The 112,746-nt window shown below is 44.0% G+C and overlaps 14 protein-coding genes across 30 annotated transcripts; 9 read left to right on the top strand and 5 right to left on the bottom strand.

Annotated features, from left to right (window-relative positions):
* Nucleotides 1-9,651: 9,651 nt before the first annotated feature.
* On the bottom strand, nucleotides 9,652-36,582 carry tbcd (tubulin folding cofactor D). The gene is made up of 39 exons (XM_037088898.1): nucleotides 36,072-36,582; nucleotides 35,918-35,968; nucleotides 35,734-35,831; nucleotides 35,422-35,523; nucleotides 35,184-35,330; nucleotides 34,962-35,017; nucleotides 33,230-33,362; nucleotides 32,345-32,390; nucleotides 31,789-31,921; nucleotides 30,679-30,821; nucleotides 30,537-30,597; nucleotides 30,314-30,388; nucleotides 30,116-30,210; nucleotides 24,464-24,620; nucleotides 20,940-20,997; nucleotides 20,817-20,846; nucleotides 20,462-20,547; nucleotides 18,869-18,949; nucleotides 18,694-18,767; nucleotides 18,414-18,531; nucleotides 17,972-18,032; nucleotides 17,849-17,871; nucleotides 17,731-17,762; nucleotides 17,578-17,640; nucleotides 17,400-17,476; nucleotides 17,234-17,300; nucleotides 16,999-17,117; nucleotides 16,277-16,368; nucleotides 15,855-15,995; nucleotides 14,860-14,943; nucleotides 13,937-14,095; nucleotides 13,672-13,810; nucleotides 11,580-11,701; nucleotides 11,352-11,429; nucleotides 11,170-11,256; nucleotides 10,996-11,083; nucleotides 10,535-10,644; nucleotides 10,359-10,443; nucleotides 9,652-10,266 (listed from the first exon to the last, which is right to left on the bottom strand). Exons 1-39 carry the CDS (start codon nucleotides 36,253-36,255, stop codon nucleotides 10,246-10,248), a joined length of 3,576 nt encoding a protein of 1,191 aa, XP_036944793.1. The 5' UTR covers nucleotides 36,256-36,582; the 3' UTR covers nucleotides 9,652-10,245.
* On the top strand, nucleotides 23,677-29,337 carry znf750 (zinc finger protein 750). The gene is made up of 4 exons (XM_037088899.1): nucleotides 23,677-24,357; nucleotides 25,565-25,658; nucleotides 27,108-28,360; nucleotides 28,466-29,337. The coding sequence occupies exons 1-4, from the start codon at nucleotides 24,296-24,298 to the stop codon at nucleotides 29,025-29,027; spliced, it is 1,971 nt and encodes a 656-aa protein (XP_036944794.1). The 5' UTR covers nucleotides 23,677-24,295; the 3' UTR covers nucleotides 29,028-29,337.
* Nucleotides 36,583-37,109: 527 nt separating the features above from the next.
* LOC119013961 (fructosamine 3 kinase related protein) lies at nucleotides 37,110-39,316 on the bottom strand. The gene is made up of 6 exons (XM_037088896.1): nucleotides 39,053-39,316; nucleotides 38,697-38,848; nucleotides 38,501-38,592; nucleotides 38,306-38,388; nucleotides 38,070-38,192; nucleotides 37,110-37,977 (listed from the first exon to the last, which is right to left on the bottom strand). Exons 1-6 carry the CDS (start codon nucleotides 39,191-39,193, stop codon nucleotides 37,639-37,641), a joined length of 930 nt encoding a protein of 309 aa, XP_036944791.1. The 5' UTR covers nucleotides 39,194-39,316; the 3' UTR covers nucleotides 37,110-37,638.
* A 145-nt stretch (nucleotides 39,317-39,461) lies between these two features.
* On the top strand, nucleotides 39,462-41,570 carry arl16 (ADP-ribosylation factor-like 16). Its single transcript, XM_037088897.1, has 5 exons — nucleotides 39,462-39,615; nucleotides 40,190-40,245; nucleotides 40,350-40,469; nucleotides 40,567-40,682; nucleotides 40,790-41,570. Exons 1-5 carry the CDS (start codon nucleotides 39,501-39,503, stop codon nucleotides 40,953-40,955), a joined length of 573 nt encoding a protein of 190 aa, XP_036944792.1. The 5' UTR covers nucleotides 39,462-39,500; the 3' UTR covers nucleotides 40,956-41,570.
* Nucleotides 41,571-42,003: 433 nt separating this feature from the next.
* epn3a (epsin 3a) lies at nucleotides 42,004-54,477 on the bottom strand. Of its 5 annotated transcripts, none has more exons than XM_037088894.1 (11): nucleotides 54,132-54,477; nucleotides 50,095-50,832; nucleotides 46,962-47,080; nucleotides 46,266-46,343; nucleotides 45,759-45,848; nucleotides 44,744-44,827; nucleotides 44,374-44,503; nucleotides 44,103-44,264; nucleotides 43,631-43,714; nucleotides 43,303-43,539; nucleotides 42,004-43,096 (listed from the first exon to the last, which is right to left on the bottom strand). In XM_037088894.1, the coding sequence occupies exons 2-11, from the start codon at nucleotides 50,684-50,686 to the stop codon at nucleotides 42,804-42,806; spliced, it is 1,869 nt and encodes a 622-aa protein (XP_036944789.1). In that variant the 5' UTR covers nucleotides 50,687-50,832; nucleotides 54,132-54,477; the 3' UTR covers nucleotides 42,004-42,803. The 5 variants fall into 5 exon arrangements, with proteins under 5 accessions (XP_036944789.1, XP_036944785.1, XP_036944786.1 ...); XM_037088890.1 differs by having other exon boundaries at nucleotides 44,103-44,267; nucleotides 54,132-54,476; XM_037088891.1 differs by having other exon boundaries at nucleotides 44,103-44,267; nucleotides 50,095-50,829; nucleotides 54,132-54,476.
* Nucleotides 54,478-57,375: 2,898 nt separating this feature from the next.
* On the top strand, nucleotides 57,376-61,250 carry rasd2 (RASD family member 2). Its single transcript, XM_037089144.1, has 2 exons — nucleotides 57,376-60,421; nucleotides 60,572-61,250. The coding sequence occupies exons 1-2, from the start codon at nucleotides 59,887-59,889 to the stop codon at nucleotides 61,084-61,086; spliced, it is 1,050 nt and encodes a 349-aa protein (XP_036945039.1). The 5' UTR covers nucleotides 57,376-59,886; the 3' UTR covers nucleotides 61,087-61,250.
* A 1,003-nt stretch (nucleotides 61,251-62,253) lies between these two features.
* On the bottom strand, nucleotides 62,254-81,084 carry rsad1 (radical S-adenosyl methionine domain containing 1). 3 transcript variants are annotated; one of them, XM_037087807.1, is made up of 11 exons: nucleotides 80,950-81,075; nucleotides 69,741-69,822; nucleotides 68,093-68,336; nucleotides 67,800-67,933; nucleotides 67,466-67,670; nucleotides 66,842-67,207; nucleotides 65,692-65,755; nucleotides 65,460-65,607; nucleotides 65,139-65,193; nucleotides 64,941-65,044; nucleotides 62,254-64,530 (listed from the first exon to the last, which is right to left on the bottom strand). In XM_037087807.1, exons 3-11 carry the CDS (start codon nucleotides 68,231-68,233, stop codon nucleotides 64,398-64,400), a joined length of 1,350 nt encoding a protein of 449 aa, XP_036943702.1. In that variant the 5' UTR covers nucleotides 68,234-68,336; nucleotides 69,741-69,822; nucleotides 80,950-81,075; the 3' UTR covers nucleotides 62,254-64,397. The 3 variants fall into 3 exon arrangements, with proteins under 3 accessions (XP_036943702.1, XP_036943703.1, XP_036943701.1); XM_037087808.1 differs by lacking the exon at nucleotides 69,741-69,822 and having other exon boundaries at nucleotides 80,950-81,084; XM_037087806.1 differs by lacking the exons at nucleotides 69,741-69,822; nucleotides 80,950-81,075 and adding an exon at nucleotides 68,470-68,552.
* LOC119013361 (GTPase IMAP family member 9) lies at nucleotides 69,754-71,874 on the top strand. The gene is made up of 2 exons (XM_037087810.1): nucleotides 69,754-69,844; nucleotides 70,447-71,874. The coding sequence occupies exons 1-2, from the start codon at nucleotides 69,826-69,828 to the stop codon at nucleotides 71,472-71,474; spliced, it is 1,047 nt and encodes a 348-aa protein (XP_036943705.1). The 5' UTR covers nucleotides 69,754-69,825; the 3' UTR covers nucleotides 71,475-71,874.
* Nucleotides 72,097-76,048, top strand: btr02 (bloodthirsty-related gene family, member 2). The gene is made up of 7 exons (XM_037087809.1): nucleotides 72,097-72,250; nucleotides 74,036-74,308; nucleotides 74,397-74,474; nucleotides 74,556-74,804; nucleotides 74,884-75,031; nucleotides 75,130-75,156; nucleotides 75,465-76,048. The coding sequence occupies exons 2-7, from the start codon at nucleotides 74,039-74,041 to the stop codon at nucleotides 76,007-76,009; spliced, it is 1,317 nt and encodes a 438-aa protein (XP_036943704.1). The 5' UTR covers nucleotides 72,097-72,250; nucleotides 74,036-74,038; the 3' UTR covers nucleotides 76,010-76,048.
* On the top strand, nucleotides 77,820-78,775 carry cldnk (claudin k). Its single transcript, XM_037087812.1, has one exon. The coding sequence runs from the start codon at nucleotides 77,855-77,857 to the stop codon at nucleotides 78,500-78,502; it is 648 nt and encodes a 215-aa protein (XP_036943707.1). The 5' UTR covers nucleotides 77,820-77,854; the 3' UTR covers nucleotides 78,503-78,775.
* Nucleotides 81,084-91,139, top strand: hgs (hepatocyte growth factor-regulated tyrosine kinase substrate). 8 transcript variants are annotated; one of them, XM_037087800.1, is made up of 20 exons: nucleotides 81,084-81,224; nucleotides 82,889-82,973; nucleotides 83,117-83,192; nucleotides 83,293-83,385; nucleotides 84,594-84,711; nucleotides 84,942-84,994; nucleotides 85,138-85,206; nucleotides 85,355-85,479; nucleotides 86,655-86,766; nucleotides 86,849-86,983; nucleotides 87,081-87,176; nucleotides 87,286-87,324; nucleotides 87,430-87,594; nucleotides 87,717-87,930; nucleotides 88,055-88,227; nucleotides 88,323-88,463; nucleotides 88,568-88,751; nucleotides 88,877-89,013; nucleotides 89,412-89,594; nucleotides 89,706-91,139. In XM_037087800.1, exons 1-20 carry the CDS (start codon nucleotides 81,188-81,190, stop codon nucleotides 89,805-89,807), a joined length of 2,337 nt encoding a protein of 778 aa, XP_036943695.1. In that variant the 5' UTR covers nucleotides 81,084-81,187; the 3' UTR covers nucleotides 89,808-91,139. The 8 variants fall into 8 exon arrangements, with proteins under 8 accessions (XP_036943695.1, XP_036943693.1, XP_036943700.1 ...); XM_037087798.1 differs by having other exon boundaries at nucleotides 84,591-84,711; XM_037087805.1 differs by having other exon boundaries at nucleotides 84,588-84,711; nucleotides 86,682-86,766; nucleotides 86,885-86,983; nucleotides 87,720-87,930.
* zgc:103625 (methyltransferase-like 26 B) lies at nucleotides 90,928-94,153 on the bottom strand. Of its 4 annotated transcripts, none has more exons than XM_037087813.1 (8): nucleotides 94,020-94,153; nucleotides 93,256-93,383; nucleotides 92,959-93,161; nucleotides 92,624-92,786; nucleotides 92,455-92,514; nucleotides 92,283-92,350; nucleotides 92,105-92,183; nucleotides 90,928-92,008 (listed from the first exon to the last, which is right to left on the bottom strand). In XM_037087813.1, exons 3-8 carry the CDS (start codon nucleotides 93,156-93,158, stop codon nucleotides 91,961-91,963), a joined length of 618 nt encoding a protein of 205 aa, XP_036943708.1. In that variant the 5' UTR covers nucleotides 93,159-93,161; nucleotides 93,256-93,383; nucleotides 94,020-94,153; the 3' UTR covers nucleotides 90,928-91,960. The 4 variants fall into 4 exon arrangements, with proteins under 4 accessions (XP_036943708.1, XP_036943711.1, XP_036943709.1 ...); XM_037087816.1 differs by having other exon boundaries at nucleotides 93,256-93,309; nucleotides 94,020-94,103; XM_037087814.1 differs by having other exon boundaries at nucleotides 93,926-94,056.
* On the top strand, nucleotides 94,091-97,867 carry mrpl12 (mitochondrial ribosomal protein L12). Its single transcript, XM_037087817.1, has 5 exons — nucleotides 94,091-94,300; nucleotides 95,685-95,883; nucleotides 95,980-96,039; nucleotides 96,237-96,374; nucleotides 97,242-97,867. Exons 1-5 carry the CDS (start codon nucleotides 94,242-94,244, stop codon nucleotides 97,356-97,358), a joined length of 573 nt encoding a protein of 190 aa, XP_036943712.1. The 5' UTR covers nucleotides 94,091-94,241; the 3' UTR covers nucleotides 97,359-97,867.
* A 3,381-nt stretch (nucleotides 97,868-101,248) lies between these two features.
* LOC119014157 (solute carrier family 25 member 10) lies at nucleotides 101,249-106,761 on the top strand. The gene is made up of 11 exons (XM_037089107.1): nucleotides 101,249-101,989; nucleotides 102,457-102,576; nucleotides 102,677-102,791; nucleotides 103,386-103,434; nucleotides 103,901-103,942; nucleotides 104,047-104,090; nucleotides 104,579-104,649; nucleotides 104,730-104,822; nucleotides 104,896-104,973; nucleotides 105,124-105,180; nucleotides 105,273-106,761. Exons 1-11 carry the CDS (start codon nucleotides 101,900-101,902, stop codon nucleotides 105,372-105,374), a joined length of 861 nt encoding a protein of 286 aa, XP_036945002.1. The 5' UTR covers nucleotides 101,249-101,899; the 3' UTR covers nucleotides 105,375-106,761.
* The last annotated feature ends 5,985 nt before the right edge of the window (nucleotides 106,762-112,746 follow it).

Here is a 112,746-nt window from a genome sequence, read left to right as displayed (position 1 = left end):
GTATCACATGATGGGAGAATGTAGAAGCTGTCAACACAGAAACAAAAGGACTTTAACAGCCACCGTATCATCTGATTTGAGAGTCTTGTGATGATCTTCAGGCCCCGCAGGTGTCGAGTGTCCGTCCGTTTGCGCGTCACAAGTTCAAGACCCGCCACGGTTGATGAACTCTCGCTCAGAGCGGCGGCCTTATCACATGCTCCCGACCACCAACCACTGGCTGCCTGTGACCCAGCTCACACTCCCAATTTGGAAACATTGAGATTTTCCAGTAAAATTAGTGCAAACTCAGTCAGCAGAGACGCTGCAGCGCCAGCAAAACAAGTTATCAGATGTGACTCATCTGCTTCTCTGACTCACAGAAAACGATCGTCACCGTTTTAGTTCATCTCTCGTGTTGCATCAGACCGATTCCTCTCCACCTCGGCCTCAGCCGAACTGGATAAATGCGTTCGGACAGCCGTTGCATGTTAATTCTGGCTGCTGTCAGAGCTGTTGATTTTTATTCTCATGTATCGTGGACGCTTGAATAACGCGGAAAATTTCCCATCATCTGGGAAATGAGGAATGGAACGCAAACACACGTTAAAAGCCAAGACCGGAGAATCTTTTTTAAAAAATCAGCGCTGTCAAACATAATTTCAGAGACGCAGGATGAACTCGATCCGACCAAGTGCACTGGAGGTGGGATCATGGGTTTGATGATGTTTGTAGCAGTGAGCTGCAATCACAGAGTTTCTGACTCCCCGTGTCAGGAAGCCAAGTCCTGCAAGCGGATCCATCTGGGTCCACAGTTGACCCACAGGCCCAGAATAGGATCTGAACTTTGTGACAGATGTTTTTGATCGCTTCAATTTTTTTTTTTCTTTTACAAACCGCAGCTTAACTCTAGGTCGTAACCCCACAAGAACACCTCTCCTCCTCACCGAATCCTGAGCTCCAGAGCCAAACAAGCAAACTTAAAGGTTCAGTTCAGCCAAATATGGAAAATTCATACTTTCCCTCGTACTCGTTGGGCTGTTTCTCCATCCAGATTGGTAGATATGAGTCATGAAGCCGTCTGCCTTCTCTCAGATATGATGGAGCTCGATGGCGCTCAACGTGGCAACAAATCGCGTTCAAGAAACTCAGCGGCAAAAGTCATGACCCCGTAACTCAAGATCACCAACAGGCTTTATTGTGAGCATGTAGGAACTATTTTCTTCATTACTGAGCAGGAGGAAGCAGCATCCAACGATCTATCCATGAAATCTGGACACAGTGTTGAAGGTGGAGAGAGATCTTGACCTCCTGGGTATGAAAATACCCGGATCTACCTCGCCTGTCTCTTCCTGGGGGATTTGATCTAACGATGGAGGAGAGGCTCGTTAATGGTGTTGTCCTTGGCTGAGCTGTAACATTCCCTAGCTTAGTTAGTTCCCAGTTTGCCAACACAGAAGTCGAACGGGAAGCCAAAGGCTGTGTGCAGGCTGACGCACGTTATCTGCAGTAACACATCCACTGGTTTGGGTTAGGCACTGAACTGGTTCTGACTGGGAGAGCCAACAGGGCAGGACTTAAAACTATAAAGTGTGCCGAGCCCATAAAGTGAAGACGGTTTGAGTTAACCTCACAGAAAGGTTAACTTCAGTAACCAGGTCATGCTTTCTGGAAAGAGACACTGCGAATGTAGACGTCTCACATCTAAGAGGATGAATATGCATTTTTGATTTTTGGGGTGAACTGTCCCTTTAAGACTTTAACTCGTCTGACTCGGAGACCTGGCTCTCCGCTGTTCACCTTTCCCCAGAGCGCCCACCTCCTCCCCGCTGTGTGTCCTCCCACAGGCCGATCCCAGGGAACAGCCGTTACTCTGAGGCAGAGCGTCGGAGTTCGCTCCTTTTAATTATCAGAAAAACTCCCGAGCTGGGTCGGATAATGGATTCCAAATGGCGAGCGAGCTCGGGAAGGGAGCGGGCGCAGAGCTGTAGGAGGTGGCCACAAGGAGGAGGAGGAGGAGGAGGAGGAGGAGGAAAGAGATATGACTCCCTCTCAGGTTCTGACCTTTGGCTGCCCTCGCGCTCGTGTGCTTTGCCACAGATTGATTGCGTTAGCTCGGGAGATGACTGAGTGACAGAATAATCTCACTAACAGAATCAGACGTGGCCCGGTGGAGCCGCCGATGCCTCCCGTGCTCCGGAGACCTTTCACTCATGCGGATATTTGCTGATGGAGCGGCACCGACTCTCCTCTCAGATGTAGCGTGAGGCCGCAGCTCGTGGCTCTCTGTGGACCAGAAGCCCATCAGCATTTATCTTCAGGGGGGAAAAAAAAAAAAGCTGAATGAGCTGGAAGTGTAATCTGTTACGTGCTGTCCTCCTCTCTGTATTCCCAGGACACGCTGGGAGCTCGGCAGAGACATCTTACGGCCCGAAGGCTTAACGCCGAGGCAAAAATAATAGAATCACACACACAGAAAAAACACAAGCTAATCATCGTGGCTCCAAACACATCACACACACACACACACACTCTCGGACTGCAGGACCACCCCTGAGAGCTGACCTGGCCATGCCCCCTACCGCTCAGTGCTGGCGTGTGTCCAGAACAAACTGGGCCTCTCTCCGTAGGGAACAGAGGAGGCCTGAGGCCGTGCTGCTTAGCAGGCGCCGAGGGGGCGGCAGGCTGCCAGTGGTCAGTCGCTGCCGGAGCTTCTGGGAACGGTGTCACACTCGCACTAACCGCCCCCCCCCCCCGCCACCCTTGTCCTCACACCAGCCAGCGTCGGGGTTCAGGGCACGGGTGCACGGGTCGAGAAAAGAACGGCACTCCTACGACCGAGCAGCTGGATGAGCTCATTCTGGACGGCGTCCAAAGAAGAGGCGAGCCAGAACGCCCCTGACGTCTGCGCTGTCTCCGTGAAGTCACTGTGCCGAGCGCAGCAGCAGCAGCACTGTCTCCACAAAAACAAAGTGTAGAGACTCTCTGAGGTTCAACCGAGGCCAGAGTGATGACAGGGAGAGGAGGTACGTCTTAACTGGACTGAGACCGACTGCTTCGCTGCAGGTCCAGAGAAAGTACAGGGACAGCGGCGGTGTTCAGGATGGACCGGCGACGGAAAAAAGGGCCCGAAGCTGAAGCGAGGTCAAGGAGGCAGCAGCGTGTCTTCAAGGCTAAAATTAGTCTTATCTCAGCTATAACCAGTCTACTGTGAAAAAATAACAAGTCTTATCGGACACGGAGACCTTCACAGTGGTGTTCAGTAAGCAGCCCTCAGCTTCTTTCATCAAACACACACAGTTCAGAGGAAGACATTTCCCAGAAGGCCGTGAGGAACTCTCGGCACGTCCCTCGATATCGTTTCGACCCCGACGAGGCAGCCGGCCGACGACCTTCCGTCCCGCGCTGCTGTGCAGCGATAACACAATCTGTCGCCCGCTGCACACAGGTCAGACTGATACGGAAACATATAACATATCTTACATGTTAAGATTCTGGTTTCTCTTCCATATTTGTGCAAGTGAAACGGTGTTACGATTGCATTTTTTTAATATAATGATATATTTATTCATCTACATTTACTTTTCAGTGGTTTGTCAGCAGGATGGAGGATGAGAACAGATCCTCCAGATAAAGTGACGGATCCTGGATCGACATTTTCTTTAATTCCTCAGAGGGGAATGTTTGGATCTTGATGACAATAATCAGGTATTTATGTAACTGGTGTCTTATGAGGGGTACATGCAGATGCAGATCCTGATAAAATCCAGATTTAAACATGAGAGCAGTCGTTTTTCAGCCGCTGTACGGTAACAAACGGGTAGAATAGTAGATAAATAGTCGTGATTACAATAAAATATGGATATATTGCCTATATATTGCTCTACACAGTGAGAGCATGTCTGCACATATATACACTGTACATGTAAAATACACAGTGAATGTGGATCTGGGAACCGCTGCAGCTCGTAATGTGTCGTCACTCTGTGCAATAAGGAAGGAAGTTTAATTGGAGGCTGCAGCGCTCGGAGACAATACGTCTCAATCACAACTACTAGACACGTGGGAGCATCTGTAAAGAGCCTATTGTTACAATGAAATCAACAAAATGTCCGTGACACATTGTCAGGCCTGTCCAATAAACGGGGAGGTGCACAGCGGTCCTCCTGTTCCTCGGGGGGGAGAAGGAGAGGTGAAGCAAAAAGCACAATACGACCTCTCCGTTCAATTAGCCAAATGATCTCCAAACATCTGTGTGTGCTGCTGATATAAAAACACACTGCCCATTAACCTGTGGTCTGTAAAAAAGGACCCGGGCTTAGCAATTAACCCACATTCCCAAACTTATCCAGCTGCCTCTCGTTTCCAAATGACTATAATTCCAAACAACGTGGTAATTTCCCCGGCAGAGAGCGCATGCCTGGTGTGCTGCTGATTATGGCTTCTTGGTAACTTATAAAGACTGCGGTTTCCTGGAGGGAGACCGCATCAGCTGTCATATTCATAATTATAGCATTTCTGCTATTTCTATCAATCATATAATTATCGTATCTGCTATTTCTATCAGTCGTATAATTATCATATTCAGTCATTTCTGCCTGAAATTTGTTCCCTGCCGTTTCTCTTGACGGCTTCGGATCCATGACGTCTGCGATGGATCCTGCTTTTATTTTCCACCTCGTTTTCAGCTTCGCTTCAAGCGCTCGGCGTGTTATTTGTACGGCTAAGCCGCTTCAGACTTTGATTGTGGAGGACGGACGTGTCTGAGCACGGCTTCCACCGAACACACACAGCTTCCTTCATGAGCAAATAAAAAAACAAACACTTTCACTCAAGAAATGACGGCGAGAGAAGCTTAGAAAGAGTAATAACACGTTTAAACGTCATGTGGAGGGCAGAGAGGAGTCCATGAACTCAGAGGGAGTTGTAACAGCTGCTCCTTCACACCATAAACGTCGGGCAATTAGGCCCGAGCTCTGCTAATGAAGGTGACTAACGGGCTGGAGCTCCTCCACCAGGTGCTCGGGCCATAAACAGGAAGTCCCAGCAGGAGCAACACCTGGGAATAATAAAGACAACAGCTCAACATGGATGTGTGTGGAGCACCAGTGAAGCTTAAAAGGTCCCCAAACACAGGAGGCTCTGCTAGCTATGTTAGCTAATTAGCTCACGGCTCAGTTAGCTGTGGAGTCAGTGGCCCTCGAGTTAAAGGGGCCTCGGATCACAGAGTGATGGGGACACGGCCGAGCAAGACGGGATTTGGCTGCCGGATGTGAGAGTGAACATGATGTGCCTACGCTAGCTTGTTAGCATGCTAGCTTGGGTGTTAAACTCCGCGACACAGGACACAGACATCATCGACATCACTGCTGTTTCATTCTGTAGACGAAGTTTGTTCATTTTAAATACTGAACTAGACACAAGTGCATTTCTGACTCGCCTCTTAACTCATCACGGAGAAGAGACCTTTAATATTTTAAGTTTTCAACTGCACAAAAACAAAATTAACAGATTAATCAGCTGCAGCACCAGCTCTCGTGTTTGATTTTGTTAGATGTGCACCCAATCTGTTGATTTACTGTGATTTGTCACATACATTCAATTATTCCAAAAACCACTGCATGACATCAGATTTAATCGTCTAAATATCACCGGCAGCCTCTCAGAAGTGCTTCTCTGTTTAAAACTGTGAGCGGAGGGTCATCCTGAGGGCAGCTCGCGTAACATTGGCCTCCGTGTCCGCCACAGTCGAACCATTGATTTTGAAAGCGGGAAGTGATTTTGATTATGCACGCTTCTGTGATGTCGATACTAATCAGCCGATCATGAGGGAAAATTAGAAACACGCTGTTTTCCTCGTCTCGCGGAGGCTCGACTTCACAAGCGCTCGCGCTGTCCTCGAGTGACATGTTGCACAAAACAGAGGATGAAGCGTAATCAAAATCACAAGCCCTCCGACTTCAATCCTCTGCTGTATGTCGGGGAAATGCTGCAATGATCTGAGGGATTATCCAAATTTACAGAATTTTCCCTGCCAGTACAAGGCTTTGAGGCACCGTCGAGCTGTGTCGGACCCCTCCTCGGCTGAATAATTGTAAAAAATCACGTGGTGAACATCAAAAATAACGACGCAACTGTTCCTAATGGCTTCAGTTGACCCCAGCAGACTTCTCTGACAAGTTCTGTCCTCAAGCTTTATCATGGAAAAAAAACTCTGGCTAGTTCCAGATTTGTTTTATCTATCACAACCATCTCGAGCGTCTCTAAACTCCAAATGCATCGAAAGTACCACTGACTGCAAAACAATATTGCAGGGGGACGAAGGAAGATGAGCCCTGGTGTTGAAACAGTTGAATCCCTGCAACAGGAAAGAGTTTGACAGAAGCTAACTCGTTTTGGTTTGTGCCGCTAGCGACCGGGTTAAAGTCAGTGTTTAGTTAGTCTGGAGGATGTTGAAACATTATCATGCCGATAGAAGAAGAAAGAGAGTGAAGACAAAGACGCCGAGTCAGACACATGTAAAATGGCCATAAACTGGTCAGAAGCAGAACCGTTCTGGAGTTAAAATATGTTTAAAATCTTTGTGCCACTATGAGGAGAAATGAAGCCGTGAACATCGAGCTGTTGCCGAAAATGAAAAGAACGTTCCGTCTCCATGTCCCGTTAAACACAAGCCGGCAAAATTGGATTAAACCAAGACACTCGATGACCATCAGAGCAGTGTTTATTTCTTTCCTGCAGCCCATTTTCTCCAACTTGCGCTGTTGTTATTTGCATTTTAGCGTAGCTTCCTCAGCTAACCGGCTAATTGTTGCTAATGTGTTGCAGAGAGGGGAGATGGTCTTATGCCACTTTGGTCGACATTAACAAACCAAAACGCTGGTCAGATTATCAGGAGAATCTGTTGAGATCGTCTGCAGGTTTTGATAAAAATGTCGGTACCCTGCGCCTGTGTGTTGATCGCATATCGCGCCAGGAAGCGATACGATATATTGCTGTACTGATATATCGTCCCGCGCCTAACAAAAGGGCATTGTATTGTATAATTTTTATGGTGAGTCTTACACAAACGCTGGGAGAACAACAGAGTAGCAGGTCTGTGGATGTGTGCACTTCTTCATGTTCAGTCTGGGAGATGAGAGCTGCAGATATAAACTACATTAATGCAGAATGAGCAGCCGGACTTTGCTCCATATGGACAGATGTGACTCCGCTGCCCTCCTCCTCACCCTCATCGTTAACTTGGGCAAACTGCTGTGGGTAGCACTTAATCTCATAACAAGCAGAACAGTGGAAAGTGCAAAGAGGTCTTTCCTAATATCACACCAAACCGAGTCGATGAGGGAGCAGCCCCCCCTCCCCGCTCGCTCCTCTAAAAGGCCACCATTGTATGTGGAGAATCGCCATGGATACTGCCGACGAACTGTAAGCCTTTTAGAATTATTAGCATTCCTCTCTACCCCGAGCACTGTAGCAAAGCCGCTCGCTTTACCATCAATCCGCCTCGGGGAGAAACACACCGTTTCTTTCATCGGAAGCTGCAGGAATTTCCATCAGGCTGGGAATTAATTAAAGTTGAATTATGGGGCTGCGGCAATATCGGTCGAGCCAGACAAATTCAACAACACCGAGGGAGGGAAGGAGCGAGCGCGGCCTCGTTAATGAGCCGAGCGAAGCCGCTTGTCAGCGACACGAACGGCTGATATCAGGCGAGGGAGCAATAAGACGAGGAACAATGGGATCATTGATGGATCCGGTTTTCCACGGACACAACGGATCTTAGTCACGTCTGCGCTCTCTGGTGCAGGTAACTTAGTACCGTAGACGACCTTTACGCTTTAACTCGTCGTTCTGACGTAAAGTGTCTCACTTGTCGCGCTATTCAAGGAGTGAACGGTTCAAAACTGGCATTTTCTACTAGATCAGTAACAAAACCTGCATCCTTGTTTTTACAACACAGGTGTTTTGCTCGGCCGTCTTGCTGCTCTGAGATCAGAGTTTTAGGTCCAGTTGGGTTTCTTACGGTTGCTAGCGGTAGCCATGTTGCTAACACTGTCCGTTTAAAAGTTATCATGAAAAGTATAATTATGAGGTATTTGTTCCTGACTGAAGTATCTCCATTTTCTGCTGCTGTATACCATCACTGTAAAACATCTTGGAGGCAAATATTGTACTTTCAACTCATGTATGACGTGTTTGATAACTTCACTGATGAGTTCACAGCAAATTGCATTTTTTGGATTCATTTACTTGGTCTGCAATCGGATAAATAAATAAACAATGCTAAATATCAGATCCGACAATCATCCGGGTCGACAATTGTTCAATATCTGATTCTTTCCCTCGCTTTGCATGGGTGATTTTCACTTTCAAGCTATATTTGAGCAACACTGACTCTGTGTTTAGTTGTTTTTTGTGTTTGGTATTTGTGAGTGACAACTTTTCGAGGGAGCGTTTCCATGTGGTTTTATCATCGGCGCTGCTTTGGCAAAAACAACTGGATCATTTTTTTTTTGTTTCCATCAGAGTTTCAAATAACAACAAGACAAGACAAGAAGTGAGTCATTCAATCATTTAGTCGATCATAAGAACAGATTGCCAGTTAAACTTTGTTTTTCCCACATGCAGAAACAACTGTATAGTAAAGGTGAGGTTTCTAGACAAGTTAGTTACATCATGTCAAGACTTGATTGGTGATAAATGACAGCAGAGTTTAGACACTGATCCTAATCGAATGAAGGTATGAACTTTAAAAAACTTTTTAAGAACAAAGATCTGTTCTCAAGTTTTTCATTCTGGTTAATCTTTTACAGTCGGTAATCATGAAGCCATTGGATTTATTTTTCCCCCAGACAATAACGGCCAGATGTTACTGATGATCTGGCAGCACGCACACAATTAAAGCAACTGCTGAAGGACAGACGAGCCAAACAGATGGGAGACAAACGGACATTTTTCTTCCCAGTTCTTTTGAGACTACACGTCAGTTTCCACGGGAGAGAATAAACCTTGTTAAATTAATCATATTAGGGGGGAGAAAAAATGTGATTAAATGTGGCGATTGCTAGCCGAGGGCGTTGCTGCAATAAACAATCAGAAAGCACCTCATCCTGAAATAATGCTGCAATTGTATCGTGGTCAGAGTGAGACGGGGAAGCTGGCCGGGACAATGTGTCCACTATCGGGCTCTAATGAGAAAGCCTGGACCGACGGTGACACAACGGGCTCTGTTCCACGGGCGACCAGGGAGGCTCCGCTATCAGGCCTGGGACTCCTCCAGGCGCTGGCACCTCCACCGATGCAGAAAAAGTAGGTCTGCGTGGGACCCAAGGGGACGCAGGGCCCCAGTGACATTCCATCGCCGGTGCCAAAGCGGCTAAATGGCAACGATTTCCCCGGAGTGTACGTACACGACCGTGTCAGTTTCACCCCGTCTGTGTTGTTCCAGGTACAGGTTACAACCAAACAGCTCAGGTGGAAACAACAAGTCTCACTCGACCGTGACTGGAGTTAAGGTGTTCTCAGGGTCTCTGCAGGTTTCAACATGTTAAATTAAAGATTTTTTAAGATTATTTCATACCCAGAACATCCAACAAAAAGCTCCCATTGTGCTGTCGGGTGGATTTTTACAGCAGCTTTTTTGTTTCTGCGACTCTTTAACGTCTTTGCACCCTAATCTGAGCGTAATCTTGCAAAAAGTGCAGCAGGGTTTAAAATGAGCCATGAGCCAGATGTTGGTGTACGTGCACTTAAAAGTAACATTAAGGGAAACTATTTTTAACTTGTTAGTTAACTTCTAGAGGATTTGATGAGAGATTTGAAGATTTCTTTTAAAGGGCTGAAACTGAGATGATAAGACTTCAGATTTTTTAACATCACAACACCAAAAGTTAACAAATAACTTCACCTCCTTTTATTTTACGGTACTTTTGTCACTGAAAAACATCCCAACATTCATTCATGAGCCAAATACAAACACTGTAGTCTACAATTACATCCTAACCCCTTCTCCACTGGTGTTGCCATTGTTGTGCTGCTGTGTGACGTCTGTGTCAGGAAACTGAAAGGAAATCTTTGTTGTTTTGGGTTTAACATTGTAGTAATAATAACAGAACAGTGGAAATAACCTATTTTTATCCATTTATTATCACGTAAAACTGTCAGATTGTGATTCTTTCAGTGTGTTGTGTTTTGGGAGACACACAGAGCAGTTTCAGTAGAGTCCAGTCTTACTTCTTACAGTCTGATGTGCACAGCTGGTTTTCATCAGGAAGCCGAGCCAGGCTTCTGTGGATCAAACAGAGTGATAGGAGTTTATTCGGTCCAACAGGGAGATAAAACTGAAAAAGTTTGCTGTTTGTCTTCTGTCACTTGGTTACCTTGTCAATGACCTTCGGCCTGGCGACTCCCATCCAATCACAAAGCTGGTTCCTGTGAGTCCGCACGGCGGCGAGGTCGCTCTCCCTGAAGCGGACAGCGAGCACGACGGCGCGTCAGAATCAAATCAAAAGCATTTAAACAATAAGACGAGATGCTGTCGGCTGAGAACGCTCACCAGTTAGTATCACTCAGCACGGTCATGACATCATCCAACACTTCTGCGTCTGCGACGTCATCGTAGGTCAGAATCATCTCGTACATCTGGCTGGCCGTCGTCTTCCTCACCTGCAGTTGTCAGAGAGGAACAGCTGATTCTGTGGTTTCACAAATCAACATGAGAAAACTCACAAGGCGACAAAACAAAACTAAAATCACCACAAAAAGTCCACATCGGATCTATTTAGCAATGCAGAATGAAGCTTTTATATCCAAGCCCTCTTCCTCAGAGTCCACCATGTTTCTACAGGAGCCTAGAATGGACAAACTCAACACTGGTTCTGGAGAAGTTAAGAGATTTAAGCGGCCGCTTCAGGGGACGGTGAGATAAGGGGGTATTCAGCTGTTTGCGATCTGGAACCTCACCGCTAGATGCCACTAAATCCTACACACTGGACCTTGGAGGGCAGGTGAACTTACCACAGGGAAGTGGTGGCAGAGCAGCATCAGCAGCTGGGACAAAACTTTCTTCCTCACCTCCCCCTGAAACTGGACCAGCCCGCAGAACCTGGAGAACAGCAGACGGTCAACATGGTGCAGACGGTGTTTTCTGCCTCAGTAAAAGTATATTTATAATGTGTATGTTAGACTTACACAGCCGTGCAGGCACGCAGCTTAGAAATACATTTGGTCTTCTTGAACTCTTTGCAGAGATTCAAAAGCTCCACACAGAACGGATGACTTGTAAAAAACAAAGACAGAACAACATCAGCTCTCACAGACATCATCAGTGTTTTTTTGTTTTTTTTTTAACACAAAGCCATCACAGCACTCACTCCTCTTGTGTGGTGAAGATTTCAAAGCAGCCATTCGCGAGCATCTGATTGAGCATCTTAAGGAAAGGGATAGACACCCTGGGGGAAAAAAAGGGGGAGAAACTGAAGGTAAAGAACAGATGATTAACTCTTGACAAACAGGAAGTGAATTTAAATAGACGAGCCCGACACATCATGGAAAAGGGTCTGAAGTACGACGTCCAGCCAGGTCGGGGTAAGAAGTCGTACCTGTCGTTGCGGAGGTTGTCTCTGAAGATGATCAGCAGCGTGTCTCCAAACTGTGTCATAGCAGCGCCGTCGCCCTGGATCCCCCTCAGGTAGTCAAACAACCACTGGGACGAAAACTCAACCTGGATGGAAGCAACAGCCGCCTGTTACGACTTGATTATGAAGAAACAAAACACTTGAGGACGTCATCTTGAAATCTGGATTAACATTTTTCAGCATTTTCTGACATTTTATAGATAAGATAAAATGTTTGTCAGCCGACTTTCACTCTATTATCTTCAGTTTTTAGGTGTGTTTTTGGTTTGGACCAGGTGTTTTCCTCAGGTAACAACTGGAACAACTTTGCATTTCCAGTTAGAAACATCACACAAGTGTCGTCCTGACTCACTGTGACTTGTTACAGACGTGACGTAGTGTCGCCGTCTTCGCCTCGTACTCTCAGGTAACAACACTTGGCCCCGCGTCATCGATTTAACGTGAATCAGTACTCCGTAGTAACAACATGATTTTGTTCCCCTTAATCCATCACTGTCTTTAAGAGATTAGAGCACGAGGATATTAGCTGCAGAGAAACAGAGATGTGCTTTAATAAAAGACCTGACTGGTGAGCCTGAGGGGGGCCTCGGAAAGAAAAACACTGAAATTGATGATCTCATCCGCCGGCAGGAAAGAAAGCGTCAAAACTTGACAGCTGCAACATGGCAACAAAGTATGAAATAGATAAACACAGAAAAAAGGAAACACTGAAACATCAAGTGCCTCTTCTGCGCTTCAATACAAACTCTTCTGTGTTTAGATTAATTCAAGCATTCAGAAATCATGTTTTCAAATAAAATACTGTGAATCTTGTGTCCTTTTTGGCATTCAGTTTTGATTTTTTTGAAGCTTCTGTACTTGAAATACCATGAAATGCAGACTTTTAAACATCTCGTATTGAAAAAGTATCCCTTCGTCTCAGTCTTGGGTGTTTTGTGTTGCCTTACGATCTCTCTCTCTACATCAAGCTGGCTTCCAAGTCAATTCCTGGAAAGTCAGTGGACGCTCCGTCTCTCTCTGGCCAGTGTGAATATGTGCCTGTGGTGTGAGAATGGCAATCTTGGCTGGCGTAGCAACGCAGCACTGGCTCAGTTTCCTGCGTGCAACCCTGTACAAACATATCATTCGCTCTCGTCTCTGAGGATGTATCTGTGGCAAAATAAAAAAGCCGGAGGAGGGAAGAGAAAAGAGCCCGATCGTCTCTGAGGGAATATGTTTACAGCCTCCATCGGCAGAAGAGTTCAACTTCGCTGACCTCACTGCTGCTATTACAGGCTTTAAACTTATTTTTCTTTTATTAGATCCAAAGACAGTTCACGTTAAAAATAATCCTTGCAAAAATACTGCGGCCGGGAACTTTTTTTTAATGACTGGTTTTAACAGGTTATTGTCATACTTGAGGAGAAGGGAGGAATAGATCAACATCAGTTCACGGCCCCTCAGTGACCATGTGAGAAGAGATTCAAATACTGGCTCATCAGGACCACGAGGGTGAGTCCAGATCAACACTTTGAGCTCAGGTGGCTGCCGCGGTGTTGCAAGAAGATAAAGTCCCACAGCCTGTGATTCAGAGAATTAATTGAAAACAAGGTGTTGTAGAGAGAGCGAGGAGTTACAGCGCAGAGGACTGAGTGGACTAAATTAACTACATGGCTCCCCCTGCTGGCCTGAACTCCTACAGCAGCACAAAAACAACTGAAAAAAAGACGTTTGATGAGAGCTGAATTTCAATAAAAACACCCCGACAGTCACGCTGATTGTACAGTTTCCCAGTGAACACAAATGCCAGACTCTGTTTTTGTCCAGTGTGAAAGGGTGAAAGAGGAGTTTTATGAAATACAGATGAGTGATGAATTATAGGATTAAACATAATTAAGTGTCTTCATGAGGTGCGGCTCTAACAGGAGATGCCAGGAGAACTAGTACAAGGTGTGGAAAGCTGCTGGAGGGATGGAAAACCCTTCTTTCATGACAGCTTTGGTGTAAATAATACTCAGAGCCCCTCGTGTCCTCTTTTAAAGTGCTGGTTTGTATTTTTCCGGTACATCTGACCTACCGTGGACTGTGTGATCCCACCCACAGACACGGTGATGCCCAGCAGGGTGTGGCGCTGATACTCAGGCAGTCCCAGCAGCTTCGTGATGTACCGGAAAGCTTGAGATGGGGCGTTCCAGTTCAGACTGGTTGTGGTCTCCCTGTAAGACACAACAAGCATCACAAGTTGTTGCACTTCAAACTTTCAGATTTTGTGTATATATGCCAACAAAAAGTGCAGAATAATCACTGCGACTGTCTGAGCTTGAAGTGCTGAGTGGACTCACGGAGGGAAGATGTTCAACAGCTCCTCTCTGTGGGGGATGTGAGGTACTGCAGGCTCGGTGCTGTGGAGCAGACGCAGGAAGATGCTGCCAGCGTGAGCTCTGGAGCGGTCGATCTTCTCCGCTGCCTGCTGGGCCAAGCAGCACATCGTACACTTCACCCTGCGAACAGAGGAGGAGCAAGAAATGAAGACGAGAAGCGCTGTTTTTATTCCATATAATTAGAAATCCATGCAGGATGTCGCACTTCACAAAGGTACCAACGATTCTAGCATCTTTAATGTGAATATATTCTAATTTATTTCCTCCTCTACAGCAGTAAACTGATTATCTTTGACATGTGAGGATGTTATAAAATGTAAGGGTGGGAGCGCTTCCTGGACTGATGAAAGCTTCCTGTTGAAATGTGTTGAGAGTGTGTTTATAACGTCTAACGTGACCGTGCTGTGACAAAAAAAAGGCATTAAAATATTTTTCTTGTGATTTTTACATCTACATTTGAGGAAAATGGGCTTTAGGTAACACTAACTGATGAACTGATGAGATAATAAACAGATTAATGGACACTGAAGAGAGGACTTTGTCTTTTTCTTCCTAATAATGAACAAACCATGTAGACAACTTATTGATTAATCGTTGCAGCTCTGAATCTGGATTTTAATTCTACCTTTATTCTTTTTAGATATCAACAAGTGTCCGTCAGCTGTAACCCTAACCCTCCTCACAGCAGCGTAATCCAAGTTGGGTTGATTTAGGCTTGTGTACTGTGGCCACACCTTCAGACATCGAGGTGACATTTAAGATTACTCAAACAGAAGAACAAAGAAGTCTGAGATGGGCTGACAGGACAACGTTTTGTGGTCTGCTGCTGGTGACGTGACGCGAGTTCTTCCGTCTGTGTGGTGACTGATGACTTGATGACTCACAGGTCTGCTGAAAGGATCTCTGGAGCACCGCCGGCCACCTGCAGAGTCACCTCCATCAGACTGGACATCGCCGCCTCTCGCACCCTGAGCAGATGACAGAAAGACGACAGAGTTCACGCTTGCAGCGACACAGGCTTGAATAAACAACCTTCCACATAAATAAAGTGAAATGTGATGAATTGCTAAATACTTTTTCTGGACTTTTACTCATGCTCGGGGGACGCTTCTTCTGAATTTGATGCCAGCATCACATTTCAAACAAGCTGCGACAGGAGCAACAAAAGACTGGTTTTTACAAAGCGTCCCGACACATTTGGAATCCGGCTTCATTATAATCTCTAAAAAACATCTCCAAAATAATATTTCACCGCACGTCTGATGGGATGTTGCACACATGTAACACGCACAAACATGAAGGTGGCAAGAGAACACACACCATCATTTTCTTTCAGCTTCATAGGATTTGACAGTTTTATAGTCAAATTAGCTTCATGGCTGCGGGGCACAATTTGCTTATGTGAAGCGCTTCACAAAATCCTGAAGTCGCACGTCGGAACAGGTGTCCAGGGAACAGGTGGAACGCCCGATTACTGGCCTCTCAGGCAAAGACAAGTTTAAGTACATTTATGTTGCAATAGATGAAACGGAGAGATTAATATGCCTCCGTGTGGGTGTGGGCACAAAACGAAGAAGAACAACATGAGAGGTCAAAGACTCGAAAACAAGAAGGAAATCAGATTCCAGAGAAAGAATGAAGGAAATATCTCTAGAGAGTGTGACAGAAGCCGCCCATCCCACGTTGGGAGGGCAAGTGACAAGACCGGTGACATTCCTGGTGGTAAGCATGGCTCGAGGCTACTACTGAGACAGGCCCTGAAGTGGAGGGACAGAAAAACCCCAGACGCTTCAGGCAGAGGTGCATTCCTCCTCCCTCAGGCAAATTAAAACAGCGCGTGTGTGTGGAGCTGCAAGTGTTGTCGACGAAGTTCACTCACCAGGCGCCAACGTCCCCTCTGCTGTCCGTCGTGTAGTCATTCATGCTGTCGAGCAGAACGCCGTACACCTCCGCTACGTTCTCCGAGCACAGACTGGAGTCTGGGGAGCCCTGAGCGCAAACACCCGCCTTCACACACACTCTGACAGACGATGGAGAGGAGTTACAGATTAAAATAAAGGCCGTCAAAGGACAAACAGTCCATGATCAAGTCGGGAAAGATTTACATTTGGAGATCAAAAACAAACAGATGGACACGTCCTTCAGGTCCTGCAGGTCCTGCGGGTAGCTGTTTATTTTAGCATTACTGCACAGTTAAAAGTTCAGACGGGCAGCACAAAGAAAAAGACGAAGGCCGAAGGGCCCTTTTGACAAAAGCCTGAAGCAGAACAACATAAAATAATAATAAAGCTTTTTACGCACTGAGCAACAGCTCTGACTGCGTCTCTTCTCGCTTCTGTGAAAGTCCCGTCCTTCTGACTCAGGGCGCACATCTGCTGGAGGCCTTCAAGGATCTAAGACACAAAAACACACGGACACACATCACGTAATAATTATTTTCATTATCGAATCATCTGCCTGTCATTCTAACAATAAATCAATTAATCGCTAGAAAAGATATAACAGTGTTTTACAAAGATTTGTCCACAGAGTCAAAAAAACTGAGAAAGTTCTTTTGTTCAACCAACAATCCAAAACAAATCCTCATGTTTGAGGTGCTGGAACCAGCAAATGTTTGATATTTTGCTTTAAAAACGTGCAATTAATCAATTATTGTGCTACAGTATAGTTGGCAACTAAGACTAATTAAATACCTGCAAACGTTATAAAATCAGGAAGGCACAAAGGTGTCGTCACCACTGATCGCCTCGCATATATCGTCTATCGGTTCACTTGGACTGTTATGTTTAGCGAACTTGCTTTATGTGTTTTTGCTTGTTTTTGTTTGTTTACCTGCTGTTAACAAATGCAAATTAGCTGCTAGCTAACTCTGCCGCAGTTACTTTTAATGATGCACTGTCCCTGTAATACAAGCAGCAAAAACAAAAATGAAACGAATCAGTGCTGCAGCTGTAAACAACTTACACCCAAGTACAAAAGCAGTGAGATATCAGATGGATGTAAAACACATCCTCCAAACACACCTGCATCACTTTGCCGTGAATCATGAACGCATGCAGAGAGCCGAGGGCGAGGGCGGATCCACAACGCGTCAGCATCTGAGGACTCTTCAGACCGTCGATGTACTGAGACACCAGGGCCTCTGCAGACACACACACACACACACACACACACACACACACCAAACCAGGTGGAGATTACTGTGAAATTCAGACATACAGTGTAACAAGCGTAGCAAGAGAATAACATGAAACTCACCCTGCGTGTCTGAGTCGGCCTGGTAGTACTCCTCACACAGGGCGGACAAGGCTGACACCACTGCAGCCTGCAGACGAAGGACGAAGAGGATCGACGATTACGAGCAGCTTTTTATAATCAAGCAGTTAAAAAGGGAAACATGTTCATGAGGATAAATCAAGCTCACTATGATGCTATCCTTCAAACCACTGGAGAAGAGATGAAGAGTCTTTATGGTGTCATCAATAAGATCCTGCCAGCCAGCTGAAACACAAGAGTCACAACCACAGAGACGTTCAGCGAAAATGCAAAACTTTTTTTTTTCTTTTAAAAAGGTGCGAAAACAACCGTCTAAATTGACTCACTGATCAGAGGGTCGCCCTTAAAAGGCATTTTGGACAGGGACAGCTTCTCAATAAGGCTGCACACTGGAGAACAATTAAAAACACGATGAGATTAAGACAACATCGTCCAAGACGTCTTCTAGGCTGTTTTGTTTCTTGCAACAAATCACTTACTTGCAGGTCTCATCAGCTCTCCACCAAAACCCCTACAGAAAAAAAAAGCATAATTTTGATATGAAGCCAAAACAATGTTCAGATTCTCTTTATATCTTTTCAGATTGTTTCTGCCTACCTGTACTGTTTTCTGTCATGAATCTGAAAGTAAACAAAGAAACGTCAGCGACAGAGAAAACTTTAACCACAGTTTATTTGAGTTGGATAATAATTTTGGTTCCCCTCTGTGTCGTCCACCTACCGTCTGGTGGATGTTTTTTAATGCATCCACAGACTCTGAAGAAATGATTTCCACCACAGTCCTGGAGGACAAACACAAGGACGCGACAGGTGAAGCTCAGAAACAGAAGTACCATTTTCATTCATTTTGCAAAATGTTTAGGGGAAAAGGGGAAATGTTCCAATCAGCAAACATCTACTACATTATTACTGACATTAAGGCACTTATTTTTAGGCTTAAATATGCAAATGAGGCTAAATCTAATTAAATATGCAATAATTTGAATGTTTGCATTGTCTGATCTGATTGTCTGAAGTCCCCCCCCCCAGAATGTAATGTGTGAGTATGTAAATTTAGCTATCTTATTAAATATTCACGAATCTAGGTCAATATCTAGGGTGTATTTTTATGCGACAGGCCCCTGAGGGAAAACACCCACATGCGTATTTTGGAGAGAATTTACCTGTTGGTCTGCAGGCCCAGTTTGTGCAGAGCGTGTGTGATTTCTGCACATGCCAGAATGGCACCATGACGGCTGTGGAGGTCGGGACCCACCGCCATGAGCAACATCTTTGGCAGAACTGGAACCGACGAGAGAGACGGATCAGTTATCTTCTCATGAGCAATAATTACAGGGTTCAAAATCATATTCTAAAGGCCGTTTTAGTCAGCAACTTTCCCTGCTTGCTTTGGGAAACAGGTAGGGTGACATTTTCTTTTTTCGTTTTTCTTTTTTTTTTTACCTGTTGCCGCCATATAATCAGGTGCTTGAGGTGTCAGGTTGTGGAGCGCTTTAGTGGTGAGCTCTCGGACCGCGCTGCAAACACACGAAGAAGAATGAAGTCAACCAGAATTTGTGCACCGAGAATTTTAGTGGCATTTTACGCAGGCGGACGTTCACAGAACAGAAGTTCTTACCCGTCCCAGTGGTTTATCTTCATGGCTACCAGGTGATCGATCATGGCCTTGGTGTACTCTGGGAAACCAGCGATGTAGACACTTGGAGAACAGAAAAAGAACGACATCTTTAGCTGCTAATATCAACAGAACATGAGTGGTGGGTTCACACAGGTCACTCCACAGATCGATTTCAGTCGTCATCCTCCACGTCTTTGTTCTATTTTTCATTGTTATGTGCAGTTTTATAGGCAGTCGTACCCTGACGGCAGTAATAAGGATGTCCCGATCCGAACATGTGATCGGAAATCGGGGCTGATTTTAAGTCGGAGCACAACTTTTGGCAGAACGCGTACGTAACGTTCCTCTGGCACACCTGTGGATCCAATGGTCTCATACAGCAGAGCGTGTAAAACAGACAGCCGAGGAGATGCTGAACACTGTCATATAGACAAGTAACGTGTCATTTTACATGAAAACATAAGGAATATGTAAAAAGCAGTGGATGATATGGAGGCACCAGGCGTGGGCTGCGTCACAGACTCACCTGGTGGAGGCCAGTGTTGGAATAACGTGCAGAATAAGGAAGAGCCAAATGAAAGCATATACTGCATAAACTTGCAGGTACTTTTTGTTCTTAATGCAGCCGTATTATCCAGGAAAACATTAGTTAAGGCTGAGTAATCGGATCAGGACTCAGTATTGGCAGATACTAAATATTAAAGGACTCGGATCGGATCGGAACATCCCTAGCTAGCACCTTTCTTCTTTTTAATCGCCTGAATGTTTGTTATGCTGGTGGTGACACATTTCTGCCAGAGGGGACAATTCCTGAGAGCGTTGAAGATTTTCTCTGTCGGCGTGGATGTAAACATTTCATTCCTTACGTTCCAGATGTTCAGAAAGGAGGCCGAAGTGAAAAACATGCGTGTGTGTTTGTTATTTGTTAGTGTACAGATTGTTTGGTGGGGAGAAGTGAAGCGACCGGGCGTCTGGACATCACTACTGACTTGAGTTCAGGTGTGTCAGCCACACCTGTGATCAACAGGTGCATTTAAACATGGCACTGTCACAGTCAGCGGGCCTACTAGATCTGCTTCAGTCAGCTGCAAGTGCAGGAGGAACGACAGCTCAGCCCCTGTGGAAAGATTTCCTGCTGGTCCAACTCCATATCAACACCCTTGGATTTTTACAAAAGGATGTCCAACAAGCTCACTGTTGATCACACAGTTTCAGTGCAGGTGAATTTGCAGCCTCTGTCCTTGTTCAGGCTTTTAAACTCACACTAATGTACGCACTGCATACGTACAGCTGCACAACATGGTATAAAATAAACACCAGATTTGGCTTCAGGGCCACATAAAGTCTAATATTTAGCTGTATCTATAGCAACGCTGAACATTTGTACTTTCGTTATGATGCCTGCACATTTCACTCTTTTGTCCTCTGGGTATTTCTTACCACATGATCACAAGTGACACTTCAACTTAACTGACTGGACATTATTTATGGCCACCTCTCTTTTATTGTTCAGGAAACAAGTCGTCTGTCCTGAGTGCAGCTTCACTGGAATACTGTGTGACTCAATATGTTCTGTAAAGGTCAGATTCTTACCTGATATTCAGGTAGCAGTTGGTGAGATTCCCAACAGCAAAGTAGTCTGCTGCAGTTAAGATGTCAATACCATGAGGAAATGTCCCCTGTTGAGGCACAAACAGGCAACAAAGAAACATTTTCAGCTCATTGTGTAAAAAGAGTTTCAGGGAGATTCATTTCTTCTTCAGGGCTGTTGGCAAATCAAATGCTTGCCGATGCCCTGGAGCCGTACTGGAAGGCCATTTCTTTGCTTCAAACACTTTCACGAAACAAGTCGGAGCAAGAGCCGAATTATTTGGCAGCAAATAAACTTCAAATCACAGCGATGCTGTTAGTCACAACACACATGCAGGGGAAAGCTGTGGTCACAAACCTGTCTGCCGACATTCTCCTGGAAGGCAGCCTGGGACAAAATGAGACATAAAAAATCAACTTCTGTCATGTAACTGGATAAAACTTTAGTAAACGGTGTTGGGATGTTGACAAAAGAACTTACAGAGGAGGCTCTGCGACAGTTGACATCTCTGTCGAACACGGTTGTGATCAGCAGAGCGCTGCAAAGAGAAAGACAAGAGTGTGGAGGATAAATAACCTGATGAGGAACTGTAAAAATGTCATATTTCTTAAAGGGAGTCTGGTGTAAGAACGCAGTGAGAGTCCGTCTGATTCACATACTGTATGCAAATAGTATTTGAACATTTTTTCACCACCTCAGCAACACGATGTAACAGCTGAAGTATGACAAGGTTTTCTGACTTTCATCAGCTTTGTAAATAGTTTGTGGTTTACAGTCTAATGAGTGTTTTTTTTACTGATTACTGACTCTGGCTGATTAGGCTCATTATCAGCTAATTGTCCTCAGTTTCTGCCAGCACAGTTAATGGTTTCCCTTACTTTCCTAAACACGGGGTACTTACTGATGTTGTTTATGACTGATGCATTGTTACGTGTTGTGACCACTTTCGCTGATTTTATCTAAGCTTCCATTTTAGAAGTTAAACATTAACATTTGCAGAGAAAGAAAAAAAGCCTTTATCGGTTAATGATTTAGCCACCACAATAAAACACTTTTTAACATTCCCTTCCTTGTTTTTTTTTTGTAATAAAATCAACATTTACTGATGTAATTATCACTTATTGTTATTGCACCACTGGTTTTGGCCTCGGTGCCCTACATTTCAGCTACAAAGCCCAACTAAATTGTTAATTATCGGAGGCCAAAGTGGCCTAACAATAAAAATAACTTAATTCCTGGCCTGTTTCTGTGATTAACACTTGTGTCTGTTTTGTTGCTTGAGTATAACCCACTTTCTTTAACAAATCTAATTGAAGTTTTGAAACAATTGCCACATTTTTACACTCATCGTCTCCCGTCTTTGCAAAATTTCCCTTTGCTGACATACTAACTACGTCTACCTCTGTCCCATTACGGCGCAGCAGTGCATCATCATCATCTGAATATCTTCTTAAGGATCAATGACTCAGATTGAAGTGTCGATTGCATCATCGCCACCGAACGTTTTTTTTTTTACCGCAGTGAGCAGGTTCCCACCACAAAGGGATAAAACAGCCAAAATATGATTAACAGTGACTCCTGTGCTATACTGGAAGTGGTGTCTGATTCTATCTGACCTCAAAATCCCCCCACAAGTCCGATGAGTAGTGGGTGTGGAGGGCCAACGTACGTATACATCACAGCGACAGCCTGAGACCAACTGCTGCTGGTCTTGTTTGCTCTCCTCCATTGTTCCCTGCCTAAAGATCCAGGTCTTTGCTAACTGCCCTAGTCCGGCTTTGCCAACTGCTCCTGCCTTAAGGGCTTGGAAACAAAGAACAGCTGTGATTGCACCCTTAATGTCCTAAAAGGATATTCTGATTAAATCTGTGGCTGCTGCAATTAACGAGTATCAGTGTAACTGTAACTTGCAGAGATACAGCTGTGGTTGCATATGCGTGTGTGCCCCCAAGTCACTTAGTCCCACATCAGTTTTCAGTAAATGTCATCATGCTGTGATGAATAGAGCAGGAACCAGCTTGTCTGAGCTCCACTGCCAAACAGCGACCGAAACCTACAGCAACAGGCGAAACCTGGCAATCCTGTAGGCTAGGGAAAGAGAGGGTGTTGTCGCGACTGCTGATTATGCTAGTCGCAGGGGTTCAAACTGACACTGCAGAGCTGGTCTGCACAGTCAGAGGCCGCAGGTCCGTACTTGCACACCGAGAGAAGACAGATCAAGGAGGAGGCAAACCGTTACTATTGCCAAAGATCTGAACACACGTCAGTGGATGATATGCAGCGTTGTTTCTCTACGTGGGTGACCGAGTTTAAAAGTCTTCCTCTTTACTTTAAGGCTCCGGCTCGTAATCCTCAAACAAGTGTTGAAAATTATGTTAAATGACTTATGCAAATCTCCTCTCAGCTAAAAAAAAACAAAACATGCAGCTTTCCCTCGTTCTGTAGATGTGCAGAAAGGAAGATTAGTGTATTGTTTAAATGACAGAAAAACATTACTTTAACAGCAACAGGTGAAGCCATCGACGTTGCATGTTTAAAAAAATTATCATTATTATTGTCATTGTTAGTTAACCTGTCGGCCAATAAAATGTCAGAGAGAGAAAAATTTCAAAGACAAACATGTCTCCTTTAGCCAGTTTACTGTCACCGAGGAAGAACAAAACCAGAAATTACAGAAGCTGGAATCACAAACCAATTAATGGATAATGAAAAAAGTTGACAACTAGTTGATTAAGTGTTGTATTATTTCTGCATTACTTGTTTCACTGCCCATTTGAGGCATCTGTTCCTTAAATTGTTGTTATTATTTCCTCGCTCAGGTGCATCAGTCTATATAGAGTTTACCTTCACAAAAAGATATTTTCATTTGGTAAAGAAAAATATTCATCAACTGTTTTAGCTGATTCACTGTCTGCATGCAATCACCGCAAATGCCCATAAGTCCGTGATTCAAAGACTGTTCAAGGACTTTTAAGGTTCACTCTACCTCAAATTCAAGGACCTGAAATGACATACAGTAGTTTAAAATACTGATGGAGGTTAATTACTGCCACAAAAGTGCTTTTAAAGAAGCTCAGAGACAACAATTACAAAGAGAGAAGCTAGAATGAGTGATCACCTCTCTGCTTGTGTTACAGCAAACTTAAGTTTAATTTTCTTGCACAAAATACATCATGTGATGCTTCTAAACTTTACTTACTTCACAACAGAAGGGAGCATGGAACAACTTTTGGGAAACGGAGGCAGGAACAAGTATGTATGTAAACAAAAGAACAGCTGTCACTGAACCGCAAAACTTTTTGGCAGCAGCAGCAGTTCAGTGGAGTGAGAGAACTGACGAGGAAACACGTCCAAGAGAAGGCGTTGATCATTTAGGTGCCAATATTAAATCACCTTTGCAGTGATCAACTCTTGACTTGTAGTCCTAGAAACATCATGTGCTCTATACATGAAGTGCAGCCAACACTTAAGTACACAAGCAGCACAGACAGGTGCATCTGCTGGTTATGTGGGGACATGAGAGACTGAAGTGGCACAGAAAAACTGGTTTGAGGCAGTAAATTACTGCTGTGAGGCAAACCATGCAGCAGCTATGCAAATTATCATACGATGAGATCCACAAGGTGCCGCCTAAAGAAATCTTGACTGTGTTTACATCTTTTGATTGATGGCGATTTTATCTCGTGTCAGATACATCAGTGTTAATGTAAAAGCAGAGAGGTGTTTGTCAGTTGCAGCTCTGTTTGACCCGTCTTTCCGTTTCCATTGGCAGTTATGGCAAACCGTTACTGTGGTCGTGTTGAGTTGGCATCACTAACAAACAGCAGCGGGAGCACATGAAAACACCGATACAGCTGATGTTTTTGTTGCTGACCCTGTCTTTTGAAATCCCCTGTAGGTAAGTATTACTGCAGGGAAATTACAAGTCATCATTAATCACCACTAAAAGTGTTTTAAGGTGACCCATGTAGGTTTTTAGGTCAACGACAGAAGACGAAGGTTACCTGGCAATGTCAGTGACAAAAGGCTTGAGCTCTTTGGGTTCATAAGCTCGTGCAAAAGACCAGCACACGTAGCAGGCAGCGTCACGAACGTTGGAACCAACGCTGCAGGCTCCCCTCTTCTCCTCGTAGGTCAGGGATTTAATGATGAGGGGCACAACTGCAAGAGGAAGACAGAAATTAATTACTGATGTTGTTGGTAAGAACAAAGTCACGCTGCACAGGTTGTATCTACGACTGTTAGTTATGACACTGTAGTAACTAGTATGATTCTAGAAAACTGCAAATATGGATGTTGTGGCAAAGAAGACACAAATTCGACAACATGGATTCTTCACAAACACGTTCAAGCCTGCAGGTTTGGTGGATATCCAAGACCAGTGTCACCAATTCTTTATCTGGCCAATCTCTCCTCCTGTTACAGAGCAATATTGACCTTGAATAATACCCCCCCCCCCAAAAAAAAATGTATTTGACAGGTTACAGAGACAAAGGCCCTTCCATCATAGAAGTAATGAGACGTTGCGTTAAAAAGGCCCGGGTATCAGCGGTGCAGATTATTATTGCAAAGCAGTATCAGTAATGATTATTACAAAGTGTTGCTAAAAAATTCAGCTCATTTGTTTAAGTTTGAAGAGGTCATAAATCTTTCACGCTGAACACCGCTCCTGTAAAAAAGTTACATAACACTAAACAAAACCAGCACCAATTTCTACCTGCGAGTATGCAAATCTGAGCGCGATCTTGCTATCGTGCAACTGAATTTCACTTGAAACCTGACACGAGAAGCAACATGTCATGTACAGTCACTGGAGAATTAAACCAGTATGGTTATTTCAAGAGAAACGGGTGAGGAGGGCGGAGGAAGGATGAGGAAGGAGTTAGAGCCCCTACCCCACCTCATCATGTAAATCATCGCTTCAGGCCTGACTAATATCAGGTACATCGATGTTGCCTGAGGGCCCTGCTGTTTGGGCTGAAGCCCCACCCACTAGTGAGACAACACACCTGAGAGAGAGGAAACTCACCACACAACTAACATCACCTAGTCCAGCTCACACACGCACCATCACTCACATTCACAAACGCACTCTGAACTTTAAGCACACATCGGGGCGGACGTCCGGACCAGATACCAACGCTGGCTGGCGACTGTGGAGCAGCTGAGGAGGAGGCACTGTTACTACAACCAGAGAAGGTATTTTACTCCTCTTTATTCTACTTTTACTAACAAGGAAGCGGTACTAAGCTACAGTAGTTATGACCAAAACTCTGCCAAAATCGATCTGTGTTATTTGAAGAGACAGCGGTTTGTGAAAGTGCTGTTGATTAGTCTGTAATGTCTATTCACGGAAGGTATGTGCTACATATGCACCTGTTACCTAAGGACTTCAATTAGTACCTGCTTGCACTGCCATACTGAAGCACAGGTAATGCAAGAAGTTCATATACTCTGCAGAAAACCCTCCAAAAAGTTCAAGATTAGCTGCACATTTCCCAAAATGTTTAGAACTATTTTATACAAGTACTCAGACTGGTTTGTTCATTTTAAATAACATCCTCAACAACTTATCCCACCAGATCCAAATCTGTATTTTGTTTTTATGACAGATAAAATCAAAAAACAAAAGGTTTCGACTGAATCATATTCACAGTGAAGAGATATGCTATTCAAAAAGGGACGTTCTCACGGATTTCACTCCTTAAGAAAGGGAGTGGCTTTGCGTGCTACCGCAGTCGGACAGAAACTTGAGTGACAACTTCTTGCGACAGCGCACGACAAGCAGGTTCCTCCGTGCGGCGCCCAGCAACACCTAACTCACAGCTTAAGGTGATGTTTCATCTCAAAAGGTTAAGTGTTTTAGATGCCACACGCTTGACGATTTTAACAGAGCAGAGCTAGTTTGAACTACTGCAGCACATTCTAGCTGGAACACTGGGTGGAAAATGATTTTTAAAAAAAAGACTCATGAGCTGGTGAGTTAATCAAACGATCAAACGATGAGGTTTGAGAGCTGAGTGCATCCCGCAGGTGTAGTCATGGGAAGCAGGTGGCTGGTAGTTCCCACGCCAACAGCAGAGAGTTTATTAAGGTTGAGAGGGAGAGCAAGTCTCTGCATGCCCTCCAGGGCTGTGTTAGTGAGTGTCTCATCTGCCCGACACCTGCCAAGCTGGTGCCTTCTCTGACTTTATAGCAAAGATGAGTGGAGCGATATCAGAACGGATCGACAGGTAAAGAGACCAGCCGAGTCGAGGCGTTTTAGGACAGCTGTCAATCAACCCACACCACACAGGGACTCGAATGCACCTGTGCAAGCGCGGGTACATTTTTGCATACAGTGGACAGATTTACATATGTATAATTTCTCTGTTTGTGTCCAACCAAGTGTGGAGAAACAGTTGGAGAAATACATTAGCCTGAGGGTGCAGTGTTTTGTGCAGCTTGAGATTTTTTTTCTGCCTGAGCAGTTGGAAGAGAGAAAAACCTTCCAATGAGAGACACTCTCCACCAGAACCAGTCAAACCACTCTACGAGCCACATTACTCGACAGTGAGAAGCTGCAATGATTCATGAGTCTCTCTTGTGTGCTTTAGTGTGTCGCATTCCTAGAAGAACTCATTCCAACTTGCTGTATTGTTCTTTCAGAGAGCGTGGATTCAAAGCAAGATGGAGACTGTTCAGGAACGCAAGCCAAAAAGGCCTCACTACATTCCCCGACCGCCGGGCAAGCCCTTCAAATACCAGTGTTTCCAGTGTCCGTTCACCTGCAACGAAAAGTCCCATCTCTTCAACCACATGAAATACAACTTGTGTAAAAACTCCATCTCCCTGGTGTCACAGAAAAACGGGCAAACGGCCCGACAGTTCAAGGCGGCAGCAAAGGGAGTCCCCGTCAAACCTAAAGAGTGCCCGAGCCCACTGCCTGCAGGTCAGAACAGTCCCGAGAAGCAGCAAACTGAGGAGAACAAAGACGAGAGCATAGATGACACAGAAGAAGTCGACGTTGGGTGTGACAGTCCGATCGAAAAGGACAACCAGAATGCGACAAAATCAAATACAGTAACAGAGAGTGGGAACAGGGAGAGTGATGAAGACACGTCTCTGCCGCACCCTTCTGCTTTCTCTCCTGTCACACCCAAAAGTGACGGAGCAGAAGGCCTTAAGTCACCTGTGCAGCAGCCCGAGGAGTCGCAAGCTCCTGTTCCCTCCTTCAACCCTCCAGGCTTCCCATGGGGCACAATTCCACCGCCCATTCCCTTAAAACCATACCCCCCTCCCTTGATTCCTGAATACTCTCCTTATCACCTGACAGATCGGCCTCTATATCCACCATACTATTTCCCACGAAACCACGCGAACGAGCCAAACACTCCTTCTTTCCGGCCAGAGTTTCTGGATCCACAGAGGCCGGTGATACCACAACCCATCGGCCCAACTCACACCCCACTCTTCCCCCCATACCCATACAGATACTGCCACCCTCTTCAACCGGTCCCCCCTCTGCATTACACTCTATACAGACCCCATGAGTTCTCCATGCCAATTACAGGGCCCAGGTATCTTCCTTTGGACTTGTATGGCACGACATTTGGGCCCAAGGATTACGACTTGTACACGCACTCACATCCCAGCCTGAGCGGCCTCAACACATCTACGCAAGAGGAGAGCAGCCACAGACAGAGTGGAGACAAGGAAACCAGGCTGAGCCCTAAAGAGGGCTGTTCAGCCTTGGGGTCGCCTGACAGACCGAGTCATGCACACATCATCCTGAGAGAGTCAGAGGCACCGCACAGCACCAACACGGCCGAGCCGCAAACAACCACCCAACCAGGACAAACGAGACAAGAGGAGTCTGCAGAAGGCTCGCTACAGTTAAGAGCCCAGCGTGCAGATGGAGGGTGAGCAAGAATCCTGAAATTTAGTTTTCATTTCTTGGTTTAATTAAGCTGCATCACGCTGTGTTTGTATGTTAGTCCGTTAACTCTTCACTTTGCCTCCTTCAGATCAGCTGAAAGCAGCAGATACTCGTCGTCGTCCCTTTCTGAGTTCTGCCCTGAAATTGCGTCAGAACAAGATGGTGAGGACACCAGAGAAGATCTGGCCCCACTTAACCTCTCAACAAGGACCCGCCCATCTGAACACAGACTGAGCTGCTCAGACTCAGAGGACTCAACGCAAGACGAGCTGCCTCTGAACCTGAGCCTGCGACCATCTGCACACAGCTCTGTCCTGAGCACTTCAGAAGATCTGCAGGAGAGGCCAGACACCGAGCTGGGCGAAGAACCGTGTGACCAGAGGCAGACTGCAGCACTGGCACTCTGTCAGCTCGCCAGCGCAAACTCAGCTGCCTCTTCGTGTGACTTCAGCGCTGCAGTCAGCTCCTCTGAGGGTTGCACAGAGGCAAGAAGTGCTGGCTCTCAAAAGAAGACCAAGCACACAATCAAGGCAAAGACAGCAGGCGTGAAAAGAGCAAACAGTGGCCCGGCTGAAAACAGCTGCCATAAACCAAGCAAGAGAGCCAAAGCACCGGGGCGGGCTCTGAGGAGGAGAGCTCGCTGCTGCTAAAAACTCTGTTATAATATTTGTTAATACGGACAGAATATCTTCACCACGAGAAGCCTCAACAAGAAAAGATCAACTTAATGAACATTAATGTTAATAAAGCACTGAAAGAGTTGATAGCAGGAGCAGATGTGACATGTCTATAGCACTAAAGATCACAGATATGTGAATAATATGTCTTGTTCTCACACTTGATTTGAAAGGTGAAAGGCGTGTTTTATAAGGGCTGTGTATATTTAAATCTGGACTTGTTTTGTCATGTAAAAAGTTGATGATGGAAGATGTATCACTGAATGTAAATATGTTGAATAAATAAATAACAAAAACTGACTTGGGTGCAATTATCCTTGTACTTCTCAATAACATGTAGAGAAAATAGTAAATAATTTTATGGATTCTTTAGCTGATAGAAATAACCAGTAACAATAAATAGCCAGGTTTGTGTCTTTGTTAAATGAAGGTCTGAAACCGACTTTAAATGTGCATAACTCAACCTACTAGGGGTGTGTAGATGCTGTAAGAGTGTGCGTGTGTGTGTGAGAGATACAGTCAGGAAATTTTACAAGGACGTAGGTGAGATAAAAACGAAAGCCAAGTTTAAAAATTGTTGTGTTCTGAGTAAGAGCACCAGAAAGATGGGACTAGGAAATATGGAAGGTCACTATTGGTCCCCCAACTTTATCAAAGAAAGCTTGATAATGTTCAGTCTCATATTGATTTGCTGATTTATTTGGAATTGCCACAAATTGGAGCCTGCATCTGTCCAGTCATGACAAAATCCTAAAATCCGTCATCATGGCTGGAAGCTTGGTTCACCCATTGGATCATAAAAAATGTGTGTAAATACAACAGAATCATAATTAAAGAATGACAGGGAAATAAGGTGCCTGCCATTTATGTTGTGTTGTGCCACTTGTGCCATTCATTTCTTCTCACACCCCTATTAGAGGCCACACAAACCGCAACGCCAATCTAACTGTACCACATTTAATGTCTATTGTCTACCAACAAAGCTTAAAGCTAGACAAGGTGGGGATGGATGAATAAATCCGCCATCCCAAACCATCCAAAGTGAATCTGTCGACACGTACCATCCGTTAATCTGGAAGGCAGCAGCAGGCCTCTCCTGCCAAGTTCAGCCAGAGCGAGGCAGCCACCATGCCAAGCATTGTCTGTTTCCTGGAAGCTTATGAACAACATACAACACAGGTTAAAACACAAGTCAGTGAATTATGGCACTGCTTAAAAAAATAGTGACAGGTAAAAAGCAAACATGAGGCTGAAACTACCTGAAGCAATCCAGCACTGATCCGACCACCTCATCTGCCAGCTCCTTGGGAAGCCTCCCAGTCACTCTCCCAATGCTGAAGGGTTAAACAAAATCAAATCATTGTAACACATCAGCTCTCTCAGAGAAGCTGTCTATGACATGAAGAATACCAGCGACAAGTAGCAACATGGATGTTACCAACAGTTCATGATCGCTAGGGGACAGATGAACAGGTTTGTTACCCTTTTGCTGCAGACCAGCGCACAATCGTTTCTTTATCTTTCAGTCCCACCAGCAGTTGCTCTGGAAAAGAACAAAATTGATTCCCTGAGCAGACACATTTCAGTACCAAACTTTTAAAACCGATCTGCGGCGTAAACTGACCGATAACAGTCTCCACCTCCTCGGGAATGTCGTAGTCCTCCTCCTGTTTTTGTACCTGCACCTCAGGAGTCGCAGCAGCAGCGACTATAGCAGACTGTGGCATGGAGAGGTTCGCTGCCAGGGAGCGGCAGCCTCTCTGATACCTGAAAAAACATTAACATAAACTCTGAAGGCACTTAAACAGCACATAAAATATGTTGTGACATATATGATATTACTCACTATGCTGGAAAGTGATCTGAGGTTAAGTGACCCGATCTGAACTGGGAGCTTTCTAAGGTTATGGGTTTGTTGCTGCACCCATCCTTGCTTGTGAATGACTGAGGCTTTTCGGGACGCCCCTTTAATACCCACTCATGATACTAACACCTGTCACAAGTGAACCTGTTTACATGTGGAATGACTCTTAACAGGTGTTTTTTTGGAGCATCCCAAAACTTTCACAGTCGTTTGTTCCTGTCCCAACTTGTTTGAAACACATGCCGGCATCCAATTCAAAATAAGCATTTTTTTTTTTTTTTTTTAATCAATGAAGCTAATGAGGTAAAACATTAAATATATTGTCTTTGTACTGTTTTTTAATCAAGTATATGTCAAAATGGAACGGCAAATTACCACAATTTGTTTTATTTAAGTTTTAGCATTCAAGCTTTTAAGAAATCTGGGTTCTGGATTGGAAATCTACATAGTTTTCACAATATTAGCAAAAGAAGAGGATGAAATGACCTCCGGTTAGTGCCTTAGTGCCCTATAGATTAAAAAATAATGATAATAATAATTATATAAATTGGCCATAAAGTCGCTGAGATCTCATTTTTTCTCTTATCTGCCCCAGATAAACTTCACTTTAACCATTTCTATATAAACATGACCTCCAACTAATTCAGTGACCCCTGACAAGTGAAAAAAAATAAAGAATTGACCCTCTAGTTGCTGAGATGTGCTGCAATTTGTTTATTGCAGACATTGTTGGCAACCATTTTGCCAGTGCTCAAATTTAACATCATCAGGCAGAAATGACAATGACTTGTTTTCTTTTAAATGAGTTTAACTAGACTTCCCCCTGACTACAGGTAGAACTGGATATGATCAACAAATATAATATCTGACCTCCAAGCAGCCAGACGTGGCTTCAGGAAGGTGAGGCCAAGCCTCTGGATGAGTTTGACACAGAGTTTCCTCAGCATGGCCTGGCTGCTCTCTGACAACTGTTTCTGCTCCAGACACTGCAGAATTGTAGGAGCTGGGGAACAAATAAGAACATTAATATTATTACCTGTTGTTGTACTGTAATAAGGAATAGACTGATGAACACATACAGGGACAGACATCTTTGGAGGTATCAGACTAGAGGCTAAGAAAGATATTTCTCTACGCCTCTGGGTTTCTCAATATGTTGACACCTTGAAGACATAACTATTTGAATAGATTCCATTTTGTTGGGGAAACATCACCTGAGGTCTGGATTCAAATATCTCCCCTCTGGCAGTGGACATTTAGATAAAAAAATTTGTGAACACAAATGATTCAGTTGCCACATGCAAAAGACTACGAATGCATCAAATCGCATGCTCCATTAACTCCTGTTCGGGAATTCTTGGTTTTTGCTTCTACCTCCACATGAAGAGTAAAGAGTAAAGCCTCACTGTGGATAAATACAACTTACCATACTGCAGGAGGTCATCTCGTTTTCCGTGTTTGTAAAGCTTCGCCTAAGGGACATAAGTAAACTGATCAGATCAGCCTGACACACTTAAGAGGACACACAAGAGCTGGCGCCACATATACATATATACAAATAAAAAAACATTTCACTAACAAACTTCAGACAAAACACAACACTCTCAGAAACCATATTCATTCAAGCAGCTATTTCTTTAAGTTAACATACATTGAGTCTTTGGCAGCATGTTACGCTTAATCCAAACACAGACAACATGTAAGTATAGGTCCTGTAGGCTTGCTGACTGAACAAACAGAGACAGTTTTGAACGCCCTAAGCACCACGTTCACCACACACACACACACACACACACACACACACACACACACACACACACACACACACACACACACACACATTAAGTACAAAGGGATGCTTTCTAAACATGTTATGCAAGTTTATGTGCCAGTGATATGATTGCAATGTTCTTGCTTGAGGGCTGAATTACATTACTTTAGCTGACAGTAAGTGATTTGAAAATACCCTCCTCATTAATAAAGATTTGCAGTGAGAACAGGTGCACTGTGAGAGGCATCGAGGGTGGAAAAGAGGATTTTATTGGAACTAAGTACCCTCAACGCTGTTCTCATTTGCTGAACAACCGTTTAGCTTAAAGCAGTGGATTAAACTGACATTACTCACTTGACGCAGCAGATCCCACACATGCAGCAGGTGCATTACACACCTGCCAAAACCACATCGGGTATTGTGTGAGACATGCCAGACATGTCAGGTCTTATAAACAACCCTCTGCTGGTTTTAATACAGCAGTGCACACAGACGTGCGTGCAACATCACAGGATTGAGTGTCATCATGTGTTTGGCTACCAGAGACTGCAGAGCACCGTCCAGCACCATAATGTCTCTCATTGACTGGTCATTGGTCTGAGATATGGTGGTGAGGTTCCAGTCCAGGAAGTCTCCGAGGCGCTTCTGCTTCACGTCGGGGCGTGTCATGAACCTGCACAGTCATGTACAATAAGATAAACACAATGCAGAGGCGCCAAGACGTCATTCCAAGAGGAGCGCTGCCCTCTGCTGGCTGGAAAACTAGTTACAGCTAATGACTTCATGTAGACAGTGTTGCCGTTTTACAGTAAACTGCCAGGTTTATATACATTACTTTCGGTCTTTTATTTTTGAGTCCATGATTGACACTAATTCACATAAACTATTGTACAGTAGACATTCTGCCTTGTTACAAGCTTTGCTATTAACCAAAATACACAGAGAATAAAGTTAATTTGCTTTTAATGCTTTTTTAAAAACCTTTTAAAGACCTCAACAAAGAACATTTAACACCCTTTTCACACCAGAACAAATTCACATCAGATCTTATTATGTTTTAAATCAATCACAATGAAATGTTTTGATTGTATGAACCAAAAAGACAAAACCACACATAATAACTAGTGGTGTCTTTAAATTGAATCCCTAATTTTGAAAACAAAAAATGTGCAAAAAAAGTAAACACTGATGGGTAAATACTGACCTGAGTTTTAAAAATCAGGATCAGGAAATGGGGTGTAGTCTTTAATGAGCCTTTCTGAAGTGTTTTGATCAAGTAGCTCTGCTTACAAAATGGCTGATGTTCCTCCAAACCCAGGTGACCACGTGGAACACTCTGTTGCTGTATGACGACTACACCTATAGACTTTGGACATTCCAACGACTTCCTGACAGAAATGACTTTTATGGCCTTCAGTTGACTGTAGCATAGGAGCATAGATGCTTTAACAGTAGCTCCTAAAATGTTTTGTTCCCCATTTCAGTGACATTTTTGCAAGTGGACAGCATCTCTCCGGTGCTAATGTTGGTTGAAACGTATTGTTTTCCTGCTGAGGCTGAAGAGAGTTTGTCTAAATCCTGTCCAGACCTTCCTGCAGCACTTACACACAGACTTCCTCCTTTCATAAATATTATATAAAATACCACTGGACACGATCCAAAATGTTGTAGGAAGCAATATATTCTATGACTCTACAAACATACCTAAATTGTTTGACTAATTTTACTGCAGGTCTAAAATGTTCACTGCAGCTTGTACAATGAAGGATTGTTAAAAATAGAACTGACATAAATAATGGATCATGAAACATGGTCAGGACATCCATCGTGGTGAAAGACTCACAATGAAAATAGCTGCACTTCAGTACAGAAATACACAGAGACCGTTTAATGTGGAGGCGTCAAACACATAAGTGCACTAATGAGTAGCCTGGATAATGTTTTTGTCATAATCATACAGAGATATTAATAACCAGGTTATGTTCCATCATATCCACAATTACTGTAGGTGAAAAATCAGTTGCCACAGTGATTTTAATAGCATTTACGTGACCAAAAGGAAAACTGAATTTGCGTTCATTCATCCTGATCTACAAACATCAAGCAGCCAACTGCTACTGCACAGCATTTAAATGTTATTTGATAATACTAAATCTGCAGATGTTGACAAACTTTCTTTTGTGAAATGTATTATTGCTAACTGTGATTTTTTTGGAGACACCCACAAAATTAAAATACTCTGCAAGTACTTGCATGGTGCTTGTGCTCTTACTTTGATATGAGTACAGATGCAGCATCCCTGGAACAATCACTGACGAGAAGGTAAGACTGGAGAGATAAAGAAAAAGGAAAAATGTTATTCATTGCTTGTTTTTTCTGTAATGGTTTTTATCACTGACTCTAATACAGCAGAAGGTGCTTAACCACTGTTAATTTGCAATATTTCAGTGATGCAAAGCAGGTTTACAATCTGCAAAATCCCTGTTTAACTCACCTTTGCAATGGCTAGAATGCGGTCCATGATGGGCTCTCTGGCCTGGCCGCTGTCTGACTCCAAATATCCATCCAGACGGTGAAGGTCGAAGGGTATGAGGCAGGTCATGGACAGCCACAACAACAGCATGTAGCGAGTTTCCCACGTCTGAAATGAGGAGATGAGAAAACACACGATTAATAAATGTCTGTTAAGGTGCTAGTACTTTTTTCCCCCATGAAAGTACTACCAGTCGCACCTCGGAGTCTTTGGGATCCTGCCTCACCAGCAGGTCCAGAACTGGCTGGACATCTGCCACCTCATGGGGGAAAAGCTGCATGAAGATTTTATAACCTCTGACCTGTGCAAGGAGGAAAAAATCAAATCCGTATTAACACACTGTGGACTCATCATAAATCAGAATCAGTAAACTGGCTGGATAACTTTGCTGTGTCAGTAAAATATCTTTTACTTTGTGTGATGCAGTCTGTCTGTCTGTCTGTCTGTCTGTCTGGTGTCCAGTGACTCTGCAGACAGCCAGTGTAACACCAGAGTCCAGCTGCTGACTGACCTTACACATGATGTAGAGGAACTTGAAGCTCAAATGAACCAGTGAAGGTGGAGACTTCTCACTCCTTACAATGTCCAGAATAATGTTCAACATCCACTCTAAGACAAAGGTGAAACACTGATGAATGGGGTGTTTTAAATCACAATACATAACACAAAAATATATAATAGTATTTATAATGTACCTAAGTGTGGGTCCAGCAGGTGAGGCTGCTCTTGGTATCTGTTCATTATCACTGTGGGAGTAAAAGGAACAATATGAAACCACCAAACATCCAAAAGCACTGGGTAAAAACTGTTTCTTCCAGTGCTCATGTACTCAGTGGGTGTCTGTCTCACCCAGGAACCTCTCTGTGGTGGACTCGTTCGCCATCATGTCTCCGTGGACCTCCGGCAGGCTGGAGAGGAGCGCTCGGGCCTCGGATGCCTCACTGAAGCCCCCCAACACACAAGCTGACACGACAGCGTCCAGCTCGTCTCCCTCAACACCGGAGCACCCACTCTCTGTCTCCATTAAAGTCATTCTGACACACTTTTACCCGCAAGGAGTGTCTCTGCTACCGAGGCTAACGTTAGCGTGCGTTGTTAGAAATTATGAACCACTTAGCTAGCTAAAAATTAGCATTTATGCCACGAAAAGGGAGCGGCTGTGGGTGAAAGTTAGCTTGAGGGTATATTCAAATACGACAACATGGATTTACTCTTGAAAGTATACAAAATAATAGTTCACGAGATTAAATTAATTGCAGTTAAACGAAACGGAGGCTAACTGTCACTGTTGTGATGCTCCCGCACAAGTTTGTTTAGCTCCCGTGCTAACGACCCGCCCTTCTACGGCGAGCGAGGAGGTTCCAACTTACTGCAAGTCACCCGAAAGGGCGAAGCGATTAATCTGATCCCTTTAATTTGGACATTAATAGCGTTCATCGATCGTTAAATTGTCTAAAACATACATGATTATTAACAAATCAAGCATTTACTGTATTACTATGCATAGATGGGCTGCGAATTACTGGTTTGATAGTAATAGTTTAGTAGTTTAATATTATAAGTTATTTCAAGTCAGGTTCATTAAATATTTTAGAATATAAATATACAGAATATACATATTTCATATACATATTCAGAATATACATATTTACATGTATGTACAGTTTTATGTACACATGTAATGAAGGACTTAAGTACAATTTTGATGTGCTAAGACTTGCGTATTTCCATTTTGAGTAAATGTACTTTGTTACATCCCATCACTGAAGACCAGAGAATAAAAACAAAAGGAAAATCTGAGAAAGCATTACAGCTTAAAGACAAAAACATTTAAAAAAAATAATAATTTTAAAACATGTTCTATTTTCATACAAGACAGGAAACAAATTCAGCAGGTTGGATCACCACAAGATTTATTGTTGGTTAAGCAGCGAATTGAAAGTCATTCCTGCACAACAACATTTTTGAAGGTGCATGTAGTGTGTTAGAAGGTACATCACATCAACAGCTCAGCTATTACGATGATGTAGATAAAGTTAAACAGTTCTGCTATCACTGGAGTTCACTGAAATCACAGCACGGCAATGTAATTCAGTCAGCTGATGGTCAAATGTGGGCAATGAAAACAGATCTAAACCTGAAAACAGGTGTGTAGCATACAAACTAAAACCAAAAACCAAAATATACTCTTCCAATTGCAGGAAATGTACCTTGTAGGCAACCTACCCACACTGTAGTTAACACAGACTGGTTTAGATGGAGCAGGCAGGGCAGAATTAGCTTATTATGTTATTATTTTAGTCTCTTCAACAGCGAGCCACACTGTATTTGGTCAAACTAGCATCAGTCAATATATACATAATACTTTGCATGAGTTTAAGACTGTAGAGCTTTCTACAAATCTATGTGTATTCAGTTATTTAAGCAGGTCCTTCATAATCCTTATTGAGGAGCCTCTGTAGCCACCACCGAAGTGGTTCCAGTGATTCAGATAGTGGAAGAGTTGGTAAAGCTGGTTTCTCTTTGCAAAGCCAGGCACTTTAGGAATCTTTTCATGGTAGGCGGAGTAAAAAGAGCTGCTGAAGCCACCGAACATCCCAGCAATACCCAGCTCGAACTCTGAATGGCCATAGAAGGAGGCTGGGTCGAAGATGACGGGGCCTTCTGCACACTCCGCTACGTTTCCTCCCCATAAGTCTCCGTGGAGGAGAGCGGGGACAACCTCCACATCTGTAAAAAACTGGGGGATCTTGAGCTGTAAATGACAGACACAAAGGTTGCACAGTCAGATTTTTAGACAAATCACATAGACGTGTGTCACATTTTGTTTCTGATGGGAGGGTGCACCTGTAGCTTGGCCCAAAGCTCTCTGGCCTCCCTGTCTCCGTACGACTTCTCCACCATGTTGAGCTGGAGCTCCAGCCTCTGCCGGGAGTAAAACGCCACCCAGTCATCCTGCCACTCGTTCTCCTGAGAAGATAAATGAAGAGAAAGAGAACAGTGATATTGCAAAAGGGTGACTGAAACATCTCAAAAGACACATACTATAAAACAGTGCTACGTTTTATAGATTTCTTTTTTACCTGTGGTAGATATCCACAGCATGTGGTTACACTGAAGCCAAATTTTTCAACAACAGGCACCTCAGACTGCCCGGCTCCTTTTCCTGTGTTCAGTCCAATAAGTTAGTAAATCTTAACTAACCAACAATAAACTCTTACTTGAAATTCGAGATTTAGCTGCTATTAAGTGCAGTATGAGAAGATGCTTGCTATTACCAACTGTATGCTGCTCCTTATTCAATTTCTCCATTTGTCTCTTGTTGTGCAGGTGCAGATCTGCCAGTTGCTCTCCGAGGTGCTTTGAGTACCTAAAATAAATCAAACAAAAAAAAAATTATCTCTTTGTTGCCTTCTGTTCGATCCTGCATACAGTGGTGCTGATGCTGATAAACTTGTACGAGGCAGCTCTTACTTGCTGAGACCTCTCATGTCCAGGTGCTCCATCACAAACACACATCCTCCTCTGTCCAGCTCGATCACCTTCACAGGTTTGGGGACTTTGACGGTTTCTGTCTTTCCAATTGCTTCCAAACTGGCCATCTCCCCATCAAACATCAATTTGGCCTGAACAAAGCAGACAAAAAATAAGGATTTGAGTTTACAAGCAGCAGGAGCACAGATCCACATTAGTTTACATGCACAAAGTTTGGCTGCAGGATCTTGATCAAATCCTGCAGAACGACTTGACTTATAGCACATCATAACAATATGTGTTCATATATGAGATATTTGCATACAATAATATACAGAATAATGATAATTAAATACCTCACTCTTGTGGTTTATCTTCACAAACACTCTCCCACTGTCAGTATCATAACTCTGGCCCTCGCTGATGCATCCACCTCCTGAGTGACCAGTTGGCTTCAGCATTGCTGTCCCCAACTCTTTCTTCAGCTTGGCTTCCATGTTTTTATCCCCAAAACTAGTTATAGTACAGTAATATGGACGATAACACCAACAACGCAGTCAATGCAACTGCAGTGTTAGTACTTTGGGGGGGGCGTTTTAGACCGTTTCCGTGGTGTGAACCAATGAGGAGTCTCGTTTTCGGATGGCGAGCTTGTTTTCTTCCGGTATATGTAAGCGAGTGGAGTAGCAGCCAATCAGAGACAAGACTCAAATGATTGATGTCTAATTCGTCCTATCACAGTGATGGAACGCGGTCACATGAGCGTCGCCATGGTGCCAAGCGACTCCGTTTCAGCTAGCTTGCATGCTACTGGCTTCGCAATGCTGCTGTGGCAAATCCGAGATGAGCAGCAAAGACGTTTGTTTGCTTCTCGGAGCGACCGGTGTCGGAAAAACGTTGCTGCTGAAACGGCTTCAAAATATCCTTTTTATGCCCAGCGGGATAATTTAAACTAAGAAAAAATGACGTTACTGCGGTAAACTGGGAGCTAGCGGGCTAATTTAGCCCAATAACTTGTACTTAGCTAGTAGTAATCGTTAGCTTAAGCAATACATTGGTAACCTTGGCAAAATGTATTGATTATCAAAATTAACTGGACGTAAAGTAACTTTTTTTTAAGGGCAAGCTACATTTTACTTGTACTTGAGTATTTTTATGCAAGTATGTGAGTACAGTCACTGTATTAACAGTTTAATCAGTGGTTACCAAAGTGGGGACCAGAGAGGGCTCTGGCCAACAAAATTGGGACTAGTTAACTTTATAATAATTACATTCAGTAACAGAACGTGTGAATATTTTACAGTGAGTTTGCTTACATGTTCTGCAATGAACTATCTAAAGGGCAAAAGCATTACCAGATGGGGAACTTTAGGGCAAAATCTCATCAAACGTGTGTCTTCAAAATTTTTGAGAAACTCGCATTTAGTCTCTGAAACTGCTAAATGCTACAGCTCTGGATCCTGTAGATATTTTACTTAACAGATTTTGTTCACAGCTCAATTTGCACGGGTCAGATGAACTGGGGCCACCTCCTTCTACTCTTCCTACAGTGAGTAATCTTGAAAGGTGGTTTTGATAAGTTTGCGGACTCATTTTCTGATTAGACAGAAGTTTAATCTATGTGATGCCTCCGGTCTCTTCGAACCTCCACAGGTAGGAACCAACCTGACAGACCTGACGTTGAAGAAGAAGAAGAAGTTGACATTAAGAGAGCTGGGAGGCTGTATGGGCCCTATATGGTCGAAATACTTCAAAGACTGCTCTTCTGTCATTGTAAGTTCTTTGTGTACATATTGCATGTGTGTACATAATTTGGCTGAGATAAATAAATTGAAATGATCAGTCTGAATGTTTCCATGTGTTGTTTCAGTTTATGGTGGACTCAGCCAACATTGCTCAGGTGTCCTCCTCCTGTATCCAGCTGCTGTCAGTACTCTCTGCTGAGCCTCTGCACAGTGTCTCCGTTCTTATTCTCTTCAACAAGAGGTGACATCTTAAACCCTCCATGAGTCAGGATCAGCAGGTTGAACACAAAATGTATTCACCTCATTGTGCGTTTTCTAATTTTAGCTTTTCTTGTCGCCCTTCTCCAGGGACATGCCTTGCACTATGAGTCTTATAGAGATAAAGTCACTGTTCAGAATGGATGACATCATTGCGTCTGCCACTCAGCCAATCACAACACTGGAACTCAGCGCACATTCCGGAGAGGGACTTCAGGAGGTGCTGAGCTGGCTGGAGTCTATCACAGTCAAGTGAACTATCACACACTTGTTTTTTACGAAGCGTTGCTGCTCTCATAGGACTTCAGATGATGACTTGAAGCCTTATGACAACAGATGTCAATATCCTCTGTGTTTGAAGACTATTTATACAACATTTGAAAGAGGATTTGATGACGTGTGTAGTTTTGGACTCAACAAGAATACGGCAAGACGTGCCAAGATAAAAATGTCACTGCTGTATCTTTGACATTGTATGAATACTGTGACTGTTCGTAAGGGCGACTGGGAAAAGAGATGTATGTATCATGGCATGGTGGAATGTTTTAACATGTGTTTAATCAACACTACAATATGTATTACCTGCAGTTAGCAATTATTTTATCCTGCTCACTTTTATTCTTCCAGACAGATTATTCTGAAATAAAACACAACACATAATCAGCTCATCTATTAACTGATAAGTGTAAAAAAAGATAAATTAATTCTCTTCAGGAAGTTGTCAGGCGATGTGGGATCAACAGCCGAGGACAGCATAAAAACATAGCTGGTACAGGCTCATCGATTCTCATTGAAACTGTTCAGAATTAATATGGTTCAATGTTTTGATATTTTTGACATCACTGGTTAATAAAGAAAGAAGCTATTAATAGTTAAAGTAGTCTTTCATGCAGAAATGGCAGAAAATCTTATTTTCTCCATTTTATATGATATTTAACTGAATGTCTTTGGGTTGCAGACTGACAAAAAATAAGTTGACTTTGAGAAACATTTTTCAATATTTTCTGACATTTTATAGACCAAATGATTAACTGATTAATGTAGAAAATAATCTGTATATTAATGGATAATGAAAATAATCTTAGTTGCAGCCCTGGTTAGAAGAGACCGGCCTGTCTGAGTGATTAATAGAAGTGATGCAGCACAGTAATAACTAATTATTACCAGAAGGGGGCATAAAGTGCACAATGAAAAGTGTAACTGTAACTGGGTGTGTGCCTGAGTTGTGATGATTTCATATTAAATGTATTTGGAAATGAGGAAATACAGAAGAACAAACCCAAGTGAAGAACGAAGCAGTGTTCTAATTATCATACCCTTATATTTGATGAGAGTCAGTGGTTCACAAGCAATGAATAAAACTCATGAGTCATACATGTTCTAATGTTGCCTTGCATATAGTAAATCCAGGAGCATGTATTGTACAGTCCTACTGTGATTTCATTCAGTTAACCCCAGGAATTAATTCCACTACAGTAAAATCATGAGTACAGCGATGTTTGTCATCAGGTCCCGTCCAACAGAAACCCCACAACCATGGTGATGCAGCAACTTTTTCCAGAACTGGACAGGCCTCCAAGTCTTAAAAGAAATCCATATTTTCTGGAGCCAGAGTTTATGACAGCAGCAGTGGCCTTCTGAGCCAGTCAGACATAAAGAGCTGAGTGAGCAGGAGACTCATTGACTACTTGAAAAGCTGTAATACGTTCTGCCTGGTAATTATGGCGAAGAGAAAATGACAAAAATATTATCAAACTGTGCTTTCGTGTACGTTGGTATGATGTGAAGTCAAGCTGCGATAAGCTGTGGCCTTGGAGAAGTTTAGCATGACAGTAATAGTTGCTGATATAAAGGTGTTACTGCATTCATGGCAGAGAGGAGCAGGAGAGATAGTCGAAAGTGAAGAGCAGAACCAGCTTGCATCAATCTAAGGGTTACTGTATTATACCACAATATAAAAACAACTAAGAATAGGGTTTCATACAGGTCCTCCGGGCTGCAGTCCGGTCTGCGGTGAGAGTTATATTTCAAGAGCATAACCTAAAGGCATTCTCCTTTTTTTTTTTTTTTTTGCTAAGATATTTTCTCCAGTTTCTGTTGGTCCTCATAAGAAAGGGTTCTGACTGCTCTGTGCAGCCTGTGATCCATCAGCACTGACTGAGGTGGAGAAGGGCAACAAGGGCTCGGGGAGGTTCCCTGGCAGGTCCAGCCCGGGCTGGGTGGGGTGAGTGAGCGATGAAGGGAGGCTGGCAGGCTGGTGGCTCATGGGCAGGGGCAGGGAGGCGCTGTATGGAAGAGATGTGGCGTGGGAGGCCGATGAGGTGGCGCCCAGTTGGTTCAGAGTCAGTTTGGGCGTCTCGGTTTGGAATGGATTGGTGGCTGAAGGAGCAGTCAGGCCTAAAAGGAAAGACAAAGAAAAACAATTAGGTTCGCTTTAGCAGGATATTTACAACAGTTTTCAAGAATGCCAAAACGTAAAGGCTGGCTAACCGGTGGAAAACAGGCTGCAGTGCTATAAGTACACTGCTGTACAGTAATTTCACATTTTCCCGGTCTAAAAGAAAAAGATTGTTGCATGAAGAGCCATTAAATACAGTTAATACCTGATAGAAAGGGGTTGGTGGTCTTGGCTTGAGGATTCACTGGGATCAAGGCGTCCAGGTTTACCAGTGAAGCTGCTGTGGGGTCCAGGAAGGTCTCAGGTGTCCGGCATTTACGAGGGCTGGGGGCAGCCAGGTTTTCTCCGAGACGTGACAGGTCGAACATCTCAGGGCTGCCCTCCGCTCGCCCATTTACATTCACCTGACCTCCATCCATGGCCTCGTCGAACAGATCGCCATCTAACAGTGGAAAAATAGAAAACGCTGACGTTTTAAGTGTGTGGGGTTCACAGAACTGCAGTGAGGACAGTGGAAACAATGTGCTGTTTACCTGAGGGGCTTCCAGCTCGAGGAGAAGGTGCCCTGGGTGCTGTTCTCTCTGACGGTGCTGAGAACGGATCAACTCCCGAGGAGGCTGTAAACACACCACAACAGAATTTAATTTACTTGTTGTGAGATATTTACCTCTGATACGGTTTAAGGGCCTGGACTTGCTGCTTCGCTCAACTGATCACTCAAATGCTTTTGTTATTCTAAATTTCACCACCGTCACTAATTGTCTTGAATTAATTATGGTCTTCTTTATGAACACTTTGATATACATGCATATAAGGTTGCAGCGGTATATCGTTTTCAAGGTTAACAATGGTTTGAATGATGACTGCTATCACACGGTGTACATTTCCTTATCTAACCAAAAAAAACCTTTTGTTTTCATTCCTTCAAGGGTCATTGTAACTTAAAGAAGAAACAAACGACCTTCGGCTGAGCGATATGAGTGTGTGTATGCACAACACACACACCTGTGTTGGCAGGGAAGGCCCATTCTCGGCCTGCAGCGTTGAGGCTTGAGATGTTGTTCTGCGGACCATCCCAGGGGTCCGATGGGGGCTCCCATGGTGGAGGGGGGCTGTTCGAAGTCGGAGGTGCCATCCAGGCTGGATCCGCTCTCGGAGCAGTGCCGCCTTCTTTAGTAACAGAGGGGTGAATTTAGAGAAGGGGGCTGTAAGTTCATCCTAGCCCGATGCTTTTATGACTGTAATTTTCTACATGCTAAGCTAACTCAAGGCTCACCCAGGGAGTCCCAGGGGTCTGTGCCCCCCAGGCGGGCAGCTGCTTGGTGTGGGGCGTTTCTCCATCGTGGGTCACTAGGAGGCTGATCTGAGGGCACCGCGAAAACATCTACCAAGTCCATGAAGGCGGTCTGGCCACATACACGGGAAGAAATCTGTGTCAGTTCGGTATGAAACTTCAGGACTCTCTGATAGTGAAATGCTTTTATATTTATTGGTCCGATTACACCCAATAATCCTACATTCATCATTATCATACGGCTTTATGGTTGATTTTTTGTGTGTTCATGTTCTGAAAGCATGTGAACTACAAGGTACAGACATATTTCATCACCCCCCATTGAGATATTCCATACCCCAATATTTCATACCCCGCCTTTAGTCTCCATCTCACGTTTGCTCTCCTCCAGAGCTTTCAGGAGCATCGACTCGTCTCCTTGGCGGCTGAGCTGCTCCTGTGAACCGATACAGACACATGGACGCCTTTTGGGCATGACAGCTTCCGGCAAATTTCCCATATTGTCACATCATTCAATATTTATGACTCAGCGACCGCACGCAAGCACAAAAGCCTGCTTGTGTTTTTTTCTTTTTTTTTCCTAGGCCAACATAGATGGGAGCAATGGATACGAACCAGAACATTCTCTAGTCAAAGAGAAAAGAGAGCAGAGCATCACTGTGGTCACATCTATTGTGCTACAGTGTGATGTTGCCACGAGAGAGAAAAAAAGACAAAGAGACGGAGCGAGACAGGAAGAGAGAGGTAGGGGAATAACAGAGAGAATGCAACAAGGTGATAGGACGCCTCATTCCCACACAGTTGCCTGTATCCCCTCACTTTTCCATTTCAAGGAAATTAATTTGTTAATGGATCGATAGAAACATGATCGCTGGCAAGCCAGAGAAACTAATTTAGCTTGCTAGCGTGCCGTTTCCTGACTGTATGTTCAACGGTTGTCTGGTGTTAATGGGTTGTGTCTGTTGGTTGGAAAACGAGCAGCCAGTGAAGGTACAGTAGACTGTAAGATGTAGTTCCCCTGGTAAACACACCAACCTCTTTAACTATTCCAACTGCAGTGTCTCTGGGCTAGTGAGGCAGAGCAGACAGGCCAGGTGTCCACATGGTATACCAGCTGCTGCCAGTTGTGTAGACACCCAGTCTGTCTGCTCTGTCCAGCCCAGAGACACTCGATGGTGAGGAACGGCTTCGATGGTTCAGGAGCAGCGGCAGTCGAGACAAGAGGCCACAGAGGTCAGTGTGTTTACCAGGGAAACTACCATCATATAGAAAGGCAACAAAACAACCAAAAAGGCAGCCAATCAGAGGTGGAGAAGGGCAAAAACAAAACAAAACAGTGGGATCAGTAATGAGAGAAATGTTTCTACCTGTTGGTGCTCCTCTTTGCTGAGGCTCAAGGCTAACTGCAGCTGGCTTTCTTCATCCAGTTCCAGTGGTGGAGGTGCAGGCTGGGATGGCTGTGGTGGTGTTGACAGGGGAGGAAAACGTGGTCAGTATTTGGTCAACAAAGATGGAAATAGTGTTTGGACACCGTCACAGTACATCGCATGCAGCTCTACAGGTTCCCCCAGGCAGAGTGAAGGGGTCACACGCTTCCCTGACACCACACCAGAAGAGGTCAGAGTGTGACATCAAATTCAGCAGGACTAAAAGGAGAGATCAGGTTGTTAGTGGAACAGAAGGATGAAGCCTCGTTGGATTAGTTGCTGGAGAAAGGTGTGTGTCCTGTTGCAGTTCAGGGGTGAGGAGAGTGAGTAGTACAGTGCATGCAGCTGTTTCCGGACCGAGCCCTGAGGTCGGTTTCAGTGAAGAGAGGTGTTATAGGGTCGAAGGATGCAAAGGAAGGGTCATCCCTGGTCCCAGCATACTTGTACCTTCATGGCGTCCTCCTTGCTGAGGGTCATAGCGATCTGGAGCTGGGTCTGTTCATCAATGTCCACTGTAGGAGGTGGCTAGGGTCAAGCAGGAAGGATTAGGAGGTAAAATCACGCTTGATTTGTGAAATACAAATATTTAAGATGATTTAGGAGGGTGGAGATCTAATATTTGGATCTCAGTTTGATCATTAAAATCACAGCGGAGAGGTTTAATTACACAAGTGGAAACTGCCCTGCATTAATATATTCCCACAGTAGCTGACAGGAGTCACAGAGGGCAACAGCTGCCCTTGCCATGGAGATCGGGGGCGGGCTGTGCGGCGAAGAGCAGATCAATGTGCACATCCTGTCAGGCTTCTCACTCTTTCACTCGCTCGCCAGTGAGAGCGCTCCTCGTTGACACTGATTGGTCAAAGTGCCATTATTGACCACATCGCAGACAGAGTTGATGATATCACTTTCAGCTGAAGGTTCTGGGAAATGGTGGCCCAGTAGAGACGAACAGTGGGAGTGCTTCACCACCATCCAGTGCGTGGGAGCCGTTAAATATTTTACGACTGTGTTACAAACATAACATGTCAGCAGCAGAGCCGCTAAGAAACCTCTCTCTGTCAGGAGCATGTGCTGTAAGATAAGAGGCCTGTGTGTGCTCAGAGTGTGTGTCTGTGTGTGTGTTATCTCAGTGAGACGTACCTTTTCACTTTCCTCTCGGCTCATAGCCAAGGCCAGCTGCAGCTGCAGCTCCTCTTCTCCACTGGTTGTGGGTCGAGCTTGCTCCAGGTCTGGAGCGACTCGAGGAGAGGAAGAGGAGGCTACAGGGATAGAAAAAGAAAAAGGGTGATTGGGTGTTAAGACGGAACCATTAACAGATGGGAATATGATGGAAAACAAAGAAAGAAACACTGATATTTAAGGTCAGAAACAAGCTGGCACTGTTTGTGCATGTAAATTTTTTTCCATGGCCCGTTGTTTCAGGCCTTTGCTGGCATCGTTTGCCACAGTCTGCCTAATTCTGCCTGCACAGAGAACAATGGTGCGCCTGTGTGGAGAGTTAGGGTGGTGGAGGGGAAGAGGAATGGACGGGCTGGAGAGGGGCCCACCTTATTACCCCGAATCGTCTGGGTGGGTTCCAGGACTCAGGTCCAGGTTTGAGGGAGGGGGATGGGGATGGGAGGGAGCTGGCGGTCTACCAGTCTGGGTGCCAGGCTGTCGGTCACGGGGCTAAGAGAGGGCAGCAGGCCACACGTTGGCGATGTCGGGTCTCAGAAACCGATCATTTCCACTGTGCTGCCTCTCAATATGCCCCGCCTGAGCTGGAATGTTTGCCGGCAATTAGCTGCTGCCAACCTCCTGACCCCCACCCACGTCTTCTCCAAACCACACCAACCATGTGCCGGTCCTGGACTCTCAGAGAGAGACCACCAAGATCTCCCCCACATATGTCTGAAGAATGTAAAACACTCTTTGGTCTGATTTTTTCCACAAAAGAGTTAAAGTATCCTGCCGGTCTATGCCAACGGATTATTTAAATGCAAATAAAACAATCTAATTGCTCCATCCCAGGTGATTTACTTGCATTTTTATTATTAAACCCTTTTATATTTTAAAACAAGTCCTCCTCTGCTTCATTAATAATGCTGCAACCCTGTGCTGCTGTGAAGCTCTGGAAATGTTTTGAACTTATCCTTTAACCTCTGGCTGCAAGTGCATTGTCAGTTTATGTCCACCGCAGGCATCAAGTGTCCACAACATACTGGTGCAAGTTGGATATTGGACTGGGACTTGACTTCCAGTTTAGTGTTGGACTCAGCTTTAACACAACAGAGTTTGACAACAGTCTGCTGTTGTGCAATGTAGCAGAAAAAATGCAAATACTGCAGTCGTACACATATTTAAAGTATGTAAAACCTGCAGCGCACCCCTTTTTCCATCAAGGGTATTAAAGCATTCTGCACAACAACCAAGTGAATTTAATGACTCGCTGATATTCAGAGTGTGAAATTGTTATCCAGCATCGGCGCCTCGGGGCTGAGGCTTTAAACTTTAATAATCTGCGGTGTTATTCCATGTATATCTCTCGCCTGGCTATTACAGACCGTGCTCCCATTGTAGCATCACTCTCTGCCACGTTTCCACTGGCACATGCTCCGGCCCACAGAAGTATGCAAGGGAAGAGAATCAAGTGGAAAATTTATTGGAGGAAAAACAGCCTTTTTTTGGACCAAGTGGTAGTAAAACAGTCAGATACCACCTGAGGGCTCGTCTCTGTTAACGCCGTGATCAACAGACCTCAGACATCAAAGTCTAACAGAGCGACTGGAGCCTTAAAGAAGCCACAGTGCTGCTACTGACTAATACCTTTAAATAAACACCAGAGGGACCATGTAAATACCAAAGTGTATGGTACACAGCAGCTGTAGTTGAACCACATACATCCTCTTGATGCTCTGAGCTGACATCACAGTTTCTAACCCCTCCACACGCTCGCAGAGGGATCACTGGGCTATTATATCATCTGGCCACCAAACCAACATCTCTGCAGGAGCGAAACACGTCGTACCGCCACAAGTAAACATGGCAGCCACCTGTGGTTTCACATTAGATTGAAACAAGCACAAACAAGGCCTCCTCTCTTTTGTAAATCCAGTTTAGCTGACGTGACTGTCAACAGCAGAATGAAAGGAATGCAGATGGCCGGCTGTCAGCGGAGAGCAAAACCGAAACACTTTCTACCAGACCAGAGAGACCGAGCAGTTTTATTGATTCTTACAAGAGTTTAAATGTTGGAAATGAGCTTAAAATGGCCTCAACATCAATGATACATCACAGAGAAGAAGCAACGGATGTGTAGAAATATTTAACGGACAGATTCTTTTTCTTTTTACTGTCATCAAAAGGAAAATCTGAGGTCGATCGATAAACTGACAAGTTAAGGAATGTGGTTTATTCTGTTACTTCAGATTAACTCATGACAAAGTGAGCTTGTGATCTTGTCAGGTGTACATTCCTGACAAATGACATGTCACATGGCAAGTAAAATATTCAGGTGTCATTCAGGTGAGCAGCGAACCAGAAGTCATCCCTGAGTAATAACAAAGAGTTTCATGTCGAAATATCACTCTGGGAGAAGTGAAACATTTTTATCCAATTGTAGATAAAATTGAATTATCAATCTAAGTATAAACCAAGAATCTCTGTCTGTCTGTCTGCGGCTCGCATATCTCCACAACTGTTTATCTGATCTACTTCAAACATGGCAGGTTTGTTTCTGAGGGCCGAAGGAAGTGCAGTGTTGAATTTAATGCAATTTGGACACAAGACACTCTCATGGGGACGGAAAACAAAATGGAGATTCGCCTGTTGAGTCAGTCTGGATGAGTGAAGAGACACAGTCAACACAAGTTTTCTTTTCTTCAGGGAGAACTGGAGGGAAAACTTTTAAGTTTATGTCAACAGGTGTATGCTAGCTAATGTTAGCCTCAAGGGCTAGAAGACAAAGTGGAGATTAGCGAGGTTGTAGCAACTTTAGCCACATGTTGCAGTTAGAAAACCAAACAGAAGCGGAAGTTTAAACAAGTCTGAAGTCAACACAGGCTTTCTTTTCTTCAGCGAGAACTGGAGTCGAGATATTAAGTTTCTGTCAACAGTAGCATGCTGGCTAACGTTAGCATCAAGTGTCAGAATGTTTATGGTCACCTGCTCCAGGACGCCTCTCCTATTGGTTGTCATGGAAATGAAATATTTGTCTCCAGATTGTAGTTGAATGGAAGTGTCAAGTTAAACCTCAAAATCGTACTTGAGTACAGGTAATTTAGTTGCTACTCACAGTAAAAGGACGATGGTGAGCCTCTGCACACACCGTGCTCGTCCACGTTGCCTCGGCTTGGCTGGCTGCTGCGACGACCCGGGTATGGAGGAGGCATGGATCCAGAGCCTAAGCCACTGGTGACCCCCGCCATGCGCGTCTTGGTCTTCAGAGCCTGGCTCCTCTCCTTCTTCAGCTTCTCCTCGTCCCTCAGCAGGGACACCAGGTGCTTGGCCTTCTCCCGGACGTTCACGCCCTGGTCGCGGCCGTCTCGGTCTATGTACTGGAAGTCTCTCAGCGTCTGGACGCTGTAAATGCTCTCCCGGCACTCCTGGGCCACGCGCTCAGAGCCCGTTTTGATCAGGTAGTCCATCAGGGTCAGAGCTTTATAAACATGTCGCCAGTTTTTACCGTGGTCGTTGAGCCGCTTCCAGATCATCCCCATGACCTCGGTGAAGGCCACCACGTTGAAGGTCAGGTCCGCGATCTCGGACATGAGCGAGCTTGGAGGACCCCAGGGGTCGTTGGAGGTGGCCTCTCGGACCTTGATCTCGGCCTCCGTGTAGTTGTTGACCATGTTTTTCATCTGCCGGCGGAGCGATGACGTTTGCATGATGGCAGTCGCGTTTCACAGGATGCAAAAAAAAAAATGGGGTAAAGTCTAACAGCGGGCCAGCCCACTGCGTCGCCTCAGGCAAGGTGGATCGTTAGAGGTCAGTTCAGATGGCAACTTCAGTGACGTCCACAAGTGTGTTCCTGCTGGGAAGGAGAGAAAGATTGTTTACAGTTCATTTGATCAATTCTTAGGTTAAATATTAATGTATATTCCATATCAGGAGGTTGAGGAGATAGTGGCGGCATTGCAGCGAAAGCACTACCAAGCCAGTGACCACTGTTCGAGACTGCGTTTCCACATTTGAAAGTGTGATTCCTCTGGATAGTTCTCGTCAGAACATTTCTAGCCATGTTTGTGGCGACGAAAACGGATATTTTTGACAAGATGTCGGGACATTTCCAACCACACTTCAACCAACAAAACTGCCTTTTTCTGTAAAAAGACGTTGTGACATTTATAGCCGTGTTTGTGGAGACGAAACCAGATATTTCTGACAAGACACTGGGACATTTTCCAGCCACGTTTAAAGCGCCAAACCCGATATTTTCCATGAGACACGATCTTTTCTTAACCCTTACCAAGTGGTTCTTTTGCCTTAACCTAACCAGACAATAAGCACAGCTTGAAAAGTGAGCCTTAAGAAAACTTTAACATTAACTTGCTGTGGTTTTGCAGAAACACACAGTACGTTGCCACACATGTGTTCTTGCAACAGGGTTGTAAAGGGGATATTGTTCTTTTTATTCCACCACATTTATTTCACAACTTAAAACTTGTTTCTTTTACAGTTTTGGAATAAACTCACAGGCAGAATATAAAGTGAAGAACAAGCCCCACTTCTACTTGTATTAATCCATCAGTGATCACACGTCACTGCTACACACTGGAAGTAAAAGTATGAATGCAGGACCTGCTTCTTCTGCAGCTTGCACATATTTCATTGCAGTAACTGTGTTCTGATGAAACAATGAACAGCTCAGCTCCTCTCGATGCACCTTCACGTGACGTGAAACACAACACCTGGGCTCACTTTTCCCTGGGACGACTTGAAAAGATCCCCTCCCGAGTAAACAATGAGCGGTTTCGTATTAATAATAATTGTTTCCTTCCCTGTAAAGCGAACGTTACCTCCAGGCTCGGGCACCAGAATCTGTGTTTTACCTCTCTGAGTTGTCAGACAGCAGGGAGGGGCTCCACCTCTCCTGTTTTTCTGACCTGATTACATCACCACAGCAGCAGCAGCAGCAGCAGCAGCAGCAGCAGCAGGCCTTCAAAGCATCGGAAGACCCACAAAACAGCCGAACTCCGGCACAGACACACACGCCGCAGTCCGGCTGAATCACTGAAAGCTCGCTGTTTTACAGTTTTACGTTACAGTTCAGTATCTGGTCTATCACCTCGACCTGGACGTTGGACTGTGTGTCGTATCAGTAACTCATAACTTTACACTCCCAGATCGGCCTGTTACCTCTGTGACTAACAACCGAGGCGCATAAACACGAACGTTCAATCCCTTCACTTAACAGTCGAGCGCTGTCATGAGTAAGCAAATCCAAAATATTAGAAGAGAGGCTTGAGATGAGAGCTCTCAGAGGGCTGGTGTACATCTGCCGTATCTACAGCTTCATAATGGATGAAAATATTTCACCTTTTTTATCCAGGAACATTTTTGTTTAAACATTCAAGACCTTTCCAGGCCCGGTTCCTCCCAATTCAAGGACCCACCAATCCATAGTTTGAGACGTGGATCGATGTTAGTTACTGTTACATACACTGAAATGTTTTATCATAAGAACCGGCAGATTTTAAGGTACGCTTACCGTTGATTCTGATTCCCAGGTCCTCAAAAATAGAAATGTTTTGGGTCGGTGGCCTTCAGTGGCCCTGAAGGTCAAAACACAACAATGTTTTTGGATAATAAAATGACAATCTGAAATGTCCCCTCCTGAAATGTTGTGTTTTTCAAAAACTGCTGTTGTTTGTTGTGTTTTGACCCTCAGGGCCACCGTACCAACCCAGTTCTCCAGGGTGAGACAACCTGGGAATGAGACTCAACAAAAAAAAAACCCCTTTATCTCCAAAATTGCTTGTTGCATCATTTTTTTTTTTTTTTAACTTTATATATTCTTGGACAAACCGTTGAAATTAAAGCATGAATTCCTCGAACAACACTGTTGTTCATACGTGTTATTAACGCGATATCAGCATTTCATTCTTAAATATCATGGTTCATCGTCAGCGTTTGTTTTTGCAACAAAAACACCTTTTTTTGGCCACTAGAGGGCAGAAAGACACGACAGGAAACCTCCGCCTACTAAAAATAATATTTGAAATACTGATTCACATACATATTAGACATTAAGATACAACTGTTTAAAAGAATATCTGGTATAAAACTTGATTTGAATGTTTAAATGTCATTTTTAAACAGACACAACCTTAAATACACGTTTCTTAAAGTATGAATACCGCAACATTACTGGATTAGCTAAAATATATTCCCACTAATGAAGTAATTAAAGGGGGTTTCCAAATAAAAAGGTGTGTCCGGAGTAAATCCATCCATCTCACACTATGAATAAAAGATGATGGCACTAAATTGTCCTGCGATTGTCATGAAGTCGTACATGAGAAGCTTCCGGTGCTGTAAATAGATTGTTAAGTGGTGCTAAGAGACTAAATGTGAGTGGGTCAGGTGACCGAGCCCATTCAGACCCATAAACCCTCCCTGCTGCTTCCTGTGGGTGAAAAGTAGGTTTTAAATGACAGATTAGAGAGAATATACGTGTAATCTCATCTAATTTACACTCATAATGGAGATTAATTCATGTTGTGAGGAACAAATCAGCCTCACATCAGTCCGACTGGTTCTGGGGAGGCAGCAGAACCATGACACACACACACACACACACACACATTTGATCAGTTTCTCACACAGTTTTGGATTAAACTCATCACCTTGACTTGCTGACACACTAATGACACATATTTCTGATCATCCAGTGTGGAGTGTCCTCCCTCTGCTCTCTTATCTGTAAAGGAAGTGTGAGCTGCTCCCAGATCAGGCCTAATGTGAGCTACACACACTGAACTCCCAGGTGTGCTGTTATCATACAGATGTGTGGAGAAACACACACACACACACACACACACACACACACACACACACACACACACACACCACAGCTGGATCAAACAACTTATCTGCCCTGTTTGTGTGTGTGTGTGTGTGTGTGTGTGTGTGTGTGGACGACCAGGGGCCATGATCAACACACACGTTGCGTCAAACGGGACGGTCGGGGAGGTGAAGTGAGCAGGAGGACCGTGACTCAGCTCCGCTTCCTCCGACTTTCACCAGGAAAAGTTAAAAACCTCCATTAAAAAGCTCCGACAGCGCTGGATCCCGGAGATCGTCCCCGTCCAGCGTCTCCCGTCCTCTTACCGTCATGTCATAGCGCGTCAGCAGCAGCGGGGTCCCAACAACTCCGGGAGGCTTCGGGTGGAGGAAGAAAAACGCCTCCGCCTCTCGACATATCCCGCACCAGCCGCAGCGAGAGTCCGGAAAAAGGTGCTCGAAGCTCGGAGGGAAGCGGCCGCGCAGGGAGCCAAGTCCCGGAGCGAAAGCGCAGCGCTGGGATCGGTTATGAAACTTTGCTGGTGTGTGTGTTGTGTGTGTGTGTGTGTGAGGATCAGAAATCCTCTGTGGTTGCAGATGGCACAGGCCCCCCTAAAAACACACACTCACTCACACACACACTCACACAGTAAAAATGGATGGAGAGGGAGGGAGGGCTGCTCGGTGCATGCAGAGTCAGACTTTATTAACCCTTTAACTGCTGCTGCTGCTGCTGCTGGAGAGCAGCTGTGAAGCAGGTGACAATAATCAAATTATACTCATACAAGTATAAAAGACCAACTCATTAATAAAGATTATTCACATGGAAAGTCGATAATATGAGGAAAACAATTCAAATATTAAATAAAATGTCAAAATTGTGAGTTGGAAATCGAAATTATAGGACAGAAAGTTGAACCTTTGGGATTGAAAGTTAAGATTATGAGATAAAAAGTCATAATAATGAGACAGAAAGTGAAAGAATATAAGAAAAGGACATGATCATGGAGTAGAAATTCACAATTATGAGATAAAAAGCCAAAATGTTGAGATAATAGGTCAAAATCGTGAGTAAATAGCCAAAGTTAGGAGTTGAAAACTGATATTATAGAACAGAAAATCTATCTTTGGGGATAGAAAGTCGAGATTATGAGACAGAAAACAACATTTATGAGATAGAAATTCATAATTATGAGATAAAAAGCCAAAATGTTGTTTTAAAGTCCAAATTAAGAGACAGAAAATCCAAATCTTTGGGTTAAAAAGTCACAGTTATTAGACAGAAAGTCAGAATTATGAGAAAAGGACATAATAAAGGGATATAAAGTCGATATTATGAAATAAAAAGTCATAATTATGAGTTGAAAATCGAAATTAAGGGACAAAAATGGAATCTTTTGGTCTGAAAGTCAAGACTATGAGACAGAAAGTGAAAGTTAAACGGTCATAATAAAAGGATATAAAGTCAAAGTTTTAAGATATAAAGTCAGTATAATCAAATAAAAAGTCATAATTGTGAGAGAGGAAGCCAAAGTTATGAGGAGAAAGTTATAATTATGCATTAAAAGTCAAACAATTCCGACTTTTTATTTAATTATTCAATTAATTTGACTCGTAATAATTACATAACATGATTTTTTTTTTTGTTCTTATCTCTTTTTTCTTTAACTGGCAGAAATTGATAGTTTACAGTGAAATAACTGTTAATTAATGATGGTTATCACAAAGTTGAACTAAAGAACAAGTGTGTCTCTGTGTATATATTGATATTAGAGGCAGATAGCTGCAGTGAGAAGGTAAAAACCAGGTGTGTGATGCCTGTAACACTTCCTGGCAGGCTGAGTGACTGTGTTCTCCCACAGGGCCTCAACAACGAGCTGCACTTCCTTCTTCAGCAGCTTCATCACTCATCTTTACTTATTTATCAGCACTAATGGGCTGTTGTCTGAATCACATCCATATGCATTACACACAAGGGTCCCCCTCAAATAAGTAATAAAAAAAGAAAAGGGAAAACTTTCCTCTGCTCTGTATTTTATTTATTTATTTATTTTTTACGTTGGCTTGAATTCAATCGATTGTTCAGCTTCAGGTCTCGTGTTTGAAAGAGGAGGATCGTGTCATGACGCCCAGGTTTTGAAAGAAAATGATCAGCTTAACTTGAAGGAGGCGCTGGAGGAAAAAAAACGCTGTGGGTCGAGTGGCGGGTTGACCGAGCAGGATATACAGGAAATACCAGCTCCACCTTGAAACAACAGAGCCACGACTCCTGCAGGAGACAATGAAGAGGAAAAGTGTGCAGAAATCACAAGTGCAAAGAGTCCAGTGGAGTTATCTCACAGCACGTTGATATTCAGCTCTCACATCAGACTTGAGATGTGTGTGTGTGTGTGTGTGTGTGTGTGTGTGTGTGTGTGTGTGTGTGTGTGTGTGTGCCTCCTCCTCCTCCTCCTCCTCTCTGTCTTTATTTCTCCTGAAAACAGATGCCTGAACATTCTTTGTTTCCCAACAAAGGCCTGATGAGGTCAGTGCAGGGGGGACATGCAGGCGGACGAGGGGGAGGAGAGAGGGAGGGTGACGTCACAGCACTGTGTGTGTGTGTGTGTGTGTGTATGTGTGTGTGTGTGTGTGTGTGTGTGTGTCACGTCTAAAGTCAATGTAAAACCAGTTGGATGTGTGTCATCACTGGACCACGTTCCTGTCAAACTTCACATGTGTCTCTCTGCTGCCCTCTAGTGGATCCGCGGTGTAAAAGCTCAAGATCACCCAGACCGGTTCTGAGGCTCCAGTGGGTCCACACAGAACCACCGGTTCGGAACTCACCGGTTTGCTACTTAAGTATTTTTTGATTCATCACAGTCTTGTTTCAGCTGAGACGAGTCCTCCATCGTGTGTCTCGTCAGTGTCAAGACCTTAATTATTCAGTTCATGTGGTTGTTGTGACGTGTTCACACATTTCTGTTCAGATCATATTTAATATAAATACTCTTTCATTTGCTGTGATCACTATAAAACATGCACATAAATATTAAAAGAGGTTATTGAGGCTTGGATTGTATTAGCCGACATCAAACAGGTGAAGTGAGAGTGAAAAAACAATGACTGATGTGAGCTGAGGAGAATAAAATGCCTTTAGATTTTATTTCAGGTCCCTCAGGTTTTCAATTTTATATCAGTAAGAACTCAGTTTGAAACCAGGTTTATAGATCTAAAGGTTGAGATCTGAAAACCTTCAGTTGAATAAAACCTCAGATAGGCAAGTTTAGAACCATTCAGAGACATAGAAACTAATTAAAACTTAAACATTAGGACATTAAAACAGCGTCTGAAAGACAGAATGGGAAACAAAACTAACATAATTAGCTACAGATAAAAAAAAAATGCAGTAACTTGATTTACTCATTTTAAAGCGACAGTGAACTGTGATGTTTTATTCCTGGATGTAGATGAGCTGACACTTTTACCTTGATTACACGACTGAATCCTGTTTTGTTTTTTTTGTTTTTTTTAAATAAGTACCAAACCAAATTAACTTTGAGTCCTGCAAACTTCATGAAGAACATAGAAGGTTTGCGGTCACGTGACGCGGCGTGAGGCGGCGCTGTGGAGCCCTCTGGCCACGCCCACAACCCGATAATGTTGAATCATAACATTTTTCACCAGATGTGACGCGTGTGCAGAGTTTGGTGAGTTTTTTAGGGTTTTGTTCAGGCCGCCGAACATTCGCTTCTTGACGGAGACGAACACTCTGAACCTGGAGAAAACAAAAGGCTGCTCGGGCGTAAATATGAGAGAAGACGAGCTGAAGTGGAGGCCGGGGAATAAAAGTGACGGTTAAGATAAAAAAAGATGATCCCAGTTTCGTAGCGTAGAAGGCAAACAGAAAGGTTTGCTTCACATATTTGGTGCGTAAAAACCGAAACACTCCCCGTCTGCATTAGGACTCTGAATCTGGTCCCCTGAGATCAAACAGGTGACGTGTTGTTAAAGTGACTCCTCTGACATCTCTGGTGATGACGAGTCGACGGCCTGACGATGAGCCTCGATCGTTCCCGTAAATAAAAACCAAAACCGCTCGACGTTAACGTTGAAAGTCGTTTCTATATTTAGTCCCGTCAGCAGTCGGTGAATCAGTGAATGACAGCACGTATGACGGCGTCACCGTGACTAAGAGGAGAGACCGAGACCCTCGTCAGGGTGAAGCGTCAACCATCCTGTTTACACATTAAAGTGCTGCATTGTGGGTAATGTAGTTTTTGAATAGGAAGAGGAAACGGCTGATTTTAAATGCACAGTGTATTTTTTTAAATTTCCGATGGTGTTTTGCTGTCGGTGCTCTTTCCTGAGCTGTTTTTCACTGAGACGTCAGGACATTTTTTTGGTTGATTAGCAGCAACAGATCGGATTGTCTGATGAGATGCAGGCAGCTTCAAACTCTGTATTTTGGACAAGATGTCAGGACCATGTGCAGCTTTAAAAAGAGGTATTTCTTGATAAGACATCAGGGCCATTTGTAGGGTATCACTGTTGAGATATTGGGACTTTTTTCAGCTTTAAACCAGGTGTTTATTTTATGAAATGTTGCAGAAGACAAGGTTCGTTTTGAGGAGATGTCAGGACCACCTGTAGCTGAACACCAGGTGTTTTTTTAGGAGATGTTGGGACTGTTTGCAGATTTAAACTGGGTATTTTTTTACAAAACTTTGGGACCATTTGCAGCTGAAAACAAGGTATTCTTTGATGCAACATTTGGGACATGTGCAGTTGCAAAAACCAGGTATTTTTGATGTGCCGTCTGGACATTTTTCCTGCTGTGTTTGTGGCCAAAACACCATCGTTTCCTGATCCTAACCAAGTGTTTTTGTGCCTAAACCTTAACCAAACAATAAACATTGCATTTATTTCATTAAAAAAAATGTAAAGTTTGAATCTGTAGTTTGCAGAAAGTTACATTGTTCATTATTCAAGTGAGTTGTGTGAAAAACCAGGTCAGCTATGAAGGTCTTCCATCAGAACAGCACACAAAAGAAAATGTACCTCCGTTCTAGTTTCCATCAAAACATGATTTTCTGATGGTATTCACTGAACTGCGCTCGTTGGAGGGAGGTCAAACACTCAAATCTTCCCTTTATTTTATGTAACCAACCAATTCTTCAGGTTTCCAAGGAAGAAATGTGCTGTGGGCTCTCCATTCAGAGGCGCCCTTGGTTTGTGAAAAGGATGGTTAGATGGAGAAGAAGCTGCAGTTATTCAACATGTTTTGACTCCTGCATGAACAGACAGACTGTCCAAATGTTCAGGTGAGGACAGGATCCTTCACCGTGCTCTCCGTCCAAGCCTTCACACCAGATCCTTGGACATCATCTGTGCCCTGACACTGATGTATTTACAGATGCTGAAGACTCATCAGCAGAGAGGGTGAGCTGTTTCTGCAGCCAACACATCGTGAGTCCTGCTGCTCATGAACAGCTAAACTCCCAAACGCACCAGTTATGTCAGAGATGTGCAGGCGCGCAGGAAAACACCGTGTGGGAAACATAAAAATAGATTTTAAAAAAAGAGAGAGAGAGGCTGAAACGCACCGAGAGAAGAGGAAGAACTCGGTTAATTAGTGCTCAGACCTCCAGTGTCCATGACTACAGAGATGTGTGCAATTATGTGTCAGTCCATTCATCCATTTATCCGTAATGAGACAGAAACACCTGTTCCTGAGGCGCTAAAAATAAACCAGAACATTTAACAAGGCTGCAGCACATCAGGATGCTGTGAACGTTTCGAATGTTCATCCCGTTTTTTGGATCATTTTGGTTCGCAAAAGTTGAAAAAAAAAAAAAAACTCCCCTCCAGAACCCTCCAGCAGCCACTTTTCTGTTGCTGTTGTGCGCCTTTTTTTTTTTTCGGGTTTTGCTTTGTGCTTCTATAAAAGGAGTGTCCTCTTTTGGTGAGACTCGAGGAGCCGGTGACGCAGGCGCCGTGGGTGTATAAGAGAGCGCGCCCGGCTCTGGTTCGGCGCACACATGGAGAAGCAGCTGGGTTGGTAAGATCTCTGATCGCCTCTCGGTGTCTCTGACAGAACACGGAGATGAACACAACTGAGAAGTTCTACCTTCCCGTTGATGGCATCCTGGACATGTTCGACTCTCTCACCGGGCAGTCACGCATTACGCACCCAGCTCTCCAGAGCGCAGCGCTCCCTCCGGCCACACAGCACCCCAAAGTCTCAAGCATATCCAAGGCAGGCATGGGCATCATCAAGACGGTGAGGGAGAGCTGGAGGCAGCACGAGAAGAGAGCGGCTGCCAGAAGATCCTCGAGCTCTGGGAACAGGCAGCTGTCCACGGATCGGCTCCCGAAGAGGTCCGTGGACCTGCTGGAGCTGGGACTGGCCAAGCCCAGGAACTGTCACAGAGTGGTGGTGCTCGGTGCTCCCAAAGTGGGCAAAACCAACATCCTGAGGAGGTTCTTGGGGAACGACTTTGAAGAGAACTACGAGCCCACAGCAGAGGACTTCCACAGGAAGCTGTTCCACATCGGAGGAGAAGCTTATCAGGTGGATCTGCTGGACGCAGCGAGTGAGCGGAACTTCCCTGCCAAGCGGAGGCTGTCCATCCTGACAGGTGAGAGAGACTCAGCGGCTCTGGACAGAATTTGACATAACTGTTTGCAAAATAAATAAATAAATAAATAAATAAATAAATAATCTACGAGATTATGAGAATTATGTCCTTAAACTTTGACATTAAATGTTCTTGTTGTCTTTCCTCCAGGTGACACCTTCCTGCTCGTCTTCAGTCTGGATGACAGAAACTCTTTCGATGAAGTCTGCGCGCTGCTCACCGAGATCAGAGCTGCCAAAGCGCAGTTACTCAAACTAAAACATCCCGCGAGAGTTCCGGCTGTGATCTGCGGGAATAAAGCGGACCTGGAGGCGCCGGGAGCCGTGAGCCGCTCGGAGGTGGAGGAGACGCTCGGTGAGGACGTCTCCTTCTTCCAAACTTCGGCCAAAGACGGCACCGGGCTGGAGGGTGCGTTCAGGGACCTCGCCACTCTTGGGGGACTGCCTGTTGAGACGAGCCCGTCCCGGCACCAGCTCGTCTCCATCCTCACCTACCAGTCCATGTGCATCGGCCAGCGGGGCAGGGCAGCGAGGCGGACGCGGGGGCACGGCGCGCCCTGCGCCGCCACGGACCCTCTGGCGCGCCGGCCGAGCTTCACCAGCGACCTGCAGCTGGTGCTGAGATCCAGCAAGCAACACAAACCCGAGAGGTGTCAGATTCAATGAATCTCGAGCCTTCTCACAAACCAATTGTAGTAGTATGCTGCAATGTCGTATTATGTAAGGGGTTATACTCTCATGTCGCACCTGGCTGGACCAGTGCGTTCATACTCTGCCTTTTGTATGTAACTGTATGATTATTGTATTCCAATAAAAAAATATATTTCTAATTCTCACGTCTTCATCCGCTCCTTGAATTTATTTACAAGACACAGATTCATGTCAGTGGATTGTGACGCAAAACGCGATGACGTCGGAGGAGATGAGTCAGCCAGAGACCTTGAACGTCTCCTCGTGTTGTCAGACACTTGTTGAGATGGTTCACATCTCCAGTCCTCCCACAGAGGCTCGACGGGCCCGAGGTGCGACAAAAGAGGCGACAGTCCGCACACGCGTGTGTCATCAGAGGAAACAAAAGAGGCAGAGCATCATTCATTAAAGAGGAGGAGGAGGAGGAGGAGAGGAGGAGAGGAGGAGAGGAGGAGAGGGGACATAGTGAACTGAATGAAATCAGCACCATGGAGAGAGTTCACGTTACACACTGCTGCTGAGAAGAAGATCTATTTATATCCTCCATAATAAGAAACTGCAGCCCACTCAGGTCTGCAGGAAGGAGCTCTGATGGCAGCCGACCAATCAGGGAGGAGAAACATTCAGCGTGTTCCAGCTGATTCAGGTTGTTTCAGAGCTTCGACCTTGTGAGACGCATCACAGACAAAGTGGGTTATTTATAATATAATCAGATCCATAAAGAATCAATTCATGCCTATTTTCTGATGTTTCACACTGTAAAAATAAAAAAGTTAAGAAAACTAAAAAATTTCAAGGCAACTTTCGGCAATAAACCTTTAAAGTTTTGATCCCAATGAAATAATATTTTGTTCACATAATGAAATGTTCTTCTTTGAAAGTTACAGTTGAGTTACAGACGAGCTCGAAATGTTTTGTGTTCTGATAATAAACTTTTCTTATCTAGTTAAAGTTGGAGTGATGCCGACTAAACTGAAATTGCGATGATCATCAGTGTTGCCAAGAACTCCTGAACCGAGTCATGAGCAGAACCAGAGCGACTCCTGCGCAGCGTGACACACAACGAAACCTACAAACTATAAACCAAAGGCTCACATGAAAGATCGATATTTACTTCAAAACACCCACAGAAGACAAAGAAAATCCATCTTCAGTCTCTGCTTTTATTGCCCGTTTATGAGACTTTCTATGAGCAACACATACATACAGACTCCAAGGAGCTGAAAATAACTTTTTATTGACCGCTCTTGTTCCTCATCCTCCTCACACAACACAGATTTTGCTGCAAGCGTCGTGTTTTTTCTCTGCGATTCTTGTCTCATGGAAACCGTCGTTAAGTGCAGAAGGTTGCAAACAATTATATAACACAGTGAGATGTCTGCAGTCGTCTTTGTCTGAGAGGAAACAACACAGATCCAGAGCACTGAAACACTGCTGATTATCAAAACAGTGGAAGTTAACAGTCAACAACTAATCGATTCATCGTTCGTTCCTGTTTAAATGTCGATAATCAGAGCAGATTGCAAATCAAATGTTCAGTTCAGAGCTTTAAAACTAGACAAGATGTTTCCTTCGTGTCCTTCAGCTTCTCTCTCCAAACCCTGTCTCTCTTATCAGACATCAGATTTTATTGATGCGAATGAATTCAATAAAACGACTTCTGCCCCTTCTGCTGATGTCTCTACAGAGTGGAAGATGAAATAACCGCAGGTGCTGACGCCGTCGGTGCAGCGGGCCGACTCATCGCAGTGAGCTGTTCAGCTCCACTATGACGAGCACGTCGTGATCGCTGCTCTTTAAATAATAAATGGGGGGGTTTGTGTGTGTGCCGGTAAATGTTCACCCCGGTCTTCATCTGCATCCACAAAATCCTGAATGTTAAAGACTGTGTAGGCGTGCAGGAAACACTGAGAGGTGCTTATATGATCACACACACAGCCTACAAACAGTGAAACAAACAGGCCGAACAAATGAATGATTGTGTCACGAGAGAGCAGAAACGAAGGCAGTTAATTGGAGCTCGCTCTTAACACCTCCCGTATCCATGACGACGGGGAATTGGGCAGCGATCTGAGCGGTCCATCGGTTCGTTCGTCTGGTTTATCCGTAATGAGACGGGAACCACCTGTTCCGTCCTGACACCAGTAAACACTCGACAAAACATTCAATATGCGCATTTCTGATTTGACGGCGTCAGTCTGTCGGACGCAACAGTCGAACACCAACCTGCGCTGTGAGATCTGTATACTGTGATCTGTGGAGTGTGTTTACCTGCACTGTCACTGAATGAGAAAAAAATTGGTCTCAAACTCGTCTCTTTCCCTCCGGAGACAAGACGTCTCTACATATAATCTTCATATATGTTGAGTTGTATCGTTACTGAATATTGTCTCTATTATCTCTGTAATTAGCACAGCATTAGAGGAAATAATTATGAATGTATAATAAAGCGCTACCAGAGGATTTCCTCTATGAATGTGGAACTATTAAATGATGTTGAACCTTTTTATCAGAGTAATAAGAGCGATAGTGAAAATGTTCAGCAGCCACCACATTTAATCAGGTCTGAGACTTTAATAACTGCTGCCTGCTTGTCTCAACGACACTGCGTCTGATTAAACATGGAGTACATTCATTTTATTTACAAGAGCAGACACACACACACACACACACACACACACACACGCGCTGAGACGTCCACAACAACTCAGATTATTTCCTGCAAACTGGGAGAGAATAATTACGTCTGACAAGATGGGATCTAAATTATGGACGCATGATATATGGCCCAATAATGGAATATTAATATTATTGGTTATCGGCAGATGCCGTAAATTATAGTCGATAATACGAAGCCAAATTGCTTTTGTGCAGCATCTATACACAGGAAGTGGTGGCATGCACCTTTAAAGTTGTGCACAGAGAAGAAGAAAACGAACAACAAACACTTTCAAGTCTTCAAGTTTAACCATTAAATCTTCTGACAGATATAAAATATCAAGTAAACCATCTCTACTCGCTACATCTGAGCCGCTCCTGCACTCTGTGCATAAAAAAAAACAATAAATCTTTTATCGGTATCGGCCACGAGAGCCAGGTAATAATCGTTCACGCAATTATTTTATAATTACGTGACGGCACCCGAAGGCTTTTAGAAAATGTATTAATCTCTAATGTTCAGAGTCTCATCCGGACCGGACGGATGACGCTTCTCCCAGTGTGATACAGAGTCAGCGTCCTATAAAAGCCACCTTCCTCTGACGTCATCGGTTCCGTTCACCTCCCCGTCAGCGTGGGTCAGAGCTCTTCCTGCGTTCGTCCCTCTGGAGCCTCCGACTGGTTTCGCTCTCCAGCTCCACCAGCAGAGCCGGCAGCATGCTGTCCAGCACGGCCAGTCCGTCCCAGGAGCAGCGCAGACCTCTGAGAAGAGATGAAGAAGAGAAAAATAACAACCAACACAGCAGAGATTAGGAAACTATAAATCTGCAGTTATTCTCATAGAACATTTCCTGGTTCCTGCATCTCTAATTTGAGGATCTGATGCTTCTCTTTGTCTTTTATTATAGATAATTAAATGTTGAGGTGAAACAAGCGATTTGAAAACATCACTTTGGTCTCTGTGAAGCTATAACAGGCATTTTTCTGTCGATTCCAGCTCATAAACACAGTATACAAACTGAGGTAACATGTGATATTGTTATATTGTTCTCTTTGCTTAAAGAGGAGATGTGCTTATCATTGTTTCCATCTTATTCTGGTGCTCCACGTCAACTTGTTGCACTTTGTTGATATCAAACTTCTGCATTCAGACACTTTCACGTGATCGTCACCTGTCGTCCAGGACGAGTCGTCCGCTCCGTAGAAACTCTCGGACCTCGGCGGACGTGCCGAACACTTGGCGTAGGCCCAGCTGAGGGCTGAACATCTGCCAGTGCTGCAGAAAAACACACCCACAAACCACATTATCTCATTCCTACTGAGCGTGCCGAGCAGAACATTTCCCATTATGCTGGGTGTAAAGCTCTCACCTTGTGATTAATGCCCTCGGTCATTCTCATTCCCATCACCAACACCTCCTCCAATCTGCAGAACAAACATCTTTTATGACACAACGATCAGTGTTTGATTCCGACAAGGACAGAACGCAGTGAGTTAAGACACGAGGCCGATAATAGACGTTCACAAGGACAGAGAGTCTGAAAGAGCGAGCACATGTGCGGCGACCTCTAACACTGTGTTTCTCGCTGAGACATCTCACATGGGCTCAGAAAATGTGGTAAAGGCAGCTGCCCTGTTGTGTCACGTCTATATATACGCTCGTTATCAGCCCTGTGAACGCAGCCTCTCACAGTTCAAGATGGCCGAGCCGAATCCGCCTCCGCGTCCCGTGTCCCCTCTGCTGGACTTCCCGGATCCACACGTCAGGCTCCAGAGTCTGGGTCCGGGCCTCCCGAGCGACGCCTCCCTCCCCCAGAGGGACAAACCGACCGTGAGCTCCTGTCACACACAGAAAACATTCAACTTCTCCCCTCATACGTAATATTTCATCAATCACAGCCTGCAGGGTAGATAATAGGTCACCTGGGCCGACGCCGATGTACTGACGTCCGCTCCAGTAGCTCATATTGTGATGACTCACTGCGTTCTGCAACACAAAGTGAAGCATTATCGTGACTGTTTTCTAGGCCACGCGGGGCTAAGTGGAGCAGACATCTGCCTCGTCGACGGACCGATTGTGAAGACAAAACAAACAGCAGCAGAGATGAGTAACGGTCAGATGTCGCAGAATCATAAACAGCAGATACAATCATGTGCAGTCAGAAATGACTGATGATTTCCTCACTGCGTAAAAACGCTGGATCAGGTATGAGTGAGTACACAAGTCCATGTACAGATCCAATAACACATCGTTTATTTATTAGAAACGAGGCCCAGCAGCTTCCTAAAGACAGTAACCGACAGATTTACTGCTGCACATTAAGATCGTCGAAGTCAGAGAAAATAAGGATCATGTTAGGAGCATCCTGTTTCCTCGACTTTGAGTTGTGTCCTTCCTGAGTTAGTTTCATTCCTCATATAAAGCACCCTGACGTCTGTAATTCAAGAGTCCCTTTGCTAAGAAATTAAAGCCTTTTTCTATAATACTGATGATAGAATCAGTGTCTCCTCAGTGCCAAAGCTTGAGGAGGATCATGAGGCACAAATGGTCTTAAGTTTAGTTTTTGCAACCCTGATGTTGTAAAATGACAAATAAATGAACCTTTAACCTTTATTTCTGTGACAAAAACTACTGAAGTAACTATTTTCAAAGTTTGAATTATTATTCAAGACTCTAAACTTTTTAAAAATCTCAGAGTATGAGGACACAGGCTACATTCAAACAGCCTTGGCTTTTTGCTAAACAGCCTCGTCCCGCAGGAGAGAAGTACGCAGATAAAACAAACTAAAGAAAGAGATCTGAACAGGCCGGGGAGAAGAAAATACTTAGCTGGTCGAAAGAGAAACCTATGAAGTATGTTTGATTGTTACAAGCTTGAAATAAATTAAATACAGGCAGAGAACTCAAAATTCATTTGAATCCATTGTTTTATCAGCTGTTGTGCATCGTTGTTGCTCTGTGATGATTGTGTCACTCAATCAGGAGTCGTCAATAAACTCAATAATAGAAAAGTGGCTCCTGAAAGAAAAACGAGGGGGACGGAGGACGGAGGACAGTCTGCTGAGGACTCACATGTCTCGCAAAGTTGGACACCTCGTACTGCAGGAAGCCGTGCTGGTGGAGCGTCGTCCGGGCTCGCTGGTACATCTCTGCTGTCACGTCTTCAGCCGGCACGCTGGCTTCTCCTCCCTCCACCCGTCTGAACAGCTGCGTGCCTCGCTCCAGCGTCAGCTGGTACAGAGACACGTGGTCGTCGCACACCTTCAGCAGCTCCGACAGCTCGCTCTCCCAGGATTCAACGCTCTGTTCAGGACGTCCGAACATCACGTCCACCGACACCCTCCCGGGGAGCAGCCTCCTGGCCTCCTCGATGGCCTGCAGCGCCTGATGGGAGCTGTGGTCTCTGCCCAGGATCTTTAGGTCCTCGTCCTGCAGAGACTGAAGGATGAAAAAAAATGTATATCATTTTCAACTTTAACTGGGTTATAATCACTCCTTTTTTAAATAACAATAATAATAATAGGATTTTAAATACCAGCTGAGATTGAGATTTAACAGGAAAAAAGCATCTTTATCTTCTTATTTTTTTTTTTTACTAGAATGCATTAACACAGCCCAAATAATCCAAAAATGAAAGGTAAAAAAAACCCCCATCAAATTGTTCTGTGATGAGTCTTCTACAGATGATTCATTCACCTGGACCCCGATGGAGAAGCGGTTCACTCCGGCACCACAGAACTCCTCTAACCTGGACTTGCCCACAGGAGTCGGGTTGACCTCCAGCGTGACCTCGGCCTCGTCTGAGAGACTAACCCGCCCGGCAACAGTTTCCAGGACGGCGGCGATGGTCGAAGGGTGAGCCAGGCTCGGAGTCCCTCCACCGAAAAACACCGAGGTAACACTGTCGTGATAGTAATAAAGTTTAAAGTGATGATTTAAAGACATAAACACTGTGTGGAGAGATCAGAATTAAAGGTGTGTGAGAGCTGCAGGAGGATTTCATGTGGGAGGTCTGAACAGATCCACCTACCGGGACACCTGACTGAGCTGCAGCAGGGTGTCCGTCTCCCTCTGAAGGCACTCCGTCATCATGACGTCATTGTTCCCTCTGGATATGTACTTGTTGAAGTTGCAGTAGGAGCATCTTCTGAGGCAGTAGGGCCACTAGAGGAGGAGGAGGAGGAGGAGGAGGAGGAGGAGGAGGAAGGTCACTTTGACAAACTTTCCAGACATGACACAGAATCATTCGCCTCTAATTGTGCGCACGCGACCGTCTCTGCATGGACATTTCCCAATCAGTACAATTGACCCAAGCCTGCTCACGTGCACGTAGAGAGCCGCGTGCCCGGTGAGATGAGCGGACTCGGATCCACCTTCGATCGGTCCTCCGCCGGAAGCGTGAGAGAGGCGACGCGGGCCGGGACACCGGGCCCGTGTGAGCGCGTGCACCGTGCGTGCGATCATTCCTCGATGACGTCACAGACCGGTCTGAGAGTCTTGAGAGTTCTGGTTCGACCTTCACTGGGACACGTGGTCCCGTCGGAGCAGCCACGCGCGTCCCACTGCACTATAAACATAAACATAAACTGTGTTATTGTTTCCATGGCAACACACCTGCACGGCAATGTGACGCACGAGTGTATGAAGGTGACATAATGACGTAAAAAAGTCAATAATTAGGTGTCTGTCTGTCTGTTTACATCGCTGCAGGTCGCTTCCTGGTTGCTGTGACGTCACTCGAAACAGGAAATGAATAAATGTGACGTCAGGCTGTGTGTGTTGCCAGGTTTGGCCGCAGAGGGGCGCTGTTTCACCAGCCTGTGAAAGTCTTTTCCTCACCATCATTTCACATTGTGTAATTTTATATTTTATATGATGAGATCGTTCTCTTATATTTTATTGACTCTTAAACAGTCTTGTAAATGTAGTTATTTGGTCTTTATTCACAGAAATAAAAGGAAAATATAATAATATAAATGTTGATAAAGTATCCAAAAGTCCTACATGAATAAAAGATACTGTGTAAAATTTAAAGTGTCTGAATCTAATATTTAGTGTACTTAATTATCAAAAGAAACCTTCTTGCAGTATCACCGTATATAAACCAGTAAATGAAGAACCTGAAGAATATCTTAGAGAATTTTTTCGTGCATTTTTGAAGTAGTTTGAATCTGTGAGGAACTACTAGTGTTTGTCAGACCGACTGTATTTTATTGGTCAGTATTTGTTTTGTCCGGCGCTTACAGAGAAGACTTACAGGCTGATTTAATATTGGCAGGTCTTTGCAAACATGTCATTTGTTGTTGCAGTGACAACACATGAAGACATTAGTCTATTTCTGGATGATAAACTTGTGCTCCACCCACAGAGGATCAAACTGATTTAATGAGCTATTGATTTCTCTCATCACGGGGGAAATAAACACAATCTGGTGAGCTGGCTGTGACATAACATTGTCAGGTCGTCACCTTTAAAACGGAGGGACTGAAGCTCATCACTGAGTGTTTGTTAGTGTTAACTCTTCAGGGTTACAGTTAATTAAACCTTTTTCTCGTCTTTCCGGCTCTGTAAGCGGACACACAACCCTCCAGTTAATGTTGGCACATTCAATTAGTAACCTCTGACCAGCACTGAATACGACTGGAGAGGTTGTTGTGATGACGGCTGTTGTATAATACGATGTGTGAATAAAGAAAAAGAGCCAGTCAGAGAAAATACAAAAAATATCTGTCACAGTAAATATTACAAACATACACAACACAGTCGTTTATTAAGTAATTAAGGTTTTTTAACTGTAAATGTCAATAAATGTGACTGTGCTCGCTGCCAGCTTCCAGCCCTGAGGATATTTTCCACTTAATATTAAACCTGGTAACCAATTATCTAATCAGCAGTCAGAGCGAGTGAGCGGGTGGATGAGACAGATAGAGAGAGGAGAGAGGATGGACATGTGTTGTCACTGAATACACACAGCAGTAATGGTGATGAGTTCAGTTTAGGGCGAAGCCGGAAAACTTTGTGACCGTCCGAAACAATCTGAGCTGTAGATCTGCCTGATGGAGAAGAGGAAGAAAGGTAAGAGCACTGATCTCACACTGTGTCTACAGTCCAGAGGCCAAAACATGACACAGAAACAACTTTTTTTAAATCTACTTTTGCTTCTGGATCAAAACCCGACAACAAAACAAGCTTCATCAACACAAAGGAGACAAGTGAACAACAGTGTATGATAAAAGACATTCAACCTAATATGAGTCAGTCTTATAGTAAAGTAAATGCGCTTAATATTCTTTTTCCATGACTTGTTTACATTATTATTATTATTATTATGACAGCCTCTTGTGTATGAGTTTGATGCTAAGCTAATTATTCTGCCAAAGAGAATGAAAAACACATGATACAGGATGACAGGAGCTGCGAGTACGAAGACGATGTTTCCTCAGTCATCTGAATTAATCAGCATTTAACTTTTTTGATGACAATTTTCAAAATTTCCTTTTCGGCTGTTCAACATGGACCAGTTTTTATTTTGCGACTGGCGCTTGTATTGTTCTCTATAAATTGATTAACAGTGGTTTCCACCGCTCCTCTCAACACGACTGAAATTCCCTCTGTCTCTTCTGATTTACATCGTGTTGCTTCTTTCTCAAATTCAACCGAACCTCCTTGTTTCACAGGATCTCCCACAGAATTAAGGCTCATGGTGGTCGGCAGCAGTGGACCCCCACAGTTCCTCCTAACAAACGCCATACTGGGGAGGGAAGTGTTCTCTAAAGACATCAGCAGCCTCTCTGACAGCAGGAAGAACACCGGAGAGCTGGCTGGCAGACGAGTGGCGGTCATCAACGGGCCGAACATCTATGACAAGGATATTTCCCGGCCCAAGAGGAAGATGGAGCTGAGGAGGCAGAAGTGCCTGTGTATTCCGGGTCCTCATGCCTTCCTTATTGCCTTCGACATGGACACGATCTCCCCGAATGACATGCGAGTTCCCAAACTGATGAGGCAACGCTTTGGAAGACATTGTCTGAGGCACTGCATAATCCTCCTGGCCTATGAGGGAAACATGGAGGCGGCGGCGCTGGAGAACAAGGTGCAGAAGACTGACTGGCACCTGAGAGAACTGATTGAGAAGTACGGCGGGCGCTTTCACGTTTTCAGCAAGAACTGGAGGGATCGCAGCCGGGACCGAGAGCTGCTGCAGAAGATAGAGCGGATGATAGCCTCGTTAGGGGGCGGCTACTTCTCCAGCAGAACCTTCCAGAAGGCCGAGGACTGCGTGATGAAGGAGGAGAAGAGGCTGAGGAAGCAGAGAGCAGCGGAGATAAAGAAGGCCTGGACCGAGATGGAGAAGCAGTACATAGCGGAGGAGCTGTATCAGCAGCAGGATGCCTACACCACCAGCATCGGAGCAGAGATCAGAGCCAAGGCCGAGATGGACAATGGATGGGTCAGGACTTCCCTGGCCAGAGGACTGGGGACGGGGTTTGTTGTGGGAGCCGTCGTGGGTGCGCTGTTTGGGTCCATAGAGGGCCCAGGTGGGATGGTTCTGTACGGGATCATAGGCGGTGCTGTGGGTGGATCGGCAGGAGGAACAGCTCAGGTAGCGATAAAGCACATGGAGGACAGAGTGGCTCCTCCTGCCAGACTCAACTTCAACTCCATCTTCATCAATCGCTTCTTTGCAGCGCCGTCGCGTCAGTGACAGCCAAGTATTGACCTGTGATCGGCTTTTCATGAATAGAACAAGCCGATGTACATTTCTGCAAACCACAGATATGCTGAAACTTCATATTTCTATAGGTTTGGTTAGGTTAAGGCTAAAAAATCACCAAGTTAGGGTTAGGAAACAATCAATTTTACCTGCTTCTGTCACCACAAACCCAGTTGGAAATTATCCTGACGTCTCCGCAAATGTTTCTAGTTTTTTTTACCACTAACTCGGCTGGAAATTGTCGTGAAGTTGGCTCAAAAATATGTGACTTATATGACTTAATTGCCGCCGGGAGCACAGCAATACGACATTAAATCCTCTTTAACAGCAATTGAGTTTTCCCACCCCGAGCGTGACGTAAGAAGAAAATGGCTTCTGGCTTCACAAAAACCGAGAATCTCTGTCTATACTTTACACATTCAACATCTGAAACATGAACTTGAATTGTTCTATACTTTGATACTGTTGTGTCACGGGATGTTCATAAATCTCACTGTAAATCCTTTTGAATAAAACACAGTTGTCCTGCATTTCCTGGTGTCTTGCTGCAGGTTAGTTAAAGTGTAGCTCAGATAACATTCAGGGTGGAGTCTCGGCTGAGAGTGCCTTTGTCTGAAGCGCTGCCCCTTTCCCAGATAACACACACACACCTCAGTGCACCTGTCGAGTGCACACCGACTGCAGTGTGTATGTATCAACGACTGAAACTGTGAACTGAAGCTTTGCCGACTGACTGCACTGGTTTTCTGGACGAGATCCTCCGACAGGTAAGACCACACCGGGCTCGGTAACTTTCTGTTTCACTGCTTAAAACGCTGCTTAATGGACAGAAATCAGACCTGTGACTCATTTATGATCATGTCATATAACCTGAGCGCGTTTCCTACGTGAGTGTCAGAGAACAACAACAAACAAACCTCAGGAATCGCATGAATACTGACATCAGGTCTTCAGTAGCTGCTGGTTTGTGTTGACTTGTGTTGTGCTTCAGCTGCCAGGTGATGTAACTAATTGTTTGGCTGCTACCTGTTTGACTGCATACTTCACATCACATCTAAAACTCGGCCGCTTCCGCTCTCAGCGTGATCCGTCCCTGATCACAAAGAAACTCCTTTTTTTAAATGCAAAAGTCTGTGACAATGACAGTAAAAGGTGATAATGATCCGAGGGGCTGGGCTTCACTGTTTGAAATGACCGTGTGGATTAAAAATATATGTACATATCCGCTCCTTTGTGTATCATTACATAATAGGAGAGGAATGTTTTACTGCTCTTGAACAAGAAGTTCCTGAGAATCTGACTGCTGCACGACCTTCAAATGTTTGTGTGGTCCCACCTCAGTGTAAAGCTTCCATTTGTCAGCCGCAGGAACTTACTTTTAAGTTTTAAATATTCGATTTTAATGTGAATACAGTGGTGGAATGTGAGCAGCAGTCAGTACATTTACTCAAGTACGATACTTGTACTTGAACTTTCCATTTTATTGTTTCTTCTAAACTGTTAAATTTGTGTGTCATGATTTAGTTTTTTTTCCTTCTTAATCACTACATTGATCATTTTGCTCTGTCTCAGACTAGCTGATGTCACGGTGTTTGCTAACAGTGATCCTGATAAACTAATAAACTAATTAATCATCTCCTCCAATAAGTCTGTCCAAGGTTGGGAAGCACTGGAACTACAAAACTATATTTAGAAAAGATAGAACGAGCCCCATCCTGACCAGCTCCTACAACAAAATTCTGTAATAATAATAATAATAATAATAATAATAATAATAATAATAATAATGACTGTTCAACTGCACAACCAGTATGTTTACTTTCAATGCTTTATTTACATTTTACTTGATACTACTTTTGTCCTCTCAGTTAAATAGAATTGTTACAGTTTGATTTGTATGTATTGTCAATAGTTTACAGTTTTGATCATTTAGATGATCATGTAGGTGATTTTAACTAGCGGGGTTAGCCTGTCAGCTAGCCAGTCAGTTAGCCTAGCCAGCTGCTAGTATGAATAAAGGCCTTTATAACTGATAGATGCAGCTGGACACATAAAATATAAATCCTTCTCTGAGGAATGACGTCAGAGCTTTACTGCTCGCTTTCGTAAGACGGTGATCGTCAGTCACTTTTATCTTTTGAAGTTCTGCCAAGAACCGAGTGTAAAAAAAAAAAGAAAAGAGCCATAGCAACCTTACGTTAGCATGTGGCTCGCTAACGTTGCTAAAGGTAATCTATCTTGAGAATGAAAGATGTAAAGAACAATATATACATATAAAAATGTAAACTTTTAACAATATATACAAAGTGAACTGTGTTTTAAGTAAGTTGCAGATGATGAAGCGCTGCAGAAAAAGCCAGTTAATTTCCTAACAAAAAACAGGAGTTCACGCTAGAAACTTGTTGCATAAAATAAACAAATGTCCTCCTTTTGTCAAAAGATTTCTATGGGCACTTCTGAAAACCAGCCTGTCTGTGTCACCAAGTAAAAGCTTTGTCACAGAGGTCTTTGATTAAAATAAAAACATACTTTGTCTACATTGTTGTTTTCAGAGTATGGCCTCTACGATTAGCCTCCTGCCAGAGAAGCACTTCTTGTGCTCTCTGTGTAGAGACATCTTCACCAGTCCGGTCACCATACCATGTGGACACAGCTTCTGCTTGTCCTGTCTCTGCCGGTACTGGGGACGACACCAGTCCAAATACTGCCCCCACTGTAAGAGAGTGTTTGCTGACAAGCCTGACCTCAGCGTCAACCGCATCCTGGCAGACGTCTCAGACAACTACAGGAAGAATCGACCGCAGAAACCACCTGACGAGGAAATGGTACTTAATCATCTCTTGATCTCATCATAGATGATCTGCTCTGATGATGAATCTTACATTTGTTTGTGTGCTTGTTTCACTGTTGCAGGTCATAGATGTTGAGCAAATGATTCAGGAAAGGCTGCAGAAGAAAGAAAGGTTGAAATATTCCCTTGAGCTCCAAAAGGTGAGTTAAAAAATCTTTAGATGTTGTTAAGATCTTTGGGTCTTTGTGGTTGAATGATGACACATGACAACGTCCGAACAGAGCTCCTACCTCAGGGAGGTGCGAGAGAGCCAGAAGGTTTTCTCCACCCTCGTCAACGCCATGGAGAAGAGTCACAAAGCGGTCGTTGCGGCAATCGAGGAGCGACAGAGAGCTGAGGAGAGGAGACTGGAGGCACTGATGGAGGAGCTGGACCAGGAGATCCAGGCGCTGAGGAAGGAGACCACCGAGTCTGATCCTCAGATTCATGTAAACAGTGATCAGACCGACGATATGAAGCAGGTCACCGTGGTAAGCACCTTTATTGTTACTGCAGGTAATATAATGATGACGCTGGCTGACATCAGTAAAGCATCTTCACGTCACGCAGGACATTGTTTCCACGACGTGCCCCTCCGAGATGAAGGACTGGTCCAAGGTCACCATAGAAACTGACCCCTGTGTCGGGGTCGCCAGGCGAGCGCTGTCAGACATGATGGAGAAGATAAAGGTGGAAGTTAACAGGCTCTCCAAGTCTGGTGAGAAAAGCAACTTCTTAAAATGTTTTAAATCAGCATTCAACTTGAAAGTTCAATGACAAAGACACGTTTCTTTCCCTGTGACTCTTCTTTGACAGAACTAAAGAGAATCGAGAAATACACGGGTAAGGATTCATCAACTTTGTCTTCGTTTTGTTTTGTTTTTTCAGTTTTGTTCTGGTGAGGGTCAGGCATAAAAACACCAACCCAGATATCTAGTGGTTTAGTCCTTCAAGTTCAAATACTGACACAGCATATATCCAGTGGTTTCACGCTCACTAAGGTTGAAACACTGTCATGAACAGTGGTCTCTCGCCCAAAAGGTATCCAGTGATTTCAAGCATTCCCTCTGTTAAAAGGCTAAATATGTCATTTAAGGTAAATTACAGAAATCACCTCCACTCCTGACCCTTTTCTCCTCCGTCCCTCTTAGTGGATGTCAACCTGAGTGCTAAGACAGCCCACCCCTACCTCTCCATCTCAGATGACAGAAAACAGGTGAGGCACACGGACAAGCTCCAGGAGGTACCTGATCACCCGAAGCGGTTCGACCGCGTGGCGAACGTGCTGGCCAAGGAAGGCTTCAGCTGCGGGAGGTGCTACTGGGAGGTGGAGGTCGGGGAGAAGATTGAGTGGAGCCTGGGTGTCGTCAGACAGTCTATAAACAGGAAGGGCAGGTTTACTGTCTGCCCTGCGAACGGTTTCTGGACTTTGAGCCTGAAGGCTGGAGGGCAGTACACTGCCAACACCTCTCCTGTCACCCTGTTGGCTCTGGAGCAGAGACCCAGGAGGGTGGGCGTGTTTGTGGACTACCCAGAGGGCCGTGTGTCCTTCTACTGCGCAGAATCTGGAGTCCACATTTACACCTTCACAGATACATTCACTGACAGGCTCAATCCATTTTTCAGTCCTGGTCGACTGCATGGCGGCAGAAACGCTGCTCCCCTACTCGTCTCCTCTAGTTTCTGCAGCATCTGAACATCATTTATCATCATTTTACAACATAATTTATACATCTTCACTGTAAATACAGCTGCTGTGCTCTTGATAAACTTTTCATTATCAAAACAGACTGTGAAATATATTTATTTAGTTTCAAATCCATGTGAAAAAATACAATGAACCACATTTTCCCTGTCGGAACAGTGAACAAGAGGTGGCCTAAGGACTTACTCCCTACACTCGAACAACTTCAATGAAACCCATAAACAGATTGAAAGGGAAAGAGGAGGGCAGGAGAAAAGAGAAGGCTCTCATAAATGAACAAGTGAAACAAGGAGAAAATAGGTTGCTGAGTTGGATGGACGCGAGGGGCTGCAGGGTTGGGACAGAGGTTGACGAGGAGCGGGGAGGGAGGGCGCAGCGAAAACAGCAGGGCATTGTGCTCGTACACCAGGCACTGGGAGACACACTCGAACACATTCACTCATTCACACACTGACACGGACGTGCACACAAGCGCATGCTTCTGCCCACTGCCGCACAGACTCGCGCTGGCATCTCGGAGGGCAGCCCCATCTCCAGTCCAGTCCTGGGTGTCGAGGCTGATCGACGCGCTCCGCTTCAGTTGACCTGACCTGTGAAGACAGAGCCTCCACCTGATCTCCAGCCGCTCTGCGGACCGGACCGAATTCTCAGGGCCGACGTTCTCGACTCCAGGCGGCATCCCAGCTGAGCTACGCGAGCAGAGGAGCAACCTGTGGACTGAGGGGAGCAGTGAGAGCACCCCGCTTGAGGTAAATATCCTCCATAATATCATCGGGGACACATTTGTGTGAAATGTGATGACTTTGATGGGGTAAAAATAGTCTCAGCATTGGAAGCAGGTGCATTAAATTGCTCTTTTCTCATCAGGCAGCAGGCAGAACCACAATTTGAACCAAAAACATGAGGCAGAGATCCTTAAATTGGAGTCTGGAGGCCTTCAGGGAGGGCGATTTATGTCTATAAATTCACACACAGTATTTTGTAACGCTGGGGGAATATAGGCCTGTCGGAATCACTATTTTGTTTCCCCTTTACAGTCACAAAAGGCTTTATACAACAAGATAAAACAGCCAAACACTCAGCATAAAAAGACAACTATACAACAATAAAAGCACGTAAAATAAAAGTCGTGCGAGTGGCTGCAGGGTGGATATGATGCATAGTTAGCTGCCCACTTACGAAACAGACTTTTATCTCATCCATCGTTGTCATGGAGGAACCCCGGGATCATGATGTTCAGGGAGGGTCTTTGATTCACAGAATTATTAATATGTGGATACTGAGAGCTGTGATAATAGATGACATAAGTCCTCCTGGCCCACTCTACAAGCCTTCATGAAAAGATGCTTGTGTTCAGAATCTCCTCATGTTTTTCTGAGATAATCCACTCACCCGGCAAGGCGTAGCTCGACACCCACAGCCGTGTCAAAGACGGCTATTCTCTGCGCTTCTCACTGGAATCCACTAAACATGGGCCTCCCAGCCTGGTTCCAAATATTTATGATAAATATATGCTCCATTAGTCTTTTCATCTGTGCTGATGTTCACTGCTGGACGTAGTAAGAAAATGTGATTGTTGCTGCACTGCTCGTACGATGAATTACATTTAAATTGGTCTCTCTCTGTGTTTCAGGATCACCTGTTCTTGTCTGATCCGAGCTGAACCCGACGACATCATCACCCACGGACTGAAGATCCAGTAGAGTGGAGAACAATACTTCCAGTACTGTAGACTGTCACATTTCTTTGTGGGACTATAAGTGGGCCCTTTGCAACAAACAGAGACTTTAAATAAAACCAAGACAAATCCATCGGAGTCCAACAACACCTTTCAAGATGGCAACCACGGGTATGCAGCTGCTGGGCCTGATCATGTCCATAGTGGGCTGGGTGAGCGGGGCGATAGTCTGTATCATCCCGCTGTGGCGAGTCACTGCCTTCATCGGTAACAACATCGTGACGGCTCAGATCATTTGGGAGGGTCTGTGGATGAATTGCATCGTGCAGAGCACGGGTCAGATCCAGTGTAAGGTGTACGACAGCTTGCTGGCTCTGCCCAGCGACATGCAGGCTGCCCGAGGCCTCACCGTGCTCTCCATCCTGATCTGCGGCATGGCTCTGGCTCTGGGTGTCCTCGGAGTCAAGTGCACCAAGTGCATCGGTGTAAACAGCGTGAAGGCTCGCATCGCTCGCATATCAGGCGCCCTTTTCGCCATCGCAGGGTTCCTCTACCTGGTGCCCATCTGCTGGACTGCCCACTCCATCATCAGGGATTTCTACGATCCACACGTGGCGGCACCTCACAAGCGTGAGCTCGGCCCGGCCCTGTACATCGGCTGGGGGGCATCAGCCTTGCTGCTCATCGGGGGCTCGCTGCTCTACGCTGGGTCGAGTCCCCCGGGCATGCCCGGCTCTCCCACCTTCAGCAGTGGAGAGAGCAGTCCTCGCAGGGCACCGGCCACACAAGTCAAAGGTTATGTTTAAGTTTCCAACCAGTCTGAAAGCCCTCTAGTCCCACAAATACACCCCCAACGATGACAAACCCGATTCCTCTCCTTTTGATTTTTGCTTCTTGTAGTTATTTTATATTTAATGTTATTTCAGTTTGCTTTTTTCTCTGAAAAGCCGCAGGAGGCTTTTTAGGGGAAACTGAACTCATTTCATTATTTCACACCTGATCTCCTTCAATAACCTGTTTCCTCTGTCTGTCTGTGTAAAATACAATAAAGTGTCGTCCAAATCCTCTTCTGAGGGAAATGGTGTGTGTTCACGTTTGTACAGTAGATTTCAAACGAAGATATTTGTTGTGCTCATTTATGTAAACACTACTATGGTCCCTGCTGAGTGGAGAAGAACAATAGAACAATGGGGTTGTGTGTACATTTGCGTGTGGCGCCATATTGTTGTGAGGAGTGTGTATCTGTGTGTGTGTGTGTGTGTGTTTGTGGTTCTCCATCTCGTATCTTCCATCTCATCTTCTGTGTCTCGGCTGACCGGTACCAGGGACAAAGACAAATACATCCCCCTTCTTCTTACAACATATAAAAATCTTGGATCTCCTTCAACGAGCAACAAGTAGGATCTCTCAGAACCTCCTACTCTTTGACACGAATACGCTGTCATGGCTAGATTTTCCATCCCATCAGCTGTCTTGGATGTCCAAAACTGATAATTACATGAGAAAAACAAAACAGATCAGCACTTTGAATGTGCCAGTTTGCGCTCCCGGTCTATCTGTCAGCGTCTCTGTGTGTGTAATCATGTAATGTGGGACGTTAGAAGCCACAGAGGAAAAAAAAAAATCTTTATTCATGAGACATTGTTCAGACCCCTCAGAGTCTGTGTTCTGTACTTTGAGGTGAATTCAAACCTTTTCCAAGCTAAATCTCTTAAACGAGGTGAAAAAGCATTTAGCTTACGAGCAGTGAATGTGATCAGAGTCGTGAACTGATGGATCCTTCAGATTTGTTTTTCTTTCTGTCCGTAACAGCAGACAGAGCAGCACAATGCCACTTTATAGAGCATTACAGCACCACAGCAACAATGGGCCCCAGTGTCCCGAGTGCCAGGTAGTGACTCATACATGACCTAAGTAGCCCTATACCAGGGTTGGTAGCGCGACGCTGTGAGTACAGTAAGGCTTTTTTTTTTTTTTACTGTACGACTGTTACGGGACGAACGTGGAGCGAGACAAGTGCACTATTTATGTCGTAAATAATCAGGACAGCTCTCAAGGTATGTCCCAACACAAGAGTAACGATTAAGCGTACATATTAAAGGTTTACTGATGATTCATTAGTGGAATACACAACCGGACATGATGTTAAAAGTAAAAGTCTTAAATTAATAAAGCCAACATAACTGGATTCTACAAGCAGGATATTAGAAATAAGTGTCTCGCTGGCGTCTCTGGTTGAAAGCGTCACGCCTGTATTAGCTCTGATGACTCTGACTGGGTGTGGACGGAGGTGTGTGTGGTTACACCTGCGACCACACCAAACTGTGGTGTCACTGTGTACATCTGTACATTACTGCAGCGAGGTGTGGAGATAAAAACCACTGGAGGTCAAGAAAAACCAGAGTTTCCAGGGGTGTTAAGTTACAATCTGATCAAGATTAGGCTCATTTTGACTATATATCATTTAATGTGCTGTGTAGAAATACATCAATAAATATGGATATGATCATTATAGATTTATAAAATCTGAATCTGCTACCTAACTAGTAGATTAAATACTTTTTATTTGACTTAAAGTACCACAATAATTTCCAAAGGTAAAAGTACTCATTGTGAATGTGCAGAGTAGAATAATCATTAATATGTGTTACTTAAATTAATTATCAACACATGTATGAGTTTATTACTTTCATATATAATGTAGGTAGGATACAGTTATACATAATAAAATCATCAGAGTATGTTAGTTTATTGTCTTTGTGCTAATAATCTGAATCTGCAAAGTAACTAGTAACTGAGTAACTGTAATGTAGTGAAAAGCACAATGGTTTTCTCCGAGATGATCAAGTAGAATAACATGTGTACATGTACTCTGTTACATTTCACTAGCACTCTGCTTTATAGAGAGTAACTGAGTAAAAAAGTACAATATTTCCCTCCATTGAAATGTGGTGGAGTAACCTGGAAATATAAAATAGTAACTAATGGAAATCACTGTACTATAGCTGATTAAAAATACTTTTCTACATTCCACCACCCAGTGTTTTGTCATGTAGATGTAATTAAGTACTCAAAGTACATGAGTAAATGTACTTTTTCTTGCATTCCAACTGCCAGGGTGATGTAATGGAGTAAAAAGTACCATGTTCCCTCTGAATTAGCATTAGCCGTTAGCTTACCTTACAAATGTAAATGTAGCCCGAGTTAAACATCCCTCCCACCTTCTGTTGACTGAACTGTGATAACATTTTACCTTCTGTTGACACTTTAAATCGACCTGTCGGCGCCTCGTCGGTCGCTAGAGGGAGAAAATCCCCGTGTGTTGTTGTTGTTCCGCGGCGGAAGTGGGAAGTAGGAAGAGCCGTACAGCTGTGTGCTCCGCGGCTAGCAGAGAAGCTAACAAGCTAACCTCAGGCTCAACGGTGAAAAACACCAGGAGCCGTTGACTCAACAAGACTCCTCCACGGCTGCTCTGAGACGCTCGATCTAACATGGGGAAAGGTGGCGGTACATTTGAGAGGCTACTGGGTGAGTTGTCAGCACATTCGTCAGGTCGGTTGTTTCATCGGCCAACTAAGAGTCAAAGTGCGATGTTTTTCCAGCGTATTGTTTTGACAGACGCTGGGGCTGTGGCTCTCTCGGGCCAGCTAGCTAATGTTAGCCTGCTACCAATTTCGCTGCTATTGTTCGGAGGCCCAGAGAGGCTCACTTAGATTTAGCAAACCCAGTAACTAAACCAACGAATATCGGCCTGTTTGCCCTTTAATTTTTCGTCACTGTCTTTTCAAAGCTACGTTAGGTTATCCTTGTGTTATGTCTGTGGTGTTAGCTCAGCTAAACCAGGTTGTTGATGACTTGAGGTCCACATCAGCCTCACAGACGGTAAAACATCAACGTTAGCTTGTTAACATTGATCATGTATGTGCAAAGCTAACTGATCTGTTCGATACGTGACTTTTATTGTTGTCTCAAGTTGGGTTTTTTTAGGTCTACAACAGGTTGATTAGGTGGGTTAACTGCCACACGGCTAACATTATAACTAGCTAACTATCTGTAAATCATCACAGGTGACAAAGGTGACACAAGATGGCTAATTAGTGTATCTCACCTGTGAGCTAACCCAGGAAATAAAGCAACTTTCTCTTGGCATGTAGTTAGTTAAACTGGTTTCATGAGTCATGTTGAAAATATAAAAGTTAATTTATGTTTTAAACCACTAACTTGAGTTTCAGTTGACATTAAGGGGACAGATAAACCTTTTGGGGGCCCCAAGGGTTAAAAAAAAATCTGTTTGAACCCTTTCAAACCCCAACTAAGAAACCCCTGTACTGTATTTTTTTGTGCGATTGTTGTGTGGTGTTGTAATTTGAACCATAGAGATTTAGAAATACACAGTGTGCCCAAGGACACTATCCTCTTACATAATAAAGTTCCCTAAAACTGGATGTCGACACAAGGCCACAAAAGTGTAACCACTGTAAACTCTTTGTGTCGGTTCATATTGTGCGATCGCTGCACATACTTCCATATTCCTCAATTTACAATTAGTTGATTATTATCACAAACTAATATACTATCAATCTCAGGCCATTGGGGTAAACCTAAGATTAAATAAAACAATATTCTGGGAATAAATACACATGCACGATCCTTTGTTTTATAAAGATCTACTAAGTGGATTATAATAAACCTAAGAGGAAACAGGAGAAAGTTGCCATGATACAGAAAATAAAATATATAAATAAAGATAATTTCAGGTCAAACTTGTATTTGTGTCTTCATGAAAAGACCTGGATGTTGTCAGTTATCGCTGCCACATAATTATATTCTTATATGATGGTTATCACTGTATAATCATTCTCACTGTGCATTAAATATTACCTGCCTTCAGAGAGATTGACAAGATACAGCCCACCTATTTATTAGAAATGCAATTCAAATTAACAGCATACCATATGAAAGCCTCAAAAATGATCATATAGTCGATTCAACGCCTCCCAAAAAACCCCCCAAAAAACTGTATATGTAACTTAATGTGATATGTTGCATATAGATGGCGGAAATGCTTTCCATAAAACAGATCTATAACTGTAGCGAGGAGAGGAGGAGGCCTATGATGAAGCAGATATTTTGTGGTAGACATTAACAGACAATATGTGTGTTAAAGCTTTAAACATCTGTCCTAATTGCAGATAAAGCCACCAGTCAGCTGCTGCTGGAGACTGACTGGGAATCCATCCTGCAGATCTGTGATCTCATCCGACAAGGAGACGCTCAGTGAGTGATTCTGCCCACTTCCTTCTGATTTATGTTATGTAATTTATATCCCGAGCGATTTAAATTGAAAATAGCTCTGTTTAAGCGTGTGCTGTTCAGACTTGATTTGTTCTATTGAGCAACATTTGTTTGTGTCCTTGCAGAGCTAAATATGCCATTGGGGCCATCAAGAAGAAGCTGAATGACAAAAACCCACATGTGGCCCTTTATGCACTGGAGGTAATTAACTGGAAACTGTTTTATCACCCCTTTTTTTTTTGTTTGTTTGGAGAAGGCTGCTTTGGTAAAATGTGTGTAACATTATGGCCTCATCCTTCAGGTCCTGGAGTCAGTGGTGAAGAACTGTGGCCAGACGGTCCACGATGAGGTGGCGAGTAAACAAACGATGGAGGAACTGAAGGATTTACTCAAGGTGAACTTTGTTCCGTTCATATTCTGAACTCCATAAACCTGCTCTCCTGAGTTTTGACCTCAGCTTAAGTAATACTCTCCTTTCAGTGTGAAGCTTAATTTGCGGATGAAGGTGGAGAAATTGCAGCATTTATACATTTTGGTTCAGGGCTGCAGCTCCAGTTTATGTTTATGATCAAATGGTCTCTTTTAATCTGCTCAGTGTTTAGCCTATGACACATCCAACAATAGTGCAAACTGCAATGAGAACTGCAACCCAAACTTATGTTACAAATATACAATGATATAAAAGAAAGCTGTTTAAGCTATCCATGTAGGGTAATGTGGAACTATTTTCTCTCCATCATACTACACAGTATCACTGCGCAGAGGGAAGGTTGCATCTAGGCAGAGGAGGATTGATATTAATGTTTACATCTTCTGTTGTCAGGAGCAGGAACCGCTCGTCCATGAGTGGGTGTGTGTTTCTTTCTGTGCAGTGATACAGCTGGCAGGTCGAAATCACTGCAACCCACAACAAAAACATCTAGATGTATAAATAGAACTTCAGAAAAGAGGAAAACTTTTTGTTGTTCATCCGAAGGTGAACTGTCCCTTTCAAGATCTTAAATGCAGCAAATACCTTGTGGTTATGTTGACAAAATATCTGAATTAATGTCACCAAATGTCACATTTTGATGATTGTTTAGCCTCAAATCTTGTGGAAGTGGTTTGTATTCATCCCCTGCGGGCCTCCAACAAAATATCATGTAAAGAAGCAGTGAAAAATGTGGACAGTGTTTTCACCTTCTGTCACTCAGACAAGGTGATCTGTCTGACTATTTTGGCACAAAGTCTTATCACCTCTCCCCGCCTCTTTCTCACCACGTAGCTGCTCACTGCAGTCAGGCAGCTGGTTGAATGAGCTAGCAATATATGATTGGCTCTCACGGTGTCATGTGACACAAGCTCTGCCAGCCCATGCTGGTCACCACTTCCTGATGATGTCATAACCTTGTGACAGGAGGGTTTTTTTTCAGGCCAAAGAACGGGACTTCCCACCTCAGTTCATGTTGTCAAACACAGTGTGGTTTGATGCAGTTTGTATTTGAAAAGCTCAGTCATACAAGTGTTTGTGATAACAGGAGTTTAGTGTATAAGCACAAGAGGGACTGAAAGCTGTAAGGACAGATATTTTACCCTCTGTGGTTCTTTTACCACCAGAAGCAGACAGAACCAAACGTCAGAAACAAGATCCTTTACCTGATCCAGGCCTGGGCTCACGCTTTCCGCAACGAACCCAAATATAAGGTGGTTCAAGACACCTATCAGATCATGAAAGTGGAAGGTAAGAAGACACAGAGGCTGGATTTTACTTTATTATGTTCTTTCTTGAAAGGATCTCTGAAAGTTTAATTACCAAGACAAATGTTTTGTAACCCTGTCTCTGCTAGCATTAGATTTAATAAAAACACACCAACATTTGTATGTTTTGTCCTTAATTCAGACATTTACTTTTATTGTTAATGTGTCACATTTCATGTGTAACGGGATTGTTTTTCTTTCATTTTCTTTTAGGTCATGTGTTCCCTGAGTTTAAGGAGAGTGATGCAATGTTTGCAGCTGAGAGGGTGAGATATTTTCCTTGTTTTCCTTCATTCACTGAAGCAGAGTTGGGTTTATAAAGCAGATGATTTATATTTAGCAGAGAGGATGTGGTTTAGTTGCTCCAACATAACTGTGTTAACATGTGATGTTTGTCTGCTCCGTCCAGGCTCCAGACTGGGTTGATGCTGAGGAGTGCCACCGGTGCAGAGTCCAGTTTGGAGTGATGACCAGAAAGGTAGGCTGCACTTTCTCGAAACTAGGGCAGCTGGAGATTTTATGGTTTCCTTCATTCATTCACAGCAGTGTGTGTGTGTGGAGTGTATGTTTTTTACAGCGCATGTGCGGAAGTTGACCTCGATTCGTCTTCTTCTTTTCTTTTCCAGCACCATTGTCGAGCCTGTGGCCAGATTTTCTGTGGGAAGTGTTCGTCTAAGTACTCGACCATTCCCAAGTTTGGCATAGAGAAGGAAGTGCGTGTGTGCGAGCCGTGCTTCGAGCTGCTTAACAAGTGAGTCCCCTGACCCGAACCGCCAGATTGAGTGTGAAGTATGACGGCTGTGGGATAGTGTGTCTAAATTTGTCTCCATCTTTGTCGAGAACTACTTTATCAGCTGTGATGTGACGCTGGCATTGTAGATTAATCTCTTGCTCAAGTTCTGCTGTACAGTTTGTCGTCTAACATAAGTATGGATGGGTTTTTAAGAAGGTGGGGGGAAAGATCGATTCAACGATGCATCGCTGTTCTCTCATGAAAGATTATGGCTGCACATTCTTTACAGCTGTAAAGGACGTAAACATTTGCACCATTTTATACTTTTGGGCTGCTTCATAAGTTTTAGTGAGGATGGCTGAGTGAGCAAAGATAACAGGAAGTCAATCCTTGGCTTTATTTTATTCATGAATGATTACAAAGCTGTTGTGTTTCAAAAGTAGCAAGTAATCACACAGTGGAGTCAGAATTAAGACATTTTGTAGTGTGAAGCATTGATAATTGTTTTATTATGGAATCGTAACTCTCTGAATCAGTCTCGGTCTTTTATTAAACAACACATTGTGCACTCTAAATGATCCAAGCATATGTTGACTCTGAGCAACGCTGCTTAATTGAACTACATTTGGTCTATAAATTGTTTTATGCAACATTAAACATTTAGACGTCGTATTGACTCAGACTGACGGTGAAGCTCGGCGTGACTGTGTTTGTTTTGATGCTGATCCAAATTTGAATGTAGATCTAACCTGTGATAACATTTTATATGATTTGATTAACAAATGTAGAAGTTGTTTCAGCTATTAGAGACGTACAGCTGAGCAGTACAGCTATTACGTTGGTATTGTGACAGGAGACGTAACATCGTCTTCGATTTTGGATATCTTTATATCAGGATATCATCAGTGTTGTCTTTTCCTGGTTTTAAAGGATACGTTACAGTAATGTCATTTTCTGAACGTACCAGACGTGTTTAAACACTTTACTTCACCCACTTAGTTATTATATCCATATTACTGATGATACATCTTTATCAAAAATGTCTGACGGTTATGGGTTTGTACTGTTATTGAGGTATTTGGTAAAAAATGATGTGAAGTTAGATTTTGTCCTTGAACAGATGTATTCACTGTTGCATGTTCTCCTCTGATTTAAAAGACTGTCTGTCCTCCCTGATCCCTTTTCCTCACCAGCCACCCCTCCCTGTCTCCTCCCCTCAGGAAAGCTGAAGGTAAAGCTCCTGCTTCAGGCCCCGCCGAGCTGCCTCCGGAGTACCTGACCAGCCCGCTGTCCCAACAGTCACAGGTAAGCATTGACAAACAATTAATGGAAATGTATTTGTTGTAGTGGAGTCAAACTGGTCACAGTTTAAATAAATTTCTTAAAGACGAAAGGTGATAGTTCACCAACCCATTCTCACCAGATGCCCCCAAAGAGAGACGAGGCAGCGCTGCAAGAGGAGGAGGAGCTTCAGCTGGCCATCGCTCTGTCTCAAAGCGAGGCCGAGGAGAAGGAGAGGATGGTGAGTCGCACTGCTGACATTTCACTCTATCTTCATCTAAACTGCCTGTTTACAGAGACAAACTGACCCATACCTGTGTGTATACTGTCTGTTACAGAGACATAAGAACTCCTACTCAATGTATCCCAAAGCTGATCCCACTCCGGTGACTTCCTCAGCACCACCTGTCAGCACCCTCTACACCTCCCCTGTGGCAAGTCTGAATTATTTACACAACCAAACATAATAAAAACAAGATCCTAAGGTCAACTTATTTTATACCAAGTAGATGAAATATGCTTTTTTTAATTTACTCTCTTCAGAACTCCTCTGCTCCATCAGCTGAAGATGTCGACCCTGAGGTACACATGGCATCCTTCTCCTCTCCTACACCAGCATTAAGCTAGACTAATAAAAATCTGACATTATACTTGTGATACTCATGGTTCTTTGTCATATTCTTCCAGCTGGCTCGTTACCTGAACAGAACATACTGGGAGAAGAAGCAGGAAGAGGCTCGCAAGAGTCCCACCCCCTCCGCCCCTGCTCCAGTGCCAATGGCTGAGCCTCTTCCTGCGATCACTCAGCCTGTAGAAACTCACGTCCCGGTTCAGCCAGTCAACATTGTGGAGGTATGTTGAAAAATTAGTGTTGAGAGAAGACGTTGGTAGTAGTTTTTTTTTTTTTTTTTTTCAGTATGGGTAGACCACAAATGACGTTCTGTGCTTTGCTTCCCTCTCATATCCACCTCCAGCAGCAATACCAGAACGGGGAGTCAGAGGAGAACCACGAACAGTTCCTGAAGGCTCTACAGAATGCCGTCACCACCTTCCTCAACCGTGTGAAGAGCAACCACATGCGTGGGCGCAGCATCACCAACGACAGCGCCGTGCTCTCACTCTTCCAGTCCATCAACAACATGCATCCACAGCTGCTGGACATCCTCAACCAGCTAGATGAGAAGCGATGTGAGTGTTGAGGCTGGCAAATGTCAAGAAAATGCCAGTGACAAATGTTAAAACTCCATGACAACACCAGCTTTGTGTGCTGGCAACTGGGCTGATCACATCATGTCATTTATGTTGTCGGCAGTGTACTACGAGGGGCTGCAGGACAAACTGGCTCAGGTCCGAGATGCTCGGGCGGCCCTCAACGCCCTCCGGGATGAACACAGAGAGAAGCTGCGTCGTGCTGCAGAGGAAGCAGAGAGACAGAGGCAGATCCAGCTGGCACAAAAACTGGAGATCATGAGGCAGAAGAAGCAGGTCATAAAGCAAGGCATTCTTTTTACACTGTAATAACAAAGTCATCGATACACAATTCATCGCCATGCTCACAAGCGCTTGTCTTTGAACTGCAGGAGTACCTGGAGATGCAAAGACAGCTGGCCATCCAGCGCCTCCAGGAGCAGGAGAAGGAGAGGCAGATGCGTCTGGAGCAGCAGAAGCACACGATCCAGATGAGAGCCCAAATGCCTGCTTTCTCTCTGCCCTACGCCCAGGTGCACATCCACATATATCACCTGCTGTCTAAACTAAGTCCAATGTGGATGTTTGGCCATTGAAATAAAATGGACGGCTAATGTGTGAATGTGCTGTCATGCAGATGCAGTCTTTGCCGCCCAATGTGGCAGGAGGGGTGGTGTACCAGCCCGGAGCTCCACCCAGCTACCCGGGCACCTTCAGCCCCGCTGGTTCTGTGGAGGGTTCACCTATGCACAACATCTATATGAACCAGCCTGGGCAGTCGGCACCACCACAGTACCAAGCCATGCCCGGTCCTGCCACAGGTGAGGAGGTCAACAAGAAGACACGTGGAGAGAATTAAATACTTTTTGATGTTTGACTTTCTGGAAACGTTTGACGCGAAAATGGAAAACTTTAATTTTTTTTTTTGTGCCCTCTCTTCTTTCAGATCCAAATATGCACAATGCGTACATGTACCAACCTGCAGGCACCAATGGGCAGCCTGCTCCGCCTCCTGGTCAGGCTCCACCCACTACTAGTCCACCCTACTCCAACTATCAACCTACACCCACACAGGGCTACCAGGTCTGACTGACTCCCTCATCATTTTCTAATCCCTACAAACTAATGAACTACTAGCAAATGATTTAATGACAAATGGTTAGGGCTGCAACTAACGGCCATTTTCTGTCACTTAATCTGCTGATTATTATCCAGATTAATCGATTATTTTGGTCAGTAAAATGTCAGAAAATAAAAAAAAAATAGTTGATCAAAGCTCAAGATGACGCCCTCAATTGTCTCATCTACAACCCAAAGATACTCAATTTACTATAATAGAGGAGTAAAGAAAGCACAATGTCATCACTGAAGAAGCTGGAATTCGAGAATTTTGAGAATTTTTTCGTCATAAAAACAAATCTATTAACCAATGCAGTTCTACAAATAATGATCCCACTAACTGTTGTTTTTGTTCTGTGCAGAATGTGGCCTCTCAGGCCCAGAGTATGCCCCCCATGTCCCAGCCTGCCCCCACTAACGGTATGGGTTACATGGGCTACCAGCCGTACGGCATGCAGAATATGATTTCGGCATTGCCAGGACAGGACCCCAGTATGCCCCAACAACAGCCCTACATGCCAGGCCAGCAGCCCATGTACCAACAGGTCAACTGCTTCTTCGTCTTCCTTTGCTACCAGTTGTTAGCACTAGCTTGTTTATTGGTATCATTACTATTATTATTATTATTATTTTGAACTGTGTTCCTCTCTTGATAGGTGGCTCCTCCTGGTGGTCAGCAGCAGCAGCAGCAGCAGCAGCAGCAGGCCCCTCAGGCTGTGCCCGGCAGCGCAGAGGCACAGCTCATCTCCTTCGACTGAGAGCCCACATGCTGCAGCGTCTGACACACTACACCCTCTCTCTCTCTCCTCCTTTTTGGTCTCCCCCTCCTCCCACCCCCACACTCTCTGGACTCTGAGGACACCCTCTGGAAACACACACAAACACCTCCCACCTCGCTGTGATGTTGTGGCAATGTAAAATATTGTGATGATGTTGCAGAACTGTCGCTCTCTCTGCCTCTCCCCCTCACTGAAGAACAGGGATGATGCTGCAAGAGAGCACCATAACCCACACCCTCCTCATCTTCCTCCTCCTCCTCCTCCTGCTGCTCCTCCTCCTCCTTCCTCTCCCTCTTTCCAGCTGATATGTATGTAGTATTTCCTTATTAAATGAATAACTGAAGCTCAGAAATAGTCAGTGGTATTAAAGTTACAAATGAATAAGAACATATAATGATTGAGGAGAAAAAAAAAGACAAGACATAACCATCCTTTGTCTCTTATTTTTCTAAAGCAAAATTTGCATGTTAAATTCAGATTATTTTCCTTAAACGGAAGTGAATTATTGCAACCTGTCATCTGTACGTGCTGGTGCTGTTAAAGAAGTGGTGGGTGTCTGGGGACAAAGTTTAGTCAGAGGCCTGAAATAAACTCCCAACAACTCACATCTCCGTCAGGTTCACATCCTGCCGTTCCAGCTGTAGTTTTCAGTTCCATCCCCTCTCACGCACACACAAACGAGGGCGTCTTGTTTTGGCTGTTATTTGTTGTGCACTGCTCGGAGTATAGTGTGTCTTTAAATGTAGTTTCTTACATGATGAAGCACATCGCAGGGATTGTACGTTGTGGGAGTGAGTGTTGGGAAACTAGCAGGGTGGTTTTTAAAGTCCTCACTTAATATACTTTTATAGTTTAAATCATTGGAATTACAGAACTAGTAACCATGAAAAATACCTACTAAAGCAGTACAACAACTCTAATAGCATCCTGCATTTCTTTTATTACGATGATTGTGTTGCTGATCGCAAGACAGGACTGACAGAAGCATAAAACCGTAACATATAATAAACTGCAAGCAGCCTCCAGGCGTTCCACCCTGTGTGCTTTTAGTTCTGTCACATATAAAGTTATAAACATCGTGATTTCTGGGTGAGCGGGCTTTTTTTTAAAAGTGTACTTGGCTCGCCGGAAACGTTGAATTGCTTGCAGAGCGAACATGACGCGGCGCATGTATGTATCACACACCCCAATCAGTGGTTTCTGTAAACCTTCAGTTGCTCTTTGTGAACTTCTTTATTCCATCGAACTGATCTGTCTGACTTTAAAAGTAATTTTGAGATTATATTTAATAAATATCTGGTTCTTATTGTCCATTTGCTTCATCTGGTTTTCTTTCTTCTGTTAACTTCCATGTGAACCAAAAGAAAGAAACGTACAGCAAGACGACCTTTATTCACCCACATGTTATTATTCAAAGTCACATTTGTTTCAACTTTATTCTACAAGTTTAAAGGCCGTGACATGACATCGATGAGTGAAATGATCACGTGATTTAAAGGGACACATCACTAATATTACACCTAAAGTTCAGTTACTCATAAGAACTATGAAAACGGTTGTATTCTGACTTCTGTGACTGTGGAAAAGCTTTTAAATGTCTGAGAAAACAATCCTGATGATGCCAGATTCACAACACAAGAAGAGAATAAAACCAGGATGTATTCACTGCATGTGTAGTATTTAATGGGAAGTGAAATACTAAATTGCTGAAGTGCCCCTTTTTAAATGGTAACTCCACAAATGTTACACATTAATTGGGAAGTACAACTTCATATGTGGAAAAAGTAGCATATGCATTTAGGGGCTCCAGAAGCTGCATGTCGTTGGATTGACTGCATTTTTTTGTGAAGTAGGCAACATTATGGACAGTTTAAACACAAATAACCAAATCTGTCAAGTATGACCAGAGACGTCACCTTTTATATTGCACACATTCTTCTGCAGCCTACATTACCCACAATGCAACACTCCCCAAGAGCCATAAAAAGGCTAGATACGACTCCCTTTTTTTTACATAGCCAGTAATACTTCCAAAGACCTGTAAACACATTTTAAAGTTTGAAATTGGTTAACATACAACTCAACTATGGGTATACAAAAAAGTTATTTCTTCTTTTTGTACTTTGGCTTCTTTAAAGTTTCCTGAAGATGAGGCATTTGTAGTAATCTTCCATCTCAATCTGGAAAATTAAAAAAAAAACAATACAAGGTATAAAAGCTTCAGTATCTTGTAGTCATGAACAAGTCGTGACCTCGAGCTACAGCACGTCACTCACCATCCTCTCCAGACGCATCCCGTTTCCGTAGGCCAGCTGTCTCAACACGTCGATGTCTGGGAGACCCCACTCTGGATTCCTGTTTGTTAAAAATGTAATAAGTCCTTCTGAACTCTACAAGAGGAGCTACACCAGACACACTTTGTCATGTCAGCAGACAAAATATGCTCATACTCACATTTTTCGAATCTCTGCATCCAGGTTTTCATTACAACTCGGTGTGATGGTGCCATTAATAGCATACACCTGCAATGTGATTAATATTATGTCATATGTAGTTTGTTAAAGTCTATTGTGCCACTTCACAGTCACATGAGTGGATAATAAAGTTAACAGCTGTTGCTACATACCCCATGTGTTATCAAGAGGCCATTTTGCTTGAGGATCTGACCCGCTCCAGTGAAAACACCCTTAGGGAATTTATTACAAAATAAAATGATATGAAACAGGTTCTGGTATTGTTTATATCTCTAATGATGACTCACAGACAAACAGCTGTTTTCAGATAAGCAGGCCCACCTGTGCTGTTTTAAAGGAGCTGTACTGCAGCAGGTTAATGGCAACAATAACATCGCAGGAGCTGCGAGAAAGATCTGCCCATTTCTCCCACGGTTCACTGGCGTCCAGGTGGACAGGTGGCAGCACAGTCTTTGCATGGGTCGCAGCAACGTACGCCTTAATGCTGTGAAGAAGTACGCACATTTAATCCTGCAGTTTTCAGAATCAGATTCCCAGAAATAACCTGCTGCCAAACTGGAGGATGTAAAACCTGCGACGACTGCATTTGGATCACTGATAGATAGTTCTGTCTGATGCTCGCAGGACAGAAGCCTCTTTTTCTTTAAGACACAAACCTGTCCAGAGACTGCTGTGTGATGTCTGATGGCTGCCAGGTCACAAAGGGCATCTTCTGGGCAAAGCGTATGACATGCTGGCCAGTCCCAGAGCCCAGCTCCAAGGCGAACAGCTGCCTGTGGGACTGCTCCTCCAGCACGTCTTCAAGCATCACACACAGATCCTCCCAGTTCCTCTCTGCTTGAGGAGACAGCAGCATGGTCTGAAGGAGATAAGAAGAAGGACATGGTAACCCCTCATCTTGTATTTACAATCTAAACATTGATTTATTTTCCCTCTCAGGGGAGCCCTCTTACCTTCACTGGTGCTGGTTCAGTAGCATATTGGTGGAGGGTGGATGTGGTGGATGACTGTGACAGCAGATGGGTGCAGAGATTACCTGGTTAAGAGGATTCCCTCTGTGTTCCTCTCATAGTGTTCAGAACTGATGAAGTACAGGTATTGAGACCAGTTCATGCAATATGTCTGAATATTAGGCAGCAGGTATTGTCATAAAAAGGTGATAATATAAACAAAAACAACAATTACTACATTATAATATGTGGTGTGATGTTGTAAGGGAGTGAATACATAAGTGTGTTTAGAATCATGGGTGTGTACTGCCATCTTCAGGTCACAGTGACAAACTGCAACACAATATAAAATCACAGCCGCAACAGTTTTTATCACTAGTGTAGGAAGAAATATTCAGATTATTTACTTAAAAATACTCCAATACAAGTAAAAGTCCTGCTTACTTGAGCAAAAGTTAATTACATTTCATCTCATTACAATAAGAAATCTGACGCTCTCTCCTAAACTTGATGACAAATATTCCCTCCACCTGACAGAAAGCCGTGATTAACTTGTGTAATCTGAAAAGTAACTTGTAACTAAAGCTGTCACACAAATTGTACAACATGTGCCTCTGAGATGTAGTGGAGGAAAAGTTGCATAAAATGTAAATATTCAAGTGAGGAAAATTACTTCAAATCTTGTCCAGTAATTTGTTATATAATACTATATATTTTTAATTAAAGAGAATCCTTGTTAACACGTGTAGGACTTGTGTAACTATCACCAGTGTCCCTCCGTCGTATCTGTTTGTAGTTGTTCCGTGTCGCTTGTCGGCTTCCGTAGCTTTCCTAACAGTTCACAGTTTCGCGCAGTGCCTTGTGGGTAGGTCAGAAGCCGAGAGGACGCCATGTGCTTTTGATGCAGAGGGACTCCCGAGGCTGTGACAGACCTGTCTTGTAGTTTTTTTTCCCCAGAGTGACACCGGGATAAAACAGTCGTCGTGAGCATGTATTGTACCAGACACTGCCTCCGGACCGCGCTGCGGGCCGCAGCGAACACACACCGGTACGTAACGCGAGCCGAGCGGGCACCGGGCAGTCACGTAACACCGGGGGAGCGTTAACGGTGCTCCAGAGTCTGCCTGTGTGGCTGCTGCTTCAAGGGCAGACAGCCGGTGACTGCTGGTGGGCATGGTGGCTGTAAGACCCGCTGGTGTCTCTGGAGGTTGTGTGAATGCAGACAGTGAATTAAATCCGCAGTTAGAAAGATTTTAACGTCTAACGGCTGTTGTAACCGCTCAGCGGCGTTAGCTTAGCGTTAGCCTGGTCACTTTAGCTAGCAGTCACTGAACGGTTAACAGGCTGTAACTTGACAATTACCCGATTATCTCTGAATATATCATCATCGGGATACTTTGTTCTCGTTCCCAGCTCGGATTTGATGATTTAATGTGGAAGCTGTTTGACATTTCGTGTGTTTCTGACAACCAAGGTCACGCTCAGCTTCGTGCTGGGCAAGCTTGCATCCCTTGATTGTAGCTCATGTAATTAGTTACCCCTGAGACCACTGTTACAAACTGCAGGTTATATGTTAATAAATCACCAGGCTCCATCAAAATGGACTGTGTGCACATAAGATCATTCATCCCAGATTAGCTGGTCCCATCCTGGTGTATGATCACCCCCACCCACAGTTTTAAACCCCGTCCTGTGTGTCACAAGGTTAGGAGAACAGAAGGTGGAGGACTTCAACTAGAAGTCAAAGTTATCTTATATATAATCATGTATTCTGCTGATTGTTTTCTTAATTTCCTAGCAGCAAAATATCCTCACTATTGTTAGGAACATGTGATGTATATCGGAGCCTATAATTAGAGGTGAGACTATGAAATCAAAGGGCCTTTATGGGCTCAACAAGTGTAGCACTTATAAACTCCATGTTGAATAGACGGCTGTTTACATTTTGAAAAGTCAGTGTGCGATTTCTCTTTTGTTAGTGTACAGTTTCAGAAGATATCATGTGTGCAATTTGCTAAACATGTACTGAAAGGCTTCTGAGGCAAGGGGAAAAGCCTTAAATCTTTATTTTATTGCTTTGGAATATTAAATCATCTGTCTTTGCTCCCCACGTGTTGGCCTTTCTTACCCTGAGGAGTGCATTTACTACATGTTGTGTACCTCTTTTTAAAATACAGAAATGTGAAATTGCTGCATCGTTTCACCAGTTCAGTCTCCTAAACATTTAGTAAAGTATGCACAACTGGGAGTAAGAGATGCTCAGATGGTGTGCAAAGATGGATCTTCTCTGAAGCCTTGCAGAACATGTTTACGTTTGCGTTCTGACACCAGATGTGAGCTGCAGATGAATCTGTGTGTATCTGGACTCTGTGTCATGTATCCTGAGCTCTGAAGACCAGACATCCTTCATCTGATCCATTGTTATTCTCCAGGCAACAGCTGCCGCGACAGGCTCCAGCCCTGTGTGCTCTCAGACTTCTGAAGACCAGCCCGGCCACCCACTCAGATGCCATCGCCACCCCTCCATTAGACGGAGCACCCAAACAGTATTCCCCCAAAATCCAACAGCTCGTCAATGACATAGCCAGCCTCACTTTATTAGAAGTGTCGGACCTCAACGAGCTCCTCAAGGTTTGTGGGGAACTCGTGAAATTTCAAACCTGAACCGCAATCCGCCCCGTCAGATAAAGTGATCCGTCTGTGGTGTCGTGTTTTTGTGTTTTGCAGAAAACTCTGAACATTCAGGATGTTGGGATGATGCCGGTGGCTGCAGCTGCTCCTGCTCAGGTGACTCATTTTTTTATATATACAGTACAACTTTATCAGTTTCACCATTTTCTGACACATGATCTACACAGTGCATTGCTGAAAGTTTCACTCATGTCTTTTCATTTAACCAATAATTCTCTCCAACTACTCCATGATTAGCAGCTAATACTTGTAGTACAAATAGACTCACTGTTTATTTCCCTGTGTGAAACCAGGCAGCAGAAGTGGAGGAGGCACCGGTGAAGAAGGAGCAGACTCACTTCATAGTCAAACTGACAGAATTAAAGGCAGCTGAGAAAGTAAAACTCATAAAGGAAGTGAAGAACTGCATGCAAGGCTTGAATCTGGTGCAGGTGAGTGTCATTGGTGTCGAGTCCTCAGTCCTCACCTGAGGCTTTTAAAGGTGGAGCTATTGAATACCGGCACCACTAAAGAGCAATGTCTGCTGATGAGGGCTGCATTATATTGTTTCAGCATCACAATGAGCTCACATTGGAGGATGCTGAATGTCACATTAAGGCAAATTAACAGAAACATGTCTGGCTACAAGTGCTTTGCTGCTAGATACAAATAGAAAACCTACAATGTCGTCTTTTTTCTATGACCAGCCTGCAGAAAGAGTCCGTGTGATACTAGATAATAAAGTCAATATGGAGGTTACTGGATACTCAGACTTCTGGTATCGTAGAAATAAAAGATATCTGCATTTCATGCTCCACTGCTGACTAACAGTTTGTAGCAGTAATTTGTCAAGAAATGCTGCGAACCAACAGCGCAGACAAGGTGTCTAAAAGATAACACCTCTCTGACATGGTGCTATAATTCGCTTTTAAGTAAAATATCTTGATGTGTAAACAGCTTCTCTTCACAGCACAAATATACTGAACATCTAATGCACATTTTTCTAATTCCTTCACTATAGAACATGCCTTGCCTTCAAAATATCCCTAAAAATGAGTTGTTTTAAAAGCCCAAACTGTTGTAAACTTTATTTTTCTCAGTAGTGCAGACTGTTGACGTGAACATCTGCACTGAAACATGCTGTTCAAGTGCTCGTGCTGCATCACAGTTGAGAAGTTGGAAGATGTTCCACTGTTTTAATGACAGCTGACAGTCTACAAATGTCGATGATCAGATTCTAAACCATGTTGCATATTGTTTTGCCAGATGTTGTGACCTCATCATATCGTGTTTTCCTTCCTCTGTCTCTTCTTCACCAGGCTAAGAAACTAGTGGAGTCTCTCCCTCAGGAGATCCGGGCCAACGTATCCAAAGAAGAGGCGGAGAAACTGAAAGCAGCTCTGGAGGCAGCAGGCGGCACCGTGGTGTTGGAGTAGATCTGCATCCACCCGTCTACACCTTTATGCTGCTTGTGCACTTCATCGTTCATCCTGTTATTTTTTTTTCTACATGACAAAGAGGAGTTACTGGAGAATAAAGGAAACAAATGCCTTCTGACGTCCATACGGTCTCTTAACAGCGTCAGGTGGAGGTGGTCCAACTCAGACTGAACTTTCCAGGCACGCAGCCTGCACACGAGGCCGCCCCGCTGTTTCCTCTTCCGTTTGTCTGCTCATGGTTCTGTCTGATAACTCGTGTAGTGAATAAGCTACACTAACACTGGCCTGGGTGCAAAGTAAGTCAGTCGGTTGGTCAGTTGGTCATTCTCAGTGTGTGTATGTTAAACTTGTCACAGAAGGAAAGATTATGGTGTAGGGACATGGTCACCGTTCCCTACGTTAAAGAGCAACAGATACTGTATCCGGTTCAGAGGATGGCAGGGCTCCGCCCCTCGTGTTGATCATGGAGTCATTGATTATGTGATTAAAGTTGAAATATAAAGATGTTTCTTTCTCATGTGTCCTTGTGGTATCAATGAAAAGAATGAATGTGTTGTGTTGCATTAAACATAAGCAGAAGTGATTATCAGTATATTATATCTGTTTAAAGAAGAGAGATTTCAACCTGCAGTACTGCTGCTGACCACTAGAGGGCAGAAATAAAAATTAAGCTGATCTTAATTTTCAGATAGACAAACCAGCTGCTCACCTGTAAGAAAGGAAGCAGTTTAAAGACTTGTGGTCATTAATGCTTCAGACAGATGCAGAATAAGCTGTTGTTCTTAAAACCTGTTTTAGATGGTTCCCTGCTCCAACACACCTGATTCTAATGAATGGATCGTTATCAGGCTTCAGTGAAGCTTCATGATGAGCTCATTATTTGAATGTGGTGTTCTAGTGAAGGGAAATAACTGCAGGAGAGCTTCACAAGTATACAGAACATTTGCAGTGAACCATGTCTGACTTGAACCCCAAGAAGATACATTTGGGTCAGACTTAATTTCAGGATCGTGTGTGCTTGATTGACGCTGTTTCCAAGCAGACATTTTGACTTATCAAAGCAGGAACAGCACAGCTGTGATCAATAACGTAAATATCAATTACCAGAGACGTTGGGTAAGATTTCCAACTAATTTAAAATGCATAAAGGTGATTAAGGTGTTTTGTGATGACCTCTGTGTCGTTACATCTTGACTGTATGATGTCACTGACAGCAGACTTCCACCAGGTGGTGCATGAAGGCTGTGTGTGGTTTAAATCTGCCTTGAATAAGAAAGAAGTGTGAGAGAATCACAACACGTCACCAACTGGGACCAATTTATAGTGTGAGCCCGTCAGATAACTCGTGCTGATTGATTCGTTGCAGTAATTAATATCTCTTGAACGCTGTTTCAGGGAGTTCAGATGATGAGAGTCTGTGACCTCAGGTGTATTTAGTGGAAACTGGAGACTCAGAGACTTTTTTCTTTGCTTTTGCTGCAGCATTATTTTATCTGTAAGGGGCATTTTTTAAGTAGTTTAGTAGATTAAATGTATAATACATAATAATAGATGACACAGGTTGAATTTGGGTTGAATCTGTAGCCTTCGTGTCACTAGATTCAATGTTTGGATCTGATTATTCTTTATACTTTTAAGTTTTCTCTTTAGAAGCATCATTAATTGTGCTTTAATTAATCTGACATTATAATTTAGATGTCAGTAAATGTACACATTAACTTAAAATGTGCATTTTTTGATCGAGGTTCTGTGCCTGAAAAATAAAAAAACAGTTAGAAGACAACTCAAAGGCTTTAAAAAAAAAAAAAGAAAAAAGAAAAAAAAAAGCAGCCAACCACCTTCTGCATCCTGTGGATATGTAAAAGTGTTGCACCTCTCAGGCTTCATTGCAGGGTAGCTGAGAATGACTGACAGACGGAGAGGAGCGAGCAGATAACATGCTGTAAAAACTCTCAGGCTGAATGGAGACCGAGGGGCTGATGTGTGATTCACTCATTTACGTAACTCCCTCAAGACTGACAGCTGAAAACAGGAGAATGATGCTGAATTACTTTCCTCTGACGGAGGCGCTGGAAACCACAGTGCCGAGTCCGCTGAAGTGCTACTTTCAAAAAGGTTCTCCTACATGGAGGATGATTCGCCTCGAAAAAGCAATAATGTTGAAAATGGAAGAGGGAACATACATTAGCTCCACACTTTGCACAATAAGCAGCATGAATGTTACATTGAAGGCGTGAAGATAAAATCTACCCTGATATGAAAATGACTTCAGACGAGCCGACTGCCTGAACGCTGACAGAGAAAACAACAGATTCTCTCATGAAAAATGGACGACGCAGACGGGAAAAGGCGTGAATTCAAAAGGTTAAAAGCAAAATCTGAATCACAAAAAGAATGCAAATGAATGTGAACGCTCGAATGTTAAAATCAAAAGGTTTTTTTTTAAAACAATAAAATTCAAGCCTTTTAAAAAAGATAAAATGACTTTTTTCTTTTATTTTTGCATTTGCAATTTGCCAAATATATGTAAATGAGGATGGTGAAACCTGAAGCCTGAGAGGAGAAGTACCTTTAAAACACCATGAACATCAGGGACAGTGTTCGCTTCAAACATCAGGGAGTGGAGCAGAAGGACGTTCTGAAATGAGAAACTAGATGAAAACAAAACTAAAACATATATACACAAACACATCGCCCTCGTTAATGTGAGTCACTTCAGATGTGAGGTTGTTCATTGTCACCTATTTTGTGTTTATTATCATTATTATTTCTCCCCAAGAGCCGGATTACTTTACTGTATATTAACCGTAAACTTGCGCACAACATGTGAGTGTTTTATCTGAAATGTTCGGGTCTCGCACTGAACTCAGCACTCACCAGAAACTCCAGTTCCCTCTCCTCATGTTCCTCTTCCTCTCTGTGACGTTACGTTCATGATATATTTCCCCTCAAACACTCGACAGTGGAGACTGAGAGAAGATGTTTCCACTTTTTTAAATCCCCCAAATTAAAATCCAGTCTGTGTGTTTATTCCTCCAGAAGCCCCCGACCATCTCCTCCAACACGTCTTGCACATATTGTGCATTTAACTCACTGAAATATGATGTAATTGAAAGTGTCCGGGCCTTTTTCCCCCGCAGACATTTTGCTTGTCATAGCAGGAGATGCGTCAACTCAAAAGATGAACAATGTCCCTCTTTAAGCGCGCGTCCCTGTAAACCATGACAGTGTCCAGGACCCTGAAACCGAAGCAGCTAAATGGAATAAAGCCATCTGTCATTTTTATTATTTGGACCTGCCACATGTCAAAATGTCTGCTGTGAGGGGGGCTGAATTATAACAGACAAGAGAACAAATGTGATGTGTAGGGATGTAACATGAGGAAGACGCACAGCACACAGCTGACTGCCAAGACTTTACGAAGGCTACGCATCATCGCAGATCTTCGTTGAGTTTCCAGCGGGTGAGAAAATAATATGGACAGCAATCCTGCTGTGAGTCACAGAAATCTGTCCTGACACGCTGGAAATTACCCTCCGATGGTGCTTTTTCATCCTCAGATTTAGAAATATGAGACTAGAAATATATAGACTGCGTGTGGGTGTAAGAATGAAAATAAAGTTAAACGTGAGATTGAAAGTATAAATATGTGTAAGAAGAATTTATGAGTGTCAGATTTGCCAAACTGTGGCTTGGACGGCCACTCATACACAGCAGCAGCAGCAGCAGCAGCAGCAGCAGCACGTCTGGCCTTCGCTCCGACTCTCAGTTGGTATCCGGTTACTGTTTTCTGTCATCTGTCATGAATCCCCCTCCTCCCTCTGAGTCAGCACACACACCGAGCGCTGCCAGGCTGCCCATTCATACCACTGCTGCAGCGCTCATTTAAAATCATGTCACGCTTTTTAAGAACCCAAACAGACACTCTGGCTTTGGAAAACGCTGCTTTGACATAGTAATTAGTTAGAAAGAGAAGGAGAAGCTGCTGTGGAGTGAACACATGTTGTATGTTTCTGACCCGGTGACCCGCTGAGCGACCCTGACACTGAGCAGTACGACGGGAATGCGACGTCTATTCTTAACAGATTTGTATTTGAACTTTAGGACCTCTTGATCCGTGATAGCTGAGACCTCGGTTTGTTGCCATACCACATTCACAAAACTACAGTGGCGAGTCGAGCCACATACTATTTTTACATTAGTCACGTACACTTCCTCCCACTAACCAGCTGCAACCCCCCCCAACACACCCACTTTTTCTTGGCACGGTAAGATGGAGTAAGTTCGACGGCTCTGCACTCCACTCCGGACAAGTCCAGCCATGTGCTGATCCAAAGCTCTTTCTCAGGACAAAATGGAGATTAGCGTGAAGGACACTTGCACCGGTCTGTTGTGGATTTAACATGAGCAGCGTACAAACATCACCGGCAGCCTTGAGAGGAGAGGATGAGGCGAGCACGCTTGGACAAAGTCGTCCCAGCAGCCTCTGAGGAGCCGACACCTCGACTTCTTCCTCTGGACTTTGTTTCACCGGCAACATGCAGGAAACTCGTGTGTCTCGTTGGTACTTCGGTGGCGTCTCCTCCAGCGCAGCTGCCTGTTTAACTCACCCGCTGGATTTAATTAAGGTAAAATATAAAGTGCATTGATTTTTTTTTTTTTAATTGTAGCTCAATTCTCTTTCCTCTTAGAAATTAAGAAAATGATCCAGTTAGGCCTCATTTCTCTGTCTGGGCTGTTTTTCACGATTGCATTGTGGAAAATGTTAATCAGATTACCTCAAAGTTTATTTTCCTGCTGAAACTTTCTTTTGGAATAGATTGCCTTTTAGTTTACCTAATTCCATAAATGACCTTGATTATGACAATCAGTCGGCTTGTTTGGAGGCTTTAAATGACACGAAACAGCGACAGAAACAGGTTTACTGATTCCATTTCCTTCACCTGTTGTCCTCCTTCTGAATGGATTTTTCCTTCATTCAGCAGGCTGATTGTTTGTTGTGATGTTTGGAATCAGCTGATTATCACCTTAATTGAAGAACCCATCTTGTTGGTATGATGTCACTGGACCGCTGCTCCCATGATGTCATTCCCAGGTGCACTTGCAGACGCAGCAGGAGGTGAGGCTGAGGATGATCGGCATGACGGTGAACGTGGTGAGGAGAGAAGGTTACCTGGCGCTCTACAGCGGCCTCAGCGCGTCTCTCTGTCGGCAGGTGAAAAAACATCCACACATATTAAATCATTCACTCACTGTTCGTGTCCTCGCTGCTCACATTCGGATGGATTTTCTTTCTTTTCTTTCTTTGTTTCTAGATGACATATTCTTTGACACGGTTCGCCATTTATGAGACTGTCAGAGACAAGATCACCAGAGAGAACAAAGGTCTGATGCCGTTCTACCAGAAGGTCCTGCTGGGTACATTTGGAGGTGTGTGTCCTGGTAGTATCAGGTGTATTAGTCCACAGACACCTGCATCTATGTTTTTCACTGAGATATCTAGCTAGCATGCCAACCAGCTGTCCTCGTCCCACCTCGGCTTGTAAAACCACTTTGTTCCAGAGGCAGCGGTCAGATATTATCGGCCATACTGTCGGATGCTGTCTGTCTCGCTCCTCTCCTGCGTCCTGCCTCTTCTGTTCCTGTCAGAACCCTCCATGTCTGAGCTGCTGCTGTGTTCAGTCCCTCTGAGAGGCTGCTGAACCCGGTTCCCTTCCCCACTCGTCCGGCTCTGGTTCTGTCACAGCTCCCCGCCAGTGTTCTTAGCTCGTGTCCTGCAGAACCTCCTCCTCTTGGTGGTTCAGAGCTCCTGTGCTAACACTGTTAACAACCCCGACACTCTCCTGGTGCTCTGAGCTCCCAGTCCCGACCGCTAGCTGCACAGCTAACTGCGCTAAAGACAGCTACATTTAGCAGCAGTTAGCCGTCACTCCGGTGATATACTGTGCCCTACTTACTGTAAAAAATGCATCTGACAGGTGGCCAGTCTCACATGTTGCACTTTTAATATGTGTCTCCCAACAGGGTTTGCAGGCGGCTTCATCGGGACTCCAGCTGACCTGGTGAATGTCCGGTGAGTTTTTTAGAAAGATGAATAACTACTAAAAAAAAGTGTGTGTTTGGTAAATTTGATTATTTGATTACCACAGTAGACTCTTGTGTTGAAGTGGTTCCCAGGTAGAAGCCACAACCTGCAAATTAAACTCAAAGAAGTACCTGTTCTGCACAAAACTCTGCGGAGAGATGAAACAGAAAAGGATAATTAAACCGACAAGACTGATGAAATTCCTCTTAAAAAAAAGTTATTTCCTCTCTTTTAAATCATGCACAGCAAATACTGAGTACTGCAATGTGAAGTTCAGGATGTGATTGGGGTGCGAGTTGTATTTGACGTCATTTACCAAGAAAAAACTTCACCATTTTATTCTCACTATTCAAGTTTGACAGGCCAATTTACCACCGCATTGACAGATAATCACCGTGACGGGTTTTCATCCTGTTAACTGCTGTTTAAAACTGTTCATCTGTCATCTGTGCAGAATGCAGAATGATGTCAAGCTGCCGGTCGAGCTGCGGAGAAAGTAAGTGAACACTGAAAAAGGAAACGCGTCATGTTCTGATCTTTTATTAACGTCCGCGGTCGCATTCAGATCAACACAGTGTGAGGTTTGTTTCTCTTCAACAGTTACGCTCATGCGCTGGACGGACTGCTGCGTGTTTGGAAGGAGGGTAAGATTCACCAGCGTCTTCTTACTTTGTATCGCTGAAGTTCCTGCGTATGTTGTGATACTGCTGAAACTTATTTTGCTGCAGCTTTATTTCTTATGTTGCCACTTTGGTCACTAAAAACACGTCACAAAAAGATCACGTTTTGGCTCACAAAATATCCAGATGCCTGACAAAAAAAACAAAACAAAAAAAAACAACAAAACAACTGATTTCACGCTTTAAAATGTTGAACCATCTCAGACACTGTTCTCTCATTTGGCAGGATATTCAAGCCGACCACTAGTTTACGGAATAAACACGTGATTATGTACTTATAAGTTTTACTCTTCCATGACATCTTTACTTTTACTCCGATACAACGTTTTAGTTTTTTCCACAACACTGATTTTATTACGATGGGGCTGAAAACGCTCCTCGTCTCTGTAGACATATTTTCACGTTGCAGATTTTTCCCTCACATTTTCTCCATCCTGCCGTTTAACTTGCAGAGGGAGTGAGGAAGCTGTTCTCCGGCGCCACGCTGGCGTCCTCTCGAGGTGCGCTGGTCTCCATCGGACAGGTAAATACGCCTCTGCTGCGTTACACTGTTACATCACAACACGATGCCACTTCTTCTGCATACGTTTCCCTCCACCGCAGCTCTCCTGTTACGACCAGTCCAAGCAGCTGTTTCTGTCCACGGGTTACCTGACCGACAACGTCCTCACACACTTCCTGGCCAGCGTGTTTGCAGTAAGTCGCTCAACCTCTGTCGCCGCTTATATAAACACCAACGCATCTTCAAGACGTCTCCTCTCCCCCGCAGGGCGGCTGCGCCACAATCCTGTGCCAACCCCTCGACGTTGTTAAAACCCGACTAATGAATTCGAAGCTGGAGTACAGGGTGAGTGTGTCGCGTGATTTAAATGTTGCCGGACAGAACGGTCGGGGTTACACTGGGCCTCCCATCCTCTCGGACACGTATGTTTTATTCATGCTCTGTGGAGAATCACGCCGTCTGACATGTCTTTGTTTTTGTGTGTCCTTGTTGCAGGGCGTGTTTCACTGTCTAACGGAGACTGCAAATCTGGGCCCGAAGGCATTTTACAAGGTGTCGCCGTCAAGACGCGATGTTTTGTACTTTGTTTTTATTTATTTTTTTTGGCGCTCTGTTTTTAACCTGCTGTGGTTTTGTCTCCGCAGGGTCTCGTTCCGGCGGCGATCCGTCTCATCCCTCACACCGTCCTCACCTTCATGTTCCTCGAGCAGCTCAGGCAGCATTTCGGCGCCGTGGTCGTCTGCTGAGCGATTCCTCGTCAACTTCAGTGGGTTTCCCACGTCGGACGGCTTCGATCATCAACTTTAATCATCAGGCGGCTAAACTGAACTAAACTGAATGAGCTCAGTCTCTTCGATCTCTGAACAAACTAGAGGCCATCTTGCAGGTCGGGCAAGATGGCCTCTAGTTTGTTCAGAGATCGAAGAGACGCGGTGGGCTGAGGCACGAAGCGGCCCGTCATGGCTGGTAGTAACGTTTTAACACTTTCAAACCGCGAGAACGCCAAAGTCCAACTGTGTGACGATACTTCCAATCAGCTGTAACAGAGAGCAGATCCATGTAGTCGTCTGTCGACATCCATCTGTCTGTTTAACATCACAGTTTGGTCAGGATTAGACTTAAATCCACCGTCTTGTTTTTTTCGTGACTGAATAAAACAAGCTGACCTCAAAGGACAGTTCAATTTCATACTGTTTTTACTTTGTTTTTTTTTTCTAAATTCAAACCATGTTTCTGGGGACCTTCTCTTTGTCCTCTGAGAGCAGCTTTGTTTATTCAGTTTGAATTAACTGTAAATATAAGAAAAATCTGAGTTTGAACTTCTTCTCCAAAACAACACAGTGTCTTTTTTTAAAATTATTATCAAGAGCTGCAATTTCACCGCTCAACTTATAAAAAGCAGCCAGAGAAACTAAAAAAAAAACATGTCTAAAATGTGAAAGAGCATCATCCTGCGATGTCGACTGTTGTTCATGTGAGGTCGATGAGCAGAGGTGAAATGTGAGAACTTTGACACGGTGTCCTGGTTGAACTTCACTGCACACACAGATTTAAAAGCTCGGATGAAGCTGCTGGATGAATCTGCTAACACGAGACCCTCTGGGTGTCACACTGAGCCTTTGTTTTTAATTTCCTTACGTTTGTAATCATGCAGAATCTGAGCGTCTCTGTGCCGGTGGCAGTTTTTAGGTGAAACAAGTTGATTATCTTTTTTTCATATTGAGTGAAAGTGTTGTGAAATGTGCGCTGGAGGGCGTCGCTACGAGGATCTCAGTTGTAAATCCATCTCATGAACAGTGCGCTGAGGAAAAAATGCTGTAACTGATTTAATTATATTAATTAAAAAACAATCGTTTCTTGTCTGCTTGTGGGCCTTGATGATGATTTGTGTCCTTACGCAGCTTCTGTCAGGTTCAAACTTTAAAACAACGCCGCTGTGCTTTCATGCAGACGAGCAGCCGGCTCGGCTCCATCTGAAGATTCGTTTCTGAGAAACAGAGTTGTGAGTCTTGGTTCGGGAGCAGTTATGTGGGTTTGTGGCTCTTTTCTTGAACATTTCATATTGTTCCAGGTATTATTTTCACCTTTCACTGAGATGCACAATCCATCATGTTCGACTTTAAAGGACACCTGATATGTTTCCACGTCCCACAGTTTACGTTTGTTTCGTATCCATGTCGGCGTTTGAGCGATGAGCGTTGTCTTCGGGGGTCAAACTCGTGACAGCTCGGCTTTCGGTTCTTCTCTCTGTGATGTGAAAGTAAAAGAAAATCGACGTATAAACTTTCTGTCTTTGCCTGTTGAGTGACAGGTATCAACAAGAGATGAATATTTACGGGGAGGAATAAATCCAAATCGACTCTTCTCGCGACTTCACGCCGCGGCGCTCTAATGGACGGGTTACGTAACCCCGTGGAAAACTGTGCAAAAACTCATCTGATGGCGAGACGGTAATCATCCCTGGTTGTCATGGCGCTCTCTGAAAGAGCAGCGCGGCGACATACAGTAATGACACATAATGCTCCGTGTGAGGGTCGAACGTCAGGCTCGGCTCCGTCTCTCTCAGCGTCTCCTGCTTCACTGCCTCAGCCACGGACGCGTGTTTGTAGTTTATCAGGCACTCTATCGCTGATAGAATACAGACCGACCACTGAGCTGGAAAACATCCATCGAGGATACAGTTAATGACGCAGACACACACACTGAAGCATCCCCCCCCCTCTTCCTCCCTCTATCTTCATCTCTGGAAGAAATTAGAAAGACATCTCAAAGTTTGGTTTTGAAGCTGAGGAGTTAGTGTTTTGGAAAAGCCATGACAACAGAAAAAAAAAACCTGCCGTTTATAGTTGTACCAGATGTTCATATCTCCACGCAAAAGGGGAGAAATAATTTTCAGCTGTGATTTCTACCTGATCGCAGCGAAAGTCGCACCAGCCGCTTCGCTTTAGAGTCGTCTGAGTATCCGTCGGTCGTCTTTCTCAAACAGAGAAATGCGAGATGGAAGAGAGTGTCGTCGACAGAAACATGCCATGGACAGGCGTTCGACTTCATGGCATTAACGAGGTTTCTGCTCCACTGTTGGAATAGTAAACACTGATGCCTCTTAATGCAAAGTCAACAACACAGTCCCCTCTGAGCTGAGACACTGTGGTGTTAATGGTGTTAATTCCAGAGACTGAAACAATATTAAAATGCGGATTTGAAATGCTTCCGCTCAAATCTGGTTCAGGTAATTGTATTCCAAGCTGAAGTGAACCTGCAAGCTTTTTATATACATGATTTATGACTTTTATAAATGAATAAAGCTTTTATTTATTTAGGCCGACACATCTTAAAAGAATAATAGACCCTGCAGAGAAAGTTAACCTCAGACGGCGTTTACTTACAACGTTAAACTTCCTCGAATTCCCCACAATGTCTTCTAAAATTAACGAGCGGGATGTGATTTTTATATTTCCCACCTCAGATCTGGTTTAATAAATTCGCGTGCCGACGGTGCAGGACGCGGATTTATTAAACCAGATCTGAGGTGAGAAATATAAAAATCACATCCTGCTCGCACCTGCTTGACAGTTGAATCCGATAAAGAATGATCTAATTTCATTCGAGCGTGTGGTGAGAGTTATTCTCTCTCTTATCCAGTTATTCACATGTTGCCTTAATTTGATTTACTGAAGTTGAACAACATGTCTGCCTGCACCAAACTAACATCTAAAAATTCACTGCAAACACAAAATGGCTATTTTCAGGCAAGATTTCTGATGTTTGCTTCCTCTTGCACCCCTGACGGTAACCTTGGACCAGCTGCAGGATCATCAGGACCACCACATCCAGGTGTTTGACATCTTAAAGGTCCAGCGTTTAGGATTTTGTGGCATGGTTGCAGAGAACAACTGATGAAAAATATCCCTCGCCTCTCGCTGCGTGGCAGTTTTGGGCTTCGATAGAAACACGGTGTTGCAACACGGCGACGAATTGACTCGCTGGAAGAAGAAGACCGGCTCCCTCTGTAGATGTTAGAGCACTGAAAGAGTAATTATGAATATTATATTACATCCCTGCCAAATCCCTGGAAATCCCTTCACACTGGACCTTTAAATCCCCGGAGCATCACATTGCTCATGATGTCAGACGTCTGGCGAGGGGGAAAGTGGCGACACGCCAAACGCCTGATTGTACAATTACAGCTAAGCAGCCATAACGAGGCGTAACAAGCCTGTAAGCGTTGGCCTCACAGAGTTTAAACAAAGCAAAACCACATACAGGAGCAAAAGAAATGATTTAACAGTGTTTGTTCACTCGAACGTGCTGCTAACGTTAGCACGTAAAGCTAACTAGCTTACAAACTGTAGCGCATGACTTTGAAGGCTCTGGAGTTTAAAACATATACTTTTCTTTTATGAGTTAACAGGTTATGTTAAACAACCTTAAACAACAAAGCTAGTTCTTGTTAGCACAACCACTGTGAAGTTCTTCGTCAGTCTTGGATGCTATTAAAGCAGAATTTAGGCTAACGTTAGCAGCTCCTGCTCAGTGGATATGCTGGTTATTCTCCAGCAAAGCCAGACAGCGTTATTCTGCTAATCAACACGACAAACCGCTGAGTGAGTCAGTTAGTAGGTAAGTTAGCTTAGCAGCTAAACACAAGGATAATACCTCTAAACTAGCTTTGGCGCTAGTTGTTGATTAGCTAAAGATGTTTTTGCTCATGACTCACAGCTTAAATATGTTTAGGTAACAACGATATTCAGTTTTACCAGAAACTTTAAAAATGAGGCTCATGAGGCTAATGCTAGCTTAATGAGCTAGCTAGCTACAGCTAACAGAACATGCTGGGGAGGGCTGTCAGATAATGACAAATTAGCATTGTGCTATTGCCTAAACCCATTGTTAAATAAACAAAACATTCAGTTTCTGTTACAAAATAAACACATATTGACATTTACTGAAAAACATCATTTATAATATTTTCTATTCATTTTAGTCTATGGAGGAAGTCAACGTATAAGTCAACGAAATATTATGAATGGACATTTTGATAATACATTGGTAATATATAGCTACGAATATGCATCTTAAAGTACTGTATATATTGCAGATATTACTAGATAATCTTTGTCTTGTTTTTTGAGATATATTTTTTTTAAAAAAGGGAATATTAATATAGAACACATAATTTGATATTCAATTCAGATTCAATCTGCTGCCACACCGCTTTCCACAAGAGCTCTAAGTGGGCTTCGTAACACCGACTGCGTGCAACAGATGAGTCATAAATCTGTGAAATTTATATTCAAAAAGAAAAATAACCAAAAACTGCAGTTCTCAGGTTTTGACCTGACGACAGTAAAATGCCTCTCTTCCTATTTTCTTGCCTGTTTCTCACTGGGCGGTAAAAGCGCTGATCTCTTTGGTTTGGACCGATGGCACAGCTGAGAGAATGAGCGATGGTTTCACATTATGGAAAAGTTTGTGGGATGGAGAGCGGGAGCCAGGTTTTTTTTTTTTTTTTCCCCCTCTCTCGAGGTCTGAAGCCGACGTTCCTCCCCTTCTCTCCTCTCCAGCAGCCGGCCAGGACGGTTATCTCAGTGCAAACAGGAACCGAAGCCAAGTGGGCGGATGTCACCAAGACATCATACGGAGGAGATAGTGAGTGTTGTGACGGGCAAACCAGAACATCCGCGGTCCAGAACCAAGCAGGCAAAAACATATCATTAACTTCTCAGCTTGATTAATTATGTCCTGCTGCGAATCAGCGATCATACAAATACGAGCTCAGCGTGTGTTTATGTTTCTGCTGCATGCAGATATTAGAACAACAATCTTTAAATTAGCCGAATTACAAACAAAAGACGTTAAATTGTGCATTTATCTCTCTGTTTTCTCTTTGAATCAGTAGTTTCTCTGATTGTGAAGTGCAGCTAATGAGCTCTTTCCCCTCCAACAGTGAAATTATAGAGCAGACTCAGAGTCAGAGGCCAGGAGGAAGAGAGAGCAAAACAAAAGCCCACTGCTGTGACTGCTAATGATAATGAGGACGATGAGGAAAATAATAAAAAAAATAAAAATATTCACGTCGCGTTCTCAGTGAGAAGCCAGTTTTGAACAGATCACGGTTGGGGAAGACGCTGGCCATTAGTCGGGATCATCCGACATGTTCCAACCACATAACGAAGAGCGTTTAAGCCACTGAAGGCTCCTTCGTTCGGCCTCCTCAGAAAAGGTCAGACGCGCCTCCGGCGTCCTCGGCTGCAGTAATGGAGACAGGTTGTGTTATATCAGAATGCTCCAGCTCCATTTTCCCTGTCAGAGCAATTTAGCATTTGCCTTAATTTCAGTCCATTTTTGGCTTGTGCAACAGGAAGTGAAGTTACAGAGCAAAGCCTGATGACCGCACCGCTGTTGTTTGTATTTATCACGACGCTTAATAACATCAGCGGGTGCACAGAGGCTATTAGTGGAGCGAGGTAATCATATTGCTTATCCACCCGATATAGCCTCCACGCTGAGTCAGTGACACTGAACCCTGTTACCTTTGGCTTTTTTCTATAATAGAGGCACGACTGCAACAATGGTGGAGAAAAAAAAAGGCTTATTGGAAAATTAAAAACAAAACCTTTATTCTAATGATGTAATCCAGTTGTTCTGCTCTAGATTTCCCTTCAGGTTACACAGAAGGATGATGTCATAAATGTCTTTAGCTGTCCTGAAATGGCACTTATGCATGATAATTACCTGAACAACACAATACTGTAAAACCACCAATACATTGCAACTCTATAGGTTCAGTTTTAAATGTTACTCTCTGGTCAGTTTTAGGCACAAAAACCACTTGGTTAAGGTTCGGAAAAAATCATGTTTTGGCTTGAAATATATGTTTTGTCACCATGAACACAGCTAGAAATTGTGCAGAAGTCTTGTTATAAAGACCCAGTTTCAGTGCTACAGACATGTCTGTATAATCGCCCAAGGTCTTGTTGAAAACAACAGTGTTGTAGCCACATACAAAGCTGAACAATCCCCAGTTTTTGACACCTGGTGTTTTGTTCGGTTTGCAGAAATCGTACGTGCCAACATTTTATCCCGGCTGCTTTGAGTGTTGCTATATTTCTTTGCAAAGTAGAACCCACTGTACCACAGTTTTGGCTGGATTTACCGTGTGGAATATAATGAAAAATAATACAGCTGCTGCTGCTGCGTCACTCTGCTAAACTCTCAAAGACAATTAAAGCGAACTGATTAATGAGCCGAGAACTTTACAGTCCTTCACATATTCTTACACATGAATGACTCGCAGATGTCTTTCGCTGCCGCAGCAATAACATGGGAACAGCTGCTTAAATATGAAATATTACACACTTCTCCTGTGAATTAAATCCACTTCATCTGCTTCTGTTTAAAAACATTTTGGTGTTGAAGTGGGAGCGATTTTGATGATCGATGGGACGCGATCTCATCACTTTACAGCGAGCGTTGGAGCCGATGGCTGCAGTCAGTCAGACTGTGGAGGCATCGGCTCTGAACACTGTGTAGCGACAGTGCGGTCGGCGGTGTTGTTTTCACCACCCACCCGAACATTAGAGCACTTTCTCTTTCCCACAGTGTGTGTCATGAAGTCTCTGTGATCAAACTTTATTTCCAACCAGGAAGTGATGTTCTTATTGTGACACGGGAAACATTCACATCAAGTTTATCTGAAGTGGATTTCATGAACTCCTCCGGCATGTCAACATCAACAGAGCAAGTTAAGACTGCAGGAAGTGTTCAAATCATGTAATACCACACTGCAAAATACAAAAATATTATTAATGTATGTCAGTATAATCAGGATAATATACTTAAAGCATTAAAAGTGAAAGTACTAGTGAGTTCACTGGTGCAGTGGAGTTATTTCTAGAAACTGGCATCAGTATCAAAATGTACATTATGTCCATTTCCCTCACGCATGTGTTATGTGTTTGTTTTCTGGCAGCACAGCTGATGGAAAGCAGCCAAGTCTGACATATCTCAGCTTTCCAACAGCCCTGAATGCACCACTTGAACAAGACTGTTGAAAATGGTTCTCCTCAAGTCTGTGTTTTCTATCCAACAATCACAGTGAACAGGGTGGAAAAAAAA

This window comes from Acanthopagrus latus, chromosome 23 (genome assembly GCF_904848185.1).
Source record: "Acanthopagrus latus isolate v.2019 chromosome 23, fAcaLat1.1, whole genome shotgun sequence".
Lineage (NCBI taxonomy): Eukaryota > Metazoa > Chordata > Actinopteri > Spariformes > Sparidae > Acanthopagrus > Acanthopagrus latus.
Note: the sequence above shows the minus strand (reverse complement) of the source record. Positions and strands in the feature narration are given on the sequence as shown.

Excerpts from the sequence above, each read along its gene's own strand:
- znf750 (XM_037088899.1), top strand. The coding sequence starts at position 24,296 with ATGAAAACACCGATACAGCTGATGTTTTTGTTGCTGACCCTGTCTTTT. Across the intron at positions 25,659-27,107 it reads TGTTACTACAACCAGAGAAG|AGAGCGTGGATTCAAAGCAA; the intron begins GTATTTTACTCC and ends TTGTTCTTTCAG. Across the intron at positions 28,361-28,465 it reads GCCCAGCGTGCAGATGGAGG|ATCAGCTGAAAGCAGCAGAT; the intron begins GTGAGCAAGAAT and ends TGCCTCCTTCAG.
- tbcd (XM_037088898.1), bottom strand. The coding sequence starts at position 36,255 with ATGACTTTAATGGAGACAGAGAGTGGGTGCTCCGGTGTTGAGGGAGAC. Across the intron at positions 20,998-24,463 it reads TTTGTCACTGACATTGCCAG|CGCTCTGCTGATCACAACCG; the intron begins GTAACCTTCGTC and ends TTCTCTTTGCAG. Across the intron at positions 18,532-18,693 it reads TGATTATATGGCGGCAACAG|TTCTGCCAAAGATGTTGCTC; the intron begins GTAAAAAAAAAA and ends CGTCGGTTCCAG.
- LOC119013961 (XM_037088896.1), bottom strand. The coding sequence starts at position 39,193 with ATGGAAGCCAAGCTGAAGAAAGAGTTGGGGACAGCAATGCTGAAGCCA. Across the intron at positions 38,849-39,052 it reads AGATAAACCACAAGAGTGAG|GCCAAATTGATGTTTGATGG; the intron begins GTATTTAATTAT and ends TGCTTTGTTCAG. Across the intron at positions 38,389-38,500 it reads TAAGGAGCAGCATACAGTTG|GAAAAGGAGCCGGGCAGTCT; the intron begins GTAATAGCAAGC and ends GACTGAACACAG.
- arl16 (XM_037088897.1), top strand. The coding sequence starts at position 39,501 with ATGCTACTGGCTTCGCAATGCTGCTGTGGCAAATCCGAGATGAGCAGC. Across the intron at positions 39,616-40,189 it reads GCTGCTGAAACGGCTTCAAA|AGCTCAATTTGCACGGGTCA; the intron begins ATATCCTTTTTA and ends GATTTTGTTCAC. Across the intron at positions 40,470-40,566 it reads AAGACTGCTCTTCTGTCATT|TTTATGGTGGACTCAGCCAA; the intron begins GTAAGTTCTTTG and ends GTGTTGTTTCAG.
- epn3a (XM_037088890.1), bottom strand. The coding sequence starts at position 50,686 with ATGCAAACGTCATCGCTCCGCCGGCAGATGAAAAACATGGTCAACAAC. Across the intron at positions 46,344-46,961 it reads GCCGAGAGGAAAGTGAAAAG|CCACCTCCTACAGTGGACAT; the intron begins GTACGTCTCACT and ends GCTTGACCCTAG. Across the intron at positions 43,097-43,302 it reads CACCAACCCCTTTCTATCAG|GCCTGACTGCTCCTTCAGCC; the intron begins GTATTAACTGTA and ends CTTTCCTTTTAG.
- rasd2 (XM_037089144.1), top strand. The coding sequence starts at position 59,887 with ATGAACACAACTGAGAAGTTCTACCTTCCCGTTGATGGCATCCTGGAC. Across the intron at positions 60,422-60,571 it reads GAGGCTGTCCATCCTGACAG|GTGACACCTTCCTGCTCGTC; the intron begins GTGAGAGAGACT and ends TCTTTCCTCCAG.
- rsad1 (XM_037087808.1), bottom strand. The coding sequence starts at position 68,233 with ATGATCGCACGCACGGTGCACGCGCTCACACGGGCCCGGTGTCCCGGC. Across the intron at positions 67,671-67,799 it reads CAGCTCAGTCAGGTGTCCCG|TGTTACCTCGGTGTTTTTCG; the intron begins GTAGGTGGATCT and ends CTATCACGACAG. Across the intron at positions 65,756-66,841 it reads TGTCCAACTTTGCGAGACAT|AACGCAGTGAGTCATCACAA; the intron begins GTGAGTCCTCAG and ends TTTGTGTTGCAG.
- btr02 (XM_037087809.1), top strand. The coding sequence starts at position 74,039 with ATGGCCTCTACGATTAGCCTCCTGCCAGAGAAGCACTTCTTGTGCTCT. Across the intron at positions 74,475-74,555 it reads ATTCCCTTGAGCTCCAAAAG|AGCTCCTACCTCAGGGAGGT; the intron begins GTGAGTTAAAAA and ends ACGTCCGAACAG. Across the intron at positions 74,805-74,883 it reads ATATGAAGCAGGTCACCGTG|GACATTGTTTCCACGACGTG; the intron begins GTAAGCACCTTT and ends CACGTCACGCAG.
- cldnk (XM_037087812.1), top strand. The coding sequence starts at position 77,855 with ATGGCAACCACGGGTATGCAGCTGCTGGGCCTGATCATGTCCATAGTG.
- hgs (XM_037087797.1), top strand. The coding sequence starts at position 81,188 with ATGGGGAAAGGTGGCGGTACATTTGAGAGGCTACTGG. Across the intron at positions 85,480-86,654 it reads TGCTTCGAGCTGCTTAACAA|CCACCCCTCCCTGTCTCCTC; the intron begins GTGAGTCCCCTG and ends TTTCCTCACCAG. Across the intron at positions 87,931-88,054 it reads CCAGCTAGATGAGAAGCGAT|TGTACTACGAGGGGCTGCAG; the intron begins GTGAGTGTTGAG and ends TGTTGTCGGCAG.
- zgc:103625 (XM_037087813.1), bottom strand. The coding sequence starts at position 93,158 with ATGCTGCTGTCTCCTCAAGCAGAGAGGAACTGGGAGGATCTGTGTGTG. Across the intron at positions 92,515-92,623 it reads GCTCCTTTAAAACAGCACAG|GGTGTTTTCACTGGAGCGGG; the intron begins GTGGGCCTGCTT and ends AAATTCCCTAAG. Across the intron at positions 92,009-92,104 it reads GGATGCGTCTGGAGAGGATG|ATTGAGATGGAAGATTACTA; the intron begins GTGAGTGACGTG and ends TTAATTTTCCAG.
- mrpl12 (XM_037087817.1), top strand. The coding sequence starts at position 94,242 with ATGTATTGTACCAGACACTGCCTCCGGACCGCGCTGCGGGCCGCAGCG. Across the intron at positions 94,301-95,684 it reads GCCGCAGCGAACACACACCG|GCAACAGCTGCCGCGACAGG; the intron begins GTACGTAACGCG and ends GTTATTCTCCAG. Across the intron at positions 96,375-97,241 it reads AAGGCTTGAATCTGGTGCAG|GCTAAGAAACTAGTGGAGTC; the intron begins GTGAGTGTCATT and ends CTTCTTCACCAG.
- LOC119014157 (XM_037089107.1), top strand. The coding sequence starts at position 101,900 with ATGCAGGAAACTCGTGTGTCTCGTTGGTACTTCGGTGGCGTCTCCTCC. Across the intron at positions 103,435-103,900 it reads GCTGACCTGGTGAATGTCCG|AATGCAGAATGATGTCAAGC; the intron begins GTGAGTTTTTTA and ends TCATCTGTGCAG. Across the intron at positions 103,943-104,046 it reads CCGGTCGAGCTGCGGAGAAA|TTACGCTCATGCGCTGGACG; the intron begins GTAAGTGAACAC and ends TCTCTTCAACAG.